Source organism: Rosa rugosa, chromosome 2, assembly GCF_958449725.1.
Source record: "Rosa rugosa chromosome 2, drRosRugo1.1, whole genome shotgun sequence".
Classification (NCBI taxonomy): Eukaryota; Viridiplantae; Streptophyta; class Magnoliopsida; order Rosales; family Rosaceae; genus Rosa; species Rosa rugosa.
The window spans coordinates 44,661,619-44,802,013 of NC_084821.1; the positions used below are offsets into that span (position 1 = coordinate 44,661,619).

General features: G+C 39.7%; 13 protein-coding genes and 2 pseudogenes across 34 annotated transcripts; 11 read left to right on the plus strand and 4 right to left on the minus strand.

Moving 5' to 3' along the window:
• Window positions 1-9,965: 9,965 nt before the first annotated feature.
• On the minus strand, window positions 9,966-13,610 carry LOC133734412 (polyadenylate-binding protein RBP45C-like). The gene is made up of 7 exons (XM_062162051.1): window positions 13,196-13,610; window positions 12,459-12,936; window positions 10,871-10,926; window positions 10,665-10,795; window positions 10,448-10,544; window positions 10,195-10,374; window positions 9,966-10,081 (listed from the first exon to the last, which is right to left on the minus strand). Exons 1-7 carry the CDS (start codon window positions 13,505-13,507, stop codon window positions 10,079-10,081), a joined length of 1,257 nt encoding a protein of 418 aa, XP_062018035.1. The 5' UTR covers window positions 13,508-13,610; the 3' UTR covers window positions 9,966-10,078.
• A 222-nt stretch (window positions 13,611-13,832) lies between these two features.
• LOC133734414 (uncharacterized) lies at window positions 13,833-27,284 on the plus strand. 2 transcript variants are annotated; one of them, XM_062162052.1, is made up of 14 exons: window positions 13,833-13,905; window positions 13,992-15,114; window positions 15,213-15,831; window positions 16,103-16,601; window positions 17,529-17,683; window positions 17,756-21,181; window positions 21,284-21,496; window positions 22,439-22,642; window positions 22,758-22,961; window positions 23,660-23,815; window positions 24,515-24,865; window positions 25,552-25,990; window positions 26,476-26,557; window positions 26,943-27,284. In XM_062162052.1, exons 1-14 carry the CDS (start codon window positions 13,872-13,874, stop codon window positions 27,151-27,153), a joined length of 7,716 nt encoding a protein of 2,571 aa, XP_062018036.1. In that variant the 5' UTR covers window positions 13,833-13,871; the 3' UTR covers window positions 27,154-27,284. The 2 variants fall into 2 exon arrangements, with proteins under 2 accessions (XP_062018036.1, XP_062018037.1); XM_062162053.1 differs by lacking the exon at window positions 26,943-27,284 and adding an exon at window positions 26,721-26,932.
• A 1,842-nt stretch (window positions 27,285-29,126) lies between these two features.
• On the plus strand, window positions 29,127-33,962 carry LOC133730828 (putative disease resistance RPP13-like protein 1). Its single transcript, XM_062158343.1, has 5 exons — window positions 29,127-29,364; window positions 29,467-32,202; window positions 32,287-32,686; window positions 33,004-33,056; window positions 33,765-33,962. Exons 2-5 carry the CDS (start codon window positions 29,473-29,475, stop codon window positions 33,960-33,962), a joined length of 3,381 nt encoding a protein of 1,126 aa, XP_062014327.1. The 5' UTR covers window positions 29,127-29,364; window positions 29,467-29,472.
• On the plus strand, window positions 32,684-46,062 carry LOC133734415 (purple acid phosphatase 18-like). 13 transcript variants are annotated; one of them, XM_062162060.1, is made up of 10 exons: window positions 32,684-32,807; window positions 32,974-33,056; window positions 34,375-34,469; window positions 34,563-34,648; window positions 35,564-36,232; window positions 37,020-37,208; window positions 37,284-37,372; window positions 37,780-37,918; window positions 40,095-40,176; window positions 40,548-40,834. In XM_062162060.1, exons 5-10 carry the CDS (start codon window positions 35,594-35,596, stop codon window positions 40,643-40,645), a joined length of 1,236 nt encoding a protein of 411 aa, XP_062018044.1. In that variant the 5' UTR covers window positions 32,684-32,807; window positions 32,974-33,056; window positions 34,375-34,469; window positions 34,563-34,648; window positions 35,564-35,593; the 3' UTR covers window positions 40,646-40,834. The 13 variants fall into 13 exon arrangements, 10 of the variants coding, with proteins under 10 accessions (XP_062018044.1, XP_062018047.1, XP_062018040.1 ...); XM_062162063.1 differs by having other exon boundaries at window positions 34,572-34,648; XM_062162056.1 differs by having other exon boundaries at window positions 34,375-34,648.
• Window positions 46,063-47,155: 1,093 nt separating this feature from the next.
• LOC133734417 (putative disease resistance RPP13-like protein 1) lies at window positions 47,156-75,235 on the plus strand. Of its 5 annotated transcripts, none has more exons than XM_062162066.1 (6): window positions 47,156-47,413; window positions 47,516-50,797; window positions 50,964-51,150; window positions 64,205-64,628; window positions 69,936-70,017; window positions 74,876-75,235. In XM_062162066.1, the coding sequence occupies exon 2, from the start codon at window positions 47,522-47,524 to the stop codon at window positions 50,786-50,788; it is 3,267 nt and encodes a 1,088-aa protein (XP_062018050.1). In that variant the 5' UTR covers window positions 47,156-47,413; window positions 47,516-47,521; the 3' UTR covers window positions 50,789-50,797; window positions 50,964-51,150; window positions 64,205-64,628; window positions 69,936-70,017; window positions 74,876-75,235. The 5 variants fall into 5 exon arrangements, with proteins under 5 accessions (XP_062018050.1, XP_062018049.1, XP_062018052.1 ...); XM_062162065.1 differs by having other exon boundaries at window positions 50,964-51,046; XM_062162068.1 differs by having other exon boundaries at window positions 50,964-51,046; window positions 64,205-64,428; window positions 69,878-70,017.
• LOC133734419 (uncharacterized) lies at window positions 70,077-73,361 on the plus strand. Of its 4 annotated transcripts, XM_062162074.1 has the most exons (8): window positions 70,077-70,438; window positions 70,618-70,651; window positions 70,802-70,884; window positions 70,995-71,148; window positions 71,285-71,373; window positions 72,225-72,368; window positions 72,636-72,676; window positions 73,210-73,361. In XM_062162074.1, exons 4-8 carry the CDS (start codon window positions 71,060-71,062, stop codon window positions 73,282-73,284), a joined length of 438 nt encoding a protein of 145 aa, XP_062018058.1. In that variant the 5' UTR covers window positions 70,077-70,438; window positions 70,618-70,651; window positions 70,802-70,884; window positions 70,995-71,059; the 3' UTR covers window positions 73,285-73,361. The 4 variants fall into 4 exon arrangements, with proteins under 4 accessions (XP_062018058.1, XP_062018059.1, XP_062018057.1 ...); XM_062162075.1 differs by lacking the exon at window positions 70,618-70,651; XM_062162073.1 differs by having other exon boundaries at window positions 70,078-70,438; window positions 70,618-70,884.
• A 1,607-nt stretch (window positions 75,236-76,842) lies between the features above and the next one.
• On the plus strand, window positions 76,843-77,680 carry LOC133730829 (uncharacterized). Its single transcript, XM_062158344.1, has 2 exons — window positions 76,843-77,212; window positions 77,610-77,680. The coding sequence occupies exons 1-2, from the start codon at window positions 76,843-76,845 to the stop codon at window positions 77,678-77,680; spliced, it is 441 nt and encodes a 146-aa protein (XP_062014328.1).
• A 6,509-nt stretch (window positions 77,681-84,189) lies between these two features.
• Window positions 84,190-88,186, plus strand: LOC133734418 (purple acid phosphatase 18). Of its 2 annotated transcripts, none has more exons than XM_062162072.1 (5): window positions 84,190-84,507; window positions 85,349-86,017; window positions 86,833-87,016; window positions 87,096-87,185; window positions 87,667-87,808. In XM_062162072.1, exons 1-4 carry the CDS (start codon window positions 84,376-84,378, stop codon window positions 87,176-87,178), a joined length of 1,068 nt encoding a protein of 355 aa, XP_062018056.1. In that variant the 5' UTR covers window positions 84,190-84,375; the 3' UTR covers window positions 87,179-87,185; window positions 87,667-87,808. The 2 variants fall into 2 exon arrangements, with proteins under 2 accessions (XP_062018056.1, XP_062018055.1); XM_062162071.1 differs by having other exon boundaries at window positions 84,195-84,507; window positions 86,833-87,021; window positions 87,097-87,185; window positions 87,667-88,186.
• A 279-nt stretch (window positions 88,187-88,465) lies between these two features.
• On the minus strand, window positions 88,466-90,540 carry LOC133734562 (CRS2-associated factor 2, mitochondrial). Its single transcript, XM_062162187.1, has 5 exons — window positions 89,856-90,540; window positions 89,482-89,609; window positions 89,160-89,385; window positions 88,869-88,996; window positions 88,466-88,776 (listed from the first exon to the last, which is right to left on the minus strand). The coding sequence occupies exons 1-5, from the start codon at window positions 90,538-90,540 to the stop codon at window positions 88,672-88,674; spliced, it is 1,272 nt and encodes a 423-aa protein (XP_062018171.1). The 3' UTR covers window positions 88,466-88,671.
• LOC133734561 (uncharacterized) lies at window positions 90,158-92,024 on the minus strand. The gene has a single exon (XM_062162186.1). It carries the CDS (start codon window positions 91,924-91,926, stop codon window positions 90,577-90,579), a length of 1,350 nt encoding a protein of 449 aa, XP_062018170.1. The 5' UTR covers window positions 91,927-92,024; the 3' UTR covers window positions 90,158-90,576.
• A 4,986-nt stretch (window positions 92,025-97,010) lies between these two features.
• LOC133729011 (beta-amyrin 28-monooxygenase-like) lies at window positions 97,011-99,139 on the plus strand (annotated as a pseudogene).
• Window positions 99,140-102,361: 3,222 nt separating this feature from the next.
• Window positions 102,362-106,552, plus strand: LOC133730830 (beta-amyrin 28-monooxygenase-like; annotated as a pseudogene).
• A 7,320-nt stretch (window positions 106,553-113,872) lies between these two features.
• Window positions 113,873-116,506, plus strand: LOC133732215 (protein FATTY ACID EXPORT 6-like). Its single transcript, XM_062159713.1, has 3 exons — window positions 113,873-114,193; window positions 114,908-114,995; window positions 116,247-116,506. Exons 1-3 carry the CDS (start codon window positions 113,995-113,997, stop codon window positions 116,317-116,319), a joined length of 360 nt encoding a protein of 119 aa, XP_062015697.1. The 5' UTR covers window positions 113,873-113,994; the 3' UTR covers window positions 116,320-116,506.
• A 1,545-nt stretch (window positions 116,507-118,051) lies between these two features.
• Window positions 118,052-120,347, plus strand: LOC133733665 (beta-amyrin 28-monooxygenase-like). Its single transcript, XM_062161312.1, has 4 exons — window positions 118,052-118,680; window positions 118,911-119,352; window positions 119,443-119,630; window positions 119,887-120,347. Exons 1-4 carry the CDS (start codon window positions 118,189-118,191, stop codon window positions 120,181-120,183), a joined length of 1,419 nt encoding a protein of 472 aa, XP_062017296.1. The 5' UTR covers window positions 118,052-118,188; the 3' UTR covers window positions 120,184-120,347.
• Window positions 120,348-121,522: 1,175 nt separating this feature from the next.
• LOC133734426 (uncharacterized) lies at window positions 121,523-125,716 on the minus strand. Its single transcript, XM_062162084.1, has 7 exons — window positions 125,300-125,716; window positions 124,500-124,640; window positions 124,032-124,397; window positions 123,544-123,789; window positions 122,869-122,961; window positions 122,380-122,580; window positions 121,523-121,972 (listed from the first exon to the last, which is right to left on the minus strand). The coding sequence occupies exons 1-7, from the start codon at window positions 125,606-125,608 to the stop codon at window positions 121,757-121,759; spliced, it is 1,572 nt and encodes a 523-aa protein (XP_062018068.1). The 5' UTR covers window positions 125,609-125,716; the 3' UTR covers window positions 121,523-121,756.
• Between the last annotated feature and the right edge of the window lie 14,679 nt (window positions 125,717-140,395).

A 140,395-nucleotide genomic window follows, 5' to 3' on the forward strand; every position in this document is an offset into this window, starting at 1 on the left:
CAGCAAAGGCGTGGACGACACTACTTCGAGTTGATCAAAGATGATGGCAGCATGATTTGATTGAGCCACGTCATCCTCAATGTCTAAACAGATTTTTCCTTGTTGTACGAGCTTCATGATGAGGTCTTTCAACACAAAACACTTCTCCGTTGGGTGACCAATGACACGGTGGTACTTGTAGTACTTTGGGTCATTGATGCGATGCATCTCTTCTGGACGTTTGCAGTATGGCAATTTGATTATTTTCTTTTGAAGCAAGTCTTCCAACATGTCAACAATATCGGAATCTGGAAAAGGGTAACTTTTAGCTTCTAGCTCTCTAAGAGTGCGCCGCCTTGTTTGATCATGAGTCGGCTCCAACTTGTTTTGGTTATTTGACTTGACTTGTGCTGTGATCTTGACAGGAGTTGTGATCGCCAAAGACTCCATGACATGTTTCTGATTATGTGGTTCAACGATTTCACCTTTTCTTCGACCATGACTAGCGATGCTAAGTTCCATGTCATGAGCTCGAGTGGCAAGTTCTTCAAAGGTGCGAGGCTTTATCCCTTGAAGGATGTACAGTAAGTCTGTCACGCCCCGAATTTTGAATAACAAATTCAAATCCGAAACATGAATTAATACAACTCACAAAAATACAACCTGAATTTTTTTCTCAAAACAACCACACCTCACATCGCTCGATATTACATAAACCAAATCTCAAATTTGTTTATTACAGCACACTCTCACCAAATTATATTGTAAGGCTCAAATGAGCATAACTCACCTCACAATTACAATTGCTGTAAAACTAAAACGAATTCTCTAACCCGCACGATCACCGTCCTGATTCTCCTGACCTGTAGGATTACCCGCTACACAATTTGAATAGTGTACCGGGATTGCAACAACACAAACCCGGTAAGCTTTTGACAGCCCGTATGAGTAAACAAGGAATTGCACGATTTTAAAGTAACAATTCAATTTCAGTATCTCTTAGCATAATAATTGAAGTGCACAACGTCACTTCAAGCATCAATCAACACACGTCTCATCATGACTACACAAAAACAAACAACTGTTTACTCAATATATACTCACAGGCTTATGATTTATTTATATAAATCATCCCATGCAGTATATTATACTTACAGGCTTATGATTAATTATATTAATCACCCCATTCAGTATATCATACTTACAGGCTTATGATTAAATATATTAATCACCCCATTCAGTACGTATATCATACTTACAGGCTTATGATTAAATATATTAATCATCTCATACCGTATATTATACTCACGTCTCAACATGACTACGCAAAAACAAACAACTATTTACTCAATATATACTCACAGGCTTATGATTTATTTATATAAATCATCCCATGCAGTATATTATACTTACAGGCTTATGATTAATTATATTAATCACCCCATTCAGTATATCATACTTACAGGCTTATGATTAAATATATTAATCACCCCATTCAGTACGTATATCATACTTACAGGCTTATGATTAAATATATTAATCACCCCATTCAGTATGATGGCAGACAGACTAGAGCTCTAACTGAATCGTAGAGTGTCACCTTGGCCAAGGTTCACCCTTACGAAAATATTTGCCTCAAATCACTCGACTCCTCATTTAACTCATCTCAACGACTCAACTATAGCACTTTACTCAATTACTCTTTATCACACTCAACTCAACCTATGAGATAAATTATATCTTCTAGAGAGTAATGCTCGAATTGTAAATCAATCGCATCAATTCCACACTTCACCAAATACCACACATCCAATATATATTCCACGTAAATATATATATACGTAGTCACCCACACAAGAATGACCACTAATACCAACTATAGTTCAAATGCATTTAAAAATCGATAAATTCATTTTTATACTTTAAATACATTTTACTTACCTATGGACCGTAGTCGATCAAGTCCATATAATTTAAAACAAATATTGATTTTCTTAAAACAGTTTTCACAAAATCACTATAGAATTCAATCACTGAATTTCGGTTCGTAAATGAACCATGTGCGATTTTACTCACCTCGATATTCCCGCTGCGTCTTCAATTCAACACAATACACACCGAAATCGCTCACCCAAGGGAGACCGTCAATCACCTAATCACACATGACCTTAACTTAGCCAATAACTCAAAAACATATTCAAACGACAATCCAACGGTCGGATCGAAATTAAATGATGATCCAACGGTCGGATCCTCACGGATCGCCCTTAGGATCACCCTCCAAAAATCATCACGAAGATCCAACGGTCGGATCTTCCTGAATCGTCCTTACTAACATCTTCACAAATTTATACGAAAATCCGACGGACGGATTCTCACGAATCGCCTCCCTAATCACTGTTTTGCATTTATACGAAGATCCAACGGTCGGATCTTCGCCCATGACCACACAAAGTCATCGGGACAGTCATACGATCAACATGTTATAATTTGAAGTAAAACCGATGGTCAGATCTTCGCAGATCGTAAACCGAAGATAAACCGTAAAAACGTTAAATAGTAACGTCAAAACGTAAATCCATTATTTATCCACATTTTCTAAAATAACCTTGTAATATATCAAAACGCTCGTATGGATGCGTAGATCATCGTCCAGATAATATAAACTCAAAATAAGGTCCGACCCGCCGCCACAAGCGGAGGTCAGACGGTGGTCAACGCGGCGGTCAACGAAGGTCAACCACCTCTGATGCAAAAGTCGTCAACTACAAACTTCTTCAAAATGAAAGGGTGATCAACTTTCATACCTGGAGCTAAGCCTGGTTCGGCCTAGATCGTCCTAGATCAAGCGTTGAAGTTGGATTAATCTCGGCCGCACGATCGGATCCTAGATTGAATCAGAGGCGTTCAAAAAGTCAAACCTTGATCTAGCGGTCTACACTCAAAATCGTGATGAAAGACTTACATGGGGATGATCAGGGGGAAGAGGAGATCACGAAAATGGGAAGGATCGGCCCGTGCAACGCCGGCGTCGACGTTTTCCGGCCGGGTCGGTTTCGCTCGTCTGGGTGTCTTCGATCCAGCTTTCGGGGCAGCGGCGGGCCAAGACCACACCGGAGGGCGTCTGGGTGTGGAGCGGCGATCACGGTGGTGTCCGGGTCCGGGGCTGGAGGACGCCGGAGGAGGGCCGTTCGGCCGGGTCGGGTCGAGCGGTTCGGCCGCGTGGGAGAGGAGAGAGAACGGAGGGTTTCGGGGACTGTTTAGCAAAAATTAGATTTTTTCGTCCTTAATGAAAAAATCAGAAATTTTTCCTATTTATAGAAAATTCCCAAATTTCAAATATTCATAACTTATTCATACGAACTCCGAATATTGTGTTCCACATATGCACGAGATCGTATCGACGAGCCCTACAACTTTCATGCAGGAAGTTTTCCCAAATTCCGTATGTATAAAAAGTCAATTTCCACGAGCCCCTAAATAACGTTCGATTTCGAAAATTAATCGTTCAAACTAATTCCACAACTTCTCCGAGACTCGTACTCGCTCCCACTATCGTGAAATCATTTCTAAAAAATCCACGGAATTTAATTTGGATTTTTCGGGGTATTACAAAGTCCCAGTGCATGCCTTGAATACACATTTCTACTGCTGACAACTCTGAAAGTCGGTCCTTGCAATCGAGGCTTAACGCACGCCAACGGTTGATGAATTCTATGGCTGGCTTGTCATTCCATTGCTTGGTGTTGGTGAGTTCTAACATGCTTACAATGCGATATGTACTGAAGAAGCGATTCAAGAACTCTTTTTCCATTTGCTCCCAGCTATCAATGGATTCAGACTCCAATTCTGTAAACCATTCGAATGCTGTCCCTCGGAGTGAGCGAACGAATTGTTTCACAAGATAGTCGCCATTTGTGCCAGCGCTATTGCATGTCTCGATGAAATGCGCAATGTGTTGCTTGGGGTTACCTTTGCCATCGAATTGTTGAAACTTGGGAGGTTGGTACCCAGTTGGCATCCTCAAATTGTCAAGCCGCTTCGTATAAAGTTTGGAGTACGTAAGCGTATCCTGAGAGGGACCGCCATATTGAGCTCTGATTGTGTTGGCAATCATGTCTTGAAGTTGCTGAATTGACCATGAAGCTAGGATGGAATTTGATTCTTCTTTTTGTTCAGAAAATGATCTGCCAGATGAGTCTTTCTTATGACCATGCAGACCTTTTTCTGAGTCATCGCCATGTTGAGTTTCTAACTTCTCCATGAGCGCAGCAATTTCCATATCCTTCTCTTCAATAGTTTTCTGTAGCTTCTCAACTGCTTCAACCAATTGGGCTATTTGAGTCGTCTGTTCTTCCACGGTGGTGACCCCTACTACCATGACTTGCATAGCAAAAGAGGAATCTTCCAATGTCTCTTCCGTTTGGTTATCAAAAGACGAACTGGGGAGTATGTGTGTACGCGGATCAACACTGGCAGTGTGCGAGGAAGAATGTTCCCTTGAGTCGCTTGAGCATGTTGACCATCTTTTCTTAGTGAGGTTTGCCCCCATTGTTGTCGAAGTGATGATCGGCTGACGTGACTGAGATGGATGAGTTATGAATGTCGCGAGTTGAGACGACTCACTCCGAACGGTATGATTGTTAAGGTTTCTACTCATTTTCAGAGTAGCTACCTTATTGGTCTTGTTTGTTGATTTGAGTTGAATCATCTTTGAAGCCATATGCTGAGGATGGCGACTTGAGATTGTCAAAGAAAGAGATGAGAGGCAGAGATGGTCCCACTGGGCGTGCCAAATTGTAAACACGGAAAATCCTGCAACTAATGAAAGAAGGACACGTGTACAAAATAATATATTTTTATTAATGAATTTGCGGGTTACAATCTCTGTTGATGCTCTTTCACAAGATTCTCCTCTGATTCGATCTCTGACGTTGATTTAATCCAAGGGTGGCGAGCACTTGATCTTGAATCAAACGGTTGCAATGTGGACTTCCTGCTATGTTGACAATTTGAGGAAGATGATTGACCAAGGGCTGTAGAAGCTTGATCTTGATCGGATTTAGGCCACGAGTGGTGTCACGTGACGAGTGTTCTTCGGCTTTGGTAGGGGATGAACCAGCACGTGTGTTTGGTGCTTTGTTGATTCTCCACGAGCTTGATGAAGAACTTGGCAGAAGTTTTGCTTTGTTGACGACTTGAAGACGACGGATGATCAAGGGCTGTAGAGGCTTGAACTTGATCAGATTTGAACCACGAGCGGTGTCACGTGGCGAGTATGGCTTTTGATGGTGGATGAATCAGCACGTGTGTTTGGTGCTTGTTGATCCTCCGCGTGTTTGACGACTTCCGAGCTTGTAGGTGATTTCCCCTGCTTGTCTGAAGTCAGCGAGGTGAAGAGACCGGCTATTTGGCAGCTTGATGGTTCTTCACGAACTTGGGAGACTTCTGAGCTTTGGAGAGGTTTCTTCCGTCTGCTTGCGTCCCTCTATCTGTCGTCGTCCTCGATGGTGTACTTGACTCAAGGGCGATTGACGCTTGATCTTGAGTCGTATGATGGCCACGAGGGTTGACACGTGACGAGTGCTTTGGCTTGAGGTTGGTGATGAACCGGCTATTTGGCAGCTTGAAGGCTCTTCACCTGCTTGAGGACTTATGAACTTTGGGAGTGATTTTTCTCTCCGGCTGCTCCAGTCCTTCTCTTGATTTGAGAGGGGCTATTTATAGTGTCAGCGCCTCTCTCAATTTGGAATGCCTTGATGACACGTAATTAATTGTATTTTTCTTAATTACATAATCAAATCAATCAGCCCTAATTAACTGATTTAATCACGATTATTAAGGAATTATCCAATCAATTTGATGGCTGATTTTAATTGTATTTCATTAATAGCATAATCAAATCAATCAGCTTTAATTAACTGATTTAATCATGACTATTAAGGAATTAGCCAATTAATTTGATGGCTGATTTTAATTGTATTTCATTAATAGCATAATCAAATCAATCAGCTTTAATTAACTAATTTAATCATGACTATTAAGGAATTAGCCAATTAGTTTGATGGCTGATTTTAATCTTGATTATCAATTTAAATAAATTGATATCTAATCAGCAGACGAGATTTAATGCTTGATTTTATTCGGAATCAATTAATTTGATTGATCCGCTTTAATATCAATTGATTTAGCCGGAGCAAATTCATTTATTGCCGTCGAGCCTTTCATGTATCGCCAACTGTCATTCTCTGAGTCTGCGTGATTTTGCTGACTCACAAGCCATGTGGACAATTTGCAGGACCCACATGCTGACTAAATTTGTTCGGTCATAATTTCAAGTGGTGACCGAATTATTTAATGAATTTTATTTTCATTAAATTTTTGGTGTCTACAGAAGTGTACATGGATGTGCCCCCAGGTGTTAAGAATTACCCAAGTGACGTTGGCAAGGTGTGTAAATTGAAGAAGTCTTTGTTTGGCCTGAAGCAGTCTCCAAGAACTTGGTTTGGAAGATTTTCAAAGTCCATGAAAGCCTTTGGATACAGACAGAGCAATTCTGACCATACCTTGTTCATCAAGCGCAAGAGTGGTAAGATTACAGCTTTTATTGTGTATGTTGATGACATGATTGTTACAGGGGATGATCCGAAAGAGATAAATGAATTGCAAAAGTATTTGTCAAAGGAGTTTGAAATGAAGGATCTGGGACAACTGAAGTATTTTTTGGGTATTGAAGTTGCAAGGTCTAAGAAGGGGATTTCACTTTCACAGAGGAAATATGTTCTTGATTTACTTGCTGAAACGGGGATGCTGGACTGCAGACCCATCGAGACACCCATTGAGATGAATCATGGACTTGCTATCTATCCTGATCAAGTTCCAACTGATAAAGGGAGGTATCAACGTCTTGTAGGAAGGTTGATTTATCTTTCACATACTAGACCTGATATTGCTTATGCTGTAAGTGTTGTTAGTCAATTTATGCATTGTCCTAGTGAAGAGCATATGGATGCAGTCTTTCGTATTTTGAAGTACTTGAAGATGGCGCCAGGTAAAGGGTTACTGTTTCAGAAAAAAGATGAATTGGAAGTTGTTGGGTACACAGATGCAGATTGGGCTGGTGATAAAACTGACAGACGTTCTACATCTGGGTACTTCACTTTTGTTGGAGGGAACCTTGTCACTTGGCGTAGCAAAAAGCAGAAAGTTGTTGCCAGATCAAGTGCAGAAGCTGAGTTCCGAGGTATGGCACACGAAGTCTGTGAAATGTTGTGGATTCGTAATGTCTTGAAAGACCTGGGATACAAGCTTAAAAAGCCTATGGATTTGCATTGTGATAATACAGCTGCCATTGAGATTGCACATAATCCAGTTCAGCATGATAGAACAAAGCATGTAGAGGTTGACCGTCATTTTATTAAAGAAAATCTTGACAGAAAGGTTATTTGCTTTCCATTTGTAAACTCAGAGGAGCAATTAGCTGATGTTCTTACTAAAGGAGTGTCCAGGAAGGTATTTGACAGCTCAGTTGACAAGTTGGGCATGATAGATATCTATGCACCAACTTGAGGGGGAGTGTAGAATCGCTGTAAATCTGTATGTAATTAGGTTTTTATTTAATTAGGATATCCTATAATTATGGAAAGATTGTTTCCTATTAGAGTTAGACTACTCCTTTGTACTTGTATATATACCCTCATTGTGGGATGAATAGAATCATCGAATTAACCCTGAATTGAAGTATTCTTTTCTACTGACTCATATCTTCTTATTTACGGTTGTGGAGTATGGTTGTTTTTTTTTTGGGGGGGGGGGTGGGAATCATAATTTGTTTGAGGAAGGTTTTGAATCCAAATACAACTTGCATCGAAATTATGAACCATCTTTGCCAAGGATTGATAGCAAAGCTTGTTTCTCTAAAGATGTGAACTTATTGATATCTTCAAAACATGTAGCAATTAAGCTTCCTGATATCACCAATAACTGATTTAAGCCTCCAAGGAGTAGAGTATTTACAAGTGATACAGTTGATAAAGAGTCCTGGAATCATCCGTCGGTTGAACTTTGTTAACACCAAATCATAAAGCTTGATAAAGACCATCACATGCAAATAGCAAGACTTTCAGCGAATAAGACATTAGTAGTGGCCAGAATTTCTTACCTCGCTAATAAAGAAGTGCCATTAGAATCTCTAATAATAAACTCGGCAGCAACTTTTTTGTGATGGATAACAGCCGTCGAAGTTAAGCTCGGCCATTTGAGGACTTGTGGATCCCATCTTATACAATGATTTTGATTAGAAGGATTGTTTATAGTTGTAGGATTTTGGTTCCAGAAACTAGAGGCAATAGAAGCAGCAACCATAAGAACTTTGGAAGATGAGGAATGATTTGGCCAAACACAAGATTGTTAATTTCGAGCTTTACTCATTACTTCTGTACGTATCACAAGGTTGATCAATGAACTTTTCTTCAAACCAAGCTACTATATCATCATTTTCATTTGGCTTAAGAGCAAAGACAATGCAGCTCCACACCTCCTTTGCACAAGAACAAACACACATTAATTATTATATGGTCATAACTTTTAATGGCATTATGACAAAAGGCAAACAAAGGATCCATAGAGGGACGAATGTATTAACGCTCTCCCTAGTTTTTAAAGATTTCTAATCAACAGTCAAGCAAAGATCTTCACTTTTGGTGGAATATTAAGTTTCCATGCCTTGTTCATAATATCTGCATCATTGAAAAGTTAACAAGTTTTGGCAGTGAAGTAAAGTAGCAATATTACCCTTTATTTTTTTTAAAGGAAGCGATGAGGGGACTAACTCAGTAACTCCTCGTCCCCTCTCGAAATTTTATTGAATGAAGATCAAAAATTGCAAACAAGCTGGAGGACTAGACCAACGCCAGCCATGGAATCAAGGAACCTTACATACCCTTCTACTTGGGTTAAATTTAATAGATTCTGAACATTGTCGTAGTGTCATAATTGACAAATTAACTAGAGAAATAAATAAATACAATTTTTTTCTCCCACTTACCTAATCTCTTCGCCAACCACTTGTTGGACTTGTTACTGATCTCATTATTTACTTCAAAATCATAGCATGTCTAGTTTAGAATAACTAAATTTGTAGAGGTCACACTTTAATTCCATTGAGGTTGGAGTTTGGTGAACTGGGAATAAAAAAAAAATATTAGAAAATAATTTGGATGAGGGAAAAACATATTCGTACAGATTTTTATTTTTATTTATTTATTTTTATAATTTTTAAGTTGATCCATGGAAATATTCTTGATTCTCTTCTGTCACTGCCTGTAGACCTCAGGAACCACAACACCATTAGAATTTGAACGAAAATGCAAGTGATTTCCAATCGTTTAATTACTAGAATTATCACATGTTCCCCTCGATATTTCTCTCAAGTCTTAACTAATGAAATCTTAAAATGTTAGTCGGGACCATTATAACTTTTGGTACACCACAATATCTTGCGAGTTGCGAGGAATAACACAAGGGTCAAGGGATGACTTAAAGTTCGTTTTAGTTAGGGAAGTAAATTAACCCGTCATTTTACAATCTACTCTATTTTCATTTAAATTGTCTTAAATTTGAGAGTGAATTCATTTAAAAGACATTGTCTTAAATGTGGAAGTGTGGACATATTTAAAAGAGGAAAGGAGTTTAAAATGCAGGGCATATGAATTTCATTCTCCTTAGATTATCAAGGAGTGATTATGATTTTATTGTGTGGTCCACTTGCATCCCAATTTTGTTACCATATGCAAAAAAACTCGTCTAGTGTTCCACAACTGAAGAGCATTAAGCATGAGATAAAGAAAATAACATACAATAGCAACTCAGCAAATCTTCATAAACATAATGACCAAATATGAAATACATCGTCTCCCTCAAGATGGATTACAGAAGAACAAAAAAGAAAAAAAGAAAAAAAGAAAAGAAAAGGAACAATAGCGATAAATAGAAGTTCATAGGACTCCACACATCATACTACAGCCAGTACTAAAACCACAACCTACATTGCATCAGATTTCGACGATACTAGCATTCAGCACTTGAGGCAGGCTACAAATCACTGCACCACACAAATAAACTCATATCAAGAACTGTCATCCTCAAAGAAACTCCTATCAAGAACTGTCATCCTCAAAGAAGAGAAAATTACGGAGGCCAAACTAAATATATTACCTGCTGTTGCTGTTGGTAAGCTGCACCAGGCTGCTGGTAATTTCCATATCCAGCATACCCTCCATAGTACAGGTTAGGGTCTTGGGTAGGAGGTGCATAGGTATACGCATCATATCCTTGGGGATATTGATAAAATCCAGCACCACCAGCACCATTCCACTGTGTCTGTTCTGGCTGGTTCTGAATCAATTAAAATATATGTTAACATATATTTGAGCAACAGGATAACAAACTTAAGGTCAGCTTTAAGTACCTGTTTGCTTGAAGGACTACGGCCCCAAGAAAGTCTAACACTTTGTGATCCCACTACTCGCCCATTCATCACCGACAATGCTTGCTCCGCACAAGCTCTGAATTAGATGTGAACATAAGCACATTAGAGTTTTAATTAACAAAAAAGGAAAATAAAAAAAGAGGCCTGAGGAGACTGAAATCTACAACAGTGGGGAGTGACGCTGTAGAGCTGTTACCTGTTAGCAAATTGAACAAAACCACATCGCTTGCCAACTGGTATCTTCACATGAACTAGCTCACCAAACATGCCAAAAGATTGTCTCAACATTTCATCATCGACACTGGGATCCAAACCCCCAACAAATATCTGCACTCAAAAGACTCATGAGTTAGTATCATTGCAAAGAAATGTTCAATTTAAACAGAAGAAGAAACTACTTACTGTTGTGTTATTTGGGTCGGCCTCGCCAGGATTTCCTTGAGAACTTGGGTAGGCAGCTGCAATTTATGAACACATAAGCATTGGTTTATGCAGTTGTAAGATTAGATGAAGGATCCGTATTGTTCTGGACATGTCACAGTTCTGAAATTTTTATTCCCAGAACGAGAACCAAATTGTTATATCACAAGTCTCCACCTTTCAAATCTAATTATCCCCCTTCATATAAACGTATAGTAACAGTACCACTGGAAAAAAGAAGCATTACAACAGAACAAACATCTAACACAAAGAGGCATCAGATATAACTTCAGTATACCATACAACATGGAATGAACCATACAAATATTTAAAAAGCTAGGTTGTAAGGAAAGTACAAAAGCTAATAGCCTATGGGACCAAACTGAATTTTTGATTAATACAAAATCAGTGAAAGATAGAGCAAACAAAATAAAATAACTGAACACAACTCTCGTAGCTGCTTTATAATGAAACATTTTCACCTTACAACAGATGCATATATGACAAGGTATGGTGAATAAAATGGTTTGAACGGCTGCAACTACAGTTTTTATCATTCAATTTAATTCTGCCTTAAAATTAAAGTTGAAGCAAGAAACAGGTGAACTAGTATATCAGCTGCAACATATCTCTAGCACCTGCTGTAGGTATATTTTTTTGACTTAAGATGATGGCTGAAACATACTAATAGAAGAAGACGGGTCACATATATGGGACCAAATATTATCCTATAGAGAAGTACAGACCATTGTGGAACCAATCCACAAAGAAAAAACACCATGGTTCTTCAAGATTAACATCAGCCAAGCATTAACAGAAGGATATTTAAATTTCGGACTATGGAGAAGCTGGAATAAAAGTAAACTGAACTGGTAAATGGAAAAAAGTAAACCAGACTGGAAATGGAATAAATGTAAAGCTGACTGGTAAACGGAATAAATGTAAAGCTGACTGGTAAATGGAATAAATGTAAACTTGACTGGTAATGGAATAAATAAGGAACTGGAAAGGTAATTCTTGTAAGTAGCATACCAAATGCCACGAGAAAATGAAGCAAGTTTACGACATAAACAAAATAACTGACCTAAAATGAGGCCACGCATTTATGTGGAATCATTTCAGCTGAAATCAGTTCCAGGCCCCCCAAAATGAGAGCCTCTCGGTGTCCTGCTTTAAGACAACATGAGTTCTACATAAGTTTTTGCATGTTTTGTACAACATTAAATGCGCCGAAGTTTACAAAGGTAAGTACTCGAAGGAAAGGACTTTAAGTTGCGCCAATCTTCAACTGATTAACTGAAAGCGGTAAAACGTACTTCTAACAGGGCACTTCGAGAAATTCACCTTGTAAGTATCATATAAAAGCTCTAAACCTTACCAATCCAATCAATAAGCACAAAGTAACAGATATTCATGAACACAAACCAAAAGGGCAAAATCTAATTACAACACTGAGAATCATTAACATTCAGATAAAGTTACGTAGTTTGGCTAATACCATAGACCAGATAAAGTTACGTAGTTTGGCTAATACCATAGACCTTTATGCGATACTAACAAGGATACATACCTTTTTGAAATGGTTGTCCACCACCAACTGGTTTCTTAGTAGCAGCAGGCCCAATCCTCATGGGTCTGCTAGAGCAAAACTGACCATTCATCTCATTCATTGCTCGCAACTGTTCACTTTCATCTCCAAACCTAACAAAGCCATATCCCTTAGAGCGTCCGGTGGTCCTATCAGTGACTACTTTTGCACCCTTCACAGAGTGGTAATGAGCCCTAAATGTCTCTTGAAGGGTGTAATCGGTAACATCAGCGGCCAAATCGCCAACAAAAACAGTATAGTCCGGGCCATCATCCTGGCGCCTTTCACCAGCCCCCAGGGTGGCCCAGTTGAGGCGGAAATTCTGCTCGGTGTTGGGCATCACTGTACCATTGTAGTTCTGCAAAACCTGCTCAGCCGCACTGCGAGTCCTGAACTCAATAAAACCATACCCTTCTGGCAGTCCTGTTTGCTTGTTACGGATAACCTTTGCATTCACAGCCTACAAACACCCCCAAAAAACCACAATTAAATACAACAAACTGGGATCCGAAAGCACCTAACAAGCAAATAAAGAACATATGGACGACGAGTTGACGCCAATTTCCCATAAATATCTACAACCTACAGATCCATGGACAAAGATGGGAAATTCTAACCCTAAATCACAAGTACATCTCCCGGCGATACAAAGTAAACCCTAAATCCAAAATTCGAAGCTACAAAATCAAAACAAACACATAATTATCCGTGAAATTTACCTCTCCGGTGGGACCGAAGCAGTTGAGGATGTAGTTCTCGTCCATCCACTGGAGCAAGTCGCCGATCCAGAGCGATCGGATCTCATCGGAGCCTTGACCCGCCGCCGCGGCCGTGTACTGCTGAGGCTGCTGCTGCTGCTGCATAGCCGCCTGCTGCTGGGCCCACCCGGCCTGGGCGGCCTGAGCAGCGGCAGCTTGGTGTTGCTGCTGCTGCGGCGGCATCATCATCCACTGCTGCGGCGGTTGCTGCTGGTACTGCTGCTGTGGCTGCTGATCCGCCGGGACGACTCCTCCTGATGGCTGTTGCATCATCCTGAACGACGACGTTTTGGGATAGAACGAGGATGACGGCGTAGGGGAGAAGAAGAACCTTAATCCCGGATTGGGTCTGAGATTGGGAAAGAGGGGATATTTTCGGTGCTGGGTTGGGGTTTATATAGCCCAGCCTTCGATGTTGACACGTGGCGCGTGAGTATAGGGCGAGCTCTGTATCCTGTCAATTCCGATAGGGGAGGTGTTGAATTAGGGTATTTGTGTTGGGCTTGGGCCTATGCTTTTGGGCTTCAGCCCTAATCTTTTGGGCTTTTCGGCCCAGCACTTAAACCCTTCGTATGCTTACTCTACCGCCTGTGTCTTAAACCCTAAAATCACCAAAACCTCACTAACTGTTTTTGCAATGGAAGAAGGAAGCTCAGCCTCCGAGGATCAAGGTACGGATCGCAAAGCTTCGTTAATCTCTGATTGGAAAATTGGTTTGGCTGTACTAATTAATTAGCGGTTGATTTGTGAGTTGCAGTTATGGTGGAGGAAGACTATGAGAGTGAGGTTATGGGAGAAGAATTGCCGAAAGTTGAGCTTAAGGAGAATCATGAAGCGAAACTGAAAGAACTATTGCATAAGATTACTTCTAATGAGATTAAATTATGCGCTGCCGGTGTGAAAGAGTTTATAAAGTTGCTGAAAGGTGATTCTGGAGGTGAATTGCTGTATTACTATGTGCAAAATTCAGCTCAGTGCTCGGAGCTTCTGGGTGCGTGGAATCTCCGGCGAGGGAAGCCGGGGATGTTTTATATACTGAAGTTGATTTCTGTTGTTTTGAGTCATCCTGATGGGGTTTATGAAGCAAATGATATGGGGAGGTTGGGGGTGAGTAGGGTGTTGGACAAGTTTGCGCGGTCGATTATTGAGCAACAGTTGGGAGATGTGCATAAGGAGTTGAAGAGTAGTGAAGCTAAGCGCCAGAAGGCGGCGCTTTTGCTTTTGGCTTCGATTGTGAGGCGTGGATCGGTGTTGGCGTCTGAGGTTGAAAAGAAGTTTGATTTCAAGCTGCAGGGGTTTTGCAAGTTGGGGGAGTATAAAATGAGGCCAAATGAGAAGAGGAGGAAGCTGTCGTTGAGGAAGTTGTTTGTTGGGTTTGCAATGTCGTTTCTGGAGGTGGGAGCGCCGGGATTGTTGAGGTCGGTTATACGGCAGAAGGAAATGTATTCTTGTGTCCTCCGCTGGCTGGGGAATGATGATGAGGAGACGGTTATATATGTTCTGTCCACATTGCAGAACAGGATACTTGTTGAGGGTTCATCGGTTCCCCCTGCCCTTCGGAGTGTTCTGTTTGGGAGTGGTACTTTAGAACAATTAGCCAATATTTCTGGAAGGGAGAATGGTGGAGCTTCTGCAGAATTGGCATACAGGGTCTTGGTTATGGTTTGCACCGATCCATCTAATGGCCTAATGGCAGATCCAAAGAGACACCTGAAGGGCAATTTAAAGCGGCAAATAGACCTAATGAAGAAGCTTAAGGCGACCGAGATTGGCTATCACAGGGATCTGCTTTTGGCTGTTGTTAGTGGGAGACCGTCTCTTGGTGCAGCATACATGGAAGAGTTCCCTTACAATCTTGAAGATTATGCATCACCCAAATGGTGAGGATTTATCTATACCATTTCATTCCATTGCTTGTTGCTTCAGTTTAGTCGTCCCCTATTACTCTATAGTTGCATGATGATTAAAGCATTTGCAGGTTTTCTGTTGTTACTCTAGCAGCAAACTTGGTTTCCTCTGTGGGTAGCGGGCTCCCAGCCTTGTTTGACAATGTTGATGTGCAGGATGTCATGAAATGCTTGTATCCTCGCCAGTTCAACCGCTCCATGATCAATAAAGGGTTGCTTCACTCTGATTTTCTAGTGAAGCATGGAACTTTAAGGCATCTTTTAGAGGCACTCAAGTTGTTAGATTCCTTCCTTGGTGTTTTAAACTGTAGAGACCAACATGTTTCGGAATCTCTCAAGCAAGAATTTCAAAATGAAGTTCAAAGCTTGCTCCCAGATCCTCAACTTTTTAAGACTCTACTCTCTTCTATGAGTAGCAACTCAAGAAAGAGGACAGCGGATCTGGAGAAGTTCCCAGAACATAGCCCGAAGAATGTGAAAAAATTGAAAACAGATTTTGGAAACAAGGACTCAGATATTGTTGTAGGCGGAATAAGTTTTGGTCCAGATACATCCGAAAATGAAGATAGTCTTGTGAATGTTATGGCAGATCTTTGGGGTTTCGATCCTTGCTCCACACCTATTACTGCACTCAAGGATGCAGACTTATATTTCTACTGTAGGGTGCTCGATGCTTTCAAAATATATCTTGTAAGTACTTTTCCCTAGTCTTCTTTTCTATGGATATTTTATTGGGGCTTGCCTTGATTTTCAGATGGAAAAAGTTCCTGTACCTTATTTGCCTTATATACTGAAACTGAGTATATGCATTTCTTCTTTTCATGAATAGTCTGAAAATGTGTATCATGTTCAAAAGAACTTGTGGCTGAAATTTAAGGAACTAGTTTGATTCATACTTTCGATCAGAAGACAATCCTATTTAGTTGTTGCTTACAATTGTCTTTTAATTATTCTCTCGCAGCAGATAATGCCCACTGGCTTGGAGGGCTCATTTGAGTTCCTTATGAAGCTCCTAAGCAGTCCTTTAGCATTACAAAATAATCTGCAGTGCTCTCTTTTGTCTTTGCTAATAGAATACATTGGATGGTCTCCAAGGAATAGAACACGAATTAAGACTCCACCCTTGATGTACAAACATCTACAGACATTGATGAAGTTGCTGATTTTTTCACCACTCAGTGACATAAAAGATCAAGCATACTGTCTCACACAAGCAGCTATGTTAAGTACTGGTGCTTTTGACAGAAACCAACATGAAATTGCATCATGGTTCTTGTTTATACCGGGTTTTGATAGAGGAAAATCTTCGGTTGAAGTCCTGGGGGTGGGAGTATTACAAAGCTTGGCTAATGCTGTCATCTCATTCTTATCTGATGCCGTTTCTACTACAGGGAAGAATTTCTTCAAGCATTGGGATCTTATTGTTAAGCGTGATAACTACCATTTGGAAACTGTTAAAGGTGAACATGCTTCATATTTATATATCAATTTAATAATTTATCATGGGCGTTTGTTATTTATGTTAGCTTAAGTAAGCACATACTCACCATATATTCTTCTTACGCGTGGGTTTTATGTTTGGATTCTCATTTTAGATGTGGTACAACTATTCATATAGTAAAAATCTTTTAGAGGTCTTTCTGGGAAATAAGACGAGGTATAGCACGGTTATGGAAAGAATGAGCTGATAAGTTGTTCTGATGTATATTATTGAGCCTTCTATTTGATGTACCTTTTTGGGATATAAGTATGTCAATGTTCATGTTTTATTCCAATTATCTCAAGTTATCCTGATACCTTCACCATATTTACGCAGAATGTATTTAATTGCACTATTTGAAGGAAAGATTCTGGCTTTTTTTTTTCTTTTGGTTAAATTTTATTTTATTATACTGTTTATAATTTTAATGACAGTAGGCTTTCATGTATCCTTTCCTCAGCTACATAATTGGAGGGAGGAAATGGGGTTTTGTGATAGGGAGGGTACGCAGTGTTGGCAGTTTTGGTCTTTTCACTGGAGAGAAACAGAAGAATTTTATGGGATAGGATTTGCTTGTGGGATAGTTCTTTTATGGCACAGGGTTCATTTTTGGCATCTTTGTGGGATTTGGTTTCCTTGAAGTCTAGGGATTAGTCTTTTCATGCTAGTTTATCAGATACCTGTTGTCATGCAACTTATCTTTGCTTTCTTCTTCTTTTTGTGCCTTAAGTTGTAGTGTAATTTAGTAGTTTTTTTTTATCAGTATTTAACTTCCCCCTCTGTAGTATTTTCTCTCTATTCAATTTTTCTTTTTTGAGTTTCCTTGAGAAAGAAAGCTACATACCTTCATTTTTTTATAATAATAAAAATAAAGCTACATACCTCACACTGATGTTCCCCTGTCTAGCTGGAGATGTGTCACCTCAGGCCCCTCTAATCTTACGGGTACTGCAGAATTGTCTGAGATTGCTTGATTCTGGATCTGGGACTTTTACGTTACCTGAGAAGACAATGATATCTACCTACGTGTGCAATACACTGAAATATATCTTGAAAACTCAGGTACTTATCTTCTCTTTAGATTGCAATTGATTGCTTTGGAACACAATCTCATAAGAAAGTTAATTTTGATAGGTTGATGCACGGTTTCTATCTTCTATGATTTGCTCACTCTTGGTTGAGAGACTTGGTGACTGTTCTGCCACTCATCAGTCTAGGGGCAACTGTGAATGGAGGCCGTTGAACAGTTTATTTTTGTTTTCCCAGAGTATATCTGACCGTGAAATTTGTTGCATTTCTTCTATTGACAATAAGGCTAAGCCTTCTGGTAGTTCTTTTGCACTAGCACTTGAGGAAGTTGGAAGACTTGCAAGAGGTGGGAGTGATGGTGAATTAGCTGGAATAACCAAAGCCTTCTTCTCCTCATTTATCTGTACAACGCCTGATGAAATATTAGCAAACTTTCCATCAGTTATGGCAATTTCACAATGCCTTCTTGGTCTTCCATTCACTCTCTTTTCATCAATTTTCTTTCTTGAACCCACCCTTCTCCCCAGAGTTTCTAAGTTTTGGCCTGAAGTTTTTTTTCCTGGGCTTAGTATGGCTCTAACCAATATCTGTTGCAAAGGAGGAATAGAAATTGCCTGTGGATCTCCTGATCATGCTTCTTATACAGGAGAAGCAATATGTAACCAAAATTGTGGTGCAAATGAAGCTGCTGCTACTGCCTTCAGTTTATTTTTTATGAAGGCACCTTTCCATGTTTTGTTCCCTGCCATTATGTGCATTGACGGTCCTTATTCGTTAGAGCCCTCAAAGATACAAGACCTGCTTTTGGCTAAACTATCAGACTGTGCAACTGATTACGACCTTATTTCCTATTTGCGCCTTGTGTTATTTTGGCTTTATCAGATACGGTCGTCTTGTACAGTTGAACAATTAGTCGGTTTCCAACAACTTTCTGAGATTTGCTCAGTTCTGGTGAAGAACTTATTATCTCAACTATTGGTGGCTGATTCTGATTCCCTCAGAACCTCCAGTGTAAATCTATCAAGTCATGATATTCAAAAGGTGGCTGAAACTATCTTTTATCATCCTGCAATAACTACATCGTTATCCTGCCCTTTGGAGTGTAGCGAAGACTTACCAGAGGGTAACCTACCAGACAATGTGGATGCTCTCATCAATTTATCGAGGGGGAAAGTTCATAGATTAGACCATCATGCCTTGGATATATTGGCAACAACTTGCAAGTACTTGTTTTCTCTGTGCAATGACAACCAATTTACACTTGAAGTAGAAGATGGGGATGCTACAAAGTTTGTGAAAGCATTCAACGTCTTGGTTCATAAGCTCTTTCAGGAAGTCAAGGTTAAATTTGATCACAGCATTAGAAGTAACAATTGTATGGCTTTCCTCCCAACATTTTATGCTTTGCATGCTTTGAGTGGTTTTATATCTCCATTTGAGCTTCTTGAATTAGTGCGTTGGATGTTTAGTAGAGTTGATGTGGATGGCAACCAGAAATCTGCTATTTGTTTTGGATCTTGTATTGCTGGTGGTGCATTTAGAAATCTATCTAATTATTTGCAGCAGCCAAATACAAAGAGAAAGGCATTTGATTTGTTTTGGACGATGGAAGAAAACAATATTAATAGCTACATTGTTGAAGAAATCTATATTAAGATATCAAAGCTTGCCTTTCTTTTGGAATCAGAAGTTGTAGATCATTGCTTGCTGGAAGCTATGAATGTGGTATACAGGCAGAAATGTATGCAAAAGTGTAATTTTCATCCATTAATAATAGTGATGTCGAGAGTTATAGCAACCACTCCAATAGAAATGCTTTCCCATTGCATTTACAGAACAAGCAAGACGAAAGCTAGATTGTTGTCTCTTCTTATTGATCTGAGCTCTATGCATTTGTCTACCTTTGGGCACTTACTTTTTGGTACTCTAGATACTAGTTGTCTACATAATGGCAATGTGACATCTGACCTAGCCCTTTCAGATCACGACTATATGATGCTTCTGCCTTCTGCTGTGTCCTACATGAATTCAGTTTTAATGAAATTTGGAGAGCCGTGCTACAGGCATTTTAGAAATATTCCTTCCTTTTATTCAAAGATTATTTTGGATGGTCTCCTTCATTGGAAGAATTTTGTTTCTCGTGATGTGTTTCATGAAGATTTTGGAGAGGTTTTGCCGTCATCTGCTGAAGAAGTTCTTAACCTCATTAATGGTAGTCTTCTTGGCAAAGCGATTTGTATGCTGCGCTATCACTATGCTTTGAATGCAGATTCAGTAGAAAGGAAAGACCGATTAAAGCATTTCAGTTCCATTTTCCCAGCTTCTGTGGGACACAAGGAGCTGATAGACTGGGATGTTGGTGGATTGGGTTCTCACTCTTTCAATGAAACATTAAACCTTGTAAATAAAATTCATGCAAAGGTCTCGTTTTGTAGGATGCTGTTATTCCCCAAAGATACTCAGGTTCACTCTCTTTCAATTGAAGCCAGTGGGAACCTGAAAGACGTTCCTCTGGACATGGAAGATAACAAAGGTAACTCCTCACAAATGCAGTTTTTGAACATCTTGGTGGATATGTGGCAATGCATTGTTAAAACAGTCCCTTCAGTCTTTCATAGTTCTCAAAAGGGACACAGCACAGATAGTTCTTCATTGTGGAGATACCTGGAAGTTCTGATATTGAAAAGCATTTTTGAAGTGTCTAGAGAGATGCATGACAGTCTAATCAGAGTACAATCTATACCCTTCCTAGAGAAATTGATGAAACCAGCTCTTCTGCATAGGTTTGACGATCCAACAACTTTGCAAATGCTGCGCGATCTTTTGACTTTTCTATCTGGGGGGAAATTTTCGCGTGTTCCCTATCTTCAGCTTTTACTTGCACACTCTCAATTTGTGCCTACTATTCGTTCACTATCCAAACCATCACATTCTTCCCATGTGGGTGCCTTTTCTAGGCCTATGTCTAGCATTCTTAGATCACCTGTTTCCCTTACCTCAAAACAAAATGTAGATGATGGGGAATGCGATCTAGAAACATCTGAGCTGTACGTTAAACAGTTGGAGGTTATCATATTACTGCGGACACTCCTTCCTTTCAGGTTTCAACAGGATGGTTTTGACTTTGGAAAAGATTTAGGCATTGATCTTAGGGAAGTTCATTTACTACTTTTGTCTTCTTATGGTGCAACACTTTCTGAAATTGATGTGGAGATATACAATCTGATGCGCACAATTGAGTGTATTGATGGTTTGGAGCATGGCCGATTTGCTGGAATGGATTACCTTTGGGGCAGTGCTGCGTTGAAGATAGAAAAGGAACGGAATCTGGAGCAGAGTTTGTCTTATGATACAATTAATGATGCTGAAGCAGTAAAAGAACACCGTAGAAATCAAGTTAGAGAAAATCTTGCGATTGACCCCAAAATATGCGCGTCCACTTTGCTATATTTTCCCTACCATATAGTGGCATCTGATGAGCTATTATCCTTGAACAAGTTTCAAACAGATCCTGTTGATCATATGCATGTGGTATGCATTTTGCTAGTACATCGGTGTTAAATCTAATTGTGTATGAGCTCAGGCATTTATTATGATCATTCTCATCTAACTGTGTCATTAAATTTTGTGCAGTTATGCTCCCCCGATGTTGACGCTAAAGAAAGATATAATCCTATTTTCATCTTGCGCTTCTCTATTCATTGTCTTTCAGAAGGTTACATTGAACCCTTGGAGTTTGCTGGTTTAGGCTTACTTGCTATTGCCTTTATGAGTATTTCATCACCTAATGACAAGATGAGAAGTTTGGGTTATGAAACTCTTGAAACATTGCAGGACAAGTTGAAGGTAATGCTGTGTTTTATCTACTTTCCATATCTGCTACCTGTTTTCTGTGCATGTGTGTATGCAATAACTATCAACACACATATATATGCATCTGTGTAATATAGTAACTATGCTACTGGAATGTCCCAACATATAATATTATGAATCATCCGTTGCCGTCTGTAATTTATGTTTCAAATTTGTGAAAAGGCAGTCCATGAAGAGCTGGCAGAAATACTACCTGACAAGTTTAATTAGGGGAAAAATGATGATGTTATAAGTGAACCGTTCTTTTCAGAAGCTCTGCTGTGGTTCATTGTATACAAGTAGCAAGTCACCAAGCTGGATTATGGACCCTATGGCTTACTTACTGTCTTTTTAAAGTCTCAAATGTGTATATTGAAACATTTTCTTTGAGTATGAGGTCTCAGAGCCCTCTATAGATTTGCAACTTGTATGATGTAACAGGATGTGGTTAGCAAGCACACCATGATAAAATTCATCGTCAAGTTTCTTTTGAATGTCCGAGTAACTGTGCTGGATATCTACAGCTTCCAGTGTATGGGTAGGAAGTAGGAAAATGTATACTAGATGCGCATGATGTAGTATGAGTTTAATGATAGTGACAGTAGATCTCATAAACCATCTTTCACCTTAAGCTACTGTCCTTTCATTATTAAAGTCATATTTCAGCACAATAGCACATGAGTTTATTAGGTCCATACTGGTAATAAAAAGCTATTTGTAACTGCTTCTATGGCTACAGTTTAACCTTAGAGACTTTCATATATTTAAGCATGACAGATAACTGTACACAGATTAACCTGATAAATCAGTATTGATCTGATCTTGTTCATCGTAGAAATGTCTCCATGTTCTTAGGTACTGATGTTGCATATGATATTCCTTTTTTACATTCCATTTTGAAGCATTTATGAATCAAGTTTGAACTACTTTTTGCAGACATGTCAAAAGAAGAAGGGTGTCGCGCAAATTAAGCTTCTGTTGCTTTATGTGGAAAATGGTATACAACAAATAGGGCAGAGAATCTCTTCTGTAAATGCTATTTTTGCTGCAGAGACATCCCTCATATTATTAGATACTTCACATGAACATTATGCAACTTTACTAACGCTATTGAAGAGATCGTCTGCATTGAACACGAAGGTGTGATTCATGTCCTTGGAATTAAACAATTTTTTTTTCTGTCTCTGCATTCAGACCTGTACATGAGTTATTTACATATATTTTGTTCGCTGTCTCTCTCTCTCTCTAATTGCAGAATGTACCTTTCTTTAGCAATTTTTTCTGGAGTTCCTCTATTAACTTCAGATCAGAAAGGTTGTGGATACTGCGGTTATTATATGTGGGGCTGAACTTTGACGATGATGCACATGTTTATATCAAGAATTCCATTCTTGAGACTCTGTTGAGTTTCTATGTTTCTCCCCTTTCAGATAAGGAGTCCAAGGAACTAATTCTTCAGGTGACCTTTAAGTTCACTGTATTCACTTGTGGTTGCTTTTATCTGTAATGTTCTGCATGGCTCATGATTTGACATTGCTGGTAGGGGACAAGAAGAGCTGCTTTCCGTTTTTAATACCTTATGTTTTATTTATCATCTTCTGTTTGCATTTTTCTTTTCTTGAGCAATACATTTATGAAGTTGGAAGGAAACAAAATAGTTGTAATTTTTGGAAGGTTTGTGGTCTCAAGAACCGATTTGATCATGAAAGATTTGTTTTGACTTCAATTAGATGTATGATTTAATTTAGACACACAAGAATACAGCGAAGATATGGCCTTATTTTCCATAATTTTGAATTCTCGGTTTCATTCAGATGATCAAATAGGTGAAAGGCATTGTTGAGTGGCATTACACACTGTAATATAAAAGCTGTTTCACTGGTAATGAATGGTGCATTGGTGCCTCATTTGAACTTTTGATACTGGCTCTGACACCAACACACACCCCCTTATGAGATATTTTTTTTATTTATTTATTTTGGGGGGGGGGGGGGAGCTAAGTCAGTGATTCTAAAATATGAGTTAGCTTTCACTGTTACGACTTTTGAATTTGACATGCATTAGAAAACTATTCTTAGTGTTTACCATTATAGGGCAACCACTTTGAGCTTGCTGGTAGTAAATGACTGAAATAACTTACATCTTATCTTTTCTCAGGTAGTGAAGAAGTCAGTTAAATTGCATAAGTTGGCTCGTCATCTAGTTGAAAAATGTGGTCTGTTTCCATGGTTATCATCTCTTCTCTCGATATCCAGTGAAAGTCGTCTTGAAGATGAAACTTTGTGCTTGTTGCAGTTGAGTGTGGTATCAGAGGTCATTACTCAAACTGTTGTCTTTTTTCTTTTACCCTGTCTTCTCTCTTCAATTGTCTAAGGTGTCTGCGTGATGCAAGTAGAAATCTGTAATTGTTAGCTGTACCAACAAAGTTTATAACTAGAAGCATCCTTTTTTCTCATGTTCAGTGAAGTATGATCCGACAAAATAAGACCACCGTTCATATAATCATACCTCATGTGGAGATACCTTCTTTAGACTGTCATATAATTAGCAATGAGAATGTGGCATTTTTAATAGCTCAGTATACTTGATACCTGATGTAGAACAAAAACAGTATAATGTAATAGGGATAGAGACTGCCTTTCTTCACACCTAGAGAATCATTCGTAGAGAGAACTTAGAAAAATTCTGGCTTCAGATCGGCCTTTGGCATCACACCAAAGGTGTCTTGGAATCGCTTAAAGTCAACCCGGGCTTCACATTTCACTAGTAGCTTATCAATGGCAAAAAGAACTCAAAAGACATCAAACTGAATATGCATTTGGGAATTACATTGATTACATAGTGCAGGACAACCTCTTAATTGCATGGTGGTTAGCATATGGATGGACTTATTTGTTACAATCTGAAATTTGCTCCTGGATTACTTCTCTTAATCCTGGAAAGGGTTTCTGAAAGAATAAATGTATCTTCTGTTTATCCTGAATGCTTACTTTCCTGTATTCTTGGATTTAGGTGGTCAATGATGTTGTTTCTTCAAGAAACATTACTGAATGGTTGCAGAACATTGCCCTCGAGCAGCTCATGGAGTTCACATCTCATCTCTACAAATTTCTTGCGACTGATGTGACTTTGATAACAGATAATGTTGCAGTCGTCAATCAAATTCTTAAAACAATAATATCTACATTCAAGGTATCCCAAAAGAGGACGATATATCAGCCACATTTTGTTGTATCATTCGACGGTTTATATAAAATATATAAGGCGGTCAAGGTCTACAATGATGCAAGATCATGTGGTACTGTAGAGTTTGGCCTTAAAGCCATTCTTATGAGCGCCCCTCCAGCTTCCATCTTTTATGTGGTATCTCTCTCTCTCTCCTGAATATGTAGTTGTTATCTTTGATTTTCTGGCATAGTTATGTCAGACTATTTACAAATGTTTGATCTAGTTCTATTGGACGCTATAGAAATATGGCCATTGCTCCATGTTGCCAGACTACTGAGTAAACTTGAGAAACTCTTCCCATTAATCTTCTCCTTATTATGTTTCTCTTAGCTTTGTTCAATTTTTCTCATGATTCCTTCTGGTGCTGCATCACTATGAATTTTCAGTTTTCACACATGCATGTTGCGCATTGGTATGCTGATTATAGATGCATGATGTCTTGCATGATGGCAAATCCTAAGTCCTTTCGTTACTTTAAACATGGCATGACCCTAATTTGGTCTTTACTTATCCCTATACTCCTGTAAGTTCAGAACTTCAGATTATAACATCTGATATTATAATATCCTCAGTGGAACAAATACATTATCTTTCATGATGCCTAATGACTACTTGTCATGTGTATTGGATAGTTGAGCTGCTGTATCATATTAATAAGGTTGAATATGTCCTCAACATCCCTCGTGCTTTGTATGGAAATTTTTTAGTTACATCAGTATCCTCTATTTACTCATATTTGTTCATAGACTGCAGGATTAGTCCTTACTGATTTCTTTTGATTATACTATGAAAAGTGAAAATTTTCTCTGAAAATGTTCCAGAGTGGTGAAAAGCTGTCAAGTTTTATCATGTGGGCAATTTCCAGTGCTGTAGAAACAGACTCTGCAACTATGCTTCATTCCAATGAATCTCGTCAATGTTTCACTACTATTCCAGAGGAAAAGGAGGTGTATAAGAATTCTTTGATTTCAAAACTATTGCGTTGGCTAACTGCAACTGTAATTCTTGGGAAGCTTGACTGGACATCCAGTGACGTGGATCCTGAGTTCTCGAAAAGTTTGAATTTAAAAAGTTTGCAGTCTTTAATAACTCATGCTGACAAGGCATGTGGAGAAAGGGGCCGAAACGGATATGGTTGTGAAGAGATCTTGGCATCAGCAATTCTCTACCTTCAACAGCTCTCTGGAACAAATTACGAAATGCTACCATCTGTTACTGCCGCCCTTAGTCTTCTCCTTTCCAATGCCTCCATTTATGCAGGTATCATACATTTGATTGATTATGCATTTGGCATCTGTCGGTTGAGTGTTTCAGTAGAACATGGGGGAGTGGGGAGTTGGGTCCAGGAATGATTAGTTCCTGTCTTTTTATAAAAACTAGATTTTTATAAGGTCATGCACTTTACTTCAGAACCTAATGTTATCCAAATAGAAAAGATCAGGGAGTGTGGTCTCAGAGGCATGGTGTATGTTTTCTGTGGCTTTGTTGTAAATTTCCATGGAGAGAGTAGGAACTCAATTGCCTAGATGCTTAACAAATTCGATATTAGGACTATTCTTTTTAAGTTTAGATGGCTGCAGCCATTGCTGCTCGCATTTTGTTGGGATGCTGGGATGATTAACAAGAGAGATGACTAATCTTGTAGGAACCATTTTCTTGACTGAATGTTTTACACGCACACGCTCAGGTGCACGTGCATGACAACTAGATTAACACTTGACACACTACATGATTTTCTGGTTCAGGTTTCTTGCATGATAATGAAACTGTCCAATCACTTTGGCGGAAGATACGTTGCCCTAATGAAGCTAATCCTGCCTGGAGATGGTAATATATACTGTTGTCCAACCTGTTTTTCTTTTTTCTTTTTGGTATGTGAACATGGTCGACTACACAAGGTGTTTGCTTACAATTACAGATTTTTTTTTTTTTTTTAACATTTCTTAATGTCAAAGTTAAACAAGGCAGTACTTTTGTTGGACTTTTTCAGGATTCCTTGTAGGTCTAACTAATAGAGGAAAGTGAATTTGACGGAAAAAAAAAAAATTGTTCGACCGTACTGACATTTGTTAAAGGGAATAGCAGATTCCTCACTGATTTTGGTGTCTGTAAACTAATGTTCTGGCCTATTTTGGTGTCTTGTAAAGTGTGTTTTATGTGCCCCTTGATACCATTAATAAAAACTAATGGTCTGGTCATACAATATCTCCAGGTCATTTGACCAGGCATGGAAGGATGCGATGTTGGAAGTCACTGATTCCCAGAAGATGGAGGAACTCCATGCTTGTGAATCACTTTTTGTTATATTTTCAAATCTGCTTGGAAAACAATCATCAGAATTGCAGGTTTCATCAACACAGGATATAGATAGATTTGGTGTATTTGAGTGGGAAAAAAGTATCATAACATCTCAGAAATGCTAGACGGAAAGAAGCCAAAGGTTCATTTGACATATTCGGTCCAATGTAATCACCAATCATATATGTACAGTTTAAAAAGTTGTAGCAAACAATATGATTCCTTTGTAAAGCAATTGTCTTCAGTTTTTCTCCTATCGCCTTTTTCCCTTTTACACTGTTACCTTGTGAGCTGCAACAGTATACAACACTGTCATGTCCAGCTGATTTATAATACAAACCTGGAGCATCGGTTTGTTCTGTAAGTAACACATGAAAGCACATTATTGTGACAACAATGCTGGCATAAGTGGGGTAGCCCCAGACAACATACTGACTTGAGATTGCTCGCATCAAGAGCATTCAAATCGTTTCCAAATTTATATGATATGCAATGGTAATCATCCAATTCTCTGTTCTGGTACGGTTTAGTTAGTAAATTCCCCCCTCAACTGCTTCTTATAAACTCTATGGTTAGCCAATTACCTCTGTTTCTCAATGCATTTATTCATTTCTATACAACATCATTGGTTTGACGCACTTAAATCTATACCTTCGAATTCTTGTATAGGCTCCCTGATCAGATGATGCCACTGCAGGCACTGCTGAGATATTGGATAGAAATTTTCTGTCAAAGTTGGACAGGGATACTTTGACTTCTTTTTCTTCTGAGGAATTCTATGAGGAAGTGAAAATGGGTAAGTTTAATTGTATCCTACTGCTTTGTTTTCATTTTTTCTTATTTTAGAGGGCTCTATGGTATCTAACTGTGTTTGTTTTGTAACTGAAATGGCAGAAAATGCAAAAGAGAGATCAGGTGACAGGTCTTCACAGAAGACTGCTATTAAGGCTTCCAAAAAACCAAAGAATTCTGATGCTGCACATCAGGGTGTCTTATTTGATAATCAAACTATAGTTGTGTTCAATTGTCATTTTACCACAGATTGCGTCATTACTATTGTGTTATGTTGTTGCCAATGAACTTATGTGGTTATGTTATTGGTTTTGAGATTGTGTAGGGAAGCAAACTTTTGTGCTTGTTAATTGATTGCTGGCTTGCTGTAAGTGAAATGGATATCTTACTGTGCTGCAATATGCCTGTAGAAGAGAAGAACTGAAGCAGTAATGAATTTGTGAAACAATGTTCAAATCTTCAACTTTTTTCCTTTTTCTATTTTCATTTCAGTGTAATATTCTTGAGACAATGAGAGTAGATTACTAGACAAATCATGTTATAATCTTTAATTCTTGCAGCAGAAGTTTGTCTCGCGACACTTTGTCATGAAACTTTCAAACTTCCAAGTTTTATAAACACTTGACCAATTCAAATTTCTTTACTTATCTGATCTTTCATCCCTTGCCCAACTTGTGGCTTTGTGTTTGCATTGGAATGTCATTGTTTATGGATTGAGAAAATGTAATCTAAGTACAAATTCATGATTAGTGGAAATAGAGGCTGCTCTTAACTATTTAGACCAGAATGTTCGCGGTGGTTTTGCTCGGTACATGAAAAAGCTGCTGGGCCGACCCCATGCCCAGCCTTAATGCTGCCCTAGTTGCTGCATCCCGTAAGTAATCGGAGCTCTTTCCCCGCACAAGGAACGGATTTGAAGGCAGTCGAATTCCAAACCCGAGGGGTCATATCTTCCTCATTCTTAAAATCAACTGTTTAAAATCTGGGTTACAAAAATGTGTTAATTATGAAGCAAATCCTTGACTCTGCTGATTGACGGGCATAACCATGTATGTTAAAGTTTATATTGACTGTTCATTTTGCTGAGACAAATAATGCAAAAGCATAGTCGGTAATAAAGTTGAAACAAATAATGCAAGATGCTTTACCAAAAGCGTAGTTGGTAATAAAGTTGAAACAAATAATGCATGTAATAGTTCACAGCACCTAGTATCATGCTGTTTCCTTTTGTCTTCTTCACCAAGTGGAATCTGAGGTATACTAATTTACGCATCAGATGGGAGGAAACGCGTTGGTGTTATGTGTGCTCAAATTGGCTGCTTTCATATTTTCCACTAGTGGGGTCTTTAACCACTTCGCGTTTTGTAAATTTCCTTTGCTTTTCTCAAAAGTGCGACCGACTCTTGCTTTTGTTCTTGTTGATTTGTATGTTTACTCATCTCTCATTCCATTTGCAAAGGAGGAATAGGAACTTGGAGTAAACGGAGCAACATAGATCACAGGAAGCTTGCAAAGGCGATCACATCTGAAGCTTGTTTTGATAGGTACTACTACTTACAGTCTTGAAAATATGTTAGATCTAGTTCAAAATGAATGTTGAGAATCATTACTAATTAACGAACCACGTTGCTTTTCTGTCTAATCAGGAAACCATGGCTCTGGAAGTTGTGGGTGGAGCTTTTCTCTCTTCTTCTCTTGCTGTTCTGTTTGATAGGATGGCTTCCCGTCCGGTTGTTGACTTCATCCGAGGAAAGAAGACCACCGCTGGGCTGCTCCACAAGTTGAAGATTAAGTTGTTGTCGGTTAATAAGTTGCTTGATGATGCAGAGGAGAAGCAACTCAGAAACTCTAGAGTCAGGGATTGGCTTAGTGAGCTTAAAGATGTTCTCTATCATGCCGATGACCTGTTGGATGAAATCAAGACTGAAGCTCTGCGTTGTAAGATGGAACAAGAAGATTCTGGAAGCAGCAGCACATATCAGGTACTCAAGTTTAGTTCTACTTCCATTCATGAACTTGACGAAAGTCTGGAACCCAGGATTCTGGACATTCTTGACAGATTAGAACTTATTGTCAACGAAAAAGATGTGCTTGATTTGAAAGAGGGTGTTAAAGATAGACCACAAGGAAGACTGCCCACAACTTCTTTGGTAGAAGAGTCCAGTGTATATGGAAGGAATGAAGAAAAGGAGGCCATTATCGAGTTGTTGTTAGCGGATAGTGTGACTGGAAATAAGACGGATGTGCTTCCAATTGTGGGCATGGGTGGGCTTGGAAAGACCACTCTTGCTCAACTCGTATACAACGATGACAGAGTCAAGCAACATTTTGTCCTTCAATCATGGTCTTGTGTTTCACAAGAATTTGATGTTATCAAAATAACACAGACAATTTACGGGCCGGTCACTTCACAAACTTGTAACATCACAGATCTGGACATGCTTCAAGTCGAACTAAAGAAGACGTTGACAGGGAAGAAATTTCTGTTTGTTCTTGATGATGTTTGGACTGTGAATTTAATGAAGTGGGATCTCTTAAGCCGACCCTTTGAGAGTGGAGGTCATGGAAGTAAGATCGTTGTCACAACACGTGATGAAGGTGTCGCATGCAGGATGGGTACCCTTCAAAGTAGACCTCTAATGCAATTATCTGAGGAAAATTGCTGGTCGTTGTTCTCAAAGTATGCCTTCAAGAATGCAGGTGTTACTACAGATCCGTCGCTTGAAGTGATTGGAAAACAGATTGCTCAAAAGTGTAAAGGACTCCCTTTAGCTGCAAAATCACTTGGGGGTCTTTTACGTTCTGAACCAAATATTGAGAAATGGAAAGAAATATTGAACAATGACATATGGGAGTTGCGAGATGAAGCGAATGACATTTTACCTGCTCTATGGTTGAGCTACCATTATCTACCTGCACATCTGAAGCGTTGTTTTGCTTACTGTTCCATATTTCCTCAAGATCATTGGTTTCGGAAATCGGATCTGGTTTTGTTGTGGATGGCTGAAGATCTCCTACCACTGAAATCGAAGACTACGGTTGAAGAAGTCGGAGATAAGTACTTTGATGATCTAGTGTCAAGGTCATTTTTTCAACATCAACCAAAGGAGCATTTTGTTGAGCCAATTTTCACGATGCATGACTGTATCCATGACTTAGCAAACTTTGTCTCCGGAGAGTTTTGTTTTAGGTTGGAGAACAATGATGAGGTATTGGAAAATGTCAGCAAGACTCGCCACTTTTCGTGTATGGATGCATCTGCCGCAATTGATCAATGGGACAGTTTGTGTGAAGCCAAGTATTTGCGAACCTTTCTAGTGGACAGTTTGTGTGAAGCCAAGTATTTGCGAACCTTTCTAGTATCAATATATCCCAACTTAGATTTTGATATATTCCTGAAGCTTCAGTGTTTAAGAGTGCTCAGATTATACGGGTACAATATTGGTGAGCTGCCTAGTTCAATTGGCAAGTTGAAGCATCTAAGGCACTTGAGCTTGTCTGGCACATCAATTAAAAAGTTACCTGATGAAATGTGTACTTTATATAATTTACAGACGTTGTTGTTGCGCGCTTGTAAATCTCTAGTTGAGTTGCCAACTGATTTGGGAAGATTAATCAACTTGCGTCATCTTGATATTGAACTCACAGGGATAGAAAAGATGCCACCAAGGATGGGCAAAATGAAAGCTCTTCAAACAATAAGAGGCAAGTTTGTCCTAGACAAATACACTGGTGGTAACATTGTCGAGATTAAAGAGCTTCAGCAGTTGCGCGGAACACTATGCATCTCGGGGCTTCGCAATATTGTGCATGTCACAGATGCCATTATGAGAAAGAAGAAGCATCTGGATGAGTTAGTTTTGGAATGGGGAGACAATTCTGGTGACACCGACGATACACAAAAAGATAGAGATGTGCTGGAGAGCCTCCAACCTCATACAAACCTAAAATATCTCAAGATTCGATCTTATGGGGGCACGAGATTTCCAGGTTGGTTGGAAGATCATTCTAGTTTATCTAATCTGGTTCTTCTTCAACTTCTGGAATGTGGAAATTGTTGGTCGTTGCCATCACTTGAGCAGCTACCTTCCCTACAAGAGCTTGAGATTGAAGGATTTAATGGAGTGGTGACTGGGGGTTCTAAGCCTTTTCCTAATCTTCGTAAGCTGAGTCTGAAATCTTGTCCCGAGGTAACCGGGGCATTCATGTTAGCCTGCTTCCCAAAGCTTGAAATCCTCTATTTGGTGGATGTGAATGTAGAATCTCTTCATTCCACTACACCCCTCTCCCTTGTCCGACTCACAATATTTTCATGCCCAAATTTTGTTTGTTTTCAAGATGTGAATGTAGAATCTCTTCATTCCACTACACTCCTCTCCCTTGTCGAACTCTTAATATGTTCATGCCCAAATTTTGTTTGTTTTCAAGATGGAGGGCTGAATGCGCCCAACTTGGAGACCATACAAGTCGCAATATGTCCGAAACTGAGGTCATTTTTTCCGCTACACATGCACAACCTTCTCCCATCTCTCAAGTGGTTGTCGCTATGTTGTTGTCCAGAACTGGAATCATTTCCCGAAGGGGGATTGCCGTCTAAGTTGGAATACTTGTACGTCTGGTGCTGCAAGAAACTCATTGGAAACCGTATGCAGTGGGGTCTACCAACACTCACCTCTCTTGAATTATTGAGCGTTGATTTGAGGGGATGTGAACAAGTTGTAGATTCTTTTCCAGACGAGGGGCTACTGCCCCCCACTCTCTCACAACTCCATATCCACGGTATTTCGAAGCTGGACGGCAAGGGGTTTACACAACTCACCTCTCTTAAAAAGTTGGGAATTTACAATTGCCCTGAACTCCAGAGCTGTACATCGAGGATTGTCCTTTACTAGAACAACGTTGCCAGAGAGAGACAGGGGAAGATTGGCCCAAGATTGCTCACATCAAGAACATTCAAATCAATTACTGATAAATATGACGTGCAATGGTAATTATCCAATTCTCTGTTCTGTCTTGGTTTAGTAAGTGAATTCCCCTCTCAACTGCTTCTTGTAAACTCTATGCTTAGCCAATTACCATATCATTTCTTAATGCATTTGTTCATTTCTATACAATATCATTATTTTGACCTCTACATTTGAATTCTTGTATAGGCTCCAGGTGCTTTGTAATTACCTAATCAGATGATTCCACTGCTGAGTCTCTGGATAGAAATTTCCTGTCGATGTTGGACAAGGTTAGTTAAAACTTCCTTTTCGTCTGAACTTATGCTGTGGTTTTTAATTTTTTATGCTGCTAAACAAAGCTTCCATCTCTCTCTCTCTCTCTCTCTCTCTCTGACTATTTACAAATGTTTGATCTAGTTCTATTGGACGTTTTAGAAAATGGCCATTGCTCCATGTGGCCAGACTATTGAGTAAACTTGAGAAACTCTTCCCATTAATCTTCTGCTTATTCTGTTTCACTTAGCTTTGTTCAATTTTTCTCATAATTCCTTCTGGTGCTGCATCACTATGAATTTTCAGTTTTCGCACATGCATGTTGCGCATTGGTATGCTGATTATAGGTGCATGTAGATGCATGATGTCTTGCATGATTGCAAATCCTAAGGCCTTTCGTTACTTTAAACTTGGCATGACCCTAATTTGGTTTGAATCTTTACTTATCCGTGTACTCCTGTAAGTTCAGAACTTCAGATTATAACATCTGATATTATAATATTCTTAGTGGAACAAATACATTATCCTTCATGATGCCTAATGACTACTTGTCATGTGTATTGGATAGTTGAGCTGCTCTATCGTATTCATAAGGTTGAATATGTCCTCAACATCCCTCTTACTTTGTATGGAAATTTTTTAGTGACAACAGTATCCTCTATTTACTCATATTTGTTCATAGACTGCAAGATTAGTCTTTACCGGTTTCTCTGAAAATGTTCCAGAGTGGTGAAAAGCTGTCAAGTTTTATCATGTGGGCAATTTCCAGTGCTGTAGAAGCAGACTCTGCAACTATGCTTCATTCCAATGAATCTCATCAATGTTTCACTACTATTCCAGAGGAAAAAGAGGTGTATAAGAATTTTTTTGATTTCAAAACTATTGCGTTGGCCAACTGCAACTGTAATTCTTGGGAAGCTTGACTGGACATCCAGTGACTTGGATCCTCAGTTCTCGAAAAGTTTGAATTTAAAAAGTTGTAATTCTTGGGAAGCTTGACTGGACATCCAGTTTGACTTGGATCCAGTGCCTAGATGCTTAACAAATTCGATCTTAGGATTATTCTTTTTAAGTTTAGATGGCTGTAGCCATTGCTGCTCGCGTTTTGTTGGGATGCTGGGATGATAAACAAGAGAGATCGCTAATCTTGTAGGAACCATTTTCTTGACTGAATGTTTTACACGCACACACTCAGGTGCATTTTCTTGACTGAATGTTTTACACGCACACACTCAGGTGCATTTTCTTGACTGAATGTTTTACACGCACACACTCAGGTGCACGTGCATGACAACTAGATTTACACTTGACACACTACATGATTTTCTGGTTCAGGTTTCTTGCTTGATAATGAAACTGTCCAATCGCTTTGGCTGAACATACATTGCCGTAATGAAGCTAATCCTGCCTGGAGAGAAACAATGGTTCAGGTACTCTCTCTCTCTCTCTCATTAATGGTTTGCCTGGGAAAGAAACAATGGAATCCAAGCTCTTTTTGTTGTTCATCACGGTGGGCTTCACAGTCATCGCAGGCGAGTATGTCCGGCCTCAGCCTCGCAAAGACCTCCAATTCCCATGGGACGCAAAACCCTCTTCCCAACCTCAACAGGTGAGTTTACCTTTCACTGTTTCATTGTTCTGCTTCTTTTCACTTTCTGGGTATTTCATTTTCTGGGGAAACAAATATATTATAAGGTTTTTACTTTTTATCTTCATTTGTTGTGAACCCACAAAAATTTGCTTTGTTTTATAGTTGGGTTATGCGGATTTTGCCATAAAGGAGTTTCCTTTGTGTCTTATCTTTGCTGGTCTTGATGTTTGGTTTAGAATATTGAGCAACTGGATTTTTATATGAGCAAGTTAAATTCCAAGAAAAAAAAAAAAAACAAGGGATTCCTAATATCTGTTGTTATTCAATCTATTATTTGTGTATTGCTGTGGTGGATTCTGTATTGGTGTAAGGTTAATAATTGGGAGGAAAGTTTTGGCAATGGGGATGAAGGCTTTGTGTTGGTTTTTTTTTTTTGGGCAATTTTGTGTTGGTTTTCTCAGTGTAATGCTAGTTTTCCTTTGTGCTACTGTTGAATTTTGTGCCACTGTAGGCATAACAATCATAAATTGTGTTTTCAGTCATGGAATGGATAGGTTCTTTGCGTGTTAAACCGAAGAACATGCGTGTATTTGAAGCTAATTTGTGCACAAAAATAGTTCCTACAATTTGAATTTCAACAAATCCTCTTTCATTGGAAGTTATAATGGGCATGGTGATTCCTGGATATTAATTTGATTAAAATTTGGACTTTCTGGATGTTGTGAATGCCTTGTGAGTTTTGAATGATGTCATTTTCTTATGTCAATGCAGTTATTTTTCTGGTAATGACTTAATAATCTGTTTCGATTTTCACATGGGGCAAGTAAATGTTTAGGCACTTGGTCTTTGGCTTGATAGTTCTCTTTCTTGCTTCCTTTCATTGTCCGGGTTTTCATTTGGTATAATACATTACTGCACAAATGGCTATTGCAGGTGCACATCTCTTTGGCAGGAGACAAGCACATGCAAGTGACGTGGGCCACTGGTGATAGATCTGCTCCTTCAATTGTTGAATATGGAACATCATCGGGGAAATACAGCTCCGTAGCTCAAGGAGAAAGCACTTCGTATAGTTATATGATCTATAAGTCTGGACTGATACACCACACTGTCATTGGTCCTCTTGAACATGATACAGTTTACTTCTACAAATGTGGAGGACAAGGTCCTGAGTTTCAGCTCAAGACCCCTGCAGCTCAGTTTCCAATTACTTTTGCTGTGGCAGGAGATCTTGGTCAAACTGGATGGACAAAGTCAACCCTAGACCACATCAAGCGCTGCAAGTATGATGTGCATATCCTTCCTGGAGACATTTCATATGCTGATTATTTGCAGCCTCGGTGGGATACCTTTGGTGAGCTGGTTCAGCCACTCACAAGTGCAAGGCCATGGATGGTAACCCAGGGAAACCATGAGAAGGAGAGCATACCATTCTTGAAGGATGGGTTTGAATCCTATAATTCTAGGTGGAAAATTCCGTATAAAGAGAGTGGATCGAGCTCGAATCTTTATTACTCCTTTGAAGTTGCAGGTGCTCATATTATCATGCTTGGCTCGTATACTGATTATGATGAATATTCAGATCAATACAAGTGGTTGAAGGTTAGTTGCTTCTTCTTTCTTGTCAGAAGGAATCCTATTTTTCTGCTACAGTAATTTATAAAGACATTAATAAAAAAACTTCGATTCATATTCTTGTTTTGCATTCATCAATGATATCTTCTATATTATAGATGTTTAGGTTATGCCACATACTCATATAAATCCTGACCGCCCTGCTCTGCTTTTGGATTGTAGTACCATTGCTTAGATCTGTTGGTTGTGCTGGATAACTTGTGCATATGGTGTACCCTTTCACATATAACCTATGTTGATCTTACCTTTCTGAAAACTCAAAGAAGTTCTAGACTTGGTAGTCTGTATCCACATATACTAAAGCTTGGTAGTGAAAAGCTTTGCAGCCTGAACTGCAGAAATAATCAAACACATATAAAAAAGGAAATATATGAACATTAATCCATTTTGGGAGTTGGTCCAAGTGTAGCCCTTTAGCACAGCAGCTTCAACCTTATTTCCTTGGTTATAAGTAAGAAGTTCTCGATGTTAATCAGAGAGCAAGCCTTGAGAAATGAGAGTGCACATTTGAATATAACAGTGAGGAATGAGCTTCAACAGTAATATCTGACAGGCATTCTACTTCATCTTTCATAGTGTCATTCCTTAATGTTACCATCTATCTATGCTGTTTTCTTTTCATTTTTTACTCACGCATCTTTGAGTTATTTTCTTCTTCATTTACCTCTCTTGACATCAATCCTTTCGTATCAATCAAGGGGTTGTTTAGGTACACATGTAACAGAATTTTTTTGTCATTCTTCTTAAACTGCAGGCTGATCTGTCAAAGGTAGACCGACAAAAGACACCTTGGTTGCTTGTGCTATTTCATGTTCCCTGGTATAATAGTAACAAGGCTCATCAAGGTGAAGGGGACAGCATGATGGCAGCAATGGAGCCATTGCTTTATGCTGCTAGTGCTGATATAGTGTTTGCTGGTCATGTTCACGCATATGAACGGTCGGTATAGCTATGCTCAAATCTCTAAACTATAAATTCATGGAAGTCAGTTTTTAATCCGTAATGGTTTCTTTGACAGAACCGTGTTAACAGTGGAAAATCAAATACATGCGGTGCAGTCCACATTACCATTGGTGATGGAGGAAATAGAGAAGGTTTAGCTCAAAGGTATCACTGTGCTCAAAAGGTTATCCAATTTTCAATGTGGGATGATAAAACGTTTAGTAAAAATCGATTTGATTGTGAGAGTTATAGACATCTGGTTTTCAATCGTCCTTATTGTAGTGATTATTTTTCTATTTGCAAGAAGTACCATCTGCACTGAATAGTAACTGCATAAATTTTACAAGGGTATAATAATTTTGATTGCTTGACACTAGATGGATTCCATTCAAATTGGGTGGGTGCTTGTAACTGTTGTAAGAACTTGGAATACTTCCACTCTTAATCCAAAATGAGGGTTTCCATTAGCCTTTTATTTTATTTTTTTCAATAATTACAATATCTCAGCTAAGAACTTGTGTAAGGCTGATTTATTTCTTGACCATTTATAATTACTTCTCATGAATTCACAGGTATGAGCACCGGTCACCTGAGTGGTCAGTTTTCCGGGAAGCAAGTTTTGGTCACTGTGAGCTAGAGATAGTCAATTCAACCCATGCCTTTTGGACCTGGCATAGGAATGATGATGATGAGCCTGTAAGGTCTGATCAGGTATGGATGTGTTGCTGAAAAGAGACATGAGCTGAGGAAGATACTAATGTCACCATAGTACATCTGTTGCCTAGCTTCACCTGACTCACATGAAGGGGAACTTCTTGATCAACATCATGATATCTTAATCGAATCATTCCTAGCAGCTTGAGATAGTAGAACGCGCTGATCCTTGAGGTGCTATATGATCTCTGTCAACTAGTTGGTGTGTGAGGAACAGTGGTGTTACAGTTCGGGCCAATTGCCTAGATGCTTAACGAATTCGATATTAGGACTATTCTTTTTAAGTTTAGATGGCTGCAGCCATTGCTGCTCGCATTTTGTTGGGATGCTGGGATGATTAACAAGAGAGATGGCTAATCTTGTAGGAACCATTTTCTTGACTGAATGTTTTACACGCACACAGTTCTCTTAGCCATATTAAGCTGGGGAGAGTTGCTTTCACCGACCTCATGGCTATGGAGTTCTCCTCCTTCCAGACCAGCCATTTGAGGCCTTGCCCTTCTTATTTCTCTTTATTACGGGCTTGTCCTCTGTCTTCTTCGTCTTCTAGGTCCCTATGGACTCCTTCAGTTTCAAGGTTCAGTCTTTACCTAGTTACTTGCTTGTAATTGTGTTTTGCAGTTTAGTTTTGTTGTTTTGAGCTTTCAGTGTTTCTGGGTATTTGAATGTTGTGGAGTTTTGCACTAGTGTTTTGCTTGGGTACTGGTCGTTTAGTCTTCTTGTGTTGTGTTGACTCTTGACTGCTGTAGAGTTTGTTGGATATCTTGGGGATGGTTAAATTTCTTTGTGGAAAATATGAAAATAATTTTGATTATTTTCGTTTTATCTTTGCTATATGTTTTTGAGAAGTTCTTGGGAACTGTGAGTAGGAAGTGAGGATACCAAAATGCACATTTTTGTGTATGTTGGTGTTGGCTTTGGCATTTGGATGTTGTTATATATGTAAATGTATAGTACAAATCCACAAGCATGAGAATGTCAGATTGCTTTTGAAGTTTTCTAATATATTTTCCGCTCGCTTTGCATACCTAGAATGCAAGGAGAAGTTAATATATGTTTAATTGATAAAAAATGCAGGCGAGTTTTGGATTGCAAGCCAGAGGTCTATGTTGGGCGCCTAAGGGGTGTCCAGGCTGCCAAATCATATAATACTTTGACCTCTGAAGGAAAATCCAACGACTAGATATGCCTGGAGAGCTGCGGTTACTCGCCTGAGGAAAGAAAAACAGGAAGTGGAAAGTTCTTACAGAAGTAAGACATACTCTGAAGGAAATATAAAAACGATTACCCCTGAAAAGGTTGATAACAGTAGCTATGAGATGGGGGAGGTAACTTTATATGAGACACATGGTGAAGGAAGTAATGTGGACAGAGTAAACGGTTATGCACACGATAATCCAGATGTAGTAGCTTCTGTAGGAATTGACAATCCTAGTGTGGAAAAGGTGAATGGTTATGCACATGATGGTCCAAGACTGGGTGTGGCTACGCCACCCAGATCAGGGAAGGAAGTTAAGTCCAAGGGGCCATTATTGGGGAAGACCTCAAAGTTCAGGAAAGGGATTGATTCTGGACATAGTAAAGTTGAAGCCGGTAATGTGATGAACAGGGACAAGTCCGATGTAAAATCTTCTGAATCTAAAGCTGCTACACCAGTACATAGTAAGGAAGATCTTCGCAAGACACTTAATAACATTTACGACAAAGTTCTCATTGTCAATAGTGTCTCTATTGCAAAGAAAGTCGTTAGGATGCTTAGAGGAGAATATAGGCATCTTGTCCATGCCTGTGACACAGAGGTATGTATACTTGACTTTGATTGATATAGTTCTGTCACAGAACTTCTGTGTAATAGAAGTGGACAGAAGTGTACTTGATATTTGTAGATAGATGTGTGACTAGTTGTTGGGTACTTGATATTTTGTTATATACTAGTTACTGTCTAATTGCCTAGATGCTTAACGAATTCGATATTAGGACTATTCTTTTTAAGTTTAGATGGCTGCAGCCATTGCTGCTCGCATTTTGTTGGGATGCTGGGATGATTAACAAGAGAGATGACTAATCTTGTAGGAACCATTTTCTTGACTGAATGTTTTACACGCACACACTCAGGTGCACGTGCATGACAACTAGATTTACACTTGACACACTACATGATTTTCTGGTTCAGGTTTCTTGCATGATAATGAAACTGTCCAATCACTTTGGCGGAAGATACGTTGCCCTAATGAAGCTAATCCTGCCTGGAGATGGTAATATATACTGTTGTCCAACCTGTTTTTCTTTTTTCTTTTTGGTATGTGAACATGGTCTAGCCACAAGGTGTTTGCTTACAATTACAGATATATATTTTTAACATTTCTTAATGTCAAAGTTAAATAAGGCAGTACTTTTGTTGGACTTTTTCAGGACTCCTTGTAGGTCTAACTAATAGAGTAAAGTGAATTTGACGGGGAAAAAAAAAATTTGTTCGACCGTACTGACATTTGTTAAAGGGAATAGCAGATTCCTCACTGATTTTGGTGTCTGTAAACTAATGTTCTGGCCTATTTTGGTGTCTTGTAACGTGTGTTTTATGTGCCTCTTGATACCATTAATAAAAACTAATGGTCTGGTCATACAGTATCTGCAGGTCATTTGACCAGCCATGGAAGGATCCGATGTTGGAAGTCACTGATTCCCAGAAGATGGAGGAACTCCATGCTTGTGAATCCCTTTTAGTTATATTTTCAAATCTGCTTGGAAAACAATCATCAGAATTTTAGGTTTCATCAACACAGGATATTGATAGTGAAGAAAGTGATTTTCATTGATTTGTGCAAATGCATTCTATACAATATATAGCAGTATACAAGGTTATATTTACAGAAAACATTCAATTGTAATTACAACAATTAACAAGCTGCTCAATCCTAGCCTTGTAACTGATGCTAAACTCTAGCCATAACAGATCCTTAACAATAGCAATATCAAGCTGGAGATAAATCAATTAATGGAGGAGATTTGGTTGTTGTTACTGAAGCTTGATCAGAGGAAGAGATATGCAAGGAATCTGTGGTTTTAACATCCCCCCGCAAACTTGAGGGCCCTGGACGCACAAATTTGTTTGACAGCAAGGAATGGCGATGCTTATGCAATGGCTTGGTGAGCAGATCAGCCGGTTGATCTACGGAAGGAATGTAACAGATCCTATGACTCCCAATGACAACCTTTTCCCGTACATAGTGGTAATCAAGTTCTATGTGCTTTGTGCGAGCATGAAAGATGGGATTGGAAGCCATGTACGTGGTGCTCAAATTATCACAATGCAATAACACAGGAAACTGAATATTAGCACCAAGTTCATAGAGAAGATAGCCTAACCACATTGTGTCAGCACAAGCATGAGCAAGTGAACGGTATTCACTTTCTGCGCTAGAGCGAGCAATAGTGGGCTGCTTTTTAGAGCACCAAGAGATGAGATTGGAGCCAAGGTACACAAGATAACCAGAAGTGGAACGCCTAGTAGTTGGACAGCCAGCCCAATCAGCATCAGAATAGGCTGAGAGAGTAACAGGCTGACGCTAAGGGGTAAAGAGTAATCCATGTCCAAGAGTGCCCTTGACATATCGGAGAATGCGTTTGGCGGCAATGAGATGTGGTACACAAGGCTGACTCATAAACTGAGACACCATGTTTACTGCAAATGCTATGTCAGGACGAGTGAGAGTGAGATACTGTAATGATCCAACCAATTCCCGAAATGTGGTTGGATTGTCAAGAAGTTGTCCAGCAGTAGCAGTAAGATCAGTCTTGGCAGACAGTGGTGTACTGACAGGCTTGCTCAACAAAAGATCATGCTTAGAGAGAATATCATGAGCATATTTAAGCTGGTTCATGTGTAGGCCATTTTGATGAGTAGTAACGTGTAAGCCAAGAAAATAATGAAGGGGACCTAGGTCCTTGATGTCAAAACCTCGCCCAAGACACTGTATAAAGCTCTGAAGAAGGTGGTTGTTACTCCCAGTTACCACAATATCGTCAACATATAGGAGAAAATAGATAATATGTGGACCATGACGATAAATAAATAGGGATGGGTCTGATAGACTTTGAGTGAAACCAGCAGATAACAGAAATGAGCTCATACGATGGAACCAAGCACGAGGTGCCTGTTTCAATCCATAAAGTGCTTTGTTAAGTTTGCAGACATGGTGAGGTTTTGATGGGTCAATAAAGCCAGGAGGTTGTACCATGAACACGTCTTCCTTAAGAATGCCATGAAGGAAGGCATTCTTGACATCTAATTGCCTGAGAGGCCAACTTCGGGAAACAGCAATAGTAATCACAGTACGAATAGTTGCAGGCTTAATAACAGGACTAAATGTTTCATCATAATCGATACCTTGCTGTTGATGGAAGCCTTTGGCAACAAGACGGGCCTTGTACCGTTCAATAGAGCCATCTGATTTCTTCTTGATTCGAAAGACCCATTTGCAACCGACTGCATTTTGAGGAGAGGGAGGCACAAGGGTCCATGTGTTGTTTTTGAGTAGTGCATTGACTTCTTCTGTCATGGCCTGACGCCATTCTAATTTCTGAGAAGCCTGGGAGTAACAAGTGGGTTCAGCAAGTTCCACCAAGGAGATGAGAGCGCGAGGAACAGGATAGCGAACCATGCCATCAGGCAGTGTTCGGGGCTGAACAATCCCGTCCCGGAGACGAGTCACCATGCTGTGATGAGAAGGTGCTACGGTGGGTTGATCGACCGCAGGGGCTGCAGGGGCTGGAGCCGCATCAGGTGTGGCTGCTGATGGTGGAACAGAAACCTGCGTCAGAGGAGCGATGGATGAAGGAACTGGAGCGGGCCCAGATGAAGGACCGACTTGGATCGCGGAGGAAAGATAGGGAAGTGGGGGCCTAGATGAAGGACCGACGGAGGAGGACGCGACAGGGGTCGCAGAGGCTAGATCTAGGACTGAAGATGTACCTGGGCTCGTTGGAGGTGGAGCGGGCGCGACGTGGATTGCGGTTGGGTTCGCTGCGGCTGGAACAGACTGAGCCGCCAGCGTGGGACGGCGACGGGCATATTGGATAAGGGGACGAGCAGGGGAAGAAAGCACGGGCTCAGAGGTGTCGGCCGGGTGAATCTGGGGGAGCCGCTGGGGTGGTGAAGCTGGGTGAGGTGCAGGGGACGTTGGTATTGCAGAGGTGGGAGTTGAAAATGCAACTCGGTCATAACCATTGGGAGATGAAAACTCAGCAGGTGGGGCCAAGTCTGATGGCAATGGGCTCGGCAGGTGGGCCTGCGGAGGAACTGGGCTAGACAAGAGTACAAATTCTAGCGGATCAGCGGGAGTCTGTAACTGTAACTCTTTAAACGGAAAAGAATTTTCGTTAAATAGAACATGATGGGATACATAGACTCGACCTGTATGGGGATGAAGACACCTATAGCCCTTATGATTAGGGCTGTATCCTAAAAAGACACATTCGACACTTTTACTGGACAGTTTATTGGAAACATAGGAATCTAAATGCGGAAAACAAGAGCAACCAAAGACACGAAGGGAGGAGTAGGATGGAGGAGTGCCATAAAGACAAGAATGAGGAGTGGACCAATTAAGTACAGAGGTAGGAAGTAAATTAATAAGATGGACAGAGGTTAAGGCTGCTTCTACCCATAAATTTTGAGGAGCCCCAGATGTAAGGAGAAGTGTGCGAGTCATGGTGGCAATGTGACGGTGTTTGCGTTCAGCAAGGCCATTCTGTTGCGGTGTATGTGGACATGAGAATCTTTGTTGTATTCACATATTCTGTACCATTATCACTCTGGAGATATTTAATAGCCCCATTAAAAATGTTTCGAACCATGGCAAGAAGAGTTTGAAAATGCGATAGCACCTCATTTTTGTGGCGCATTGGATATATCCATGTATAACGTGAGAATTCATCAGTGAACACAACATAGTATTTAAAGCCACTAACCGACAACACATGAGACATCCACACATCACTATGAATAATATGAAAAAGTTCAGAAGCAAATACATTATTCGATGGAAAAGGCAATTGGTGTGATTTGCTAAGTGCACAATCACGACAGAAATTACGAAAATGAGAAGGGAAACCAAGAGTTGACTTTAGAGCATCTAAGACAGCAGAAGAAGGATGACCTAGACGATTATGCCAGAGAGAGGAATGGACGGTTGTGAGAGCATGAGGAATGGTTGTATCAGATGACAGGAGAAGGGGATATAGCCCATCTTTACAAGGGCCCTGAAAAAGGAGACAACCAGTGCGTAAGCAACGAATTTGATAAAAATCAGGAGCAAATAAGAAGAAGACAAGATTATCCTTAGTGAAGCGAGCAACAGATAAGAGATTTTTACGAATTGAAGGTATACGTAAGACATTTTCTAAGGAGAATTTGGAATTGCCTACAGAGAATGGAAGGTTACCAGAATGGGTGACTGGCATAGAATCACCATTACCCATATAAACGTTATGAGGACCACCATAAGGTAGAGAATTTTGAAGTGGCATGGCCGTCATGTGATGAGTAGCGCCAGTATCAGGGTACCAATTGGGATCACCAAAATTATGTGCACCAGCAAAGGGAGGGGCAGTGGATGGACCAAAGAAACGATGTGGACACTGAGAGAGATGATGCTGATTTGTGTGACAATTCGGACACCATTGTGGACCTGGGCCTAAAAGCCCATTCTGCCCCTGAGGACGTGCTGGCCACGGAGAATACCCGTATGCAGGAAACACGGGCTGCGAAGTGGGGAAGGGGCGAGATGCACCTCCGCGACGGCGCTGGTAGTGGCGGCCGCCGTTGAAGGGGCGCCGGAAGTCCCGTCGAGGTGGAGGGCCACGGGAATGGAGATCCGTGGTAGATCGAGACTGGGCATCAACGGTGGAGCCACGGGGCTGGGCTTCAACGGCAAAACCTTGATGAAATAAGGCTGAAGCACGAGAAGCAGAGGAATGAACATGTTGTTGAGCTTCAAAAGCTAAGATCCTTGCACGCAGATCAGAAAAATCAGGGAGTGTAGATTGGGCAAGAGCTGTTCGCAGCATGAGATATTCTTGACCTAGACCATGGAGTGTGGCTACAACAAGATCAGCATCAGAAACTGGTTGATTGATGGAGGCCAAAGAGTCAGCAATTGACTTTGCTTGTTGGAGATAGGCATCGACAGTTTGTGTGCCCTTTTGGAGATCAAAGAGTTGAAGCTTGAGACTTGTAGCACTGCCAGCAGACTTCTGAGCAAAATGGCGAGACAAGCAGTCCCAGATGGATTTGGAAGTGTCAAACCCAACGGTAAGACGAGCTATGTTTTCAGTTAAGGAGGTATTGAGAGTGCTCACAATTTGTTGATCAATTGTGACCCATTTTGCATGGTCAGGATTGGGAATGGTCTTAGCCGGAGTGTCTTTGGTGGCATCGGGCTCAGGGATGGTGCCATCCACATAGCCCCAGAGATTTGCACCACGGAGGTAAGGTTTGATCTGTCAGAGCCAAACTAAGTAATTGGTTTCATTAAGTTTGATGAACTGAGAAGTGTTTTGGGTAGGAGTGTGGGAAGAGGATGAAGTAGCCATGGATGACAAGAGAGAAGACACAGAAGAGACAGACAAGAGGAGGACAGAAAATAGAGGTGAGTATACGAAACCTAGACTGATACCATGAAGAAAGTGATTTTCATTGATTTGTGCAAATGCATTCTATACAATATATAGCAGTATACAAGGTTATATTTACAGAAAACATTCAATTGTAATTACAACAATTAACAAGCTGCTCAATCCTAGCCTTGTAACTGATGCTAAACTCTAGCCATAACAGATCCTTAACAATAGCAATATCAAGCTGGAGATAAATCAATTAATGGAGGAGATTTGGTTGTTGTTACTGCAGCTTGATCAGAGGAAGAGATATGCAAGGAATCTGTGGTTTTAACAGATAGATTTGGTGTATTTGAGTGGGAAAAAAGTATCATATCATCTCAGAAATGCTAGACGGAAAGAAGCCAAAGGTTCATTTGACATATTCGGTCCAATGTAATCACCAATCATATATGTACAGTTTAAAAAGTTGAAGCAAACAATATGATTCTTTTGGAAAGCAATTGTCTTCAGTTTTTCTCCTATCGCCTTTTTCCCTTTTACACTGTTACGGTGTTACCTTGTGAGCTGCAACAGTATACAACACTGTCATGTCCAGCTGATTTATAATACAAACCTGGAGCATCGGTTTGTTCTGTAAGTAACACATGAAAGCACATTATTGTGACAACGTACAATGCTGGCATAAACGGGGTAGCCCCAGACAACATACTGACTTGAGATTGCTCACATCAAGAGCATTCAAATCGTTTCCAAATTTGTATGATATGCAATGGTAATCATCCAATTCTCTGTTCTGGTACGGTTTAGTTAGTAAATTCCCCCCTCAACTGCTTTTATAAACTCTATGGTTAGCCAATTACCTCTGTTTCTCAATGCATTTATTCATTTCTATACAACATCATTGGTTTGACGCACTTAAATCTCTACCTTCGAATTCTTGTATAGACTCCCTGATCAGTTGATTCCACTGCTCTTAACTATTTTGACCTTAATGTTCGCGGTGGTTTTGCTCGGTGCATGAAAACGCTGCTGGGCCGACCCCATGCCCAGCCTTAATGCTGCCCTAGTTGCTCCATCCCGTAAGTAATCGGAGCTCTTTCCCCGCACAAGGAACGGATTTGAAGGCAGTCGAATTCCAAACCCGAGGGGTCATATCTTCCTCATTCTTAAAATCAACTGTACTTAAAATCTGGGTTACAAAAATGTGTTAATTAAGAAGCAAATCCTTGACTCTGCTGATTGACTGGCATAACCATGGATGTTTAAGTTTATACAACTGTTCATTTTGCTGAGATTGTAGATGCTTTACCAAAAGCATAGTTGGTAATAAAGTTGAAACAAATAATGCATACAAACTTATAAAGTCTTAGCAACTAATGCAATAATTCACAGCACCTAGTATCATGCTGTTTCCTTTTATCTTCTTCACCAAGTGGAATATGAGGTATACGCGTTATCAGCATTATAGAAAGTCCAAGGAGAAAATGTATAAAACCCATGACGACGGTCTAATTAGGAACTGAGTCCACAGATACCACCTTTTATATATAGGGATTAAATATTCAATGAGCATGACAAATATATTCAATGAGCATGATAGATATACTAATTTACGCATCTGATGGGAGGAAACGCGTTGCTGTTATGTGTGCTCAATGGGCTGCTTTCACATTTTGGTCTTTAACCACTGCGTATTCTGTAAATTTCCTTTGCTTTTCTCACAAGTGAAACCGACTCTTGCTTTTGCTCTTGTTGATTTGTATGTTTACTCAGCTCTCATTCCATTTGCAAAGGCGAAATAGAAACTTTGGAGTAAACGGAGCAACATAGATCACAGGTTAAGGCGATCATATCTGAAGCTTGTTTTGATAGGTACTACTACTTACAGTCTTGAAAATATGTTAAATCTAGTTCAAAATGGATGTTGAGAATCATTACTAATTAACGAACCACGTTGCTTTTCTGTCTAATCAGGAAACCATGGCTCTGGAAGTTGTGGGTGGAGCTTTTCTCTCTTCTTCTCTTGCTGTTCTGTTTGATAGGATGGCTTCCCGTCCGGTTGTTGACTTCATCCGAGGAAAGAAGACCACCGCTGGGCTGCTCCAGAAGTTGAAGATGAAGTTGTTGTCGGTTAATACGTTGCTTGATGATGCAGAGGAGAAGCAACTCAGAAACTCTAGCGTCAGGGATTGGCTTAATGAGCTTAAAGATGTTCTCTATCATGCCGATGACCTCTTGGATGAAATCAAGACTGAAACTCTGCGTTGCAAGATGGAAGGAGATGATTCTGGAAGCAGCCGCACAAATCAGGTACTCGAGTTTAGTTCTATTTCCATTCATGAACTTGACAAAAGTCTGGAACCCAGGATACTGGACATTCTTGACAGATTAGAACTTATTGTCAACGAAAAAGATGTGCTTGATTTGAAAGAGGGTGTTAAAGATAGACCACAAGGAAGACTGCTCACAACTTCTTTGGTAGAAGAGTCTAGTGTATATGGAAGGGATGAAGAAAAGGAGGCCATTATCAAGTTGTTGTTAGCGGATGGTGTGACTGGAAATAAGACGGATGTGCTTCCAATTGTGGGCATGGGTGGGCTTGGAAAGACTACTCTTGCTCAACTCGTATACAACGATGACAGAGTCAAGCAACATTTTGACCATCAATCATGGTCTTGTGTTTCAGAAGAATTTGATGTCATCAAAATAACCCAGACAATTTACGGGGCGGTCACTTCACAAACTTGTAACATCACAGATCTAGACATGCTTCAAGTTAAACTAAAGAAGACGTTGACAGGGAAGAAATTTCTCTTTGTTCTTGATGATGTTTGGACTGTGAATTTAATGAAGTGGGATCTCTTGAGCCGACCCTTTGAGAGTGGAGGTCATGGAAGTAAGATCGTTGTCACAACACGTGATGAAGGTGTCGCATGCAGGATGGGTACCCTTCAAAGTAGACATCTAATGCAATTATCTGAGGAAAATTGCTCGTCGTTGTTCTCAAAGTATGCCTTCAAGAATGCAGGTGTTACTACAGATCCGTCGCTTGAAGTGATTGGAAAACAGATTGCTCAAAAGTGTAAAGGACTCCCTTTAGCTGCAAAATCACTTGGGGGTCTTTTACGTTCTGAACCAAATATTGAGAAATGGAAAGAAATATTGAACAATGACATATGGGAGTTGCGAGATGAAGAGAATGACATTTTACCCGCTCTATGGTTGAGCTACCATTATCTACCTCCACATCTGAAGCGTTGTTTTGCTTACTGTTCCATATTTCCTCAAGATTATGAGTTTCAGAAATCGGATCTGGTTTTGTTGTGGATGGCTGAAGATCTCTTACCACTGAAATTGAAGATTACAGTTGAAGAAGTCGGAGATAAGTACTTTGATGATCTAGTGTCGAGGTCATTTTTTCAACATGTACCACAGCAGTATTCTCACTATTCTGTTGAGCCAATTTTCACAATGCATGACCTTATACATGACTTAGCAAACTTTGTCTCGGGAGAGTTCTGTATTAGGTTGGAGAACAATAACTCAGTATTGGAAAATGTCAGCAAGACTCGCCACTTATGGTGTGTGAATGCATCTGCCGTAATTGATCAATGGGACAGTTTGTGTGAAGCCAAGTATTTGCGAACCTTTCTAGTACTGTCAAAATATCAGTACGTACGTGTACGTCCCAACTTCGATTTTGATATATTCCTGAAGCTTCAATGTTTACGAGTGCTCAATTTATCAAGGCACGAAATTGGTGAGCTGCCTAGTTCAATTAGCAAGTTGAAGCATCTAAGGCACTTGGACTTGTCTTGGACATCAATTAAAAAGTTACCCGATGAAATGTGTACTTTATATAATTTACAGACGTTGTTGTTGCTCGCTTGTAAATCTCTAGTTGAGTTGCCAACTGATTTGGGAAGATTAATCAACTTGCGTCATCTTGCTATTAGAGGCACAAAGATAGAAAAGATGCCACGAAGGATGGGCAAAATGAAAGATCTCCAAACAATAAGAGGTAAGTTCGTCCTAGACAAATACACTGGTGGTAACATTGTCGAGATTAAAGAGCTTCAGCAGTTGCGCGGAACACTATGCATCTCTGGGCTTTGCAATATTGTGCATGTAACAGATGCCATGGAGACCAATATGAGGAAGAAGAAGTATTTGGATGAATTAGTTTTGGAATGGGGAGGCAAGTCTGGTGACACCGACGATACGCAAAAAGATAGAGATGTGCTGGAGAACCTCCAACCTCATACAAACCTAAAAAAACTCGAGATTCGATCTTATGGCGGCACAAGATTTCCAGGTTGGTTGGAAGATCTTTCTAGTTTATCTAATCTGGTTCATCTTCGACTTCTGGATTGCGGAAATTGTTTGTCCTTGCCATCAGTTGAGCAGCTACCTTCCCTCCAAGAGCTAGAGATTGAAGGATTTAATGGAGTGGTGACTGTGGGTTCTAAGCCTTTTCCTAATCTTCGTAAGCTTCGTCTGAAATCTTGTCCCGAGGTAACCGGGACATTCATGTTAGCCTGCTTCCCAAAGCTTGAAAGCCTCACACTGGACAATGTCAATGTAGAATCTCTCCATTCCACTACACTCCTCTCCCTTGTCAAACTCAGAATATCTTCATGCCCAAATTTTGTTTGTTTTCAAGATGGAGGGCTGAATGCGCCCAACTTGGAGACCATCGAAGTCCATAAATGTTCGAAACTGAGGTCGTTGCCGCAACACATGCACAACCTTCTCCCATCTCTCTGGTTGTTGTTCGTAGATGATTGTTCAGAATTGGAATCATTTCCCGAAGGGGGATTGCCGTCTAAGTTGAAATACTTGTACATCTGGCGCTGCAAGAAACTCATTGGAAACCGTATGCAGTGGGGTCTACCAACACTCACCTCTCTTGAGTTCTTGTGGGTCGACTTGAGGGGATGTGAACAAGTTGTAGATTCATTTCCAGACGAGGGGCTGCTGCCCCCCACTCTCTCACAACTCAGTATCCACGGTATTTCGAAGCTGGACGGCAAGGGGTTTACACAACTCACCTCTCTTAAACAGTTGGAAATTCACAATTGCCCTGAACTCCAATGCTTGCCAGATGAAGGGCTACCCACTTCCCTTTCTTATCTGCACATCGTAAATTGTCCTTTACTAGAACAACGTTGCCAGAGAGAGACAGGGGAAGATTGGCCCAAGATTGCTCACATCGAGTACATTTCTATCAATAACAAACGTATATGATATGCAATGGTAATTATCCAATTCTCTGTTCTGTCTTGGTTTAGTTAGTGAATTCCCCTCTCAGCTGCTTCTTATAAACTCTATGGTTAGCCAATTACCATATCATTTCTTAATGCATTTGTTCATTTCTATACAATATCATTATTTTGACCTCTACATTTGAATTCTTGTATAGGCTCCAGGTGCTTTGTAATTACCTAATCAGATGATTCTACTGCTGAGTCTCTGGATAGAAATTTCCTGTCGATGTTGGACAAGGTTACTTGAAACTTCCTTTTCGTCTGAACTTATGCTGTGGTTTTTATGCTGCTAGACCTGTTGTGGTTTTTATGCTGCTAAACAAAGCTTCCATCTCTTATGTGGTATATCTCTCTCTCTCTCTCTGACTATTTACAAATGTTTGATCTAGTTCTATTGGACGGTATAGAAATATATATGGCCATTGCTCCATGTTGCCAGACTACTGAGTAAACTTGAGAAACTCTTCCCATTAATCTTCTCCTTATTCTGTTTTTCTTAGCTTTGTTCAATTTTTTCTCAAAATTCCTTCTGGTGCTGCATCACTATGAATTTTTAGTTTTCACACATGCATGTTGCGCATTGGTATGCTGATTATAGGTGCATGTAGATGCATGATTGCAAATCCGAAGGCCTTTCATTACTTTAAACTTGGCATGACCCTAATTTGGTTTGAATCTTTACTTATCCCTATACTCTTGTAAGTTCAGAACTTCAGATTATGACATCTGATATTATTGTTTAAGGATAATAGATTCGAGAGAGATTGATGAGAGAATTGTGTATTCAATATTGAGAATATATAGGAGCCCTATATATAGGGATTACAAAGTACATGTTCTAATAATACAAGGAAAACTATTCCGAATAGAACTAGGAATTCTAGAACATTCTCTCCTATTACAATCATGGAACTACTCCTAGTTTGATAAGGCACACAAAGCCGATTTTCCTTCAACACTCCCCCTTGTGCCGCTTAAACTTGGTGGTGACGCTTTATCCGTTGCCTCGTTAAAAACCTTGCTCGAGTGAAAAACCCTGTGGGATAAAAATAAGCTCGAGGAGGAGAAAAAGAGTACAACACGTCCTTCACTCTTCGAGATCGAACATGTAGACATCATAACTCCCCCCGATGTCGATGTCTCCCCCTGATTACTACAATCTTGGGAGTTCGGATAACTTTCTCAATCTGATGCTCTTCACATGTTTCTCGAAAGTGGATTTAGGTAACGACTTAGTGAATAAGTCCGCTACATTATCCTCTGATCGGATTTGATTTACTTCAATCTTTAGAAGTGATTGTTGTTGTTGATTATAGAAGAACTTAGGCGATATATGCTTGGTGTTGTCGCCCTTGATGAAACCTAACTTCATTTGCTCAATACAAGCTGCATTATCCTCATAAATGCATGTAGGTTCATCCGTGGTAGACTTCAAACCACAACTTCCTTGAATATGTCTAATTACAGACCTTAGCCATATGCATTCACGTACAGCTTCATGTAGAGCAATAATCTCTGCATGATTTGAGGAAGTAGCAATAAGGGTCTGTTTTGTAGACCTCCAAGATATCACAGTGCTTCCCATGGTAAACAAATAACCTGTTGGGAGCGACATTTGTGAGGGTCAGAGAGATACCCTGCATCAGCAAAACCCATCAAAACATAATTGTCATTTTGATATAGGAGAGTAGGGGGACGGCGGCAAAGTCATGGACGGCAACGTTTTGCCTCTTGGGGTCCGATCCCAAATTTTCGTCATTCCTTTTCTCTCTGTGGGGATAAAATAGGCCTATATCAATCGTACCTCTTAAGTATCGAAATGTTGTCTTTACACCAATCCAATGGCGGCGTGTTGGCGCAGAGTTATGTCGAGCTAACAAGTTCACTGCGAATGAGATGTCCGGTCTTGTGCCTTGAGCTAAGTACAATAATGCACCTATTGCACTTAAATAGGGCACTTCGGCCTCTAATGATTCTTCGTCCTCATCCTTTGGATGAAACGGATCTTTTCCGGGCTCAAGACTATGGCCAATCATGAGAGTATTTACAGGCTTTGCTTTATCTTCACTAAAGAGCCTTAGTATTTTTTGAGTATATGCAGATTGATGGATCAAAATCCCATCATTACGGTGCTCGAGTTCTAGACCGAGACAAAACCGTGTTTTCCCAAGATCTTTCATCTCAAATTCGGATTTCAAGTATTTAGCAGTTTCCTTTAACTCATCTAGAGTTCCAATTAGGTTCATGTCATCGACATAAACTGCTACGATTGAAAATCCGAAACTTGTTTTTTTAATGAACACGCATGGGCATATTTCATTAATATATCCCTTCCCAATCAGGTAGTCACTTAGACGGTTATACCACATCCGTCCGGATTGTTTTAATCCATATAGTGAGCGTTTTAATCTTATTGAAAACGCGCTCCGTGGTTTAGAGCCACTTGATTTGGGTAATTGAAGTTCATCTAGAACCTTCATATATATCTCTGAATCTAAATCCCCATAGAGATATGCTGTAACCACATCCATAAGCTGCATGTCAAGTTTTTCGGAAACTATCAAACTGACAAGGTAGCGGAACATTATAACGTCCATTACGGGAGAATACGTCTCCTCGTAGTCGATTCCTGGGCGTTGTGAGAAACCTTGCGCCACGAGGCGGGCTTTATATCTAACCACCTCATTTTTCTCATTACGCTTTCTAACAAAGACCCATTTATGGCCAACAAGTTTTACATCTGGGGGTGTCTGCGTTATAGGCCCAAATACCTGTCTCTTTGTTTAGTGAATCCAATTCAGCCTGGATCGCATTTTTCCATTTAGGCCAATCCGCTCTTCGTTGACATTTTTCGACAGAGCGAGGTTCGACATCATCATATTCTATAATTCCTTTTGCAACATGATATGCAAATGCATCATCAATAGCCATAGAATTACTATCCATCATCTCATGTACACTAGTGTACGTAATTCATGGAGATCTCTCTATTCTCTGGAATTGGTCCTGACATTGGAGCGTCCCCCAATGATGTCTCTTGGACATAACCATAATCCGGAATATTCTCATGAGATGGATTATTCACATCGATGATTAATGGATTATTTTGTGCCAAACTCGCTTTCTTTCTTGGGCGAGAATCCATCGAACCTATGGGCCTCCCGCGCTTCCTGGCAGGAGCCGTGGGCCTATCCACTGAGTCACCCATATTGGGGACGTTGGCGCCATACTCATGTACTCTTGAGGTGGCGTCATGTCCTCTAATTTTAGGGACATCAATCCTTGCAGGCACGTTTGCAGCAGGGATATGTGATCTCGTCACTTTAGCGATATCAGAAAACGCATCAAGCATCGATTCTTCTACGTTCTGAAGATCGAGAATTCTCCGCACTTCAATTTCGGACTGTGCGGTTCGGGGATCAAGATGAGACAGAGTGGGGACAGACCACGACAATTCCTGTCGTTCCTGTTGAACATTGATGTTCTTATCTCCCCCTAACGACGGGAAGACTGTCTCATCGAAGTGACAATCCGCAAATCTAGCGGTAAAGAGATCGCCTGTCAAGGGTTCTATGTAGCGGATAATCGTTGGAGAATCATATCCAACATAAATACCTAATCGTCTTTGAGGACCCATTTTGGTGCGCTGTGGTGGCGCAATTGGCACATAAACTGCACACCCAAATATGCGTAAGTGTGAGACATTAGGCTCATACTCAGTCACCATCTGGGACGCAGAAAAGGGTTGAGTGGCAGTGGGCCTCAGACGAATAAGCACAGCTGCATGCAATATTGCATAGCCCCAAGTAGAAATAGGGAGATTGGTGCGCATTACCAATGCCCTAGCGACCATTTGTAGTCGTTTAATGGCGGCTTCTGCGAGACCATTTTGGGTGTGAACAGGAGGAACAGGATGTTCAACATCAATCCCAATGGACATGCAATAATCATCAAAAGTCTTTGATGTAAACTCTCCAGCATTGTCTAATCTTATAGACTTAATAGGATGATCAGGGTGGTGAGCCCTTAACTTAATTATTTGTGCTAGGAGTTTAGCAAATGCAGCGTTCCTTGTGGACAATAGCATGACATGTGACCAGCGTGTCGATGCATCAACCAATACCATAAAATATCGAAATGGTCCGCATGATGGTTGAATAAGTCCACAAATATCACCTTGGATTTTCTGCAAGAATGGTATATTTTCTTTGGTGTCCTTTGCATAGGATGGTCTCGATCCTAACTTTGCTAAAGAGCAGGCTTTGCAGAACGAATGATGAGCTTTAGAAACAACCAATGAGGATTTTGGTTGAGCCACAAAATCACAAGTGACTTTAGAAGTAAAAGTTGGAGACAAAGGAGCCTTGGTGGCGTCAATGCCACCCTGAGGCCGCAGGGGGAAGGCGGCGCCGGCCAAGGATGGCCGGATTTGGGGGTGAACGGTGCCGTGAGGCGCAGGGGCTCCTTCGGTGTCCAAAAACCGAGTTTTACTTCTTTTCGTTCTGAAAAAGGGATGTTCGTGTGAAGTCTTTAATATACGGATCATCATGTCACGGCCTGGGTGTCCCAAACGGTCGTGCCAAAGCCTATATGTGTCGGAATCCCATAAATCATCTCTCATGACATGGTTGGATTCAATGACTCGAATAGTGGTTGTATATAACCCACTAGAGCGACACATAAGTTTCTCTAAGACTCGTTTATGTCCGTAGTCCTTAGAGGTGATGCAAAGGAACTCTTGTCCATTCTCACAATGTGTTTCCACATGAAAATCATTGGCACTTACATCTTGTAAGTAATAAAGTTCGAAAAATATGTCCATGACATGAGATAAAATCAATCGATACTTTATTAATAATAGCCAATGATTACATCAAAGTTTCTTGACCAAAATCTAATCCAACATAAAAATCAAACCGAAGACAAATCGTAGTCACTCAATCCGTTCGGTAATTTCAATTTGGTTGTGACCAGGTAAGGTAAGGCGAGATTTTGGTGGAGCGTTGCTCACTTTTAAAACCGTTCTCTCAGATCAAACCTTGCCTAGACATCACAATTACTCTTGAGTACGCCTAGAGGGAAAGAGTTAATACAATAAGTCATTTTATTGATTTAAGGCATAATTGCCATTACATAATTCTTGGAAATATAAAAATCTGCGGCATTTTGTCTTCATCGCCAGATTTAAAGTCTTTGTGAACTCGATGTCTTGATCACCATGATGCGACTACCTTCGTAGGTACATTGCAAATTCAGGTCCATTGATCAGACGTTCCATATCAGAAATAGACACCATAGAGAGGATTCTCCCTTGATTTAGGCGCATTAGCGCAATATGCATAGTCCTTAGGACTGGTGGCGTTGGAAAGTGATGCCCATGGCCAAAGTTGGCTCCATGGTTTCCAACCTTATTTCCCTCAAAATCACGCCTCCTACGGTCGTGAGATTGTCGCTTTGAGCGATTACCTTCTTGAGCATTTCGATCGTATGGATCATGACGTCTATGGCGACTTTCTCTAGCCATAGGACGATGCTCTTGATAGCTATCTTGAAGCCTATCAAATCTTCTTTTCACAAGTTCATTGCCATGTCTTTCAGTAGTGGCCATAGCTTCAATAAGCTGTTGAAAACTTGTGATCCGTCTTGCATTTACATGAGTCCGGAGTAAGTCAGAGGACCTCATAGCATAGACGGTGAAGGTATTGAGGGTTTTCTCAATCAATTGGTCTTCTGTGATTGTTTTTCCACAGAGACGCATCATTGCTCTGATGCTGAGAGCTTCCGAATAAAATTGCATGACAGTGTCAAATTCAGAAAAGCGAAGATCTTTCCATTTTGCTTCTGTATTCGGAAGTATGGAGTCACGAACATTGCCATATCGTTCGCGAAGCGCATGCCAAAGACTTATGGCGCTATCCTCATTTATGAACCACTATGCCAAAAAAGCAATCAGACGACAGAGGAGATCTGTCGTCTGATGAAAAAAATTTCTGTTGTCTAGTACGGTGCCGTCTCTTGGGGCATCAGACGACAGATTTCCTCTGTCGTCTTATTTATCAGACGACAGAAATTTGTTAAGTCTTCTGTTGTCTGATGAAATCAAGACATGTGCTAACTGTTTGTACTAGTGAATTCAAACGACAGATAAATGTCGTGTGATCTGGAAACAAATAACAGTTCCTTATAATTTGTATGATCTAATGCTTATTCCAAAGACAGAAAAATGGTCATTTCTGTGGTTTGAATGCACCAAAGTAGAAGATATGAAATTCTATCTGTTGTCTAAATGGAATTATAATAACAGTTTAGTGTTGTTTTATTCAAATTCCAATAACAATTAAATGTTATTAGCATTCAGTTCAGATTACATTTATCTATCGTCTTTAGTAGCCTACAATAACATTTGTCTGTTGTTTTAGTGCACAAGTAACAACATATTTTTTCTTGTATCTGTTGTTCTTAGACATGTCCAACAACATATTTGGATTTCATTTTATTGTTGCTTTTTATTTCAGATGACAATTTTCTGTTGTTTGAGTGCACAAGTAACAACATATTTTTTTCTTGTTTCTATTGTTCTTAGATATGTCCAACAACATATTTGGATTTCATTTTGTTGTTGCTTTCTAATTCAGATGACATTTGTATTCTCGTTGTGCCACAATTATGTAAATCTGGAAACTACCCAATGCATTCATCAAATATGGAATCCATTCATAAAAATACCAATATTTGATTAATCTGTTACTGCAGCTATACATACATTCATAATGGAGCTAAACTTAGTAAACATCAGTTCAATAACCCATAGCAGTTGGCATGATCAACAAATGGAACCCAAAAAACACTGATATCTCATACTATTGATCATGTTTGGTGAAGGCAGATTTGAACTTGAAGCAACTCTGGCAGATCAGCACATCTTGGTGCAGCAAAACACACACTGGATATTGCTTCTTTCAAGTGTAGAGGGCACTCCTTATATCAGATCAAAGTTTAATTCTTAAATATCTAAAGATTGGGAAGTAATCAATAGCCTCCAAAAAGCAACAAAATTTACAGCAACTGAAACCATGGTTAAATCGACCATGCGGCAATGATTAATGATACCACATCTGTCCTGCAGAGTAAAAAGTAAATCAATATTTCTGCTACAGAGACTTTTGAAGATCAAAGCAATTATCCCATATATGCCACAGCGTAATCTTCTGTTAACCTTTTAGAACAAGAACACACCATATAATGCACAACTGAACAAAAAGCATGCTAGCTGAAAACAATGGTATTTGAAATCTCCCTTGTAAAACAAAGAGCGCCATTCTAAAATAGAAATTAAATTTCAAACAGCACTAAACAGCAGTATTTATTGCCATAGGTAAAAACAATTTTTGGATGATTTTGAAGGCCTCTAGTCAATTGATGACCCCAAAGTAACAACCAAGGCAAATCCAGAATCTCGTCCTTGAGAAGCTAAAAACAGAAGTTGTAATTTTAGTGTGAAGGAAGAAACATAGCAATAATCTTCTAAAGTTGAGGAGTGCAGGCTATGCAGCAAACAATAATGTCAGTAATTGCTCCTTGTGTCTATTTAGAAGGTAAAGATTAACAAGTTGAAGATAATTTGATTAAAAAGTTTAGCTTGGCACATACAGCATCGTGAGAGCATTGCATATAGTAAGCACTGATTAACAAAAACCAATATGTAACTGATTATAACCAAATTACAGCAAAATATTCAACTGATTAACTCAAACACCAATCATTCTCAGCAACCACGGTGAATTTCAAGTCTGAACCAACTCTTTAATCAATACTAACCAAAACCCAAAATCACAAATCACACAATGGACTATTTTCCATTAGAAATAGAACTACAGTACTCACAAATGATCAAAAGAAAGCCACTTCTCCAACATAACATGCAACAGGTCAAAAGAGAAGAGAGAACACATAGAATCTGATTAGTATTATACATTTGGTGCATGTACAAATTGAAAAAGTGAATTTTGAGTTTAGGGTAGAATCTTGGTAGAGAAAAAGGAGCTTACTTTCTTTGATATGTTCTCATAGCTAGGCCTACTTATGAGAGAAAAGGCAAGAAGAAAAATATCAGCTCCTCTGTAACTAAGAGGCCTCAACCTTTTATAATCTTCTTCACCTGCATAATATAGGTTACATTATATTCTTTAAATAATACTAATTAACAGTATCAAGCACTCATTGATTAGAGAAGTGCTTTATAACTACTTCAAACAATATGATCATGTATGCATTGTATCCATATATGCTAGTGTTAATCAGCTCAGAAAGGTACTATATATGCATTAGGTGATTTTTTTTTTCCTCCAAAGCAAAAGAGAAAGTTCATTGACGTTGTCTTTGATGGTTGTTATACATGGATGAGCTACCATCGAAATGCATTTGTTTTTTCCAATATATGATAAAAATTTCATTATGTTTTTCCTAGTTGGGACCTATTTCGGGATCTCCTGCAAGTGTGGTGTTCACTCCCATTTTTTCTCACATTACTCAAGCTTTGACATGTTTGAAACATCAAAATATCATTATGAAGGGAGTTGGAAAATTTATAGAATAGCATTAACTCAATTACATTTTTAATTATTCTTTGACTAATATCTAAACTTGGGATTATCAACTTCTACGGTTGGCTATGAAAAAGTACTTAACCTCCTTAAGCCTCAAAATTCTAAGAGAGGTAGAAAGAAATAGTACCAGCAGTATCCCAGAGACCCAGATTCACAGTCTGCCCATCAACCAAAACATTAGCACTGAAGTTGTCAAATACAGTTGGAACATAATCCTGTCAAGAAAAAGAAAAAGTGAATGAAAACAGAAAGAACAAAGATCCTTCAGGAATTAAAACAATGAAGAAAACAACAATAAGGGAAAACACATGAAGGAAAGAAACACAGTGCCATTAACAGAAATGACAGGACTGGGATTTATATGGGAGTTGAAGGTGAGAAACTTTATACAGTAGGAATAGTGTTGCTAGTGTAAGAGATGAGAAGGCAAGTCTTTCCAACAGCACCATCTCCAACTGTGACACTGGATATTGAAAAAGCAGAGAGCAGATATTTTGACAAATTCTCTTTTCAGTGTGCCACATAAGTTTACTAGTCAAACATATAACAAAGATGTTTAAGTACAAGTATTCAATTGCCCCCCTACTATATATATATATTAATCTTAGTGCATTTGCAAGATTTGAGTCATCAAGATCATAACATTTTCTTTGGATATTCCAGCATGTATTCAAATAACTCTCTAAACTGACTATTGTAATTAAGGGTATATAACACCAGAATAATACCTTTAAAATCCTCAACCCCCAAATCTTCATCCCAAAGGAATATGTAATCATAAATGGACACAACATCTGGATGTAGAAATCGTTTTGCAAACCACCTACAAAGACCCAAAAAGAAGAGAAATGAGAAAATCCAAGAACAGCAAAAGTAGGACCTGCTCTTTGATAACTCCAACTGTAAGAGGAGACAAATTGCATTATTTTTAGATACATTACCACATTTCAGCAAGATGATTCACACTTGAAATATTCAGACTGCTGCTAAACTTCAGATAAAACTAATATATATATATATATATATAAAGAATAAAAAGAATAGTTGCTTAATGCCAGAGAATTTCACAGAATCATGTTGCAACTGCTAACATACCACTTTGTTTGGTTGTGGGCAACTATGTGTATGGCCTGGTTACTCCACTCAAGATCCCACCACCCTTTAACATTCCCATCATAATGGAATAGTATAATCGTAAAGTTTTCTTGAAGAAACTGAAATTGGTAAATTTAGGTCAAGCATGTCTCTTGATAGCATTTTAAACACTGTGTAGAAAAATCTATTACCTTTTGCACAATATCATCAACACTATGTTTCTGCTTAATACCAGCTGCAATAGCCAGTAAATTGTGATTGCTTAATCAACCTGAATCATTATAACCACCCCAAAATCAGAGAAGTGTCATCATCAGCACAATAATTACAATAAAGAAATTTATGTTTATCCATTAAAGCCTACCAATCTAGCAATCACCTACCGGTGTTCAATTAAAGAGAGTATGCAGACATGCAAGAAAAAACATAAAAACAAGACAATTAGAGTATTACCGTTAACTTTGAACTAGTCAGCCATAAAGGCCTCAGTTCTAAATCCGACCTAGCTTGTATTATGCCACGAGGCAAACCGTCCAACTTTCTGGAGCTCAAAAGAATTTCCTGAAGGCAAGCATCAGAAGCACCTTAGAATATAATGAAGACAGACATACATCCAACATCTGATCAACATCCAAGAATTGTAATTGGTCTAGTTATTGCAGTGATTTGATATATAAGTCAATGATGAATAACTAATGAAGCCTTACTTTAAGGTGTTACAAAACACAGATGAAACGAAGCAAGAAAAATTGATTTGCATACAAGGATCTGAGCATTTACCTGATTAAAGGGATGCATTCTTTCTTCCATCCAATTCAGCAATGCTATAACAAGCAACAACACAAATCTGAATCCCTGAATTCATAAACCACAGCACCAAATCCATAAATTCAAAAACAACAAATTTCACTACCAAGACAAAACCCGAACACCTTAATCTATTTCAATATCCCCCAACCCATATCAAAGAAAGACACCTAACAACTAAATGGAATTTTAGGAAACCCCAAATCAATTTCCAGAAAAAACCCTAAAATAGAAGATTGAACCCAACCAAAAATCCATGCTCGCATACAATCTCCTTGATAAAGATTGTAGACTTAAAAATTCTATTGCTAATTTCACAAAGAAACTCATATAAAACAACAAAATCGCAACAGCCATACCTAAAAGTTAACAATGTTTTCCGCTACGATACTCAAACTTTTCCTGCAAAAGCAACATAAGAACAAACATAAATTACAAACCAAGCCAAAGTAGACAGGAAGACCCACCTTACCAAATGAAAGTGAGCAGAAATACCATAATACAGAAAGCAGTGACCATAATACCATAACACTTTCTAAATCTTACGTTTATCTGTCTGCAACATCCATTGCACACAAAGGTTTTCAATAGGCTTTGAACTTTCTCAAAGTTATCGCACCCATTCAAGCCATAAAACGTAGAAGCCAAAATCTAAAAAACATAAGAACCTACATACCGAGATTACCTTTTAATTCAAATATTGCAGCCGCTATTGCAGTGTTGGGCTCCAAGATCCGCAAACATAAACTGATAAAGACACCCAGATTTGCCCAAATTCGCACTCTAATCATGAGAAGAAGAAAGAATCGCAAAAACATTAACTCAGAACAAAAACAAAAGCAAAAAACTGAAAACCCAAACTTCTAGATGAAAATCTAATTTCGAAAATCCCTCACCTTGACACTGTCGAATAATTGATGATGCGAATTGATGGTCTGATATGATTTCCGAACACTCGATGCTTGGATAGTTGATGTCGCTCTACCTGGTTTTGGCTTACCAATAACCCAAACGAAAAAATAATAGTCAAGCCTCCTCTAATCTCCTGAGTTGCTGGTGGAGAATTCCATTAAGCCAGACGCAAATGGAAACAGCAAGTATGTCGGGGTTGAGGGAGAGACTAGATTTGGGTAAGGATTCTCAGATTTGAGAGATGGCCGAGTTTTGAGAGATATCGATGGCTGAGTTTTCCTCGAGACACCGTGAGCTTCGAGTTTTTGGTTGATGAGAGAGTTTTAGACAGAGTTAATGTTTGTGAGAATGAAAAACACGAAGGTTTTGTGTTTTGCCAAAAGAGACTTAAAATCAAAACAGTCAAACTCACCTCATTCAGACAACACAATTTCTTAGATGTGTTGTCTGAATATCACCCATTGACTAGTCAGCTATAGAGTTTGGGCAATTGAGAGGGAAAAAACTTTAATTTGTTGGAGGGAAATCTAAAATTTTTGCTAGGGTTCATTTTAGAAAATTTCCATCTTTTCAGACAACATTTATGTGTTGTCTGAATCTAACCATATATTTGAAATGGAACAAGTATGGTTTCTCATTGTATTCAGACAACACATTTAATTTATGTGTCGTCTGAATGTCGTCTGAAATACTCAGACGACAGAAAATGACCATTCTGTCGTCTGAGCTCTGTTGTCTGATAGCATTTTTGGCATAGTGAACTCAAACTGTAGGTCACTATCCATGTGACGTTTCATTAAGGCAAGTGCCTTGGAATTATCTTTCTCAGTTTGAGGGTCTGGAGCTGTTTCAATAGGACAAAGCTCTTGGATTGTATGCAATAAATCACGGGCAATAAGGTGGATCTCGACATCAGTGACCCAAATTAAGTACCTTTTGCCTGCATAATCCAATGGAACAAAATCGAGTTGTTCATGTTTGACATCCTGAAAGATGAAACAAGAACAAGTTAGTTTCGGAGTCAATGCTTCCACGAAAACTAATATAAATAAGATTTCCGAGCTATGCTACCAAGAAATCGATTTCCAAGAATAATTGGATTAGACCGAAACAATGATGTTTGAATGGTCAAAATAGATGCTCATGAACGCTCTCAGTCCGTAGCATACGAACGCTCTTAGTTCGTTAAATCGATGCTTACGGACGCTCTTAGTCCAAAGTCTTACGAACGCTCTTAGTTCGTTAATTGCGTGAATCCCCACGATTCCGCTTTTCAATGATCGAACCCACGTTATATGAAATGTGGGATGTAGAAGAAGGGAGGTTTTCAAGTCCCCGAGAAAAAGAAGAAATATTTAAATTTCAAATTTTAGGAACTTCAAAACTTACTCTTTTGGGTACTTACTTGTTGGTTTTGAATCACGCGCGTGTCGATGCAGGCGTGATGGAGCGAAGTAATCCGAGTAGAGGCGTGCAGCGGTGCGATGTAGTAGGGGCTGCAGAGGTGCTGCAGTGGCAGCGAGTTGCAGCAGAAGAAAAGGGAGTAGCTAAGGCAGGTGCGCTGTAGGGGCAGCAGTGTGCGCGGGGCAGCAGGGGCTGCGGAGGTGCGCGCGGGGCAGCAGTGGGCGCAGGGGCGCGCAGGGCAGCAGTGAAGGCTCGGCTAGCTTGGGCTAGGGGCTGCGGTGGTGAAAGAGGATTTTGGGTTTTTGCTTTGTGGCTAGAGTCGTGCTTATAACGTGTTTAAGTATATTGGTATTGAGAGAGAATTGTAGAGAGAGATGTGTGTATTATTATTGAGAATAGGAGCCCTATATATAGGGATTACAAAGTACTAGTTCTAATGTTACAATGAATACCAATCCGTGTAGGATTGGGAAATCTAGAACCTTCTCTCCTATTGCTACTCCTAGTTTGATAAGGCACACTAAATCGATATTCCTTCAACAAAGTGAAAATTTTCTCCGAAAATGTTCCAGAGTGGTGAAAAGCTGTCAAGTTTTATCATGTGGGCAATTTCCAGTGCTGTAGAAGCAGACTCTGCAACTATGCTTCATTCCAATGAATCTCATCAATGTTTCACTACTATTCCAGAGGACAACGAGGTGTATAAGAATTCTTCGATTTCAAAACTATTGCGTTGGCTAACTGCAACTGTAATTCTTGGGAAGCTTGACTGGACATCCAGTGACGTGGATCCTGAGTTCTTGAAAAGTTTGCAGTCTTTAATAACTCATGCTGACAAGGCATGTGGAGAAAGGGGCCGAAACGGATATGGTTGTGAAGAGATCTTGGCATCAGCAATTCTCTACCTTCAACAGCTCTCTGGAACAAATTACGAAATGCCACCGTCTGTCGCTGCTGCCCTTAGTCTTCTCCTTTCCAGTGCCTCCATTTATGCAGGTATTATTATTAGAAGCTACAAAAAAAAGTCTTCCTTGTTTTAAGGCTCCTTGTCTTCCTTTCCTTGTTTTAAGGCTCCTTGTCTTCCTCTCCTTGTTTTAAGGCTTTTGTCTTCCTTGTTTTAAGGAGGTTATCATTGTGGAATTGTGGTTTTTAGTTTGTTGTGTCCGGCCACCATATATAGTCCATATCTTGTACATGTTTGGTAAGATCAATATACAAACATTATCATTAAATTTCAATATGGTGTCAGAGCAGAAATCCTCATAGGACCTGCATCTGTATTGTTCTTTCAAGACTCTTGTGTTTCTCTACCATTCTTGTTAAGATGACAGAAGGAGAAGGTTCTCTCGTCGCAAAGACAGAAGGCCCAGACGGGAATCCAAATCAACGTCTATGCTCAGTGCTTCTAAATGAGTTCAACTACCTTCCTTGGTCAAGAGCCATCACTCTAGCTCTTGGTGGAAGATCAAAGCTCAACTTCATCAATGACAAAAACAACATCCCAGATGCCTCATCATCTGAATATGAAAGTTGGTTATCCAAAGACCAACTTGTTATGTCATGGCTTATTAATTCAATGGAGCCAAAACTTGCGGAAATCTTCAGCTATTCGGAGTCATCTCAACATCTTTGGGATGCTGTCAAAGACATGTATGGCAACCTAAACAATGCAGCAAGAGTGTTCCAACTCAAAAAAGATCTCGCAGGGATTCAACAAGGTAATCTCTCATTTGTTCAACATCTTGGCAACTTAAAAGCCAAGTGGAATGAGCTTGATACGTATAGGCCTCACACCACTGATGCCACCATATTGCTGAAAAGAGCTGAAGAAGATAAAGTGTTCCAACTACTTGCAAGTCTGGGATCTGAATATGAAGATCTAAAAAGTCATCTTTTGATGAGTCCTGAGCTTCCTTCGTTCACGACAGTATGCAACTCCATTCAACGTGAAGAAGTGCGCAAAAGGGTAATGAACGTGGACGCTAGTGCTGGAGGGTCAGAAGCTCGAGCATTTGTTGCAAATAAAAGTGTTACAAGTGATAGAACATACAAGGGCAAGAGGCCAGATCTGAAGTGCACTCATTGTGAACGAATTGGACGAACTGGTATAGGCCACACAAGAGAGAGATGTTGGATTTTGCATCCAGAACTGAAGCCTAAATTCAATGAGGACCAGAAGAATCAAAGAGGCACCATTCAGAGAAGCTCTTACATCTCTAATCCAAAGGCAAACTTCAGCAACATTTCTGAAGATATGATGAACTTCACGTCCAATCCAATAACTCTCATAAATGAGTTTGCTACATATCTTCAAAAGAAGCAAGACAGTTTAGAGAGCAATGAAAATGGAAGCACAACTGCTATGCTTGGAAAGTTTGCTGGTTTTCTAGCAAAATCAAATATGGCTTCTTCAGAGGATATCCCAGGTATTATTTGCGCCATTTCTAATGCTTTAGATGTCAGTAAGAATCATGATTTTTGGATAGTGGATTCAGGTGCCTCAGATCACATGACAAACAATTCTTTCATTTTACATGATTTTGAAACTCTGTCAAAACCTTCACATGTCTCAATTGCAAATGGCAACGATGTTCCCATCTTAGGAAAAGGAAAACTAAAGCTTTTTTCAGATAGTGTTGAGTCATTTGCACTATTTGTACCCTCTTTTCCATTCCAACTCCTGTCTGTAGGAAGGTTAATGAACTCGTTGGATTGTCTAGCTATTTTCTCTCCTTATAATGTTGTGTTTCAGGATCGAGTGTCCAAGAAGAAGATTGGTGAAGGGTTCTTTCTAAATGGCTTGTACTACATATCAACTTCATCAAGCTTTTCAAAGTGTTTTCTGACAGAATCCAAATCTGCAACACAACAACAATTGTGGCATAAACGCCTAGCTCATCCTTCCTTTCATGTTTTGTCAATATTGTTCCCTAGTTTTTGTAAAGTTTCTCATGAATGTGAAACATGTCATATGTCAAAGTTTACTAGATTGCCTTTTCAAATCTCTCAATCTAGAACAACTCAGCCTTTTGAGATCGTACATTCTGATGTATGGGGACCAGCATCCCTAGAATCGTTTGATGGTTATAGGTTTTATGTCACCTTTATTGATGATTTCACTCGAACCACTTTTGTGTATCTTTTGAAATTCAAGAGCGAAGTCTTTAAGTGTTTTCAAGATTTTCATAACCTTGTCAAAAATCATTTTTCATCTAAAATTTGCATTCTAAGGTCAGATAATGGCACTGAATACACATCCAAAATCATGACTGATTATCTCAGTGCTCAAGGGATTATTCATCACACCAGTTGTGTGGGAACACCACAACAAAATGGCATTGCAGAACGCAAAAATAGAGATTTACTTGAGAAGGCTAGGGCCTTAATGCTTCAAACAAATGTTCCAAAAAAATTTCTGGTCTCAAGGAATTCAAACTGCAGCTTACATTATAAACAGATTGCCTAGCAGTGTGTTAAATTTCAGATCTCCATTTGAAGTTCTAAAAGGTCGAAAGGTTGACATAACACACCTTCGAGTATTTGGCTGTACGTGTTTTGTACATGTTCAGTCAAATCACCGAGATAAGTTTGATCCCAGAGCTATCAAATGTGTGTTCCTCGGGTACTCATCTACCCAAAAGGGCTACAAGTGTTACAATTCACAGACCAGAAAATTCTTTGTTTCAAGGGATGTTCGTTTTGATGAGTCTGACTCTTTCTTTCAGTTATCTGACAATGAACCTCAGGGGGAGCATATTTGTGACTTGTTTCCCACTCCAATTCCTGTTGAAGCTGCAGTAGACACTCCTAGTTCACAACAACCAGTTCAACAAATTGTGGACACTGAAGAGGTACAGGCAGACTCCAACACTCAAGATCATCAACCAGAGGTGGTACCAAACACGCCTCAACCTCGAAGAAACCCACCAAGGGGGAGACATCTACCATCAAGATTTCAGGAATATGAGACTTACACACCACGTTATCCTCTTGCTCAAGTCGCTCACTCCACCAGCACCTCCTCTCCTCATAGTGCATTCCTCATCAAGATTTCCAAAGAAACCGAACCAAGGAACTTTGAAGAAGCAAATCAATCCCCCGTTTGGAAGAAAGCTATGCATGATGAACTCAAAGCGCTCGATGACAATAGAACCTGGAGTATAGTTAAGCTTCCCAAAGGACAGAAAATTGTAGGGGCAAGATGGATTTACAAAATCAAGTTCAACTCCGATGGTTCAATTGAGCGACATAAGGCAAGGTTAGTAGCTCGTGGCTTCACTCAAACCTTTGGTGTTGATTATAAGGAGACCTTTGCTCCAGTTGCTAAAATGAACACAGTTCGAGTTTTGTTATCTGTTGCTGTGAATTGTGGATGGTCTCTATACCAAATGGATGTCAAGAATGCCTTTTTGCATGGGGATCTAGAAGAAGATGTGTACATGAGATTACCTCCTGGACATCCACGTGAAAGTGAAGCTGGAATGGTGTGCAAACTTCACAAGGCCTTGTATGGTTTGAAACAATCCCCACGTGCTTGGTATTCCAAATTGAGTTCGGTTCTTCTTGCCTCAAGCTTCAAGAGAAGTCATGCAGACTCCTCCCTATTTATTCGAAATGGCAAGGCTGGCAAGTTGGTTGTTCTAGTGTATGTGGATGACTTAATCATCACTGGAGACAATATGGATGAGATTAAGTCTCTCAAGTCAGCCTTGCACAATACCTTTGCTATCAAAGATCTTGGACCATTGAAGTACTTTCTTGGAATTGAAATGGATCACTCCTCAAATGGTATGTTCTTAAATCAACGCAAATATGTTGTTGATCTTCTTGATGAGGCAGGAATGAAGGATAGTAAGCCTGCACGCACTCCTCTTAGTAGCAGACTTAAAATAGATATTGAAGGAGAACCTCTCTCAGATATTTGTGTTTATCAACGCCTTGTGGGCAAGCTCATCTATCTCACCATCACAAGACCAGACCTCACTTATGCTGTAAGTTTGGTCAGTCAATTCATGCACTCCCCTACCACTCATCATCTACAGATTGTCAAGAGGATCCTTCGCTACTTAAAGGGCACAGTTGATCGAGGAATTGTTATGAAGAACAATGGTCACTTTAACCTTGTGGGCTACTCAGACTCTGACTGGGCAGGAAATGCCATCGATCGAAAATCCACAACTGGGTACTGTACTTTCATTGGAGGCAACCTAGTTACTTGGAAAAGTAAAAAACAAACTGTGGTTGCTCGTTCTAGTGCCGAAGCTGAATATCGTGCAATGGCATCCACAGCCTGTGAACTCATATGGTTAAAGACATTGTTAGGTGACTTGGGCATTGTGTGCACTTTGCCTATATCTCTACATTGTGACAACCAGGCTGCCATGCATATCGCAGCCAATCCAGTCTTCCATGAACGCACCAAACATATTGAAGTTGATTGTCACTTTGTTCGAGATCAGGTTCAGTCCAAACTTATTGAAACAGTGTACACACGATCATGCGATCAACTAGCAGACATTTTTACCAAGATTCTCACTTCCGCTCAGTTTGAACGTCTTCTGTCCAAGCTTGGCTCAAGGAGCTCTCTTGATCCAGCTTGAGGGGGAGTATTAGAAGCTACAAAAAAAAGTCTTCCTTGTTTTAAGGCTCCTTGTCTTCCTTTCCTTGTTTTAAGGCTCCTTGTCTTCCTCTCCTTGTTTTAAGGCTTTTGTCTTCCTTGTTTTAAGGAGGTTATCATTGTGGAATTGTGGTTTTTAGTTTGTTGTGTCCGGCCACCATATATAGTCCATATCTTGTACATGTTTGGTAAGATCAATATACAAACATTATCATTAAATTTCAATAATTATACATTTGATTGATTATGCATTTGGCATCTGTCGGTTGAGTGTTTCAGTAGAACATGGGGGAGTGGGGAGTTGGGTCCAGGAATGATTAGTTCCAGTCTAGTCATGCACTTTACTTCAGAACCTAATGTTATCCAAATAGAAAAGATCAGGGAGTGTGGTCTCAGAGGCATGGTGTATGTTTTCTGTGGCTTTGTTGTAAATTTCCATGGAGAGAGGTAGCAACTCAATTGCCTAGATGCTTAACAAATTCGATATTAGGACTATTCTTTTGAAGTTTAGATGGCTGCAGCCATTGCTGCTGGCGTTTTGTTGGGATGCTGGGATGATTAACAAGAGAGATGACTAATCTTGTAGGAACCATTTTCTTGACTGAATGTTTTACACGCACACACTTAGGTGCACGTGCATGACAACTAGATTTACACTTGACACACTACATGATTTTCTGGTTCAGGTTTCTTGCATGATAATGAAACTGTCCAATCACTTTGGCTGAAGATACGTTGCCCTAATGAAGCTAATCCTGCCTGGAGATGGTAATTTACTATATACTAATTGTCAAGTCACTGTTCATCGGCTTATGAACAGTGACGGCTCCAGCCGAGCCGGTGCTGGCTGAAAAGACGACGTTGTCCTTGCTTCATCTTTCTTGCCCGACACCTGTATATCGTTTCAAAGTTTTCGTGTCTTTGTTCTTCGCTTCACACAGTGTGTGTATCTTTTGCTTTGACACCTGGGTTCTGCTCAGTGGTATCGTGTCTATGATACCTCACTCCACCGAGAGGTAAATAGACAGAGCTTCAGTTTGAGAGAGAAATAGCGTGAGAGAAAGATAGAGAGCTGCAGGCTGCGTTATATCTATCTAGGGATAGAGAGAGAGTTTGAGACTGAAGAAGAGGGAGACGGGAAGAAGTTGATGGTCGATTGGAACAGAAATTGAGTAACTGATCATCCCAGGTATTCTACGATGGGTTTGAATTTGTTTGATTTACTTTTTTTGTTGGTCTCTTAGTTTTTCCATGATTATACGGTGATGGGTTTGAATTTGTTTGAGCTCCAGTTTGTTGTTCCTGTTCAGAACTAATCTAAGTAGTTTTCAACTAACCTGGGTTCGGATTTTGTGGTTTTCTTTTCAGCAAAAGTAAGAGAAGAGTTGGGTTTCTGTTCTTGGTAGGATTTGGATGTTCTTCGGTTATACAGTGGCTTCCTTGATTTCATGGATTTGTTTTGTGATTTTTGATTAGATTAGTGTATGTGATTTGGCTTTGTTTGGTAGTCTGAGTTTTATATTTGGATGTTCTTCGGTTATACGGTGTTCAGAAAGCGGAGAGTTCAGTGAAAGAGCCCGGTTTCAATCCCAGTGGCTGCTCTTGACCTTAATAATGAAGAAACAACAAAAGAAGGTACAGACCATTTTGGGTTTTCTTGCTTTCTTCCCTGTTTTGAAATTTAAATGCTCAATTCTTCCTTTCATTGTTCTTTTTTACTGAAATTTGAGTATTTTGATGGGCAGAGTGAGAACGAGAAGATAGACCATGAAATTGTTGTTGTGAATGTAGAAAAGAAAACAGGAGGAAGATGAGAAGAAGGGTGAAAGGTCTGGTGCTTCGTGCTCAAGCTCGGATCTTCCTTGCATGGATAAGCTCAGGGATCAGCTTTCTTGAGAGGTATGGACTTGAACTTTATCAAAAAATTTCTTCAAAATTAGTACAAGTCTTCATATATGATTGATTTAGGATTTGGGCTCGGAGGTTTTGATTAAAGAGAGTATATCTTCATTCATTTTTTCTGTACCATATGCAGCAAAAGATACTCTAAAAGTGCAGGCAAGAAAACAGTGGAGTACATGGTGGCATTAGCAGAGAAATCTAAAGACATGTCCATGTCTGCAGGTAACTATGGCAGGTTGGACTGCAGTCAACAAACCTTTCTGTTACAGTGAATTCAATTTGATATACTTCATTTCTAAATGTTACCTGCGAATTAACACTTAGAAAATATTTCTACTGATAAAAACCTGCTGATCTGAGTCTGTATTTGCGACTAAGATGTGGAATTGAATGAATCTGTACAAACTTTAAATCAGAAATTTACTAAAAAAACACTAAAAAAACATTGCTCTTCTTTTCTTTTTGTTAATTTCTTATCAAATTCAGAGGACATAAATATTTTTTTCATGTAAAGTTAAAAAGCATTGAAGTAACCAGCCAGCAAAATTTTGGTATGATCTTTGAAATTGGTATGAAGGAAAAAGTACTACAATTCATGGACTTATACAACACAAGTAAAGTTAAAATCTTTGGGAATGTGATATTTTTTCTTTTTCCTAATTGAAAATAGAGAGAGAGAGAGAGATTGTTTTTATCTCTCTTTCAGGTTCTGCACTGCAATTGATTCCGGTGCAAACAGTCAATGATTTTATGGATGCTTCTAAAGTTAGTAAATTGATTCAGTAGAAAGGATACTTCAAAGGGTCTTCTAATTCATGGAATCATGGACTTGATGGTGTGGTACACCATAATATAACTTTAGCTGCTCTTGGTACATCCAGGTTGATGGTAAGCTCACTAGCATGTCTCTCATAAAATAAATACTAATCTAGAGCATGTATGTATGGCCACATGTTTATAATTGACACATTCAATTTCCATACAGTTAAATGATGTTTTAGGGAATTTTTTGGCTTTAACCAAAATGTTCAAGTTTTTCAGGTTTATTGAACTAATTTCTGTCTCTATTTCAGGTACACTGCATGCAGATCTCAACAACTGTGTGACTGCATCTGGTAATCAGCTCTTGAGGAAGTCAATCTGCACATCCAGAAATGGTACCACTTATTGGTCAGTATCTCCGCAAGCTTCTAGACTTAGAGAGGTCGTTTGGACAGGTTAGAGCAACTGTTCAGTCATCAGCTTCCCTGCTATTGCTGTTATTTGGCAAGAAAATACTAAAACAGACAGTAAGTAGTCTTCTATTGCTATTTAATATGGATTTTTTACTGAAACTTGATGGAACCTGACAAATGTTCATAATTTATTTAGAATTCTCTTCATTGCATTGCTGAGTTAAATCTCTTTACAACAGTAGTAGAATGAATTAACACATTCCCAAATTTGAGAAAAAAACTTAATCATTTGAACAACACTTTATGCAGAAAATAAAATAAAAAAGGCACCAAAAGATTGTAGCTTTCAGGTCGGTCCCTCTTATTTTATATTTCTCTTCTGTATTGTATATATTTGTATCTATCTTTTCTATGCTCATAACTAAGGAATAAGTTAAATAAGTATTGTGTTTATTTGTAAATTAACTATTTGAAACTTCAAATCAAAAATCAATATTCTGCACAAATATCAGTGACAATATTAAATCTGTTTTAATTATTAGTGCAAACTGTATGTATGGAACCAACACTCTCCTTGCGTTCAGATATAATGGACAGGCTAATGCATTGATAATAGTTTGCACTAAAATTTCAATAAAACAAGAAGAGTGTGTTTGATCTAGGTTTCTTTCACTGAACATGCATTTCATGTTACGACTTGAAATGCAGTTCATCTATGTAGTTTGATAATATGATTGCTTGATGAACTTGAATCAAATCCATTATTCTTGGTGTTCAAGTAAAATTACTTTGCAATGTTGGTTCTCAAGTTAGCATACAAGTACCATTTTTTTGTTGCTTCTGTCAAGAATAGATGAACTTTGTTCTTCAATCTCTTCTGCAGACATCGATGTTATATGAAGCAAGGAAGGTATTGGAATTAGTTGACCTATTTCCAACCATGATGAAACAACAATGAGGATGCAGCTAGGGCTCTTATGTTTGCGGGCAAATATTATGAACTCTGTTCTCAGGCAAAGGTTACTGTTGTTAATGGTGAGGTACCAATGGCTGAGCAGGTTTCTGTGTTTTTCCCGGTGAATTTGTCTTAATTGAACACAAATTATTTATTTTAGACATATAATCATCAACACCTAATATATATTCTCAAGCTTTTGTTGTTCTTCCAAAATATGCAGAAACAACTATATGCAATAGACTCAAACAGAGGATTGAGCACAGTGTAAGCTCACTCTCGGATAAAGGTGCATATCTCTTTTCCCACTCTTACAATCTGAAAATAAATTCATATCAAATTGCACATAAATTGTACTTATCTTAAGATATGATCGTGTCTCAAGTAGATTAACTTCACACTAAACTTTTACATGCCGAATCAAACTGCTTTAATCTTTTACTGTACTACCTCACCATCTTAACATTTCAGCTAAGAATCATACATGAACTATTTTATAACATTTTTCCTGCTTTTAATATTGCATACTGTATAGCATCTTTGATAATACTTCTATGTTATCGCAGCCAAAACAACCACTTTGGAGAAACTGGAAGCTAATAACAAGACCAGAAGCTAACTTATATCCAGCAAAAAGGTGTGGAACATGAAGCCACTAAAGTCTTACACAAAAGAAATCTCAATGTGCTTTTTCATTGGCTCAATTTGTTCAGACCAACTTCCATCAAAGAGTTCTCACACACCAAGTTTCATTTCAACTTATTGATTGGGGTCAAGAAATTTGGGTAATGTGTACTTGACCTTAAAAGGTAGTTGGTAAGGTGTACTTGACCTTGAAAGGATTTTGAGTTTGAGATTCAATTGGTCATAAAACAGGTTGAAGTTATATCCTAATTGAATCTCAAGCTCATTCCGGTGTAGTTGTCTTTGCACACTCTTTGAGATCAAAGTACAGCTTTCTCCAATTTCTCCACCGTAATCAATGAATTCAAATCAGTTTGCGCAAAGATTCTACCAAGTAATGTTATGGGATCAACAATATTATTGTCTATACAAGCAATTACTCTGCCAAACAATTTCCACCACTGACATTAGCTGAATAAAATTTGATTATCCGAATGATGCATAATAATCCCTAATGTAATTGTAATAATAAGTCCCGCAGCAAAGCGCGGGTACGTTTTCTAGTATATACTGTTGTCCAACCTGTTTTTCTTTTTTCTTTTTGGTATGTGAACATGGTCTAGTCATAAGGTGTTTGCTTACAAAGTTACAATTACAGATTTTTTTTTTTTTGAACATTTCTTAATGTCAAAGTTAAACAAGGCAGTACTTTTTTGGACATTTTCCAGGACTCCTTGTAGGTCTAACCGTCTAACTAATAGAGGAAAGTGAATTTGCATGATGGAAAAAAAAAAAATTAAAATTTTGTTCGTCCGAACTGACATTTGTTAAAGGGAATAGCAGATTCCTCACTCATTTTGGTGTCTGTAAACTGATGTTCTGGCCTATTTTGGTGTCTTGTAAAGTGTGTTTTATGTGCCTCCTGATACCATCTATAAAAACTAATGGTCTGATCATACAATCTGTGCAGGTCATTTGACCAGCCATGGGAGGATCCGATGTTGGAAGTCATTGATTCCCAGAAGATGGAGGAACTCCATGCTTGTGAATCACTTTTACTTATATTTTCAAATCTGCTTGGAAAACAATCATCAGAATTCCATGTTTCATCAACACAGGATATAGATAGATTTGGTGTATTTGAGTCGGAAAAAAGTATCATAACGTCTCAGAAATGCTTGACGGAAAGCAGCTGAGGGTTCATTTGACATATTCGGTCCAATGTAATCACCAATCATATATGTACAGCTAAAAAAGTTGTAGCAAAGAGTATGATTGTTTTGGAAAGCAATTGTCTTCAGTTTTTCTCCTATAGCTTTTTTCCCTTTTACACACTGTTACCTTGTGAACTTCAACAGTATACAATACTGTCATGTCCAGATGATTTATAATGCAAACCTGGAGCGTTCTGTAAGTAACACATGAAAGCACAATATCCTTGTGACCAACAATGCAGGCGTAAACGGCGTAGCCCCAGACAACGTACTGACATGAGATCTTTAAATACCTGACATCAAGTGTGGTTGAGAAAGTGCAGTCAAGATTAGCAGGATGGAAGTGCAAAACATTGAGCCTTGCTGGTCGATTGACTCTCATACAATCTGTCACATCTTCTATACCTGTTTATACCATGCAAACAGCCAAACTGCCAATGTCTACATGCAACGAATTAGACAAGCTAAATAGGAACTTTCTTTGGGGAGAGAATGATGGGAAAAAGAGAATTCACTTAGCTCAATGGGAAACGGTGTGTAAACCAAAAGAGTATGGTGGTCTTGGAGTAAAGTCCACTGTCCACATGAATCAAGCTCTTCTTGCCAAAGTTAGTTGGAGATTAGCCCAGGGTGAGGTTGGATTATGGAGTCAAGTGTTGTGGTCCAAATATCTGAAGAATGTTGACATCCTTGATCACGATTACAAGGCTCACTCGCGCTGCTCGAGTACTTGGAGAGGTATTATTTTTGGTGCTGAACTCGTTAGGCATTATTCGGAGGATTGGAAATGGTGACACTACTAAGTTTTGGACTGATAAATGGCTTGATTGTGGACCTTTGGTTTATATGATTTCTAGTACTGTGAATATCAATCATCAAGCTCTTGTCAAGGATTTTTGGACTGCTAATGACTGGAATATATCTTTACTTCAGAGCTACTTTGACCAGGAGACTGTGAAAACTATCACAAGCATCCCAGCTGGTTTTCCAGGTAGAGGTGAAGATAAAAGAATTTGGGGGTGAATCACCAAATGGGCATTTTACAGTCAAATCCACCTATATGATCCATTTCAAAGAACCTGGTCTACCAAATTTACCTGGAAGTTTATCTGGAAATTATGCATGCCTCCACAATTGTAAGTGTTCGCTTGGCTTTTAATCCATGGAAAACTTCTCACTAATGTTGAGAGGGTCAAAAGAAAGTTCTCCAGTAACGCTACTTGTCCTGGATGCCATAACCATGAGGAATCCCTGAGTCATTAGTTTAGAGATTGTCCCAAAGTATGTCATATTTGGAATAGGATCATATGTTTTCACAGTATGCAACGGGCCATGGTGTTGGATTGGGGTGCTTGGCTTGCTGCTAATACAGTAATACCCATTGCTCCAAGAGATGCTATGGTGATAACCAATGGTGTAATGTCTTCTTCTTTACATGTTGGTATATTTGGAAGTGGAGGAATAAAGGGGTGTTTGAGGAAAACTTCCAATGACCACTGCTTCCCTTGAAGATTATCACTGACGCTGTTACTGAATGGTCTTTAGCCCAAGCCAAACCACCTGATTCAAATGTGAGGTATGTTATTGATTTAAAATGGTCAAAACCTGATGTAGGATGGGTAAAACTCAATGTTGATGGAGCTAAATCCAATTCTGGTAACATTGGTGCTGGGGTGTGCTTAGAGATCAGAATGGAACCTGGATAAAAGGTTTTTCTTCATACATGGGATATGGCAAAGTCATTGAGGCTGAGGCTTGGGGGATGCTTCTTGGTTTGCAGATGGCTTATCAATTGAATATCCCTAAAATTATAGTTGAATGCGATTTAGAATTTATTGTTCAGTTGTTGAACAATGGTGTTGATAGCCTTCATCCTTTTAAGAGTGTTATCGATAGCTGCCTACAAATGAAAGCTGGATTTGAAGAATGCATTGTGGCTCATGTGTATCGAGAAGTTAACATGGTTGCAGATGTGCTATCTAAGTGTAGTTTGGACACTGACATAGGCACTATCTACATGGAGCAACCACCTCCTCAAGTTATCAATGCCTTCCTTGATGATTTGAGTGAAGTTCCTAGATCTAGTAAAGTTTGTAATGCCTTAAGTTGGTGTTCTTGTTTTTGGGTCTTTTTAGGCCCCCATCTTACCAAAAAAAAAAAAAACTACCTGACATCAGATCGATATGGAAGCTTCCAGCATCTATTTCCTGGTCTCTAAGGTACATCATTAGAGAAAGGAAAAAAAAAAAACCTCATGAATAATAGTGACCCTCCATTAGGATCATGTCAAAAGCCACAAACGCCAAACAACAGTTGAAAAAGTCTCCACAAATTCAAAAAAAGAAGAATAAAACTGCTCCATTTATGTCTTCTCAAATCTTTCAAAAAATCGAAATATTTTTCAAGTGTCAAATAATTGTAACGGTGTTGTGCTGTGGCTATAAAATCCGTTCAATGTTGAGCTTGCATTGAATCACTGATCCTCCTAAGCATCAAAACATAAGCTCATTTGGAGCATCGTAAGAGACAAGGGAGAAGGCCACCTGGAACAACCAAAGTAAATTGCTAAATAAATAGTCAATTTGTTTAAGGAAAACGGAGATTTGAGAGAAATTGTAGAGAGAATTGTCATCATATTATTGAGAATAGGAGCCCTATATATAGGGATTACAAAGTACTAGTTCTAATGTTACAAGGAATACCAATCCGTGTAGGATTGGGAAATCTAGAACCTTCTCTCCTATTGCTACTCCTAGTTTGATAAGGCACACTAAATCGATATTCCTTCAACACTCCCCCTTGTGCCGCTTCAAACTTGGTGGTGACGCTTCATCCGTTGCCTCGTTAAAAACCTTGCCAGGTAACAAAAACCCTGTGGGATAAAAATAACCCTGGTCGAAGGACAAAAAGAGCACAACACGTCCTTCACTCTTCGAGATCGAACATGTAGACATCATATCTCCCCCTGATGTCGATATCTCCCCCTGATTGCTACAATCGTGGGAGTTCGGATAACTTTCTCAATCCGATGCTCTTCACATGTTTCTCGAAGGTGGATTTAGGTAACGACTTAGTGAATAAGTCCGCTACATTATCCTCTGATCGGATTTGATTCACTTCAATCTTTAGAAGTGATTGTTGTTGCTGATTATAAAAGAACTTAGGCGATATATGTTTGGTGTTGTCGCCCTTGATGAAACCTAACTTCATTTGCTCAATACAAGCTGCATTATCCTCATAAATGCATGTAGGTTCATCTGTGGTAGACTTCAAACCACAACTTCCTTGAATATGTCGAATCACTGATCTTAGCCATATACATTCACGAACGGCTTCATGTAGAGCAATAATCTCTGCATGATTCGAGGAAGTAGCAACAAGGGTCTGTTTCGTAGACCTCCAAGATATCGCAGTGCTTCCCATGGTAAAGACATAACCTGTTTGGGAGCGACCTTTGTGAGGGTCAGAGAGGTACCCTGCATCAGCAAAACCCATCAAAACATCATTGTCGTTTTGATGGAGGGGGATAGAGTGAGGCCGGCCACCCTTGGTGATGGTGGCGGCGTTGGCGGCTATATGGCCGGTCACTTTGTCATGGTGGACGGCGGCTCCATGCCTAATGGGGTCCGATCCCATTCTTCCGTCATTCCTCTTCTCTCTGTAGGGATAAAATAGACCCATATCAATCGTACCTCCTAGGTATCGAAAGATTGTCTTTACACCAATCCAATGGCGGCGTGTTGGCGCAGAGCTATGTCGAGCTAACAAGTTCACTGCGAATGAGATATCTGGTCTTGTGCATTGAGCTAAGTACAATAATGCGCCTATTGCACTTAAATAGGGCACTTCGGCCTCTAAGGGTTCTTCGTCCTCATCCCTTGGACGAAACGGATCTTTTCCGGGCTCAAGACTACGACCAATCATGGGAGTACTCACAGGCTTTGCTTTATCTTCATTAAAGCGCCTTAGGATTTTCTGAGTATATGCAGACTGATGGATCAAAATCCCATCACTATGGTGCTCGAGTTCTAAACCGAGACAAAACCGTGTTTTCCCAAGATCTTTTATCTCAAATTCGGATTTCAAGTATTTAGCAGTTTCCTTCAACTCATCTAGAGTTCCAATTAGGTTCATGTCATCGACATAAACTGCTACGATTGCAAATCCGGAACTTGTTCTTTTAATGAACACGCATGGGCATATTTCATTTTTAATATATCCCTTCCCAATCAAGTAGTCACTTAGACGGTTATACCACATCCGTCCGGATTGTTTTAATTCATATAGTGAGCGTTTTAATCTTATTGAAAACGCGCTCCGTGGTTTAGAGCCACTTGATTTGGGTAATTGAAGTCCATCTGGAACCTTCATATATATCTCTGAATCTAGATCCCCATAGAGATATGTTGTAACCACATCCATAAGCTGCATGTCAAGTTTTTCGGAAACTACCAAACTGACAAGGTAGCGGAACGTTATAACGTCCATTACGGGAGAATATGTCTCCTCGTAGTCGATTCCAGGGCGTTGTGAGAAACCTTGCGCCACAAGGCGGGCTTTATATCTTACCACCTCATTTTTCTCATTACGCTTTCAAACAAAGACCCATTTATGACCAACAGGCTTTACACTTGGGGGTGGCTGCGTTACAGGCCCAAATACCTGTCTCTTTGTTAGTGAATCCAATTCAACCTGGATCGCATCTTTCCATTTAGGCCAATATGCTCTTCGTTGACATTCTTCAACAGAGCGAGGTTCGATATCATCATATTCTATGATTCCTTTTGCAACATGATATGCAAACGCATCATCAATTGCCATAGAATTTCTATCCATCATCTCATGTACACTAGTGTAATTTATGGAGATCTCTCTATTCTCTGGAGTTGGTTCTGACATTGGAGCGTCCCCTAATGATGTCTCTCGGACATAACCATAATCCGGAATATTCTCATGAGATGGATTATTCACATCGATGATTAATGGATTATTTTGTGCCAAACTCGCTTTCTTTCTTGGGCGAGAATCCATCGAACCTATGGGCCTCCCGCGCTTCCTGGCAGGAGCCGTGGGCCGAGCCACAACGTCACCATCACTAGGGACGTTGGCGCCATGCTCAAATGCCCTTGAGATGGCGTTATGTCCTCTGATTTTAGGGACATCAATCCTTGCAGGCACGTTTGCAGCAGGTATGTGTGATCTCGTCACTTTAGCGATGTCAGAAAACGTATCAGGCATCGATTCTGCTACGTTTTGAAGATCGAGAATTCTCCGCACTTCAGTTTCGGACTGTGCGGTTCGGGGATCAAGATGAGACAGAGTGGGGACAGACCACGACAATTCCTGTCGTTCCTGTTGAACATTTATGTTCTTATTTCCCCCTAACGATGGGAAGACTGTCTCATCGAAGTGACAATCCGCAAATCTAGCGGTAAAGAGATCGCCTGTCAAGGGTTCTATGTAGCGGATAATCGTTGGAGAATCATATCCAACATAAATACCTAATCCGCCATTAAACGACCATTTGTAATCGTTTAATGGCGGCTTCTGCGAGACCATTTTGGGTGTGAACATGAGGAACAGGATGTTCAACATCAATCCCAATGGACATGCAATAATCATCAAAAGTCTTTGATGTAAACTCTCCAGCATTGTCTAATCTGATAGACTTAATAGGATGATCAGGGTGGTGAGCCCTTAACTTAATTATTTGTGCTAGGAGTTTAGCGAATGCAGCGTTCCTTGTGGACAATAGCATGACATGTGACCAGCGTGTCGATGCATCAACCAATACCATAAAATATCGAAATGGTCCGCATGATGGTTGAATAGGTCCACAAATATCACCTTGGATTCTTTGCAAGAATGGTATATTTTCTTTAGTGTCCTTTGCATAGGATGGTCTCGATCCTAACTTTGCTAAAGAGCAGGCTTTGCAGAACGAATAATGGGCTTTAGAAATAACCAATGAGGATTTTGGTTGAGCCAGGAAGTCACAATTGACTTTAGAAGTAGAAATTGGAGTCAGGGGAGCAGAGGTGGCGTCAAAGCCACCCTTGAGCCGCAGGGGGATGGCGGCGCCGGCTAGTGGTGGCCGGACTTGAAGGGGGAAGGTGCCGTGAGGCGCAGGTGCTCCTCCTTGATCCAAATTTCGAGTTTTACTTCCTTTCGTTCGGAAAAAGGGATGTCCGTGTGAAGTCTTTAATATACGGATCATCATGTCACGACCTGGGTGTCCCAAACGGTCGTGCCAAAGCCTAAATGTGTCGGAATCCCATAAATCATCTCTCATGACATGGTTGGATTCAATGACTCGAATAGTGGTTGCAAACAACCCACTAGAGCGACACATAAGTTTCTCTAAGACTCTTTTATGTCCGTAGTCATTAGAGGTGATGCAAAGGAACTCTTGTCAATTCTCACATTGCGTTTCCACATGAAAACCATTGGCTCTTATATCTTTTAAGTAATAAAGTTCGAAAAATATGTCCATGACATGAGATAAAATAAATCGATACTTTATTAATAATAGCCAATGATTACATCAAAGTTTCGTGACCATAATCTAATCCAAAGTAAAATCAAACATTAGGCAAATTGTAGTCACTCAATTCGTTTGGTAATTCCAATTAAATATGACCAGGGAAGTAGAGAGATGTCGGTGGAGCGAAGCTCTCTTAAGTACCACTAATCTCAATTACTTTCCTAGACATCATACTTAATTGAGTACGCCTAGAGGAAAAGAGATAATCCAATAAGTCATTTTATTGATTAAGGCATAATTGCCATTACAAAATTCTTAATTGGAAAGTATAAAAGACTATTCTAAATAAAAATCTGCGGCATTTTGTCTTCATCGCCAGATTTAAAGTCTTTGTGAACTCGATGTCTTGATCACCATAATGCGGCTACCTTCGTAGGTGCATTGCAAATTCAGGTCCATTGATCAGACGTTCCATATCAGAAATAGACACCATAAAGAGGATTCTCCCTTGATTGAGCCGCATTGGCGCAATATGCATAGTCCCTAGGACTGGTGGCGTTGGAAAGTGGTGCCCATGGCCAACGTTGGCTCCATGGTTTCCAACCCTATTTCCCTCAAAATCACGCCTCCTACGGTCGTGTGATTGTCGCCTTGAGCGATTACCTTCTTGAGCATTTCGATCGTATGGATCATGACGTCGATGGCGACTTTCTCTAGCCATAGGACGATGCTCTTGATAGCTATCTTGAAGCCTATCAAATCTTCTTTGCACAAGTTCATTGCCATGTCTTTCAGTAGTGGCCATAGCTTCAATAAGCTGTTGAAAACTTGTGATCCGTCTTGCATTTACATGAGTCCTGAATAAGTCAGAGGACCTCATCGCACAGGCGGGGAAGGTATTGAGGGTTTTCTCAATCAACTGGTCTTCTGTGATCATCTTTCCACAGAGACGCATCATTATACTTTGATGCGGAGGGCTTCCGAATAAAACAGCATGACCGTGTCAAATTCAGAGAAGCGAAGATTTTTCCATTCTGCTTCTGTATTCGGAAGTATGGAGTCACGAACATTGCCATATCGTTCGCGAAGCGCATGCCAAAGCTTTATGGCGCTATCCTCATTTATGAACTCAAACTGTAGGTCACTATCCATGTGACGTTTCATGAAGGCAAGTGCCTTGGAATTATCTTTCTCAGTTTGAGGGTCTGGAGCTGTTTCTATAGGACAAAGCTCTTGGATAGTATGCAATAAATCACGGGCAATAAGGTGGATCTCGACATCAGTGACCCAAAATAAGTACCTTTTGCCTGCATAATCCAATGGAACAAAATCGAGTTTGTTCATGTTTGACATCCTGAAAGATGAAAACAAGAACAAGTTAGTTTCGGAGTCAATGCTTCCACGAAAACTAATATAAATAAGATTTCCGAGCTATGCTACCAAGAAATCGATTTCCAAGAATAATTGGATTAGACCGAAACAATGATGTTTGTATGGTCAAAATGGATGCTCACGAACGCTCTTAGTCCGTAGCATACGAACGCTCTTAGTTCGTTAAATCGATGCTTACAGACGCTCTTAGTCCGAAGTCTTACGAACGCTCTTAGTTCGTTAATTGCGTGAATCCCTACGATTCCGCTTTTCAAGAAACGAACCCACGTTATAAGAAAGGTGGGATGTAGAAGAAGGGAGGTTGCAAGTCCCCGAAGAAAAAGAAGGAGAATTTAAACTTCGGAAAACAGGAACTTTAATTTAAAAACTTACTTGTTGAAATTTCGGAGCAGATTCTGTTCTGAACAGCTTGTACTTCGATTGGTGTACAGATCTCAATATAACTCCGATAAGGCTGAAATTCGGAGGTTAGATGGAAGAGATAGAGACGAACAACTTTGATGCAGAAAGTTTTTCGATCTGAGCTTCCGAACTAGATGTTTAGAGGCTTTCAGGAGGACGGATGTGCACAGGAACGGGAAAAAGATGCAGTGGGTGTGCGTTGGCTTGTTTGCGCAGCAGGGATGCTTCGGTGACAGCAAGCTGGAACGCAGGGCTGCAGGGAGGGAACAGCAGGAGCTGCTGTGCAAGGTTGCAAACTCACGGGCGCGCGGGCTGCAGCGAAGGCTCGGCTAGCTCGGGCTAGGGGCTGCTTTGTGAATGAGTTTTGGTTTTCTGTTTTGTGGTTAGAGTCGTGCTGATAACGTGTTTAAGGAAAAAGGAGATTTGAGAGAAATTGTAGAGAGAATTGTCATCATATTATTGAGAATAGGAGCCCTATATATAGGGATTACAAAGTACTAGTTCTAATGTTACAAGGAATACCAATCCGTGTAGGATTGAGAAATCTAGAATCTTCTCTCATATTGCTACTCCTAGTTTGATAAGGCACACTAAATCGATATTCCTTCAACACAATTAACCTCCTCAAAAAAAGTCAAAACAGTTGTTACCGCTGCCCTGCCAAAATAGATGTACCAAACAAACTAAAATCCAATGTCACGGAATCTTTCACATTACTCAAAGTCTTGATATTTGTTTTTTGTCGGTAGCATTGTTGGGATAAAGTTCAAAACTTTAGAAAAAAAGTTTGTCAGATTTAACTTCCAGATACACCCTCCCCAAGGAAGACCATGATTAAGATTTAGAGAAATAGGTTGTGAATCCGACATGGGTAATCTGGTCGTTCCACTATAACATTCCAAAAAGGAACATTAATTAAGAAAGCAAAGGTTCAGCTACTCTCTCTCTCTCATTAATGGTTTAGCTGGGAAAGAAACAATGGAATCCAAGCTCTTTTTGTTGTTAATCACGGTGGGCTTCACAGTCATCGCAGGCGAGTATGTCCGGCCTCAGCCTCGCAAAGACCTCCAATTCCCATGGGACGCAAAACCCTCTTCCCAACCTCAACAGGTGAGTTTACCTCTCACTGTTTCATTGTTCTGCTTCTTTTACTTTCTGGGTGTTTCATTTTTATGGGAAACAAATATATTATAAGGTTTTTAACTTCATTTCTTGTGAACCCACAAAAATTTTGCTCTGTTTTATAGTTGGGTTATGCTGATTTTTCCATAAAGGAGTTTCCTTTTGTCTTATCTTTGGTGGTCTTGATGTTTGGTTTAGTGTATTGAGCAACTAGATTTTTATGCTCTATGCTCAAGTTAAATTCCAGGAAAAAAAAAAAAAAAAAAAAAAAAGTTTCCCAATATCTGTTGGTATTCAATCTATTATTTGTATTGCTGTTGTGGATTCTGTATTGGTGTAAGGTTAATAGCTGGGAGGAAAGTTTTGGCAATGGGGATGAAGGCTTTGTGTTGGTTTTCTCTGTGTAATGCTAGTTATCCTTTGTGCTACTGTAGGCATAACAACTTTAAATTGTGTTTTCAGTCATGGAATGGATAGATTCTTTCTGTGTTAAACCAAAGAACATGTGTGCACTTGAAGCTAATTTGTGCATGAAAGTAGTTGCTACAATTTGAGTTTCAACGAATCCTCTTTTACTGGAAATAATGGGCATGGCAATTCCTGGATATTAATTTGATTAAAATCTGGACTTCCTGGATGTTATGAATGATGTATTTCTTATGTCAATGCAGTAATTTCTGGTAATGACTTAATAATCTGTTTTGATTTTCACGTGGGGCAAGTAAATTTAGGCACTTGGTCTTTGGCTTGATAGTTCTCTTTCTTGCTTCCTTTCATTGTCCAGGTTTTCATTTGGTATAATACATTACTGCACAAATGGCTATTGCAGGTGCACATCTCTTTGGCAGGAGACAAGCACATGAGAGTGACGTGGGTCACTGGTGATAGATCTGCTCCTTCAATTGTTGAATATGGAACATCATCGGGGAAATACAGCTCCGTAGCTCAAGGAGAAAGCACTTCGTATAGTTATATGATCTATAAGTCTGGACTGATACACCACACTGTCATTGGTCCTCTTGAACATGATACAGTTTACTTCTACAAATGTGGAGGACAAGGTCCTGAGTTTCAGCTAAAGACCCCTGCAGCTCAGTTTCCAATTACTTTTGCTGTGGCAGGAGATCTTGGTCAAACTGGATGGACAAAGTCAACCCTTGACCACATCGAGCGCTGCAAGTATGATGTGCATATCCTTCCTGGAGACCTTTCATATGCTGATTATTTGCAGCCTCGGTGGGATACCTTTGGTGAGCTGGTTCAGCCACTCGCAAGTGCAAGGCCATGGATGGTAACCCAGGGAAACCATGAGAAGGAGAGCATACCATTCTTGAAGGATGGGTTTGAATCCTATAATTCTAGGTGGAAAATGCCGTATAAAGAGAGTGGATCGAGCTCGAATCTTTATTACTCCTTTGAAGTTGCAGGCGCTCATATTATCATGCTTGGCTCGTATACTGATTATGATGAATATTCAGATCAATACAAGTGGTTGAAGGTTAGTTGCTTCTTCTTTCTTGTCAGAAGGAATCCTATTTATCTGCTACATTAATTTATAAAGACATTAATAAACAAACTTCGATTCATATTCTTGCTTAGCATTCATCAATGATATCTTCTATATTATAGATGTTTAGGTTATGCCACATACTCATATAAATCCTGACCGCGCTGCTCTGCTTTTTTAGTGTAGTAGCATTGCCTAGATCTGTTGATTGTGCTGGATAACATGTGCATATGGTGTACCCTTTCACATATAACCTATGTTGATCTTACCTTTCTGAAAACTCAAAAGAAGTTCTAGACTTGGTAGTATGTATCCACATATACTAAAGCAAGTAAACTCATTCCAATAAAGATAAGAAGTAAGGTAGTGAAAAGCTTTGCAGCCTGAACTGCGGAAATAATCAAACACATATAAAAAAGGAAATATATGAACATTAATCCATTTTGGGAGTTGGTCCAAGTGTAGCCCTTTAGCACAGCAGCTTCAACCTTATTTCCTTGGTTATAAGTAAGAAGTTCTCGATGTTAATCAGAGAGCAAGCCTTGAGAAATGAGAGTGCACATTTGAATATAACAGTGAGGAATGAGCTTCAACAGTAATATCTGAAGGGCATACTACTTCATCTTTCATAGTTTCATTCCTTAATGTTACTATCTATCTATGCTGTTTTCTTTTCATTTTTTACTCACGCATCTTTGAGTTATTTTCTTCTTCATTTACCTCTCTTGACATCAATCCTTTTCAATCGAGGGGTTGTTTAGGTACACATGTAACCGAAATTTTTTGTCATTCTTCTTAAACTGCAGGCTGATCTGTCAAAGGTAGACCGACAAAAGACACCTTGGTTGCTTGTGGTATTTCATGTTCCCTGGTATAATAGTAACAAGGCTCATCAAGGTGAAGGGGACAGCATGATGGCAGCAATGGAGCCATTGCTTTATGCTGCTAGTGCAGATATAGTGTTTGCTGGTCATGTTCACGCTTATGAACGCTCGGTATAGCTATGCTCAAATCTCTAAACTATAAATTCATGGAAGTTAGTTTTTAATCCATAATGGTTTCTTTGACAGAACCGTGTTAACAGTGGAAAATCAAATACATGCGGTGCAGTCCACATTACCATTGGTGATGGAGGAAATAGAGAAGGCTTAGCTCAAAGGTATCACTGTGCTCAAAAGATTATCCAATTTTCAATGTGGGAAGATAAAACGTTTAGTAAGAATCGATTTGATTGTGAGAGTTATAGACATCTGGTTTTCAATCGTCCTTATCGTAGTGATTAAACGTTTAGTAAGAATCGATTTAATTGTGAGAGTTATAGACATCTGGTTTTCAATCGTCCTTATCGTAGTGATTACTTTTCTATCTGCAAGAAGTACCATCTGCATTGAATAGTAACTGCATGAATTTTACAAGGGTATAATAATTTTGATTGCTTGACACTAGATGGATTCCATTCAAATGGGTGGGTGCTTGTAACTGTTGTAAGAACTTGGAATACTTCCACTCTTAATCCAAAATGAGGGTTTCCATTAGCCTTTTATTTTATTTTTTTCAATAATTACAATATCTCAGCTAAAAACTTGTGTAAGGCTGTTTTATTTCTTGACCATTTGTAATTACTTCTCATGAATTCACAGGTTTGAGCACCCCTCACCTGAGTGGTCAGTTTTCCGGGAAGCAAGTTTTGGTCACGGTGAGCTAGAGATAGTCAATTCAACCCATGCCTTTTGGACCTGGCATAGGAATGATGATGATGAGCCTGTAAGGTCTGATCAGGTATGGATGACCTCCTTGGTCAGTTCGGGATGTGTTGCTGAAAAGAGACATGAGCTGAGGAAGATACTCATGTCACCATAGTACATCTGTTGCCTAGCTTCACCTGACTCACATGAAGGGGAACTTCTTGATCAACATCATGATATCTTAATCGAATCATTCCTAGCAGCTTGAGATAGTAGAACGCGCTGATCCTTGAGGTGCTATATGATCTCTGTCAACTAGTTGGTGTGTGAGGAACAGCGGTGTTTTTAGCAATTTGGATGTGCAAGCATTTCTACATATTTATGAACTTTATCTCTGGAACATACATATACTAATATTCCGCCTTTATATGTTACATATAAATATATATACACGAATAATAATATTCTTTTATCATCTTGGTAGCTGTTGGCTATTTGCTATGGCATGCTTGTTTCATAAGATTCCAGTTCCTCGTGTATATGTTATTTAGTATTTGGATTGATTGCTATCTCAAAAAAATTAGGTTGCCGTTGGTATTTTAATTTGGAATACTTTTTTTTAAATTTTTTGGGAAGCTAACTTTCACAGCTTCACTGGTTGGAGCTATGTGTGCTCATGAGTCGCTCCTCTCTTAAATTGAAGGAGATAAACTGAAAGTTCTATAGTGCTCTTGGGTACTGAAATTCTGTTACGGGTGACACTGTACATGAATGGTACTTTTTTTCCTTAGCTACTTGGCCACAAATTTTAGGTGCAAGTATAGGGAACAAATGTACATCCCATGCAATCTGCCAAATATAGTATTTTGACACAAAAAACTGCGGAATATAGGACCCAAGAGATTTTCTTAAAATTGAGTACGAACTCGACCACCTTAAGCATACGTGGACTTTCCATTTCTATGATCTATCAATGCACTTGGAGTCTTGTTCTTGATCTTGTTTCCCCCTCCACAGTATAATCTGCTCATCTTTGAACAAAATGGGGATGCAAGGTGCAAGGTCCTGAATACATGGAATACACAGATCAGAAAACATAAAAATGGAGGAGAACCCCAAAAAGAAAATTCGAAGTTAATTTCAATTACAAGCCATACCCTCAATTTTGCACCTATTCTTTTGCAATCACTGGTACCAACATGGGTGCAGTCTAGTCTCACTACCTCTTCAGTCTTGAAGGCCTCCTTTACTCTGTCCACAACATTCACATACACACCATTTCTAGCTGCAGAAATTAAGATGAATAGAAAAGAGGATTCACAGAAAAGAACCATAAATAGTTGACATATCTTCTGCAAAAAAAAAAAAAAAAAGCAGTACACAGTCTGAAACTTCTAAAATTCAAATTCATTACCAAAGATTCTTTCTCTCTCAGATAAAACACTTACTAAGTTTCATGAGAGGGAGGGAATTTAGTCCTCTGTTTCGTAATTCCTTCATCTCTTCAAATGTCAAGCCATCAGCAACATTCTTCACAAGCTTTGGATAAATCGGAGGATAGGGCTTCCAGAGCATTACAGGAATTACTGGCTGATTTTTCGGATTATAATTTCGACCACGGTATAAAATAAGGACATTAATATGCCGGTAGATAATTGCCCCTCCAGACTTGTCCTGCATAGACACTACTACTCTTATCACCCAATAATCTCTAACCAACAAAACTCAAAACTCATTCAAGATACACTACGCCACAGTTAAGTTCGAAACCTCAAGGTGGAAGCAAACATTGTCCATATCAAGAGTTGGCACCCCCAAACACTTGATCCTCACAGCTTCAGCCCGCTTCCAATGGTTGTGGATGTCATCTAACATGTTATGAGTAACTCCTCCCTTTCCTAGTACAAAATTAAACTATTTAGTCCCTTCTCACTCAATGAATTCAAAACCAAGCTAATACAAAAGTATCCATAAATTGTCGAAAATGCAATACATGATTAATCTCAGAATCGAGACTTAAAGAACGGGTCTTTAGGCATTACACTTATCTCTAGCTTAAAATGCCAACATAAACAAACCCAAATGACACAATGCCAATACAGGGTCAATCTCAGAAAGATAAAGAACGGATTTTTAAGCATTACCCAAATTGATTTGGCGAGAGCAATCACTATGCCGATACCGTTCCACTAGCTCAGCCACTTCCTCCTCCGAAAGCGGGTCTCCGAGAACCCGTTTTCTCTCCTGGGCCAGCCGGTTCAAGTCCACTTCCTGTTTGGCCGGGGCGACCGTCCCGGTCCATTTCCTATCAAGCCGTCCCGGGCCGAAAGGAGAGAACTTGGGCGACTCCCGGAAAGAAATAGGTTCCGCCGACGGGGTCTCCGAGTAGGAGTAGCTGAAGTCGAAGGGAAGGTCCGATTTGAGAGGCTGGGTGGTCGGGTCTTTGTTCGGGTCAGCATTCTGGGTCTTTTTGTTTTTGGGGTTTTGGGGTTTGGAAGCTGGAGAAAACGGAGGGTCGTAATCGTAGGGATTGCTAGAGAGAGATTGGCTGAGGAGGCGAGAGAGGAAGAGGAATGGTTTGTTAGGGTTTAGGGTTTGGGTTTTATGAGGTGAAGAGAGAAGCTTGAGCATTTGGAACAGAGTGTTTAGTTTGGTTTGCTCAACATATGGACTTGGATTTTGAAAGTGAAAGCTGAGATGAACTGGAGGAGGGGTAAAATCGTAATTGGCGCCAGAGCTACATTCTGAACACAACACAGGTTTTGGTTTAGTGTCTTCAGTTTTGATCAATTCATCAAAACAATGTGAAAATGTGATGGTTGTATTCATTGATAATGGCTTGCACAAACAGGTTCTGTAGAAGAATTAACCGGGCGGTGATACATTGCTCAGTCTCTCTTCTTTACATCGTCTCTGGTCTCCAACCATGGACTCGAAAACATCCAAGAGATTGTCCAGGCCTTCGGGACTGTCCCCTACCGCCTTTAGTGCGTACACAATGCTCTCAATGGTGGACAGAAATCCCGGCTTGGGCTGGACTCTCACTTCATTGTACAAGCTCAGCTTGTCCAAATCCAACCTCAAGTGTGGCAATAGCTTCAACCAGGGGTTTTCCACATACATTCTCTTTGCCTTTGACCATGTTCCATCCAAGACAATCAGATTCTTGACCTTGATATCCAGGGCTTCAAGGTCACTAGCACTAACTGCTTCTTTGGATGGAAACAAGAGAACAGACCCCGGAGGAACTTGTACTTCAAACTCTACAGCTTCATCTAACTCTACATTTCCTTTAGGTGGCTGCTTTTGCAACTTTTGTACAACGAATCCCTTTGCCAGAGCCTCGCGCGCTTCTGTAGTGTCTGAAATCGTATCAAAATGTGAATTCTTGTGATGGGTTTGTGGCATCCAAGTATGAGTAAGAGAGCTAATGACACCATTCTTGCCAATTGTAGCCGTTATAACTGGTCCAGCATTACTAACTCTGACACTGTCAACTGAATCAAAATCCGTATCAGAAAGCTTGTGTTCATCGGATAGTGAATCCAATGTCGTAGCAGTTGAAGCCACATCCACATTGGATTGTCCATCTAAATGCTTATGACAAGTCTCCAAAGCAAACACACTCTTTCCATCAGTGAATTCTCCACTAGTGAATTCATCTTCTTGCTCTACAAGTAATGCATCACCAGTCGATGTGCTACAATTTTCTGCAGAATCTACACTTCCTAATTGATTTTGAGCACTACTCATATCCCCTATATCATCCCCAAAACTACATTGCTTATTACAATCAACCACACTACTACACCTTCTCTGTTTTGATGAATTTTCAAAACCCCCAATTTCCGACTCACAAAACCCAGAATCCACCTTCTGGGTCTCTCCAGTTTCCACAGCTCCATCAAAAGATGCACCCTTTGAACCATTCCGGTCCAAACCCGTTTCCAAATCCGGGTCGAGCAACCGGATAACGAACCGGGCATCAAAATGTACATCAAAAACAGTAACCACTTTCAGATTCTTAAGCCCTAATCTGGCAATCCTAGCTGAATTAAGAGGGTGGTTCTTCTCAAAGCTGTGTTGGAGAATGGTCACACTTACAGAGTTGTGGAGCCCCGGGTTGTGGATCCGATGGCAGAGGCAGAGCCGGATGGGTTTGGAGCAGGAAGGGCAAATGGGTCTCTTGGAAATGGCCTGAGTAGGAGTCACCATTTTTAGGGTTTGGGGAAGAAAGTAGGGTTTATGGAGAATTGGGCAGAAACGCTTGTTTCGGGTCTGTGAGTGGATCGGACTCACGAACCGAACCAACATTGTATAGGGTACTCTGTTTCCTATAACGCATTCAAACCATGGTTATAGTTGTGCTATACGACGAGTCGTCTAATAGTTTGAGGCACAAAGCAATAAACCCAAAACCCAAAACCCAAAGCCATCAACAAAGTTATGGACTATGGGTATGTCTTGTTTCATCTTACCATATTGCCCCTATTATCTCTTTTCTGTCTCCTGTTCTGCCCTTCTGCTGCAATTAAAGTATCAAACCCAAATGCCCAAATCCCAGGAAGAGGTTTTGATTCTCTTTTATTTCTTGGTTGAGTAACTGGGTGGGTTGGTTGGGTGTAGTGATATTGTTTGATGGGCTAGTCTTATTACTTCTGCAACTGAGTTTTTTTTTTCTGTTGATGGGTACATTGTTAAGAATCAGGAACTGGGTTGTTGGAGTAACATTTTGGGTTTGTGTTTTTTATCATTTTGTTTGATGGGCAATTTTTTTTTTTTTTTTTAATTTCTGGAACTGTGATTTTTTATTTTATTTATGTTGATGGGCAAATTCTTAATAATTAGTATGTATTTCTTAATTTTAGTAGCTCTGTGCTCTGCATGATTGGGAAGGGTTGCTTATTTACTGTTACAAATAGTTTCAGGGTGTGTTGAATTACTCTCTATTGATTGTATGATTCTATGACAGAAATTAGTGTTTGTAGATATGTTAGTTTGAGAGGTTACATTTGACAAAGTGGCAGATCAATAAAATGTGAATGAATAGTGCATTGCGAACTAGCTAGCGACTGCCTTGTGTTTTTGCAGTGCACCCTTAAGTAAGGATTACTTATTGGATAGAACTAATGAGTTATGTATTAGTCATGGTAAAATTTGATTTCACCTTGCTAGAAGGGTCTGGAACAATCGCTTTTGTGAGTAGTTGGCTCTACGAGATTGAGAAACAATTTAGGGAATTTACAAGTCATATTCTCTCCTATTCTTGTATGTCTGCTTTCATTTTCCGATCACTGTAATCTTGATACACACATACCCCTTAATGATTACTATAGTAATGCATCTAAGTTATTAATGTTTTTAGTATTATTATTATGGGTCAGGATCCTGGGACACACAATTTTACACAATTTTTTACACTGTTTCTGTTTGGACCCAAAATGAACATTTTGGCCTGACAAGGCACGTCTTGGAGAAATTGAGCCAATATCAGTGGCTCAAGCTATATATTGTCGACAAACTCGAAATATATATTTAGAGGATAAATAAAGCCTACTATGGAAGTATGACAAGTCAACTTTAGCATATTTTCCTACTTCGGCTAGGAAAAAACCGTGCTAGACAAGGAAGGAGGGGTGGCAGACTAACCAAATGAAATCGAAATGTGCTGAAACTTTCCAGATCCATTCTAGACAGCCCAAGGATCATTTCTTATGAAGAGTGCAAGAACTTTTGTTGAGTGGAAGGCCTTCAAACAATCAGCCCAATTTTCTACAGAAGCAAAACTGGAAAACTGGACCTATAAGAGGTCCAGCAGCATTTTCGGCCCAACCACATGGAATAAAAATCTGAAATTTTACCAGGGTGATCTACACTCATAGTGGAACATTTCATATGAAGAAGTCGAAGGAATATAATGAAGTCTTGTTGGAGAAATAATTGAAGGAATAAAGGGGCAGAAACTGACCTAAAACCAGCTCAATATTCACATGTTCATGTTTCCTACCCACATGAAGAAAGCTAGATGCTTTTCTTCTTTTCCTTGGATATATTTTTCAAGACAATCTCTTTAATAGATCATCATCACTTCCATGTTGTTGCACCTTCATGCCTTGCTTTCATTTCATCATTTCTCTATCTTTTCCATATTTTACAAATCACTTTCATATTCCACTTTCATTATTTTTCTTCCACTCATCATTTCACTCTTCTTTTTCTTCCCTATATAAACACCTTCTCCTCTCATTCTAAGAGACACATTCACATTCAACAACAACATCTCTAAGATGATCTAAGTTCTCTCTAGAGCAAACCTCTCTAAGAGCAACTCCTCTCCTTCTCTTTCTCTTAGCGGTGATCTCACTCCTAGTCCTAGTCTTCTCAGAAGCCGACTTTCAGTGCCACCAAACCCTCTGTCAACGTGCTTCGGTCCTAGTCTCCTCGGGAGCCGACGGTAGTGCCGCGACCACAACGATTACAGAACCAGCCAAGCAAGGGTAACGCCCTAGCAACCCAGCCAAGCTAAAGTCACGCTTTAGCAAGATCTCAATACTTCCCGGTGATTTCGCTCTACTCAATCTGCAATATTGAGTATCGACTTGTGAACAAGAAGAAACTTCAGCAAAGTCCTCACCACGAGGCACAAAGAATCCCACGACGAGGTTGGTGCTCTCCTCGTCTACAATCGCTTGAAAAGAAGTCAGGTCAAGGGACATCCCCGACGACCGCACCCGAACGGTGCTGGCACGCCCGCGCAGAAAAGAGACTGTTGACCAGCTGCAGCAAAATTGGAGCCAAACAGTTTCTAAGCCCTTAAGATTAAAACCATTCAATGGCTCGGATTAATTTTGTGAATAATGTTAACATACCAGAAGATGATTGGACAAATGACGTGGCATCAATTTGTTTGGACCCAAAATGAACATTTTGGCCTGACAAGGCACGTCTTGGAGAAATTGAGCCAATATCAGTGGCTCAAGCTATATATTATCGACAAGCTCGAAATATATATTTAGAGGCTAAATAAAGCCTACTATGGAAGTATGACAAGTCAACTTTAGCATATTTTCCTACTTCGGCTAGGAAAAAACCGTGCTAGACAAGGAAGGAGGGGTGGCAGACTAACCAAATGAAATCGAAATGTGCTGAAACTTTCCAGATCCATTCTAGACAGCCCAAGGATCATTTCTTATGAAGAGTGCAAGAACTTTTGTTGAGTGGAAGGCCTTCAAACAATCAGCCCAATTTTCTACAGAAGCAAAACTGGAAAACTGGACCTATAAGAGGTCCAGCAGCATTTTCGGCCCAACCACATGGAATAAAAATCTGAAATTTTACCAGGGTGATCTACACTCATAGTGGAACATTTCATATGAAGAAGTCGAAGGAATATAATGAAGTCTTGTTGGAGAAATAATTGAAGGAATAAAGGGGCAGAAACTGACCTAAAACCAGCTCAATATTCACATGTTCATGTTTCCTACCCACATGAAGAAAGCTAGATGCTTTTCTTCTTTTCCTTGGATATATTTTTCAAGACAATCTCTTTAATAGATCATCATCACTTCCATGTTGTTGCACCTTCATGCCTTGCTTTCATTTCATCATTTCTCTATCTTTTCCATATTTTACAAATCACTTTCATATTCCACTTTCATTATTTTTCTTCCACTCATCATTTCACTCTTCTTTTTCTTCCCTATATAAACACCTTCTCTTCTCATTCTAAAACACACATTCACAACACAACAACAACATCTCTAAGATGATCTAAGTTCTCTCTAGAGCAAACCTCTCTAAGAGCAACTCCTCTCCCTCTCCTTCTCTTTCTCTTAGCGGTGATCTCACTCCTAGTCCTAGTCTTCTCAGAAGCCGACCTTCAGTGCCACCAAACCCTCTGTCAACATACTTCAGTCCTAGTCTCCTAGAGAGCCGATTGTAGTACCACGACCAAACACCAACACACAGATACACATTCACATTCAACAACAACATCTCTAAGATGATCTAAGTTCTCTCTAGAGCAAACCTCTCTAAAAGCAACTCCTCTCCCTCTCTTTCTCTTTCTCTTAGCGGTGATCTCACTCCTAGTCCTAGTCTTCTCAGAAGCCGACTTTCAGTGCCACCAGACCCTCTGTCAACGTGCTTCGGTCCTAGTCTCCTCGGGAGCCGACGGTAGTGCAGCGACCACAACGGTTACAGAACCAGCCAAGCAAGGGTAACGCCCTAGCAACCCAGCCAAGCTAAAGTCACGCTTTAGCAAGTTCTCCTCACTTCCCGGTGGTTCTCGCTCTGCTCGATCTACAACATCAAGTATCGATTTGGTGATTTTCAAGAAGCTCAGCAAAAGTCCTCACCACGAGGCACAAAGAATCCCACGACGAGGTTGGTGCTCTCCTCGTCCACAATTGCTTGAAAGAAGTCAGGTCAAGGGACATCCCCGACGACCGCACCCAAACGGTGCTGGCACGCCCGCGCAGAAAAGAGACTGTTGACCAGCTGCAACAAAATTGGAGCCAAACACAATTAATTAAAGAAATTAGATTAAACTTTTCTTTTTATAAGGAGCCATAAAATGAAAAAAAAAATGCAATTAGATGAACAGAAGAACACGATTAGATAAAAAAGTAAACGAATAATGAAGAAACCTAGCTAGCATAGCTTCATCGTCTTCTCCAAGGTCCAAGTATTGAAATCTATACAACTTAATTCCCTAAGATATTACAATATTCTATTGTAGGATCTGTCTTCCTTTTGGTGGGAATTTTGACACTTTATTTCATGATTATGATCATGATGGAGCAGGAGGATCAACTGGAGAGCATTTGCATAGTCTTTTGGTTAATTAATTTCTCAATTAGTTTGGGATCTTCGAATTCCCTTCCAAAAGATTTGAACCCAACTCTAGGTTGATGATGGATGTTAAGTTCCCAATGGAACATGAAATTTCACCGTGAAAGGCATTGGTAGAAAGCATTAAGGATCCTGACCCTATTATTATTATCTATTATTATGTTACTATATTTTATTTATTTATTTACAAACAGCTAAGAACATCAGCAAGTACTAGCCAATCTGCTTGTGCAGGTTTTGACAGATTGATTATTTTAAGCTGAGATACTTAAGTTGGGGGTTTGTGTTTCATAAAAGAGTTCACATCTGAGTATGGTATGCCAACCGAAAAGCCAACAGCAACGTATTGATCTTCCTAGCTTTGAGACTTCCTTTCCTAGAATACCTTATTTATACCGAACTTTCACTCTCATCAATCAACATCTGAAAATTCAGCCTCACAAATGATGAACACCCTTTTCGCAGTACTCCTATTCCTCATTCCCGTATGCCTTCTCCTAACGAGAAGAAAAAAACCATCAGAAAGGCTCCCTCCAGGCTCGTTAGGACAACCCTTAATAGGCCAGAGCCTCGGATTTCTCTAAGCCATGCGTGCCAACACTGCAGAAAAATGGCTTGAACAAAGGATAGAAAAGTACGTACGGGCCAGTTTCTAAGCTAAGTCTATTTGGCAAGCCAACAGTCTTCATCCACGGACAAGCTGCAAACAAGTTTATATTCACCAGTGATGGGAGCACAATTTCCAGCCAACAAACTAAGTCTATTTGTAGGATTTTGGGGGAATGGAGTATACCTGAGCTGAATGCTGAGGATCACAAACGTGTCAGAAGTGCGCTTATGCTATTCTTGAAGCCTGAGTCACTGAAGCAATATGTGTGGAAAATGGATGAAGAAATCAGACAGCACCTTGAGATGCATTGGCATGCCAAACAACAAGTAACAGTGAGTTACCTCTTTATCACTTCCACTGATCATATTACATAGATTGTCGCAGCACTAGAAATAATAAAATTTGTGGAAAATTAATCAGCGAGCTACAGAAAATCCCTAAATTCTCCAACTTTGTTTTTTCTCAGTAATCTCAGAACATAATTGCTGAACTCAAGAAAACAAACTGAAATGAATGTCAATTAACATCATTTTCCTATTGTTGGCAGGTCATGCATGCCCCTGATGAAGAACCTCACATTTAACATAATATCCTCTCTACTTTTTGGGCTTGAACGAGGAACTCGCAGAGATGAATTCGTGGAGTGTTTCCTAAAAATGATGCAAGGATTGTGGTCAGTGCCGGTTAACTTGCCCTTCACGTGTTACAACAGCGGCCTCAAGGCAAGCAAGAGGGTTCAAAACATGCTCAAACAACTTCTACGCGAAAAGAGGGTACAGCTTGAGCAAAAAAGGGTTTCTCCACAACAAGACCTCATCACTTGCTTCCTTAGCATCCGAAATGATGAAGGTAAAGAAGAATTAACGGAATTGGAGATGGTGCACAATGTCATGGTAGTCATGGTTGCAGGACATGACACTTCATCTGTTCTGATTACGTTCCTTTTGCCGCTTCTCGCTAATGAACCAGCTGTTCATGCTGCCCTTCTTCAAGGTACGCCTAAACAAGTAGATGGTTTGTTCACATTTCTTTCTTAAAAAGGATTTATTCGACGATTGATGCCTGTTGACTTTTTGGTTTACAGAGCAGGAAGAAATTGCTAGAAGCAAATCGGCAGGAGAGTTTCTAACATGGGAAGACCTTGCCAAAATGAAATACACATGGACAGTAGCACTGGAAACTCTGAGGATGACTCCTCATGTCTTTGGTGGCTCTAGGACTGCTGTCAAAGATGTGGATTCCACATTCCTAAAGGGTGGCAAGTAAGTTCAAATTTACATAAAGAATAATATTGCATTCTCATGATTTTCCATTGTTGTTCTCCTCCAAAGGAATCCTGTATGTGGTATATAGCTTATGTTGACAGCAATGTTGTTTTTCGGTTACGTAATCAAGTGTAGTCCGAAAGCAACATAGTTTTGGACAAGAGCACTGTTCAAGTGCAGAAAAGATCAGCAAAACATCTAGATGTTAATCGTAAAATAGAGAACTGATCAAGTCATAACTTCCAATGGTAGATATTCTGGGCTGCTCCTATGACCCACATGGATGATAACATATTCCCGGAGCCATCGAAGTTTGATCCAAGTAGGTTCGACAAGCAAGCAACAGTTCCACCCTACTGCTTTGTACCATTTGGAGGGGGACCTAGAATATGTCCAGGATATGAGTTTGCCAGGATCGAAACCCTAATTGCAATACACCATATGGTAACTCAATTCACTTGGAAGCTATGTGCAGACAATCACTTCAGTAGGGATCTAATGCCTGTACCTACTCAAGGACTGCCCATTGAAATCACGCCTAGAATTCTACTGTGAACACAAATGCTTTACCAAATCAAAATAATTGTCGTGGTTGTTCAGGAAATGTTCCAACAGTATTGTAACTTATTGATTAGTTCATTACAATTACAGAACTTTTCAAAAATTTCAATGTACCCTGTGGACACATTTCTCAATGTAATATTTTATAAGCTATCTAGGAAGCCTTTGCCCTTGACAAAGTCAAAAAAAAAAAAAAAAAAATATTTTATAAGTTGTGAATTTATAAACATGCATACACACATTTGAAGAGAAGTTCCCTCAAATTTGAAATTTGCAAATTCTCTAATTTCATTATCAAGTACTTCAATAATTGGAACCGTTTATTTGATTAACATCATTTTCATTTTACTCCATTATTAAATTTACTTGTATATGAAACTTAAACAAGGTTATCGATCAGACCCGAATCCTAACTCGTTTCAGATTCTATCCTTTATGTCTGCTTTCATTTTTTGCTCACTGTGATCTTGATGCTCAATCTATCTATAGAAACATTGTTTTAAACTTATTTATATTCCTATTAACAGTTTGTACAGCCACACTAGAATAGCTCATGGGACAATGCCACATGCAAACTTCTGACGGTGTTGTTGCTGCTGGAATCAAGCAAGTCAGATTCAATCGACCTTTTGATGTATCTCTGCTCCTTGATTTGCTGGCTACGTATATATCCTTTAGTGATTACCATATATAGTAATGCATCTGAATTATGAATGTCATTCCTCAGCTCTTGGTCTGCTGGATATTTGTTAATCATTCAGTGATTGCCGTATAGTACTGCATCAAAATTATGAGTGTCATTCTTCAGCAGTTGGCTATTAAACATCAAATGTAGTTTATGTACCTAGTGCATTTGGTTCTATATTTTGTTGCTGCATTAGAGCATCTCCAACAGTAAAAGCTATTTTTTTAGCTAAATCATCTAAAAGTTAAATTTAGGTAGTAAATTTCTAGCTTTTCCTCCAGCAGTGTTAGCTAAACTAAAAAAATTGAACGTGTAGTGTTTAGCTTTTGGTTATTTTCTCTCTCCTCCCTAGCTAAATTTAGCTAGAGATTTTAGCAAAAGCCAAATTTGACTTTCATATAGCTATTTTGCTGGAGTGCTAAACTATTTCAAATTAGCCAAATTTTTAACTTTTTGTTGAAATAGCTAGTCTGTTGGAGATGCCCACTATCTTTAGCATAGAATTTTGCGGACGAATGTAATCTCAAATAATGTGCTATTATGAGTCCGTTTGTGTACTTTAGGTGACAGACCTGAACTTTTGTTATGTTTTGTATTTTCCGGCATAAACTTTTATGGGAAATGCCTTCAGGGCAGAAGCAACCCTGTTTTCTCATAAACTGTAGTGTAGAAATGATTGTTTGGAAACATAAATTAGATGCATGGGATCTTATTTTACAGTCCCGTTCCGATCCCCTGGTCAGCAGCTGACCAGGGATTGTGTGGTCACTCATCGTCCGATTTCAATCGGACGGTTGATAGCTCTCACCACAGATCTCATCACTTAGCTGTCAACTGTCCGATTGAAATCGGATGGTGAGTGACCACACAATCCCTAGTCAGCTACTGACCAGGGGAACCTTTTCGCTTATTTTAATGGGACATTGAAATAAGTTCAGCATTTTCCTATCCCAAGAATGACTCATACTTTACTGAACTTCTATGAAGGAGTTGTCTTTTTGTCCATACTCTCCAGGGAATCCAACACCTTGTTTAGAGCATCTTTAGCAGATTCTCTATTTTGGCAGCACTAGTTACTTGACTCACTTCTGACTAAGTGGATAATTATTAACCTTGGGATTTGGATCAACGGATGAAAACAAAAGTCAAAGACAGCCAATGAAGAAGACTAGCCAAGGATAGGAACTGAATTCTTGTTTTTGTTTTTTTTTAAGACGGGGAACGCGGACTTTGGTAGCCAACACGTAAGCCGTTGAAGTCTTTGTTTATTTTTTATTGTTGGAAAGCATCTATTTGTTGTAGATGCCTTAATGATTGTAGCATCTCAATTTAATATACTACAATCATCGTTTATGATTGTAGTATATTAAATTGAGATACTAAATTGTGATTTATTAATTATAAACATGAACGGTTTATACTTGACATATTTGGTTCGTCCATTGATTTGATCTAGTTCGGTATTTTAGGGATTATCAATTTAGAAAAATATTTTTCAGAAGTTTAACGGTTGATTTGCTCTAATGTAATCAAAAAGTTGGTCTCTTAAACAGTTTATTAGAAAGTCCTCAACTAATCCTCATTATAGTGGTCCTCATTAGAAGGGCTCTCTATGTGGGAGTTGGTTTTCATTTGGTGAAATATATGTCCGAGGTTGGTTTTCATTTAGTGAATATATGTCCGAGCAAAGGCATAGCTACACACAGGCTCTGTTGGGCTACAGCCCACCCCAGATTTTGAAAAAACATAAATTTGTAGCTTAATTATGGTTTAACAAATTAAATATTAAGAATTAGCCCACCTCAAATTTCTAAACTTAGCCCATATGTTATTTCTTTTCTTGTTTTAGTCATACACTAGTCTGCAATCACATGCTCTGCATGTGTACCGAAAATTTTTCGTTTTTTTTTTTTAAAAGGTGGGTAGTTATTGCAGAAGAAGACCAGTTATTGCAGAAGAAGTAGATTCACCGGTATTTATTGCAGAGAGAAAATAGTAGGAGAGAAAAGTGGGGGTTGTGGAATCATTTCTTTTTAATTTTCTTAATAAAAATCCATTTTATAATTGTCTTATTTATCCTTCTGATTTAATTTATTCTCAAAGTTTTTTAATCTTTCAGGGTTAAATCTGTCAAAATTTTCCATTTTGGCTAACAAAGCCTCTTCTCTTAATAATAGTATAGATATGTTATTTATTTGCTTGAAGTATTTGATTTGATTTTATTTTGTATTATGCTTTAAGATGCATAGTCGCATAAAAAATTTGTGTGTTTTTTTTTTGGTAAATTAGGTCTGAAAAGAGCCAACTGAGAATTATAATACATATTCAATAATTAAAGATTTTTGCTTCTATTCAAGGGCGCGGGGTACAATTTGAGTAGGTGTGTTCTTTTGGCTTAAACTTTTGTTATCGAATTTCTATCACACGTTATAATGTTGATTTTTTGTGTCATTTAGCTATTTGATTATTTAATATGTATTTAATATATAATGTAGTTTAATTTAAGAAAAGAATAAAACATAATACTCGTAAAACTTAAGAAAAAAAATAATCTGAAAGCATTAGTAAACTTTTAAGAAATTTTTTTTTTTAGCGCACCCTATTTTAAAATGCCAACTTGTTTTCATTTGGTGATATATAATTTGCATTTGTCAATTGGGGGATGGTCATGTTCTTGAGCCTTTCTTTCCAGAATCTTCCATTTATACTCAACTCTCACTCCTTTCAATCTACAAAGGTTTGCAAACTCTCTCTCTCTCACAAACAAAGCCTCACAAAACCATGAAGTCTACTCTTTTCACAATTTTCCTCTTTCTCATTCCCATATACCTTCTCCTAAAGAGCAGAAAAAAAATCATCAGAAAGGCTTCCTCCAGGCTCATTAGGACTGCCCCTAATAGGCCAGAGCCTTGATTTTCTCCGAGCGATGCGTGCCAACACTGTAGAGGATTGGCTTGAACAAAGGATCAGAAAGTATGGTCCAGTTTCAAAGCTAAGTCTCTTTGGCAAGCCAACAGTCTTCATCCATGGACAAGCTGCAAACAAGTTTATATTCACCAGTGATGGGAGCACCATTTCAGCCCAACAAACCGAGTCTATTCGTAGGATTTTGGGGGAACGGAGTATATCCGAGTTAACTGCTGAGGATCACAAACGTGTCAGAAGTGCACTTATGCTATTCATGAAGCCTGAGTCACTGAAGCAATATGTGGCGAAAATGGATGAAGAAATCAGGAAGCACCTTGAGATGCACTGGCATGGCAAACAACAAGTAACAGTGAGTTACCTCTTATTATCACTCTCCACTAGTTATATTATGTAAATTGTGGCAGCACTAGAAATAATAAAATTTGTGGAAAATTAATTAGCCAGCTACAGAAAACCTCCAAATTATCCAACTTTGTTGTTTCTGAGTAATCTCAAAACATAATTGCTGAATTGAAGAAAAGAAACAGAAATCAATGTCAATTAACAACATTTTTCTATTGTTGACAGGTTATGCCCCTGATGAAGAACCTCACATTTAACATAATATCCTCTCTACTTTTTGGGCTTGAACGAGGAACTCGGAGAGATGAATTTTCGGAGTGTTTTCGTATCAATGTGATACCTACGGCCAATTTCCGTAATGGCTCCAATTTCCGTCACGGAGCCATTACGGAAATTGGTCATAGGTACGATGTTGATACGAAAAAATGAGTCCAGGTATCACATTGATAACTTTGTAAGTTCAGGTATCATTCTGAAAGTCCCTAAGTGTCCAGACACCGTTGGTGAACTTTTCCCAATTTTGCACGTGCGATGCACGTGAGTCACTTAATGAAGACAAAAGGACCGATTTACCCTCAAATTCTTTCTTTCTTTTCTTTTCTTTTTTTCTTTATTCTTCTTTCTTTCTTTCTTTCTTTCTTCCTTCTTCTTCTTTTCTGGTTTCTTCTTCCCCTTATTTGAATCATCAAGATTCAAATCATCTTGCTCGTCCGATTCCCACCGCCGATCGCCGATCAAACACCGCCGCTGCGTCTGAATCCACCTTCATGCACCACAAATGTTTCTGGTTCCCCCAACTTCAAATCCTATAGCAAATTGAAATTGTGCATTGAGGCTTCACCGCTCACTCCGAGTTTATCCCCGCCGCCGTCGCCAATGACTTGACCACAACAACCTCCACCACCGCACAACAACGTCGTCCTCCGCTGCTTCTCGATTGGGTTTGGGGATAAGGACTGCTTCTTCCTCCACCGCTAGCGAAATCGTGGAGGCTCAAGGCCACATTCTAAGGACCACCGGCCGGAAGGACCGCCACAGCAAGGTTTGCACCACCAAAGGCCCCAGGGACCGCAGCATCAGGCTCGTCGCCCACACCGCCATTCAATTCTACGACATGCAGGACTGGCTTGGATACGACCAGCCTAGCAAGGTCGTCAATTGGCTAATCAAGAAAGCCAAGGCCGAAATCAACGAGCTCGACTAGCTGCCACCGTGGAACCCAAACTAAATTTATGTTCATACAACATTTTCTCCGACGATGCCGATATCCGCCGCGCAGGACACGCAGAACGTGAGCCTCAATTTCTCGATGGTGGAGGCTCCGAGTTCTTTGTCTACTAATCGGCGAGGCACAATGGTGGGTAGCAGCGGAGTGGCGAAGCTGGTGAATAAGAACAGCTCGAATTTTTTGCAGGTGAGGATGGTGTGGAGGCTGAAGTTGTTAATCTTTGTCTGCCTAAAATTGCCTCTGATCGAAGTTGGGCTAGAGGCCGAAGTTGTCGGCTAAACCGATGAAATTGCAGGTGAGGATGGTGTAGAGGTGGTGTTGCATGTCGGGAACGAAGGAGAGGATGGAGGGGTGGGATTGGATCTGTGATTTGAGAGTGGAGGGCTGGCGGGGTCTGAGTTTCTGATCAATGGTGTATAAAAGGGGGTCGGAGGAGAGAACGAGAGTGGTGGTGGTCAAGTCATTGGCGGTGGCGGCGGGGATGAACTCGGAGTGAGCGGTGAAGCCTCAATGCACAATTTCAATTTGATATAGGATTTGAAGTTGGGGGAACCAGAAACATCTGTGGTGCATGAAGGTGGATTGAGACGCAACGGCGGTGTTTGATCGGCGATCGGCGGTGGGAATCGGACGAGCAAGATGATTTGAATATTGATGATTCAAATCAGGGGAAGAAGAAACCAAAAAAGAAGAAGAAGAAAGAAAGAAAGAAAGAAAGAAGAATAAAAAAAGAAAAGAAAGAATTTGAGGGTAAATCGGTCATTTTGTCTTCATTAAGTGACTCACGTGCATCGCACGTGCAAAATTGGGAAAAGTTCACCAACGGTGTCTGGACACTTAGGGACTTTCAGAATGATACCTGAACTTACAAAGTTATCAAAGTGATACCTGGACTCATTTTTTCGTATCAATGTGATACCTACGGCCAATTTCCGTCACGGAGCCATTACGGAAATTGGTCATAGGTACGATGTTGATACGAAAAAATGAGTCCAGGTATCACATTGATAACTTTGTAAGTTCAGGTATCATTCTGAAAGTCCCCTAAGTGTCCAGACACCGTTGGTGAATTTTTCCCTTCAAAAAATGCTCAAAGAACTTATACGCGAAAGGAGGGTACAACTTGATCAAAAAAGGGCTTCTCCACAACAAGACCTCATCACTTGCTTCCTTAGCATCCGGAATGATGAAGGTAAAGAAGAATTAACAGAGTTGGAGATGGTGCACAATGTCATGGCAGTCATGGTTGCAGGGCATGATACTTCGGCTATTCTTATTACGTTCCTTTTGCGGATTCTAGCTAATGAACCAGCAGTGTATGCTGCCCTTCATCAAGGTACACCTAAACAAGTAGATGGTTTGTGTTCACATTTGTTGCCTAAAAGAGATTTTTTCGACGTTTGATGCTTGTTGAGTTTTGGTTTACAGAGCAGGAAGAAATAGCTAGAAGCAAATTGGCAGGAGAATTTTTAACATGGGAAGATCTTGCCAAAATGAAATACACATGGAGTGTAGCACTGGAAACTCTGAGAATGATTCCTCCTTCCTTTGGTAGCTTTAGGACAGCTGTCAAAGATATTGAGTTCGGTGGATTCCGCATTCCTAAAGGGTGGCAGGTAAGTTCAAATTTTCGCCAATCATAATATTGCATTCTCATTATTTTTCATTGTCATTCTTATCTCCTCCAAAGCATAATAGTGCTTATGTTCACAGCAATGTTGTTTTTCGGTTACGTAATCAAGTGTAGTCCAGAAACAACATAGTTTTGGACAAGAGCACTGTTCAAGTGCAGAAAAGATCAGCAAAACATCTAGATGTTAATCGTAAAATCGAGAACTGATCAAGTCATAACATCCAATGCTAGATATTCTGGGCTACTCCTATGACCCACATGGATGGTAGAATATTTCCAGAGCCATCGAAGTTTGATCCAAGTAGGTTCAACAACCAAGCAACAGTTCCACCCTACTGCTTTGTACCATTTGGAGGGGGACCTAGAATATGTCCAGGATATGAGTTTGCCAGGATCGAAACCCTAATTGCAATGCACCATATGGTAACTCAATTCACCTGGAAGCTATGTGCAGACAATCACTTCAGTAGGGATCTATTGCCTGTACCTACTCAAGGATTGCCCATTGAAATCATGCCGAGAATACTACTGTGAATCCAAATGCTTTGCCAACTCAAAATATTTGTCATGGTTGTTTGGAAAATGTTCCAACAGTACTGTAACTTATTGATTAGATCAACTTTTCGAAAATTTCAATGTAGCCTGAGAAATGTACATTTCTCAATGTAATATTTTATAAGCTATCCATCATTTTATTTGTGAATTATATAAAACCAACGCTTAGAAGTTGTATAAACATGCACACACATATTTGAAATTTGCGAACTCTCTGATTTGAATATGAAGTAATTCAATAAAATGGAACTGTTTATTTCATCACCATCATCTTCATTCGAATTTACTCCATTTTGAAATTTACTTGTATATGAAACTTAAACCAGGTTATCGACCCAACCCGAATCCTAACTCGTTTCAGATTCTATGTTGTATTACTGCTTTCATTTTTTGCTCACTGTGATCTTGATGCTCAGCATAGGTCATGGGAGTATGGGACAATGCCACATGCAAACTTCTGCTGGTGTTGTTGCTGGTATGAGGCAAGTCAAATTCAATCGAACTTTTGATGTATCTCTGCTCCTTGATGTCCTGGATACGTATATATCCTTTAGTGATTACCATCGTAATGCATCTGAATTATGAATGTTTGTCCTCAGCTCTTTGTCTGCTGGATATTTGTTAATCATTCAGTGATTGCCGTATGGTACTGCATCGAAATGATGAGTGTCATTCTTCAGCAGTTTTGGCTAGTAAACATCAGAAGTAGTTTATATACCTAGTGCATTTGGTTCTATATTCTGTTGCTGCATTATGACCTTTCTCCCCCCTATCTTTTGCATAGAATTTTGCGGACGAATGTAATCTCAAATAATGTGCTTTTTATCCTAAAAAAAAAAAAAAAAAAAAGTGCTTTTATGAGTCCGTTTGTGTACTTTAGGTGATAGACCTGAACTTTTGTTCTGTTTTGTATTTTCCGGCATAAACTTTTATGAGAAATGCCTTCAGGGCAGAAGTAACCCTGTTTTCTCATAAATAAAAGTGTAGAAATGCTTGTTTGGAAACATATATTAGATGCATGGGATAAGACATTGAAATAAGTTCAGCATTTTCCTATTTCAAGAATGACTCATACTTTGCCGAACTTTTATGAAGGAGTTGTCTTTTTGTCCTTACTCTCCAGGGAATTCAACACCTTGTTTAAGCCTAGTGAGTTGGCAGCACTGGTCACTTCTGACTAAATAAGTTAATTTAAATTTTTTTTTAATAAAGTTAATTTAATTTGTTTTCATACAAAACTAATGACAAGCATGTGTCTTACTGTATTTGACACTTTAATCAATTAACCTAAACCATCGAAATAACCTCTCTGAGTAGACAAATGCAAACAGATGAGAACACCAGCAAGTAGTAACCAACAGCAACATATTGAGCTCTTCTAACCTGAATTAGGAATCTAGAACATTCTCTCTTATTACAATAATAGAATGTAAATCTAATTTGACAAGGCACATTAAAAGTTAACATGCATATGCATACACATTAAGAAAAGACTTTCCTTAAATAAAACATTTACGAATGTTCTCGTTTCAGCAATTTTAATAAGGGGGGTGAAATTTGCACCCCCAAAATTGCAAACCACACCCCATTTTATTTTTTTAATAATATTTCATCCCAAGTCTTTTTGTATTTCCCAAAATACCCTCAAAAGTTAGATTTTCTTATTGGGTCTCTCTAGGGCTGGACTCGGGTCGGTTCTACAAGTTCAAGGACTGAACCCGAAACCGGAACCGAAGTCTGATTATCGGTTCGGGTTTTCTGTTTTTTGTATCAAGAACCGATCTAGAACCGAACCGACCATGCTCGGGTCGGTTCCTCGGTTTTTCGGTTCCATCTCAGTTCGGTTCCATTCTCGGTTTCTCGGTTCCAAACTCGGATCGGTTCCAAAATCGGTTCCTCGGTTTTTCCATATAGAAACAGTGCTTTTCAGCCGTTTCTAGTTTCCAGTTTTCAGTTTTCCTGATTTCCATACATACATTCAAATGATTCAATAGATCACAATTTATTCACTCATTCAAACTCAAAACAGTATCTACAATCTACATATTCAACAATCAACATCAACATAGCAAATTATCAATTTCCTGCAAACTCCCAAACTGTCAAAGCATGAAAGTGATGAAAGGATTGAAAACATTAAACTATCAAACAATCAAAACTCTCAAACTGTCAAACACAAACACTAAAGCACTTTCCAGCAATACAACTACAAACTCAAAGTCTGCAGACTGCAGAACTGCAATAAATTCAATAATACACATTCCCAGCAATACAACTACAAACTCAAAATCTGCAATATACACATTTCCAGCAATTAAACTGCAAACTCAAAGTCTCACATGCAGCAAATAAAAATAAACAATAAATTGACATATTGAGTGAATTGAATCATTTTTTCTGCCTTTTCTTCTTGGTCGTAGGGGCTGAAGCCGAAGCCTCAGAACTCTTGGTTGCTCTACCACTTGATGCAGATGCAACAACAATAGCCTCAATACATAGTTTCCCTGCAGATTAATCGATCAGGTGACAGAATTAGCTATAGATCAGGTAAAACATTAAGACTCTCTCCATGCATGTAATGTTAATAGATTAGTATTACTCGCTAGTTTCTGTTATTCTAGCATACTATATATGATACTTGCAAGAAAGGTTTACAATATCAATCCACCAACACTTGAAATCACAATAGAATAGGATGCGAAACACAAACGCAAACGCAAATTTCACAAAAATGAAGCTATAATTTGCCTTCTTTGCATATTACCTAAATCTTTCTTTGCTTGTTCAGTTTTTCCCTGCTCCTGCAACGGTGCACCCACATGTATCGCTCATGAGCCTTTTGTTTTTCAATCTCCTCCCTACAAACAGATAGACATGAAGCCACATTCAGTTACCCTTGAATCACTCAAATATTTGGTACAAAAGACAACACCAATTTGATAATATTGGTCATGCAACTTCCGTATTGTGAATTAATGTCATAAGTAAAAAACTGACTACTTGTAGTCTTATACCCCCTATATCATGGAAAGTAAAGCAATATGTATCAGTAAGATTCATTTTTGCATCAAAAGTTTACGAAAACAAAATACTTAACATTTACAAACAAAATCAGAAATCCTAATGAATCAATATAGCACAGTAATACAAACAATTGAGCTTGATTCAGCAATTTGCCTAAATCTCCCAGTGCTGAAGACGAACCCAGGGTGGAACCAGGAACTGAAATCTGGCTGGATTCAACCTTAAAGCGTCTTTTCTTTTTTTAAATAGAAAACTTACAGTCCCAGGAATTTTTTGTTTGTTTCATAAAGCTATTGATAAGGATGTTCTGATCGACCATCATTCCTATATTCGAAATGAGCAACAATATATGCAAAGCATAATAACAATACAAACAAACACAGAAAAAAGTTAGAAATCTAGTTCAACATATCCACTGCCAGAGAACAACTGATCGAGTTACTGAGCAATAACCCAAAACCAAACCCAACAATCAACAAGCTGCCTAGCAGCAACCAATTTCAAGTGATTTGAATTAAACTCACGGGAAATTGCAGAGTGATGAGAGTATAGGGAGAAAAATGAAAGGATTGAAAGCTTACATTGACCAAATCGCAGACGGATCTGCATCAACCAAGTCCCAGGCGGAGCTGCATCAACCAAATCGCAGATGGCCAACACAAATCGAAGACGAGATGTTTCTGGGTTCGTCTCGCTCGCTCGTCTGGGTTCGTCTCGCTCGCTCGCTCGTCTGGACTGAGAGCCTGAGAGAGTCAGAGTCGTCTCCGAATCTGAGATAGGATGGAGATTGAGAGGGTGAGAGACTGAGAGAGTGATCTAGGATGGAGAGTTGGAGACGAGAGTGAGAGACTGAGAGTGTCTCCGAATCTGATCGAATGGACTATGGAGAGTGAGAGACTGAGTTTGAGGGAAGAGATAATTTAGGGTTTTGATCGAATGGATAGGAGATTATGAGATAAAATGGAAGGTTCTGATCGCATTTGGAAGACCTGATCACATGAGAAAGGGTCTATTTTATAGAAAGGGCTAAATACTGTTTAATACCATGTGGTTTGTGTCCAACATCAATTCAGTCCCTCGACTTTCAATTTCATCAAAAACACCCCTGCATTTATCAAATCCCGTCAAATAGATCCTTCCGTCATTCCTCCGTTAACTGCAGCTGTTAACTTGCTGACATGGCATGCCACGTCACCTCTTGTGGGCCCCATCTCTAAGGCAAAGATGGGTATTTTGGTCATTTCATTATCCAGATACAAATCACCCCTTCTTCTTCCCCTCATTTCCTTCATGTACAAAAGTGAAGCCCAGCTACCAGACAGTAGAGTCAAAAGAAAATAAAAAATAAAAGCACTACGACTGACTGACAGAGAAGGAATTGAATGAGCAGCTCATAAATCAAAACTTCAAAAGATCAATCTTTTCAATGACAAAAGCATCCGATTTATAGATCATAACCTCATAAATCACATACCAAAGTGCCATTTCCCAAAAAAATCAGAGCAAGGACTCATCTTTCCCAAAGAATCAAAGCAGCAATTATGATTTCATTCCAAGAAACAGAATGAACCAAAAATCCAATCAAACAATCCTAAAAAAATAGAAACTCATTCAATCAAAACAAGAAAAGAAAGACAATTCTACAACTTCAACGATTCCAGAAACTTCAAATCATCAATTTATGCTCATTGTTTCATGTCATGGTTGGAAATTGGTCAAGGAAGACCAAAACCACCACCGTGAACAGTGAACCACGGTGGATCAGTAAATCCAAAATTCCAATTTTTGCTAATCTCTTCCAAACTTAAATTCAAGTATATAGCAAGGTAGAGCTTGGCAAGGAAAACAAAGTTTGAGACCTGAATTGAAACCAAACGTCGCCGGAAAACATGGAAATTCGTCAGAAAACTCAAATATCTTCTCCTATTCGATTCTTTCTCCCAAGTTAACAGATGGATAAGAAGGTACCATAGGCTTCTTCACCTCGCCAAGACGAAGCTACCGCCACGGGTCTCGCTTGCAGCCACGGCCGGAGTCGGAAAATATGCCGGAAAACTCGAGAAGCATTCGGGCTTCGTCCTGCTGTCATCGCTGCTAGTTCGGAGAAGGGAGGACCGGGCTCCGCTTCACACCGCTGCGAGTAAGCTAACGACGCCGATGTGACTTCGACTTGGTCCCAGAGATCTGCGAGCTTTTCCTCGCCGGAGCACAGTCGCTGCACATCTTCTCGCCAGATGAAAGAAACGAGAGGAAGAAGAAGGGATTTGTATCTGAATAATGAAATGACCGAAATACCCATCTTTGCCTTAGAGATGGGGCCCACAGGAGCTGACATGGCATGCCATGTCAGCGAGTTAACAGCTGTAGTTGACGGAGGAATGACGGAAGGATCTATTTGATGAGATTTGATAAATGCAAGGGTGTTTTTGATGAAATTGAAAGTCGAGGGATTGAATTGATGTTGGGCACAAACCACAGGGTACTAAACAGTATTTAGCTCTTATAGAAATAAGCTCGGCCTTATTATCCAATTATACAATGACATGTGTATTTCGGTTCCAAAGAGGTTTTAAAACCAAGAACCGAAACCGAACCGAATAGACAACTCCAGGAACCAAACCGAGAAAAATGCAAACACATATGTCGTAGAACCGAACCGAACCGAGACTTTCGGTGCGGTTCGGTGCGGTTCCTACGGTTTTACGATTCCAAATCCCAGCCCTAGGTCTCTCTCTCTCTCTCGTTCTCTTCTCCAAAATGTCGGGCTTTCAGAGAGTACAAAGTTCCAATTATCCAACTGCAAAATTGAAAACAAGACCCAATTATCCAACCGCAAAATCGAAAACAAAATCCAAGTACAAAGTCGGGACTCGGGAGGAGATTACAATCCAAAATCCCAAATCGAATAGCAGATTGCTCATTGCTATACAAGAACTTTTCTTCCAATTTCAGTAACTTTAAGCAAGAAACTCAAACCGTAAGAACAAAGAAGAAAAATCGACCTTCAAAAGCAGAGCATTAACTCGACCCGCGGCTTCTTGGGCATGACCCAAGCCCGGACGCCCTCCCACTACTCCAGAACGCTCATGTACCACAAGCTCATCCTCTACAAAATGAGCATCCACCTAATCATATATTGTACAACAATTCAACACCAACCGAACATTTTTTGCAGCAAATTTGAGCAGCAACTAGAACAATAAGCAATTACAAAAAATCCAACCAAATACCTTGCAACTAGCTACCAAATCCATTTTTTAGCACCAATTACTATTGCCCAGACAGTACAGATTCTTCTCTAGGACTAATTTAACCAAACAAACCAGCACATAGCCTCCATACGGATCGATCTAACCAAAACAAACCAAAACAAAAATTAATAAAAACCCAAAACAAACAAAAAAATCAGAAAAAATTAAAAATAAAATTCCATTCCAACTGAGAATCCAAGTCATCGATTGAAAAGCCACAATCCATCCATGCATCAAAACCAAAACCCTAGAATCGGATTCAAATCTCATTTACGTGAACCAATTGGGAACGACGGAGACGCAGAACCAAAAAACCAAAAAAAATAAAATTAAGGGGAGTAATTTGGTCTTCTGCGCCGACTAGCTGTGAGCTCTGGCTTTGTGGGCTAGGGTGGTGAACTGGATGCGGCCAAAGCTGCGGGATTTCCAGTTCTTGTGGTCGCTGGCGATTTCGATGGTGAAGATGGAGTCAAGTTCGAGAGTGGACTCGAGGAAGGTGAGGAGGTCGTTGGTCTGAGAGTGGATTGAGAGGTAAGAGGCAGAGAAGAGGTCGATCGATTTGGGTGTGAGGTTGTCGTAGGACTGATTAGGGCTTAACAATCGGCGTCGCGCGTCGGAGATCTAGCTCGTGCGTCGGAGATTCAATTCCAGTTCCATTCGCCGACGTGATGGTGGAAAGAGGGAGTATTCGCCGGAGAGAGAGAGAGAGAGAGAGAGAGAGAGAGAGAGAGATGGAGAGAGGATAGAGAAAGGGAAGAACATAGTCAACAGACCCAAAAAGAAGAAAAAGAAAATCTGACGTTTGAGGGTATTTTGGGAAGTGCAAAAAGACTTGGAATGAAATATTATTAAAAAAATAAAATGGGGTGTGGTTTGTAATTTTGGGGGTGAAAATTTCACCCCCCTTTTAATAATTGAATTCGTTCATTTGATTACCAAAACGTTCGAATTTACTCCATTTTGAAATCTACTCCATTTTTTTTTTTGAGAATGAAATCTACTCCATTTTGAAATCTATTTGTATATGAAACTTAAACCGGGTTATCGGTCCGACCCAAATCCTAACTCCGGCTCCAGATTCTATCTGGATCCGTGATAGTGACAGGTCGCCATTATGACCTTATCTGAAACAATCAAACTGGGGAGTTGGTATGATTGGCCACACGACAAATTGACCCACACGATCTCCACGCGCCAGTAGTTGACCGTTTATATACACACTCTTCATTTCAGGCACAAAAGGAGTAAGAGCAATAAATTCAAAGCCTTGTTCTTTCTTCATTCGATCTGTGAAAGACTACAAATTTCCCAAGAATCCAAGCTTACCCAGAAAACCCAGTTTGAGAAAATGCACGATTTCTGCTTCACGATCCCCTACGGGCTTTTGCTGGTGGGTGGAGGAGTATTTGGGTATTTCAGGAAGGGGAGCACAGCTTCTCTGTTTGGAGGTGCAGGCATTGGATTGCTTCTCACTCTTGCTGGCTATCTCAGTCTCCAAGCCTTTCATAAGAAGAAGAACTCCTATCCTGCTCTGATTCTTCAAACAGGTACACTTATTACTCTTTACATGGTTGATTTGAAATCCCAGATGTGATAGTGATGAATTGACTGAAGTTATAGGAAGGAGTAATAAATCTTGATCTGGGTTTTTGTTGCTTTGGGAGAATGATCAAGAAACAATGATGGGTCATGGAAGATGTAAGCTTTGTAGTTTGATTAGCTTGATGGCATTGACTTTCCTGACATGGAAGAAATCAGAAATGCGACTTGTTATTTCTCTTGTGAGATTATTGCTTTGTTCTGTCTAGCTATTTGGAAGCTCTTTGGTTCTGCATGATTATGATATATGAGTGTTTACTCAGTTAATGTTAAAACTGGTTTCAAGGTGTGTGTTAGTTTTCTGGAAGGTCTTATAAAGTTGGCAGATAAAATGTAAGATAGTGAAGAAATAGTGAATTGCAGACTATAATAGGCATCTCTAACTAGTTAGTAACTAGGCAGTGCGCCCCTAACCACGGGGAAGTAAGGATTACGTATGGTTTAATACTAAAGAGTTTTTATTAGTCATTGTCAATGCAATTGGACCTTGCTAGGGTGATATAAATGAAATGAGCTTAGTGAGTGCTATACGAGATTGAAGAAGATTGATTTTCAGAAGATTTTACTAATTTTTTCTTTTCTTTTCTGGTTTCATGTTGTGCTTGCTGTATTGTTGATTCTCAATCTATAGAAACGTTGTGTTAAACTAATTTGTGTGACAGTTTGTGCCGCCACACTAACATGGGTCATGGGACAACGCTATTTACAAACTTCTAAGATCATGCCAGCTGGTGTTGTTGCTGGCCTCAGGTAAATTCAGATAACCACCTATTTATGTGTGTCTGCTCAATTTTCTGGATACATATATATCATTTAATATTACTGTAGTAGTGCATCTGAATCATGAATGGCATTCCTCAATCTTTTGGCTTGCAGGATATTTGTATATCATTTAGTGATTACTGTATAGTACTGCATCTAAATCATGAATGTCATTTTTCAGCTGTTGACTAACAAACATTAGAAGTAGTATATGTACCTTATGCATTGGTTTGTATCGCTGCATTGTGACTTCTTTCTCCTTTGTATCTAACTTTGTGAACAATGTAATCTTAAGAAATGTGCTGGTATGAGTCAGTTTGTGTACCCACGGATGTACATAGAACACAAGTGTTAATGTCCTTTTGGTTTGTGGTTTGGGGATGGTAGGTTCCTCATCAACGAAAGGCCTCTAATGTGGAAAGTAGTTTTGTTAAAGGCTGGCAAATGTTAATGTTATGTGGGGTTGTCTGTCATGAATGGCTATTGGTGTTCTTATAAATGTTATCTATTTTAATTGTTTGTAAAAACTTGGATTAATTGAATGCTCATCAAAATTAATCACTTGGATGTCATGTTTTATGGACGACCGACATGTCTCCCCTTTTGCTGAAAATGCAAATCTCTCCTTAATGATGGAAGAAGTGGCCCAATTATATGAACAAGTTTTATCTGTTTTTTGTTGAAAACAATTGTCAGACTCTTAGTTCAATGGAGTTTCAAATCCCATACAGGTCATACCACCTTACAACCAGTGTCGTTGGGAAACCTTACTTGCATTATTTCCATCGCATCATCAATCATATAAATGGGCCACTTGTGGCTTTCAACAAGATAGCTGAACTAGGTGTGAAGTTTGGATTGAGTCCACCAAACCTTTCTGCCTACTTGTGTATACTATATTTGGTACTATATAGAATAGGAGGGATGAAATTGGCATGATGGTAATGGGGTGTGAGATATTTGGAATGGAATCTATGTTCCCATGCTCTGTTCTGTGGATGTTTTTCATTGGTTGTTCAAAGAAATAAAGTCATTCAACTATTGTAATGTATGGGTTGCCATTTCATGGTTATCATATTGTTTTTAGGATGTTCTTGTAAAATTATTTGCAGGATATTATTCATCTGTGATGCAACCCTTTTGATTGCTGTTCCTGACAGTTGTATATTGTTTTATATATCTCCTCATATGACATATATTTGAAGTTTTCTGAAGCTAAAATGACTTTATTTGTTGCAGTGTTGTCATGACAGGATTTTATCTCTACAAAATTGCAACTGGTGGCAACCATATTGCTGCGAAGACCAAGTAATGGTATTTGAGGGTTACTATTGGTACTTATAAACTGACATATTAAAACTGTATCTATCACGATACGCATATATGATGTTTACTGAAACTTATAATTAATCCAATATCACTAGATAATGTGCTACCTGGTTATGTGTATGAAACAGAAGATGCCTTTTGTCTTTGAAATTGAATGGATCCTTGTCTCAGACCTGAATTTCATTATTTACTGTATTTCTCATCAAATTATCTACAGCTCTAGACAGACTTAGGTGATAAACCTGATCCTTTTGTTTTGGTCTAGCATAAAGTTCTTTACCAATGAGGGGGAAAATGCCTTCAGGGCTAGGAATCTGTGTTTTCTCATAAATTTGAGTGTAGAACTGTTTTTTGGAAACACGAACTAGATGCATGGAAAGTCTTATTTTAATGGGACATCCAGATATGTTACATTTTCATTTTCAAAGAATCTGTCATTCTTGGTGAACTTCTATAGAGGAGTTGGCTGTCTGTCCGTACTCACCAGGGAATCAAACAACTTGGTTCAGCCAAGATTCTACAAATATTATCAATCTAATATATATATATATATATATATATATATATATATATATATATATATATATATATATATATATGTGTGTGTGTGTGTGTGTGTGTGTGTGTGTGTGTGTGTGGGAGCCCTTCCACTAAGGGATTCCTTTTTTTGGCCATTTAGGGATCCTTTGTAGGACTCCACTTTTCGATCGTATTTCGGCATTTAGACTGTTCAGTTTTTAGGTGTTAATGTATAGATTATTTCTGCAAATTTTCAACCAAATTGATGATCGTTAAGGTGTCGAACTAGATTAAATCAATAGACGAATCGAATCTGTCCAACCTGAGTCATACGTGTTTATAATTGTAAATCGCAGTTATGAATGCCTTGATGATTATCAATTTGGCTGAAAATTTGCAGAGATGATCTACGCATATATACCTAAAAACTGAACGGTTGAGTTGTAAATATGTGATCGAGAAGTGGGTATAATGAGCGATCTTTTAGAAGGGCTATGTATATATATTCAAACTCATGGATACGGAGATATCCTCTTGCTAAACAGTCTGGTGACTTGTGTTGTCAAGCCAAGCAATAGGGATCATCGACCTAAAGAATCAAGATTGACAGGTCCAACAAAAATAACATATTTGTTATCTAGCAAGGGAGCTGGTATGAGTCTAAATCCGGTGCCCTGAACCCCAACCTGAATTTGATTAGTTTGACAGTATCCCATTCTTGAGATTTTAAACTCAAAGCCTGCTTCACCTGCCCGGATCATTATTGGCTGATAGTGAGTCGGCAACACTAATCAATTGTGATTAGAATAAGTTAATCTAATATATGTTCATACACATGGTGGTGACATGAGATTATGTCTATACATTTGACATTTTTTTTTGATGGTGAAAATACATTTGACATTTTTGATCAGTTGCACTAACTTAATTACAAAACATGGCGGAAACTGCGATAAAATAGCTTATCATCAGTCGCCCGATTAAAGAATTGCAATACTAGTGAGAAGGATTCCCGAGATTTTGGACCAGCTTATCTTTATTTCATTTTGTACAAACAACTAGAAACCAACACTCTTCTAGTATCAAGTAGTAACCAATCTGCTTGACTGCTTTTGCATAGTTTTGTCATATTGATTGTTTTTAGCTGAGGGTTGAGGTTGGGGTGTAGTTTAAATGTTCTGAAAACTATGATATATGCCAACCCAAAAGCCAACAAAAACATCTTGAGCTACTAGCGTCGATATTTCCCAGACTCCCCCATTTATACTGAACTTCCACTCTCTTTAATCTGTACTCTGCAAACTCTTTCTCATACAAACGAAGCCTCCAAACCATGAACTCCCTTTTTGCAGTTTTCCTCTTCCTCATTCCCATATTCCTTCTCCTTACGAGAAGAAAAAAGTCATCCGATAGACTTCCGCCGGGATCATTAGGACTACCCCTGATAGGCCAGAGCCTTGGTCTTCTCCGAGCCATGCGTGCCAACACTGCTGAGAAATGGCTTGAACAAAGGATAAAAAAATATGGTCCAGTTTCGAAGCTAAGTCTCTTTGGCAAGCCAACAGTCTTCATCCACGGACAAGCTGCAAACAAGTTCGTATTCACCAGTGATGGGAGCACTATTTCCAGCCAACAGACTGAGTCTATTCGTAGGATTTTGGGGGAACGGAGTATATTTGAGCTGAGTGCCGAGGATCACAAGCGTGTAAGGAGTGCTCTTATGCTGTTTTTAAAGCCCGAGTCACTGAAGCAATATGTGGGGAAAATGGATGAAGAAATCAGGGAGCACCTTGAAATGCATTGGCATGGAAAACAACAAGTAACAGTAAGTTAGCTACCTTTTCATCAGCTAATCATTTTCTGTAATTATAGGCAGCTAATTGAAATTAATAAACTTGTGAAACATGAACCAGCCAGCTGCAAGAAACCTCCCAATTTATCCAATAATATTGCTTGTAAAACCCATTTTTTCTCATGTAGTAACAAAAATGCTGAACTGAACAAAAAAAAAATAGAGATGGTCTTTATTTAACAAACCTTTTGGACTGTTGACAGGTCTTGCCCCTGATGAAGAACCTCACGTTCAACATAATATGCTCTCTACTTTTTGGGCTTGAACGAGGAACCCGCAGAGACGAATTCGTCGAGTGTTTCCAAACAATGATAGAAGGAATGTGGTCAGTGCCAGTTAACTTTCCCTTCACGCGTTACAACAGCAGCCTCAAGGCAAGCAAGAGGGTTCAAAACATGCTCAAGCAACTTATACGTGAAAAGAGGGTAGAGCTTCAGCAAAAAAAAGCTTCTCCACAACAAGACCTCATCACTTGCTTCCTCAGCATCCGAAATGATGAAGGCAAAGAAGAATTAACAGAATTGGAGATGGTGCAAAATGTCATGGTAGTCATGATTGCAGGACATGACACTTCATCTGTTCTGATTACTTTCCTTTTGCGGCTTCTAGCTAATGAACCAGTTGTTTATGCATCCCTTCTTCAAGGTACGCCTAAACAAGTCGATGGTTTGTTCACATTTCTTGCCTAAAAAGGATTTATTCGACCATTGATGCCTGTTGACTTTTGGTTTACAGAGCAGGAAGAAATAGCTAGAAGCAAATCGGCAGGAGAGTTTCTAACATGGGAAGAACTTGCCAAAATGAAATACACATGGAGAGTAGCACAGGAAACTCTGAGGATGACTCCTCCTGTCTTTGGTGGCTTCAGGAATGCTATCAAAGATATTGAGTTCGGTGGATTCCTCATTCCTAAAGGGTGGCAGGTAAGTTCAAATTTACAAAAAGCATAACATTGCATTGTCATTATTTTCCATTGTTGTTCTCCTCCAAACGAATCCTAGATATGGATATAGTGCTTTTGTTCATAGCAATGTTGTTGTTTGGTTACATAATCAAATGGAGTCCTAAAACAGCATAGTTTTGGACAAGAGCACAGTTCAAGTACAGAAAAGATCAGCAAAACATCAAGACATTGATCGTAATATAGAAAACTGATCAAGTCATAACATTCACTGCTAGATATTCTGGGTTGCTCCTATGACCCACATGGACGATAGCATATTCCCAGAGCCATCAAAGTTTGATCCAAGTAGGTTCGACAAGCAAGCATCAGTTCCGCCCTACTGCTTTATACCATTTGGAGGGGGACCTCGAGTATGTCCAGGATATGAGTTTGCCAGGATAGAAACCCTTATTGCAATGCACCATATTGTAACTCAATTCACCTGGAAGCTAAATGCAGACAATCACTTCAGTAGGGATCCAATGCCAGTCCCTACTGGAGGACTTCCTATTGAAATCATGCCTAGAACATGATTTGGAACACTGAAGTGCTTTACCAACTCAAATAGTTGTTATGCTTGTTCAGAACATGTGCCCACGGTGTTGTAACATATTGATTATATATAATTATATGATTACGGAACTGTTCTAAAATTTCAATGAAGCCCTCCTCCCCAAGCTGCTACTGCTTTTCTTGATGATTAATCTCTTTCTAAGTTTCTAGATCTAGTCGTCTGTTAGACCTGTAATTAGTTTTATTTTTAATTTTTTTTACTGTTTTGGGTCTTCTTAATTGTATCATACGGTCTAAGATATTTTGAAAAATATATGTATGTCATACATTAACATACACTAGAATTTCCTCATATTCTATACATTAATTTGTCCTTTGATTTCTAGTGCAAGGGACATCAATCGTATTTATAAAGAGCAACATTATACAGTGTTGACATAAATGCCATTGACTATTGGCATATTTTAACCGTGTTAGAGCAACTCCAACAGTTTCTCTATAATTTCTGTATTATATAGGAAGCAAAAATCAAAATATCCATAATTTTTCTGCTCTAACTTCAACAGATTCCGTATTTTACGATCTCCATAATTCTTCCCTAAGAGCAACTCAAACAATCTCTCTATAATTTTTGTATTATAGGGAAGCAAAAGTCAAAGCTTTAAGTAATTTTTCTTCGCCAATTTCAACAGATTCCCTATTTTACAGCAATATCTAAAACCTCCATAGTTATTCCTAAGGATTTCAGAGATTGCTGTATTTTGTTTTCTCTTTCCTTACTATTCATAAAATGGGGATAGTTATATGGAATTTGCTGAAGCAAAAGAGGCTCATTTTTTCCTAAAATAGAGAAAAATCAAAATATGGGAAAGCTGTTGGAGGTGCTCTAAAATTTTAAAAATTGCTGTAAATTTAGAAAAATTTTGTATCTTTTTCACCACTATCCCTAAAATGAGGACATGTATAGGGAATTTATTAGAGCAAAAAAAAAAAAAAAAACTTATCCTTCTCAAGTAGAGGAAAATTCAAATATGAAGAAATTGTTAAAGTTGCTCTTAGTGGTCAGAGTACAATGTTAACTGAATGAAACTTACTGTATGCAAATGTAAAAATTTAATAGTTGGGTATGAAAATGAAAATAGCTTTCTAGTTCAAGTGTATTTTGTAATTAATCATAAAAATGGCAACCTTAATGAATGCCCTGAAATGGTCTGCATGTGTGTTCGCGCGCACGGGGGCATAGTGCACAAGTAATTATATAAAGATCCAAGACCATTCTCTGAAACTGCCCCCAACTTCTTTTCGCAAACAAGGCACCACTAGATCAAATCGAAACGACATAAAAAGAACCAAGAATCATTTGAGAAAAGGACATTAAATATTTCTCTACACTACGATTCATCTGTTTTACCATGTACATTGTACAAGAATTGGATATCTCGAGTCTTCCCATTTGTACCCGACTAATCACCATAATTACAGCTTCACCACCTTTCATACCTTAGTATCCAACAATACAATTAAACTACAATCAAAAGAAAGCGGCATGGCATCACCTATAGACGTGACCAATTTGTTAAACTAACAGAGGACTCAGCAATTCTGCCGCCTGGAATACTTGGGGGGCAGTGATGGGCATCTCTCATTCATATGGGCGTATGGTTCCATGATGTTGTATTCAGGCAATTCCATTCGATACTTCCCTTTAATCTGACAGAACGGAAGCTTCACGGTGTCCCCATCATTGCACCACTTGGGCAGGCGGCTCGAATCATTTTCAAAGAACTTGAGCATGTAAGCGTCTTTTATCTGCAATAACAGCAATTGAAGAAAATAAAAATCAATAAATACTCCTTATGAAACAACTTCATTCCAACCACATGTAATGTTTTGAATAGACAACTTAAGTGACCTCAACTATCTATTTCCTCGGGTTTTAAATATTAGTATATCACTACAACAGAATTTATCAGAAATAGATGCAAGTATCAATACCAAAAATAGGGTATTATGATTTCGATGCAGCTATGGTCAAATACTATTCAGTTCCTATTGAAGAGGGAATAAAAGGGCTCAGTCATCACTTATCTTTTGTATCTCCCTATAACTAGTAAATGCTTGCCTTTTTCACACACTGGATTTGGAGATGATGCAGAAAAAAGGCAGCTATTTATTGGAAGCAAATAGAGATTAAACTTTATTGTGGATGAATTTACCGTAAATTCAGTAACTTGGATAGAGCTTGCAATTGGATCAAAAAGTCCAGCCTCCTTATACATTTCAAGAATGAAAGCAACGCATGAAGTTGACTTCCCATCACTGTACAGCCAATCATCTTGTTCCGGAATTGTAAGCAATTGATCAAAAGATGACCCACGCTTTTCAACTTCAACCAGGATCTCAGGAAAGCTAAGGTTCTGCGAGAAATAGAAATAGTACATCAGACCGGTTTGTATCAGACACTCAAAGAGACAATGAAAGATCACAATGAATTCCAAGCTCGATCTTGTAAACTTGCTTAATTCCAATCAAAAATAAGAATCTTAACCAGTCGATCTTTTTAACTCAAGATATGCCCATTTATGTGTCCTCCTAAAATATGATGCCATGGTGGTCATAAGATTTGTAAAACGTATTTGTCAAAGAGAGTCATACAGCCCTTGTTAGACATGGTATTGCAATTGAAGGAGACAGTTCCACAATACCTGAGTTTCAAGTCGCTTGTTCAAGGCTTCATTCCACAAGTTAGCAGCATATGTAGGCTTTATTTGATTCCAAACTGTCATAACAGAAGCAATCTGCGTAACCATAGAGCTAACAATCAGGACCAATGAATTAAGAATGCCAATTAAAACAAGCACAAGCACTCACTATCGGGATGTGTGTGTGTGTGTGTGTGTGTCAGAGAGAGAGAGAGGAGAGAGAGAGAGAGAGAGAGAGAGTTAATTAATTTACTGATTTTGGTCCACAAATTTAATTATGAATCTAAAGAAGGCATTATTCTTTTTCTTCTCTTTTATAGTTGTAAACAGCCACCGATTATATTCGCATCAAAAATTTGTACTTGGAAGGAATCTGAACTTTATCTGACCCTTTTCAGTCCACTCTGTAACAAATAGTATCTTCACATCAGCAATTGATGCAGATAAGTTTGTAGAGTGGTCCAGTGAAAGCCAGAAATTAATTCTAAAAGTAAAGATTGGTGTAAAGCATTTAATAGGTAGCTTTTTAGGGCCATTGAATCCCAGGCCTGAATCTAGACAGGCAATAGGAACTGGCAACATCAACAATATTAAAAGAAATAGTTAACATTGTAGCAACCACTAATATGGGAGACCTAGCCTGACAAAGAAATGTTAAATGTAGTTAAATAAACATACCACATGAGCATCCAAAGGGGGTGGATAGTTTTCATCTATAGTATCTATCCAGCTGAATATCATGTTATGATAACCATATGGTTGGCCTTCCATGCTCCTTGCATACTCCCAGGCCGCAGTCTCGTTAAACTTCGCTCGGATATCAGGATGCAAGGGAAGCAATGCAATGTGGGGATCGGAATCATCTTTGTTTAGCTCAAAATCCCACCACTCATCCCATGGCAGAATAGCAATAATATCTTCTCCCTAGAAAATGAAAGGAAAAAGGAAGCACGTCAGCATAGAGCAAAGATAACATTAGGTATACAAATATCTATACAAACCATAGGATAAATCGTTTTAGAACTTATAGAATGAAATTGCCATGCATATCACACATAAGCATTCGTAGGAAACTGAACTTCCTAGATCCTGAGTGCCAGTACGCCTAAAAATGAACAGATATGACGTAATATACTGTGTATTAACTTTGTAGATTCATGGTTCACCTGCTCATTTTCATTTCCTGATTCACCAACCCACAACTTTCCTTCAGAATCCCTTAAACAAACTGCAGAATGACCAGCATACGCTCCACTGACCCACTTCTCTAGAGTCTCAAATCCACCCCACCTCCCGCGAATCTTGGATATTGCAAGGAAATCTCCGGAGTGAATATCATCAGTGCTAATATTTGTTACCCAAGGTTGAGGTCGTTGCTCGAAGGTTGCACCCATGTGCTTTTTGAGAAACCCAATATTGGACAGCTCTCCCCATCCTGTATTTGTAAACAAGGGAAAGACCTCCCACAATGCTTGAAGGGTGCCAAACATCCCCGCTTGCATGAGGAATATAGAAACTCCCCTGTTTTTAACCTGATTTAGTAACATTAAATCCAGGTTACACTCACAACTTTTCTTCGGGAACAAAAGTTTGAATATCAAGTAATTTATAAATACTAGAAAGAGGCAACTTACATATTCATACTCAGCTTTCCCTGTCCACTCTTTAAACTCGAGTGTGTGCTCCCGCGACAGAAGATAGTAATCCCATGTGACAGTATATGGAGTTGCAAAGACATAAATATCCATACACGTCCAACTATGAGCCTTGCTAACCTGGATACAAGCACAGTATCAACTTTCAGCGACTATAATAACAGCACGGCTCTCGTAAATGGTCCAGAGTTTCAAAACATATGAACTCAATATCTGATGAAAATGTAAGGTCACACATATCCAAAATCACGAATTTTCCTTCCACATCAAGCAACCAAAAATGCACAGGACTGTTAAAAGATTGATATCCAGGACCATTTTCACCTGAATCAACACTCCTCACACCCAAATTTTCTACAAAATTAACTCTCAAAGCCAATCCTATGCTTCGGCCCATTAAACCCGCGAAACAATCAAAAGCAACCCCAGAGGAGCAGCAGTCGAAAATGTCATTAACAGCTTAATACCCAGCACACAGTGCTCTAATGTTCTTAAACTCCTCCCAATAAGGCTCACTAATTCAACCACTGAGCTCAGACAACACCAACAGCAGCTATTTTAGTCAACAGCTCCCATACCCCAAAATCCTAACACATCACCTAGAACCAAACTAAAAGCCAAAATCAACAAATAAAAACAAACTCAAAAGTTTTAGTTACTTTTTAACAGTACAAATCGTGAGACTACTATTTATCAAGGTCAACCAAAAAAACCCAGATGCTGAAAACTCCAAATTTCGATAAACGGAATCGAAATATATAAATGAAAAGTTGGGAGACCTGGATATGAAGAGTGCCGCCACCAAATTGTGAGCCGGTTTTGTTGTGGAACTCCATCCAAGCCGAGTTCTGGTAAAAGCAGGCGCCTTTCCAGCCGAGAGTGTTGTTTTGGGACGAAGCGGAGCCGACGAAAGTGGGGAGGAGATCGACTGCGCTGTGGAGGGAGTTGAGGATTGGCCATGAGAGCTGTCTGGGAAGGAGAGGGAGCAGGTCGCGGGGGTGGAATGGTAATTTGACCGAGTATGAGAAGAGCAGAGTGAGGGTGATGGCTGCTGCGAGGAGTAGAGAGGGAGAGGGGGGGGGAGCCATGGGAGGCAGAGCTTCAGCGTTGGACCCGATTCGTTGGAGGAAGAATCGTTCTTTTAACTCGGACCAGTTTGTTTTTTTTTTTGCATTTTTATTTTTTCCCTCTTTTTTTTTGGAACGTGGAAAATACTATAAATTGGTTGCAGGGAGTGAGATTTGTCTAATTAGAAAAAAAAGGTGAGAGGTTTTGGCTATCTTCTGTTGGAAGAATCGTGACACAACTTACATACATATGAATTAATATGTTTATTTATTTGAAAAGTTCACTTAATTGGTATAGAAATAAATCAAGTAAGAAACCTCTTTCAATCCTTACCAAAAAAAAAAAACAACCACTGTCTGTTAAAGGCAAACTTAATTGGTAACATGTTTATTATGTAACAAAAAAAAAACGGATAGGCAAAATCCAAAAATAAAATAGATAATCCTATGTACCAACATCATGTAACCTAAATGAGGACCTTTTAGCGGAGCTGCGTTGCGCATCTTGAGCCCTAGCAGCCTCGTCGCTCTCAATTGAGGCTCGTCCAGTGATGGCCGGCGGCAGTGCGACCTTGATCGCGTTGTTGTCGTTTATCATTGCCGGACAGATGATTTTCTATAGGTGATGGTTCCTTTGGCTAGATTCTTGGTTTGGCTGGGTTTTGGAGGTTGGCAGGTGGTGCTTTGTTTGTCTGTGCTTAGGCTGTTCTGAGGCAAGTGAAGGTGGGTGCAGTATTGGGCTCGACGTCAGGCGGGCGTGGATGGATTTCAAACTATGGTTGCGGCTCAGTTGGTGGCATTGTGGTGGAATGGAGGCGCTCTTCGTGGCGGTGATGGTGGACTTGGACGCTCCTAACAGATCTACAATGAGGGCTGAGGCAGGGCCGGCTGGGCCTGCTGCTATGCTTTCTTGACCAGGCTTTTCTTTGGGCCTTGCTTGGGTTGTTGCTATTTTCAATAGATTAGATTTTCCTTTCAATAATTCCCTTTTTGTTTGGGGAGGTAGTGGGCTTCGACCAGGTCTAGGCATTTTTTTTATGTTGTTTTTTTAGTCGTTAATTAGTTAGGTGACAAACTACGTTCAGCCAGATAAGTTTTGTCTTGTCTATCCTAGTAGAAGCTCCTCTAGGAGTCTTTGTAGAAGTACTTGGTTTAAACGTATCACAATGGCGTGCTCGGCATTGGAGTCAAGTAGAATAGATTGCCTACGACATGAGGTGTTTTTGTTAGCATAAACTACTTTGAGTTATCAAAGATGTAATAGAGTAGTCTTCTAGTACGTACTATTCTTTGCCCATGAATCCGGGCCATATTAATATATGAGCTCGTTACATCAAAGAAAAAAAATGTAACCTAAATGAGGAAGAAATGGGAGAATAATTTAATATAGTTACTGTTTGTTGTGATATCCACTTATATTCGATTAAGAGCATCCATTCTATAACCAAATCTCATTTCATAATAAATTCTTGAGGTCGGTGGTTGAAATATAAGCGCAAGGCTGATGGCCAACATAGTACATGAGGCCGGTGGCCGAAATAATGCACGAGGCCGTTGGCCAAAATATCTGTGCGAGGACTGTAGCCAAGAGGAATGTATGTGGCCACTGGCCAAAATGAATATATAAGGCCGATGGCCACATATAAATATCTGACGCCGGTGGCCAAAATGAATAAAATGTTGTCTATCAGACTCGAAGGAAAATGGGGGCAACTCTATGTCCCGTGCAAAAACTAACTCTTCGCCTGAGAGCAATCCATGAATTCATCATAGACGGTTTGATTTCGAACTCCTGGTACTCTGAATATACTCATGTTTTTAATTGTTATTGAAATTTTCGTAAGAGCGGACTCTTGGTAAAGGCGGCAATAACATATAGGCAGCAAATTGTTTTTAATTCTGTGCATACGAGCACACAACAAAGAAAAACAAGGGGCAATATGTAGAGTAAAAGGAATATCGACGAGGAAAGCCCCCGACGAAGAAAATATCCTCGACGAGGAAAGCCCCCGACGAAGGAAAATATCCTCGACGAGGAAAGCCCGCGATGAAGAAAAAATATCCACAACGAGAAAAGCTCACGACAAAAAGAAAAAACATCGTTGACGAGAAAAAGCTCTCGACGACTAAAAGGCTCTCGACAAGGAAAAAAGCTCTCGACGAGGAGGTGAATTCTAAAGGAGGAGTAGACTCGAAAAGCAAAAGGCTCGAGGAGGCAACCGTGTCGAACACTGAAGCATTAAGCGTCACCACATCTAGGTGCCAGATCTTGTCGAGGTTCGAGGTGACAACCGCATCAAGGCTAGTAGGAGAAGGATATCGTACGGCATCAAAAGAGAGGGAACCTCTGAGTTGGGCTCGGGTCGTGGCCAGATTTAGAAATTTCCTCTTAGAACGAGTGTCTGAAGAGAAAATTTGGGAGTATTGTGGGGGTAGTTAACGACTTTGACTCACCATCATGACGATTAAACTTCGTCATAAAAGCCAGTAATGTCAATCATGAATATGATGATAACTGCCATTGTTAATACTGCAATGAAGGAGGCTATTGAACGCGGCATGATGGCGATCATAAATCAGGTTATTAACGCGACATGATGGCGATAATAAGTACAAGGTTTAAGGCGATATTAAACGCGACTTATGGTACAAGCACTCCCTCACCTATAAATAGGGGGCACGATGACCAAGTAAGATATCTGATTCTGACTTTTTCTATTGCACATAACTCAAACTGTTTCTAACTTGAGCATCAGAGAGTTTTTTTACAGGTACCCTCCTCTCCTTCCCACCGACGATCAATTCCAAGTCAACGACAAAGGAAGCTTCTCAATCATTCCTGGTCAGCTCCTACTCCAATTAGAATTCATTGGCGAGCCAAATTCCCCTTTGGAATTTTTCGTCGCCAACATACGCTCTCCTTTTTTGAAGGGTGTTTTGACTATTCTTATCTCTTTTTGAGAGAATATGTTGCAAATTACCACTACTCGGTTGAAACATTTATTTAACTGATTCTGAGTGTCTAAGTATTTGTTAGAATTAGGGCTGGGCGTTTGGACCCGAATAACCGAAGACCCGACCCGAACCGGGCAAAAAAGCCCGATTCTGTTCGGTTTTGATTTAGAAATTCTCGGTTCAGTTTAGGACCCGACCCGAATATATTTTCTTGGTTCGGTCTCGGGCTTCAAATATACAGAAACCGAAAACCCGAACCGACCCGTATTTTGTTTCTGTTGCTACTTGTCTGTATATGATTGGGTGATATACTAAACCTCCCAAGCCAGTTCCTCCTCCTCCTCCTAAACCTCCATAGACCATATACTAAACCGACCCGACCTTCAGACCATCGCCGAACTCGGATTTCTAGAATCCTCCTTCTCCCGCTCAAAGAAGCTAGCCCAAATCGTTGACTGGACCCACACCTTCAGCAACCCGTCGACGGCAAATCACCACCTCGTTCCAAATCAGCCTAAGGCAACTCCCTAGCTCACCGCCACGACGAGGAGTATTGAAGCTGAAAAGGAGAGGGCTCGCCATTTTTCCCACATCGAAACCCGATCTGCAAGAAGAACAAGAGGAGGAGGAGAGGAGGGGTCAGATTTTGCATTTCAAATGGGGGAGACATGATAGTTTATATTTGGGATTCACTTTCTCTGGTATTTAGGCAAAGCCACTGCGTGTCTGTTTAATACCACACCTATCAACTTTTTTTTTAAAAGTTGCTGCTGCTGGTACCACACCTCATCTTTGTCTCCACGTTGGTGCCTCACTTCCCAAGCATTAAAGAAAAGAAAAGTTGCTGCAGCTACCAAGGAGAAGAAAAGAAAGGACCGGGTGGAAGAAAAGCTGTGGTCTCCACCACCAAGAAAAGTTGCCTAGGACAAAATAAATATAAACTTTGCACATAAAATGATGAGAGGGTCTTGTGCTCTAGTGGTTGGGAGTAACGCTTTCGTGTAAGAGGTCGGGGGTTCAAACCTCGCCTTTTACCGAATTTTGTGTATATTTTGCTCAGAGCTGGGAAACTGAATTTTGGGCCCGAAAAGCCCGAAGACCGAACCGGCCCGTTTGGAATCGGTTTCTGTTGGTTTCCAGTTTGGAAAAAACCAGAACCGAACCGGCCCGAACTGATTGTTTCGGGTTCAGTCTCGGTTTTACCAAATTTCGGGCCCTGCCTGACCCGAGCCCAGGCCTAGTTAGAATAATGGTGCGTGAACTTTCTAAAAGGTGGGTGTACTTTGGGTATGCGGGATTCTATTTTTAGAATAGGATGTTTATATGTCCTAAAGAACGGCTCTTTCCGATGGCCCCAATGGGGTGTGTCGTTTTTTGTACTGCTTCCTGAATTATAAAATCGGGCTGATCTATTTCAATTATAAAAAAAAAAGTTTTTGTCCATTTACCCCATTTCTTGGGGGTTTTTTTTTCCCACTTATCCCATTAAGTTTTTTTAATTCCTCCTTACCCAAAACACTCTAAGAAAGTCTTCCCCAATACCCCATTAAGTTTTTTATTTTTTATTTTTTTTAGACTATTTTACCCACACCCCTTTGTTACTTAAAAGAGAGATAGAAAATGGAAGAGAGAGAAACCATAGGAGACTTCGCCGGAGCCCAGTCACTGGCCGCCGGATTCCGGCCAATTTTCGCAAGAATTCGGTCACTGGTCGCGGGATTCCGGCCAACTTTCACCGGAATCCAGTTACCGGATTCCAACCAGATTCCGGTCACCAGCCGCCGCACACCAGACTTTTCTAAAGACCTCACTGGAAAGGTCTATTGCCCCCTAATAGACATCTATTGCCCCCCAATAGAGGGGCAATAAACCTCTATTTCCCCCCAATAGACGTCTATTGCCCCTCAATAGAACTTTCGGTCACCGGAATGAGAACTAATTTTCCTAAAATTAGACAAATAAAACTTAAATTAAAGAAAAAAATGAAGAGATTATATCAATTCAAAACGTCCATTGCCTCCCAATATACATTAATTTTTTTTTTCTTTCCTTCTTTCTGCCCCATTACTTAAAAAAAAAAAAAGGTTTGGGCACCCAGAAACTGCTCTGGGCACCCACATCTTCTTCTCCTCCCATCTTTGACTTTGACGGTTGCAGCCCGGGACAGGATTTTTGGGAGATCAGATGCAGCCGTGGATGACATCTTCCTTCTCTCTTTCTCAGTCTCACCTCTCTGTCTGTCGATCCAAATCAAAATCGTTTAGGATTTTTGGGCCTTCCGTTGCAAAACCGCTCCGCTCCGAATTGAAATCGTTTAGGATTCCTTCTCTCTTTCATAACGACGGCAACTGGAGCGAGCTAGGATCAGGCGACATTGCGAAAGCCAGCGCCAGATTTGTGCCATGGATTTCCAGTGTTTCCTCCACCGTCGACGACGTGACCGACGATGGCAGCGGAGGCAATCTGAGAGAGAGAGAGAGAGAGAGAGTTCCGGCGTGCTGGAAAGAGGGAGGAGAGAGAGTTCCGGCTTGAGAGAGAAGAGAGAGAATTCCGGCGTGAGAGAGAGGAGAGAGAGTTCCGGCGAGAGGTGAGAGAGTTTCCTCGTGCTGGAAAGAGATGAGAGAGAGTGGCAGTTATTGTAATTCTTTAATTGGGTTGAGGGCAAAATGATTATTTGACGTTAAATTATGTATGTGGGAACAAAAATAAATGGGATATTTTTTGCTTATTTTGGTGTTTTAGGTCAAGGACCCCAAAAAAAAGTATCCAACTCAATAATAAAAAATTTGTTCAAGTAAATCCAGAATATGTGTCTGGCCCAAACTCGAGGTTACTTGCTCTAGTTGAAATAGGGTTTATATTAGAGATATTCTCGGAGAATCTTAGGAGATATCCAATCAATGTACGATTATGTTTTCATGTACAACTCTATCTCTATGTTTATAATCCTCTATATAAAGAGGCCCCTATTATCAATGAAAGTACAACTCAATTCTCTCCCAATTCAGTTTTCCTTAAACACGTTATCAGTACGAAGCCCTACCCAGAAACCTCCGCCGCCCACCTTAAAGCTCCCAACTTCAGGAGTCCAGAACTGGCGGCGCCGCCCCCAGAACCGGCCAGAAAAACACCGAACCGGCCATCAGAATAAGTAGAAATTTCCCTGCCCGGTTCGTACCTTTGAAGTCAACCTTTGACCACCGTATTTTATCAACATCAGCCCCTTGATTCCAGATTCCGGGAACCAGAAATATGCATCCCAGAACCGGAGTAAAAACCCCTTAACCGGCCACCTGAACCTGCTGCACCTTGAACCGCCGCCTACCCTTCCACCTTAATTCTTCCTCTGTCCCAGACGAGCCCAAAAGCAAGGCAGTGCAACCCAGCCCAGAGGGAAGAAGCACTCGGCCCAGAAGAAAGAAAGAGAAGGAAAAGAAAGTGGGTCCAGAAGAAAAAAGAAAAGAAAAAAAAAGAAAGGAGGCAGCCCACGTGGTGGGCAGAAGAGGAAGAAAAGAAAGAAAAAGAAGAAAAAGGTGGGGGCCCCAGAAGAAGAAGACGCGGAAGAAGAAGAAAGAGAAGAAAAAGTGCGGGCCCCAGAAGAAAAGAATAGCAGAAAGGAAAAAAGGGGCCTCCTTACACGGCCCAGAAGAAGAAAGCTTGGCCCAGTTTGGTGAACCCACTGACGCAGCCCACTGCCACATCAGCACGCCACGTCAGCCAGCAACATCAGCCTGTCAGCAGCCATGTCATCACGCCACGCCAGCTCACCAGATTGCCACGTTAGCACCGGTCAACCCTGGTTGACCGTTTTTCGGTCAACTTCCCGGCCACTTTTCCGACCACTTTTTCCGGCGACTTTTTCCGGTCGCCGAACTGTGGGGTTCGTGCTCACTCCAAGCTTGGAGCTTGTTGAGATCTCCAAACTTAGAGTTTGTAGAGAATTTATGATCGACCACTTATGTCATTGTTTCGATCTAATCCAATACCTCTTGGAATTGAATATATTTCTTGGAAGCAATCACGCTCAGAAATTCCTAATTTCTTGGAAGCGATTACGCTCAAAAATTCATAATTTCTTGGGAGCAACTACGCTCAGAAATTTTATATGTTTTCGTGGTAGCCTTTTTACGCTCCGAAACTAACCCTAATTTCTTGTTCTCTTTCAGGATGAGTAACCTGAACAAATTGGACTTTGCTCCATTGGGAACAACTGGCTCTGAATATCACAGGTGGGTTCGTGATGTCCGCCAGCATCTCAAGGCCGATGGAATCCTGAATACGATTCTCGAGCCTAGCCAGGACGTGCTAATTGTTAAGCAAGCTCAAGCTTTGGAAGCAAATAGAGCAGCCTTAGAGGCAAACAAGGCGAAAGTCATCATCCTAATCACTCGTCATATGGATGATTTGCTCCAGTACGAGTGTATGAATGAAGAAGATCCCAGAAGGCTGTGGGTCTCACTCGAAGAAAGATTTAGCAACGTCCATGACTCCCTGCTTCCTGACCTAGAAGTGAGATGGCATAGCCTCCGCTTCTATGATTTCAAGTCAGTTCTTGACTACAACTCGGAAGCACTTCGCATTAAATCCTTAATGGAATTCTGTGGTAAAGAGATCACAAATGCGATGTTGATTGAGAAGACTCTCTCTACCTTCCCCATCTTTGCATTGATGGCTGCTAAGAACTATCGAATCGATGTTACTGTAGGACGGATCACAAGGTTTCATGAGCTCATTGAAGCTATGAATGTCACTGAAAAGCATGACAACATCCTTGTGAAGAACTATAATTCGAGATCCATGGAAACAGAGCATATTCCAGAATCCAATTATAGTCGCGCCCCTAAGAGAGGGCGCCAAGAGCGAAACCCTAATCTTAGGGATACTTATGGACGTTCTGGTCCATATAATCGCTCTACTTGGGAAGGTAACCGCCAAAATAGGCGAACACGGAACCGAAGAGGTAAACGTGGAAAGAGAGAGGGAGGTAACGCCTCTGGCCATGTTGGTGGCGCCACCAACACTAAGAGCCATCTAAATGACGCTTTCATAGCGCCTCAATCAATGGAGTCTGAGCAAAGAGATGTATGTTCACGATGTGGAGTATCTGGTAATTTGGCACACATTTGTAGAGCTCGTGAAGAAATTGTCACTGCCTACAATGCATATTGTGAAGCAAGAGAAGCTCACGATGTGGAACAAGAAGATCAAGAAGATGATCTAGAGTGAAGGGTTGAAGACAACAAATCTGGCTGGGATCAATAGATCGCCAATTATGTTTAAGTCTTTATTTTTCCAAGAGATGTAATAGGCAATTGCCATATATTTTTGTAGTAAATGTCAATGGTTTAGTCTTTCTTCAAAGTAGGCTCACCCAAAGTAAGTGTGATGTCTAGGAAGGTTCTGAGATTAGTGGTACTTAAGCGAGCCTTGCTCCACCGACATCTCTCTACTCACCTGGTCACATTTATTTTGGAATTACCGAAAGAATTAAGTTAGACAACTACCATTGTTTTGCATTAGCTAGCATTTTGGATTAGATTTTTTTTGGTCAAAGAGACAATGATGTAACTCCGATGGCTTATGAATAAAATTTCGAGTTCTTTTCATTATGACTCCATTTTGATTCTGAGCATATTACTTTTGTGATTACGATGGCTGGGTCATCAATATTAATTCAAGGACATGGAATAGCCCAAGTTCCCCTTTGCCAAATGATACCTTGATTACTGTCACAGAAACTCTCTACGCTCCTAGGGCAAATCGCCCCTATGAATAGCCAACGGATTCCATGCGAAAACGCATGTAGAGAACTGAAATGAGTTCCTTTGCAATACCTCTAATGATTGCGAACAAAGACGCATCTTAGAGAAGTTTATGTGTCTCTCTAGTGGACTCTATGTCACTATCCGAGCTATTAAATCCAATAAAAGTTATGAGAGAAGATCTCTTGGATTTAGACACATATTGGCTTTGTCACGACAGGATAGGTCATCCTAGTCATGATATGATGATCCGTCTACTAAAGACTTCACACAGACATCTATTTTCTCGAGCGAAATGAAGCATGAATCAACAGTTGATTCCTGGACTAAGTGTGACTGCCGTCGCTGCCGTCCACCACCAGCCTAGGGATGGCATAGTCCTTATCCATGACGCCATGGATAGCGTACATCATGGTGATGACGCCCCAGGTGATGTAGCAATCACTAACTTTGCTTCAAATAGTGTTTCAGACGCTCAGGCCCAACCAAAGTCCTCATTGGTTACTTCTAAAGCCTCTCGCTCGTTTTACAAAGCCCGTTCCTTAGGGAAACTATGACTGAGACCGTCCTATGCAAAGGATATGAAAATACTCATTTTGTTCTTACATAGAACCCATGGGGATTCTATAGACTGATTCAACCAACTTGCGGACGTTTAAATATCTCATGATATTGGTTGACACGCAAACACGCTGGTCACGTGTTGTGCCATTGTCCACTTGTAATGTTGCTTATGCTACACTCCTAGCACATATCATATGACAACGGGCTCACTCCCCGAATCATCATATTCAATCAATTGGATTTGACTATGCTAGTGAGTTTACATCGAAGACCTTCGATGGTTATTGCATTGGGACTGATGTTGGACATCATATTCCCATGAGCATATCCAAATGGTCTCGCGGAAACGACTACGATAATAGTCCAGACATTGGTAATGCGCACCGATCTCCTAATATCCGCTTGGGGTGATGCAATATCGCATGCAGCTATGCTAATTCGTCTACGACCCACCGCCACTCAATCTACCTCTGTGTTATAGCTAGTGACTGGGTACAAGTATCGTACTTACGCATAGTTGAGTGTGCCATTTATGTGCCAATTGCGCAGCCATAGCTCTCTATGATGGGTCCTTACAGACGAATGGGCAACTACGTTGGATTTGAGACTCCAACAATCGTCCGCCACTTCATGCCCTTGCTAGGCGATCTCCTTACCACTAGATTTGCTGATGTCACTTTGATGAGACAGTCTTCCCATCGTTAGGGGGAGATAAGAACACAGATGTTCAGCAGGAATGACAGGAATTGTCGTGGTCTGTCCCCACTATGTCTCATCTCGATCCCTACTAAAGTGACGAGATCACACAAATATGCTGCAAACATGCCTGCAAGGAAGGACGTCCCTACGAGAGAACGTAGCGCCACCCTACACGGAGGTAGGCATGGTGCCAACGCCAAAGAGAGTGGCACTCTGGCGTTACAGGCCATGGCCCCAGCTAGGATGCATGGGAGGCCCGTGGGTTCGAAGGATACTTTGGCACACTCCGATCATTTGATCATCGACACTCAAAATCCGTCTCATGAGTATCTTCCGGGTTATGGTTATCGTTGGGGGACGCCTCAACGTCAGAACCTATTTCTGAGAATATAGAGCTCTATGAAACTTACACTAGTGTACATGAGACGTGGGATAGAAACTCCATCATAATTGATGATGTAGTTGTGCATTTTGTTGCGCATGAGTTTGTTGAGTCAGATGATATCGAACCACGCTCCGTTGATGAGTGAATGCCAACGTAGAGAGATTTGGCCTAAATGGAAATATGCGATCTAGGTTAAGTTGGATTCTCTAACGAAGAGGAAGGTTTTTGAGCCAGTGATGCCAACACCTCCTAACATAAAACCTATTGACTAATGGGTCTTCGTTAGAAAGTGTGATGAGAAAAAGAGATGGCAATCTCGCGTTATGGCGCAAGGCTTCTCACAAAACGCCCTGGAATCGACTACGATGAGACATATTCTCTCGTAATGGATGTCATTGCACTCCACTACCCTGTCAGTTTGGTAGTTTCCGAATAACTGATCATGCAGCTTACGAATGTGGTCACTACGTATCTCTATAGGGATCTAGATACAGAATATACATGAAGGTTCATGGTGAACTTCATTTACCCAAGTCAAGTGGCTCTAGACCACGGAGCGCGTTTACAATAAGGTTGAAACGCTCACTAAGATGACTACTTGATTGGGAAGGGATATGTCCACGCGTTTCCATAACAAGTTTCGGATTCTATCGCGGTTCATGTTGGACATGATCTTCATTGGAAGCCCTTAAAGAGTTAAGGGAAACCGCTGAACACTTGAAATCCGAGTTTGAGATGAAGGATTTTGGGAGAACACGATTATATCTCGATTTGGAACTTGAGCATCGTGTCAATAGATGCTTAGGCATTTTGACAAGGTCAAGCCTTCAAGCACCCCCATGATCGTCTGTAGTCTTGATCTTGAAAAGGATCCTCTTGGTCCAAAGGATGATGACGAAGATGTGCTAGAGGTAGAAGTGCCTTACTTAGTACAATAGGCGCATTATTGTACTTAGCCCAATGCATAAGACCGGACATCTCATTTGCAGTAAGCTTGTTAGCTAAGATATAACTTTGCGCCAACGCGACGCCATTAGGATTGGTGTAAAAGATATCTTTCAGTACTTGAGATGTACGATTGATATGGGCTTGTTCTATCCCTACAGAAAGATGATGGATTCGGACCCATCACACACCAGGAACGCCGCCAACACCGGCCAGCATCCTCTATCCCCATCCCAAAACGACATGTGTTTTGGAAGGTTTTGCTGATATTGGGTATCTCTCTGACCCACACAAAGGTCGTTCCCAAACTGGTTAAGTGTTCACCATGAGTAAAGACCGTGATATCTTGGAGGTCTATAGAACAGACCCTAGTCGCTATATCTTCGAACAATGCAGAGATTATTGCTCTTCACGAAGTAGTTCGTGAATGTTTATGGATCGGATCCATAATTACGCATGTTCGAACAATTGTGGTTTGAAGTCTACCACAGATGAGCCTACAAGCATTTACGATAATGCTGCTTATTTTGAATAAGTGAAGCAAGGCTTCATCAAAAGCGACAACACCAAGGATAATCAGCAACAACAAACTCTCCTCAAGATCAAAGTGAACTAGGTTCAATCTTAGGACAGTGTGGCAGGCTTGCTCACTAAGTCATTGCCTAAATTCCACTTTCGAGGAACATGTTGGTAGCATCGTTTGCGGAAGTTATCCGAACTCCCATGACCGTAGTCATCAGGGGGAGATGTCTACATGTATGGTCTCGAAACGTGAAGGGTGTGTTGTGCTCTTTTTCCCCTTCGACCGAGGTTATTTTTGTCCCACAGGGTTTTTGTTACTCGGCAAGGTTTTTAGCGAGGCAACGAGAGAAGCACCACGTTTGGGCGACACAAGGGGGAGTGTTCAAGTAAATCCAGAATATGTGTCTGGCCCAAACTCGAGGTTACTTGCTCTAGTTGAAATTGGGTTTATATTAGAGATATTCTCGGAGAATCTTAGGATATATCCAATCAATGTACGATTATGTTTCCATGTACAGCTCTATCTCTATGTTTGTAATCCTCTATATAAAGAGACCCCTATTATCAATGAAAGTACAACTCAATTCTCTCCCAATTCAGTTTTCCTTAAACAAAATTCAATTAATAGAATTTTAATTGATGGAATTATAGATTCTATTGTTTAGAAATTTCCTAGAAATTCATAATCTTCTCATCTAAACACACCAGCTAACTATTACGTACTTAGCCACACCAACACGATAAAAATTGGTGAAAATAGACATATGGATACTGTGAGCAATAACCATATAAACCAACCAGAGCCATGAATAGAAAGATTAGAAAGATTCATGAAAATAAAGACGCAAAGCACTCCACGAAACGTAACTAGTCCATTTACACGTCATAATAATTTAGACCATTTATCAGGACTTAATGTTCTTTGTTTTGGACTGGCATATCCGCATATGTAAATGTGCTTGATTGCAACAAATTCTTCGATTCTTTGATGAAACTTAGCATTTTGCCAACAAAGTCGGCCCTAGTTGAGTGTTGACAAGGACTTATTCGTTTGAAACTTTGAATGATGCCGTGTATATTCCGATCGATCTGATCATATGAAGGATCTTAGAACATTGCAGATGCTGCAGTGATATTCTATACGCCATATATAAACAAGTTAAAAAATTTGAAAACCCACACCATCCACACACCCATAAGGCCGCACCTAGGATAGAGTAACCATACAATAGCAAGCGGCTGTCCATCATATGTACACTTTGGTCCTGCAATGTTTGTATATGAGGATCACAAGATGTCAATGGAACTTTAGTTCGGACATTATGAAATACGTGTAGGAACCAAAAACACATTTGGTTATTTAAAACAATAAATTTTTAAACACGGGATAGATGTGGGAGTGAGGAAAGTAATTTTAGAGCAAGTTCACCCGTTGAGATTGGCTGGTCAAAACTATTCACTGCTTTTTGCCTTTCATTTCCACATTTTTTCTTGACCAGTCATATATTGTTCACAAAAAGTCACTTCGGGTCACTTTCTGGGTCAATTTCTTGACATTTGGTGACTTTTTGTGAACAGTATCTGACCGCTGGTTATCCATGTCTTTTTATTTTTTATTTTTTTATTTGTGGTTTTACTTCTTTACACTTTCGAATTAATTTGGTTTTCCTAGTGTGTGTGTGTATAAGGAGCATTTACGTAAAAACTTTTGTTTTGATTGAGAACTTCTCTTCTCTTAAATATAACTAGCCTTCTTCATACATGCTCCTGCATGTATTTTAAAGAAAATTAAAAAAATAAATGGAATAAAACAGTTATTGCAGAGAGAAAATAGTGGGACAGAAAAGTGGGGTTGTGGGATAATTTTTTTTAATTTTTCTAATGAAAATTCATTTTATAATTGTCATATTTACCCTTGTGATTTAATTTATTTTCAAAGTTTTTTAATCTTTCTAGGTTAAATCTGTCAAATTTTTTTATTTTGGCTAACAAAGCATCTTCTCTTAATAATAACTAGTTTTCTGCTCACATGCTCTGCATGTGTAAACTTTTTATAATTATTATATTGAGAAAAAAATAAAAGTTATTTGAGAAAAAAGAAAGTGAGAAGTTATCTGAATTGTGGGTGGTTATTGCAAACATGGGTAGTTAACTATTTGAAAACTATTTATTTTATTTTTTATATGATTTTTAATTTTGCTATTTACCATACTACCACTCAATTATTCAAAATTATTTAAAATTTGTTGTAGAGAAACTGAATTTGAGAGGAATTTGCTGTATAATCTCATTGATAATAGGGGCCTCTTTATATAGAGGATTACAATGCATAGAATCTCAATCATACAAGGAAAGTAATTCTACATTGATTAGGATTCTAGATCCTTCTAATTAAATCCTATTACCACTAGGTCAAGTAACCTAGAGTTTGGGCTAAACACAAATTAGGTTTTCCTTGAACACTCCCCCTTGTGTTGCCCAAACGCGGTGCTTCTCTCGTTGCCTCGTTAAAAACCTTGCCGAGTAACAAAAACCCAGTGGGACAAAAATAACCTCGGTCGAAGGGGAAAAAGAGCACAACACACCCTTCACGTTTCGAGACCATACATGTAGACATCTCCCCCTGATGTCTGCATCTCCCCCTGATGACTACGGTCATGGGAGTTCGGATAACTTCCGTAAACGATGCTACCAACATGTTTCTCGAAAGTGGAATTTAGGCAATGACTTAGTGAGCAAGTCTGCCACACTGTCCTCAGATTGAACCTAGTTCATTTTGATCTTGAGGAGAGTCTGTTGTTGCTGATTAAGCTTGGTGTTGTCGCTTTGATGTAGCCTTGCTTCATTTGTTCAAAACAAGCTGCATTATCCTAAATGCTCGTAGGCTCATCTATGGTAGACTTCAAACCACAATTGTTCGAACATGCGTAATTATGGATCCAATACATTCACGAATCTCTTCGTGAAGAGCAATAG

Excerpts from the sequence above, each read along its gene's own strand:
- LOC133734415 (XM_062162056.1), top strand. The coding sequence starts at position 34,517 with ATGGAATCCAAGCTCTTTTTGTTGTTCATCACGGTGGGCTTCACAGTC. Across the intron at positions 36,233-37,019 it reads ATCAATACAAGTGGTTGAAG|GCTGATCTGTCAAAGGTAGA; the intron begins GTTAGTTGCTTC and ends CTTAAACTGCAG. Across the intron at positions 40,177-40,547 it reads GCTAATCCTGCCTGGAGATG|TATCTGCAGGTCATTTGACC; the intron begins GTAATATATACT and ends CTGGTCATACAG.
- LOC133734418 (XM_062162071.1), top strand. The coding sequence starts at position 84,376 with ATGGAATCCAAGCTCTTTTTGTTGTTAATCACGGTGGGCTTCACAGTC. Across the intron at positions 84,508-85,348 it reads CCTCTTCCCAACCTCAACAG|GTGCACATCTCTTTGGCAGG; the intron begins GTGAGTTTACCT and ends TGGCTATTGCAG. Across the intron at positions 87,186-87,666 it reads AGAGAAGGCTTAGCTCAAAG|GTTTGAGCACCCCTCACCTG; the intron begins GTATCACTGTGC and ends ATGAATTCACAG.
- LOC133734562 (XM_062162187.1), bottom strand. The coding sequence starts at position 90,540 with ATGAATACAACCATCACATTTTCACATTGTTTTGATGAATTGATCAAA. Across the intron at positions 89,610-89,855 it reads CTCTCGCCAAATCAATTTGG|GAAAGGGAGGAGTTACTCAT; the intron begins GTAATGCTTAAA and ends ATTTTGTACTAG. Across the intron at positions 88,997-89,159 it reads CCTCCCTCTCATGAAACTTA|CTAGAAATGGTGTGTATGTG; the intron begins GTAAGTGTTTTA and ends TAATTTCTGCAG.
- LOC133734426 (XM_062162084.1), bottom strand. The coding sequence starts at position 125,608 with ATGGCTCCCCCCCCCTCTCCCTCTCTACTCCTCGCAGCAGCCATCACC. Across the intron at positions 122,962-123,543 it reads CCCCTTTGGATGCTCATGTG|ATTGCTTCTGTTATGACAGT; the intron begins GTATGTTTATTT and ends ATGGTTACGCAG. Across the intron at positions 121,973-122,379 it reads TCCAAGTTACTGAATTTACG|ATAAAAGACGCTTACATGCT; the intron begins GTAAATTCATCC and ends CTGTTATTGCAG.
- LOC133730828 (XM_062158343.1), top strand. The coding sequence starts at position 29,473 with ATGGCTCTGGAAGTTGTGGGTGGAGCTTTTCTCTCTTCTTCTCTTGCT. Across the intron at positions 32,203-32,286 it reads CCACTACACTCCTCTCCCTT|GTCGCAATATGTCCGAAACT; the intron begins GTCGAACTCTTA and ends GAGACCATACAA. Across the intron at positions 33,057-33,764 it reads TCCTGTCGATGTTGGACAAG|AGTGGTGAAAAGCTGTCAAG; the intron begins GTTAGTTAAAAC and ends AAAATGTTCCAG.
- LOC133734412 (XM_062162051.1), bottom strand. The coding sequence starts at position 13,507 with ATGATGCAACAGCCATCAGGAGGAGTCGTCCCGGCGGATCAGCAGCCA. Across the intron at positions 10,927-12,458 it reads TGGACAACCATTTCAAAAAG|CTGCCTACCCAAGTTCTCAA; the intron begins GTATGTATCCTT and ends CATAAATTGCAG. Across the intron at positions 10,375-10,447 it reads GTAGTCCTTCAAGCAAACAG|AACCAGCCAGAACAGACACA; the intron begins GTACTTAAAGCT and ends TAATTGATTCAG.
- LOC133730829 (XM_062158344.1), top strand. The coding sequence starts at position 76,843 with ATGGGATATGGCAAAGTCATTGAGGCTGAGGCTTGGGGGATGCTTCTT. Across the intron at positions 77,213-77,609 it reads TCCTAGATCTAGTAAAGTTT|CATCAAAACATAAGCTCATT; the intron begins GTAATGCCTTAA and ends GATCCTCCTAAG.
- LOC133734561 (XM_062162186.1), bottom strand. The coding sequence starts at position 91,926 with ATGGTGACTCCTACTCAGGCCATTTCCAAGAGACCCATTTGCCCTTCC.
- LOC133732215 (XM_062159713.1), top strand. The coding sequence starts at position 113,995 with ATGCACGATTTCTGCTTCACGATCCCCTACGGGCTTTTGCTGGTGGGT. Across the intron at positions 114,194-114,907 it reads TGCTCTGATTCTTCAAACAG|TTTGTGCCGCCACACTAACA; the intron begins GTACACTTATTA and ends TTTGTGTGACAG. Across the intron at positions 114,996-116,246 it reads GGTGTTGTTGCTGGCCTCAG|TGTTGTCATGACAGGATTTT; the intron begins GTAAATTCAGAT and ends TATTTGTTGCAG.
- LOC133734414 (XM_062162052.1), top strand. The coding sequence starts at position 13,872 with ATGGAAGAAGGAAGCTCAGCCTCCGAGGATCAAG. Across the intron at positions 13,906-13,991 it reads CTCAGCCTCCGAGGATCAAG|TTATGGTGGAGGAAGACTAT; the intron begins GTACGGATCGCA and ends TGTGAGTTGCAG. Across the intron at positions 21,182-21,283 it reads CTGTTGATCATATGCATGTG|TTATGCTCCCCCGATGTTGA; the intron begins GTATGCATTTTG and ends AATTTTGTGCAG.
- LOC133733665 (XM_062161312.1), top strand. The coding sequence starts at position 118,189 with ATGAACTCCCTTTTTGCAGTTTTCCTCTTCCTCATTCCCATATTCCTT. Across the intron at positions 119,353-119,442 it reads TTATGCATCCCTTCTTCAAG|AGCAGGAAGAAATAGCTAGA; the intron begins GTACGCCTAAAC and ends TTTGGTTTACAG. Across the intron at positions 119,631-119,886 it reads TCATTCCTAAAGGGTGGCAG|ATATTCTGGGTTGCTCCTAT; the intron begins GTAAGTTCAAAT and ends ATTCACTGCTAG.
- LOC133734419 (XM_062162074.1), top strand. The coding sequence starts at position 71,060 with ATGAGAAGAAGGGTGAAAGGTCTGGTGCTTCGTGCTCAAGCTCGGATC. Across the intron at positions 71,149-71,284 it reads GGGATCAGCTTTCTTGAGAG|CAAAAGATACTCTAAAAGTG; the intron begins GTATGGACTTGA and ends TACCATATGCAG. Across the intron at positions 72,369-72,635 it reads TAGAGAGGTCGTTTGGACAG|AAAATAAAATAAAAAAGGCA; the intron begins GTTAGAGCAACT and ends CACTTTATGCAG.
- LOC133734417 (XM_062162066.1), top strand. The coding sequence starts at position 47,522 with ATGGCTCTGGAAGTTGTGGGTGGAGCTTTTCTCTCTTCTTCTCTTGCT.